We start from the raw sequence: 144,179 nt of genomic DNA on the forward strand, positions 1-144,179 counted from the left end.
TACCCAGCGGTTGCCAGAGTGCATTGATTCTGTTCCAGAGCGCTCTGTAGCCTATTTTCTTCCCTAAGATACGTACAAATACAATGATTGTTTGCTTCATGTTCTGATCAATGATGTCATGAACCCGTTCCGAAAATTTTATTTTTGGAAAAGCACCTGATGTGTCTATGGATACGTCGCCTTCTTGAAGGTTTATGTTTTCTTCACAAGTAGGGACTAGGTGGTTTTTCACCTTGCTTGGAACGCTAGACATAGATGCATATGAAGGTTTAGGGCTCTTGGTAATTACGCTAGAATCAATGGCGGTTATGGCAGGGTCATCATTCTCCTCATTCATGGTGATATCGTCCAATGTTTTTCTATCCATTAGTGTTCCTTCCTCGCGATATTTAAATTTTCTCGTTGCTTTTTGTTCTTCAATATTAGTTGACAAATTCGTATTCTCCAGAGGATTTACACGGGCGGCTAGAAGATTCAGAATCCGGCAGCACCCTAGGGTTTTGTTTCGATAAGTCGCTGGGTAGTTTACCTATCATGTTGATTTTTTGTTATTTCAGTTCAATTCACTAGTTGGTTCCATTAAAAAACTTTTCTTTTCTAAATTGTTTATTGTTTTATTGATTAGTTATTTATTGTTTTAATCTAAATTGTGAATATTAATGATGTGTGCTCTACGTACGACATTCGATCTTTTTCTAAAAATTGCATTACATAAAAATTACTTTCCTCTTTTAAAAATTGAGAAAATGTTACTTTGTTATGTCGACTAAAAGCGGTAGGATCTTATGTGGTTGGATTGCAATCTTTTTAGTTTATGTAATTGAGTGACATCCTCCTCAAAAGATGTGAGCCTCCTTTTTAAATGGGTGCAAATATATATATTGTTGGTTTCAAACGAGATCCATTATATTTCTTTAAAATTTGCATTCATATGTGAGATTAAAATTAGGCTGAATTTGTATTCTCAATTCTTTAAAAATGAACATTGTGTATTTTCAAAATGTACCAATTTTTTGGCGTTGTGAGGGTGCTTTAACCTTCCCCACACGTAATTGACACTCGACCCCTATTTTATCTAGTTTTAAACGTAGACCATTAAGGTATTCGGTCGTACCTAGCCAAAACGACCGATGGCACCTCCCATTTTCAAAATATATATATTGGCTGTGACTATTTTTGAACCACCTAAAAACGGTTTCGACAGCTTAACGACTCCAATGGGGACTTTTTATTGTTTAGAATCAAAGCTATGAATAAAATTACACGATGTTCATTTTCCAAAGATTGAGAATACGATTTAATTTTAATTTTTAATTTCGCATTTTTTAAAAGTGTTTTGCAAAGTTTTTCAAAATGTTTTTTAAAAATAAAATGAGTAGTTTTTGTTTTGACCAATGAATGACTTTTGGAAATAAAAAGTTTTCATGATTTCTATTAAAGTTATTTCTCATGTCAACGTCTTACAGTCTTACCTCAACTAATTTTTGAGGTGTTAGACTAATGAATTACTTTTGGAATAGAAGGTTTTGATGATATAAAAATTATGAAGGTTGTTCTATTGAAATTATTTCTCGTGTCAATGTCTCACCGTGATTGTATTATCATAACATGAGCTTTCTACCCAAGTTTTGTCCATTTTAAGTGGGAGCAAACGCTACGGCTTTGTGAGTTGACCCTTCGTGTAGGCATAATAATTGCTTTCGGGGTACATATGCCATATGTCTTTGTGAGCTGACCCTTCATGTAGGCATAGGAAAATATATCCTCTAGGGTTGAACCTGGTCTATATAGAGCCTGTAATGGGTGAGGATGGGGGCCTTACAGGTCTTAGTAAGCAAAAGTAAGGATAGTTGGGTACCTTTTCAGATCCAAACCTCATGAATAAACCATAAAAACTAACCCAATCAGAGCCATAAACCTTAGGAACTACCGTGATAAATATAAAATTTCATTTGTTTATGCATTCCCAATCGAGGTAAGTTAAATTTTAATGATGTGCGACTAATAAGGTTTATTTGTTTATGCCTTTTGTTTGCAACTTGTTTTTCATTGAATTGACTTATTTCTTGTTTTCTCTTATCATGCATACATACATCATCTACATAATAGAAGTGTTGGTCCAAAATTGATTCTAGAAATAAAAGATTTTCACCACGAAGAAAAAGCATCAAAACAAAGTAGATGAGAATTGTGATATGCGAAATTGGTCTGAGGTGACCCATAAAAAATAAGGGGATAGCATAGTGGTGGGCTATGAGTCAGAACTGAACGAGTACACCTATGTCAATGTTAAGCGGAATGACTTGCAAGAGTTATGAAAAATATGAGACCACTAGAATTTCAAGATGAGACAATTGTTCCATCAAACTTATGGTGATATATCATATTTACTGATGTCATATCAACTACACTCCTCCACTGATGCCACTAGATATAACTCTGTTGAAGAAGGATAGATAGCCTTGTTGTTTGCCCGATCTAGGAGAGACATCAAGTATAGCGCCAAATTTGAAGTATTGATGCAACAAAGTTAAATTAAATAGATTAGGATAGATAATAACAAAATAAGATAGGTAATAAGTAATGGAAATGAAATTATAGTTAATCAAAGTATTGATGCAAAAGATGATGATTGATGGATGTTGGTGAAGATGGATTATGGAGTTGATGAAGATAGTATCTCAAACTCACCAAAGAAGAAACTATGCTATAAGAGCATAACCCCGTTCTCTACAAACTTGCTTGAGGGATGGTAGAAAGGACTTTGACCCACTATCTATAAAGAGATAGGAACCAGAAGTATCAAGGTGAATAGAATGATTTCACAAGTTTGAAAAGTTCACTCAATCAGTATAGTTATCAAAGAACATAAAGAGAGACAAACCCACAAAGGTGTTTGAAAGAAAAGATGATTGATTATAAATAAAGGAAACTAAACTATTTATAGAACTAAATACCTAGGATGAATACAAAGGAATTAAATGAAAGAATTAAATAATAGAAAATAACCTCAGTGACCGAAAATGCCTTATAATATACGATTTTAATCAACTTTTTTTGGATTTGCGAAAATGACCAACAAATTTGCAACGCGAACTCCAATTTCGCAACCCAATTTCCAAATTCGCAACGTGAATCTGTAAATCGCAACGCAAATTTGTAAATCGCAACACAGAAGTCAAATTTGCAACACATAAGTCAAATTCGCAACGCGATAGTCAAATTCGCAATACAAAAGTCAAATTCGCAACGCGATAGTCAAATTCGCAACACTGAATTTCAAATTCGTAACTCGATTTTCAAATTCGCAACACGAATTTAATTTCGCAACAGGTTTTAGTTTCGCAACACAAATGTTTTGGATATATAACTACGCAGCAGCAGCAACTCATAACCTAAATCCCTAAATCGTAACTCATTCCATCTCTATCTATCACTCTCTCCGGCGACATCCGTTCCTATATCCAATGACATCCTTCCCCATCTCTAATTTTTTTTTACATAATTTTATTTTTATATAATTTTTCAATGATTTCTCTCCCAAATTATCAACTATCAACTTAATAAAGGTATGTTTTTCTCTAAGTTAGTGATGATATGTAGTTTATAGCTCATTTGTTTAGTAAAATAATTTACAATTTGTAGAATGAAATCATCTAATGTTGATCATGTTTGGATAGATTTGTGTTTTGGAGGGTCATGGGAGAATGTTCATGGTGTTTTACAATATGTGCCTTTACCCATGAATCTTCAACTAAAACTATCATTAAATAAGTTAACTTATGAAACTCTAATGTTACGTGTTGCAATGAAATTGAATTTAGAGCCTCTAAGTGGATTTAAGTTATCTTATTAGAGAAAAGGTAAAGTTTATTTGTTAACCGACAATGGAGATGTTGAACGATTCATTGCTTACATTAGTGTTTCGCAAGAAGATGATGTTACATTGTATGTTGTTGAACCTAGAAGTAGTGAAGTTCGGTCAGTAGCGGGTAATAATCAACTAAGTTCTTCAACCCCAGTTTATGGTGCTCACAATGTACAATGTTGTTATCAATCTCAAAATTTAATGGTTCCACCACAATTTCATCACCAAATTTTTTTTGTTTCATCACATTTCCAATACCAAACACAATATCAAACACAATCTCAAAACCCACAACCTTTTCCTAATCCAAATCCCAATCAACTTTCATCACCAAATTCCGATTTTTGTATTGACCAGTTAGACGATTATGAGCCAACAGAAAAAATTGTGAGTACCAGTCAGTATTCGAAATTTGATCTTGGTCAATACTCGGATTTTGATGATGTTTCAGAAGAAGAAACAGACCCTGCATGTAATGATTTTGATATTGGTCAATACCCGAATTTTGATGATGAAACAGCAACTGCCGAGGAAGATGTTGTTGATGATAATAAGGAGAAAGTTACGACTGTGAATGAACATGTTGAACATCCATTCTGTAATTCATATAACCCTAAAGAAGAAGAAGAAGAAGAAGAAGGAGAAGAAGTCCTCAAAGAAAATAAAAAGATGATTGTTTTGATACAAATGAAGACTTGAAGATAGCTTTGTATACGAAATGTGTGGAAGATGGCTATCAACTAAAAGTTAACAAATCAAGCAAAGATCATTTCGAAACAAAGTGTATGATTGACAAAAATTGTACGTGGCGTATGATTGCAAAGAGGATAAAAGATTGCGAAATGTTTCAAGTTAGGACTTTTATTGATAAACATACATGTTCAAGAACCCAAGCTTTTCCTCACCATAAACAGGCAAACAAAAAGGTGTTGGGTGGTTTTCTGGCTGAGTTAATGTTTTTGAATGGAAGAGTATATCGGGGACATGAAATTATGACTGACATGAATTCTCGGTTCAAGATTAGTATCTCATATTCTCAAGCTTGGAGAGCCAAATGTTATGCCTTGGAATTGTTGAGGGGGTCGCCAGAAGCATCATTTGCCCAACTACCAGCTTATTGTCACAATTTAAAGCTGAAAAATCCTGGGTCGATAACTCATATCAAAACAGATAGAGATGGATGCTTTGAGTTGCTGTTTATCGCCATTGGTGCTGCGGTTAGTAAAGCAATATAATTTTGTTGACTCATTTTTGTTAGTTACATGCATTTCACATTTAAATGATTATATGTCTTGTGTATATTATTTTGTAGATTCGTTCGTTTATTACTTGCATGCGCCCAGTTAATATAGTTGACGGAGCACATTTGAAAGGTCGATACCTTGGAGTAAACTTATTAGCAATAGCCATGGATGCTAACAATGGGATACTGCAAATAGCTTATGGGGTTGGCAAATCTGAAACCTCTGATTCATGGACATGGTTTATGGGGCATTTTAGGGATTGCATAGGTCCTATTAGCAATCTGACAATCATATCCGATAGGGTAAACTCAATTGACAACGCTGTTAGAAGGTGTTTCCCATATGCTTTTCATGGACTTTGTGGTGTTCATTTGTACAGAAATCTAAAATCAAGGTCTGTTGGTATAAAAAATCACAAATTGACATACTGGAAGGCTGTAAAAGCTTATTGGGAAGTGGATTTTAGTAAGCATATAAATTGTTTAAGACATGTTTTGCCTCAATGTGCTCAAACACTAGAAGATTTCGGGTTTGAAAGATGGTCAAGAGTACATCAACTTGGAGCAAGATATGGTTTCATGACGTCTAATAGTGCAGAATCAATCAACGCTCTAAGTTGTCATTCCCAGAAATTACCCATTACTATGTTAATGGAGTTTTTTCGAGCCTCTATTCAACAGTGGTACTACAAGAAAAGAAACCATGCAGGTATTATTTCTTTAAATTCGTAACTTATCATATTTAATATATTTTACTAAGTATTATTTATTTAAATTTACTGGAACATTGGAACGCCGTGTTACACCATGGACTAAAAAAAAGATAACGAAATGTGTTGTGAAGTCAACGTCATGGAGAGTTGAACCATGTTCAAACACTTTGTTTGAAGTATTGGATAATAACTTAAATGGGCTTGTCAATCTAAATGCAAAGACGTGTAGTTGTAAGAAATGGCAAACATCTGGTTATCCGTGTGGCCATGTTATAAAAATTGCTCTTCATCTAAACCAAGATGATTCAAGCGCATACGCTATGGATTGCTACACTACAGAAGTATATAGACATACTTATGCCGAGATTGTCTACCCTATTCCACATCCTTCTGAGTGGGGCATACCAGATGAATTACAAATAGTTTTACCACCAGTCATGGACAGCAGGCTACCTGGCTGACCAAAAAATCATGATCGTATACCGTCTAAGGGTGAAGAGAAGGGGATATCGACATGTAGTCGGTGCAAGGAAAATGGTCATACAAGGTTGACCTATGGATCACCAGTGTCATCATAATTATCTTTTCCTCTACCAAAATATAGATACTCATCAAAATCCAAAGCTCATATGGTGCCAAGCAAAAGGAAATCAAAATCGCAATCAAAATCAAAATCCCAATCACAACCGGCTTCACCTTTTGGGACTTATTAACTTAGGTGATTTTTAAATGCAAACGTTGTATTATGTGTATTTTATGTGTGAATGCATACATTTTCAGTTAGACATTCATTAGTAACTTGAGTTTGAACATTGCTATGATCTGTTCAGTTGTTATCACTTATCAGATTGTTGTCTGTTATCTTTTTGAAGGTGTTTTCCTTGAATTCGTAATTCGAAATCACAAACCGAAAATTGCAATGCGAATTTGACTTTCGCGTTGCGAATTTGTACCTTCAACAGGTCTTTTTTGCCTTCAACATAATGCAGATTGAATTTAAAACAACAAATCAACTTTTACAAATCAATTAAACAAGCAAAAAAATAATTCTTATTTACACATCAAATTAAACAAATCAACTTTACAAATCAATTAAACATAAAAACATTCTTATTTCCTCATCAATTAAACAAATCAACTTTCAATGTAAAATTCAATTAAACAAGCAAAAAAAGTGTACCCAGACTGTTTTTTATGCACAAATACATCAATTTCACGCATCTCACTTCAGGATTAACCTGCAGAAACCAAACATTTGCTCAAACAACACTTTCTACACATCTAAAACCACCAACAACAAATTACTGAATTCTAGGTACTTAACCAAATATTTTCAAACCAATTAAAGAGTATATATGTTAACAACACTTGCTCAAACTTACCAATTGTTTAAGCACACTTTCAGCACACGGATGCAGGTAGGTAGCGTCTCGCATATATCGATCTAGCCATAAAATGCCGAAACCACAAGCCTACTGCACCTCTATCTCTATCTGTGGGAGGTAGAAACTGTTTACTTCCTGTCGTCAAACGTTCCAAGCACATGCATACGAGAGAACCACAATCCCCTCTGGCTCCCTACGTTTATTGTGGCGCAGTCTCGTCTTTGATCATTGTAACTTTGAACTTCTTTGACTTCTTGTTTCCAGAATTAGTCCAATAATCAATCGCAGCTAAGTATTTAGCCAAATTAGCGCTCCATCCCTTTGTAATAATATCTCTCAAATCAGACAATGGTATGTAATTCAACATGTTGTCATATACCATTTTCTTCAGGGATAGGAGCTGAAGCTCGATGAGAAGCCAATGACGACGTTCCAAAACAGGGATAAACACCTACAATCATAAATAATTGCGCACATCAAATAAAAATTATGAACACCTTTAAAATATTCAAAAAATAAATACTAACCTTATCGACCTTCCACCACGTAGGATAAAGTTTAGCTTTTCCATTACCCAATGTATATGAAGAATCCCTCGGATCCTTCAAGTGAGCTGCGTGAAAAGACGTCGGCATAATAGTCCATCGAGTATTTTTTATTTTATTCAATTTCCTTATTACTAGAAGACGTGACACCCATGCATCAATATGTTGTTTTATAAAAAAATACATATATTAGTGAATTTATTAATAAATTTTAAAAAAATCAAAATACAATATAAGAAGAATATAAGACTTACCCCCCTTCGAAATAGTCATTATCTTCAACCCCTAATAAAATACCCCACCAAGACCGATCAAGAAACAAATGTATAACATTGTTGATTTTGCATATGTCAGAATAACACCCCTGGCTCCGATCATGTAGATAAAAATCAACTGTGGTCTTAGCCCAAAGGGTATTATCCGTAATTGTGTCCGGTAGTGTTTCCCTCTCCTCCTGAGGAATAGTATTTGCCAGTAACTCATACGAAAGCCAACACGCATCCATTATATCAGGCACGGGAGGGGGTTTATCAATATGTCGACAAATGATGTGTTGTGAATCGGGCTCTTGAACGGTGGTAGGGACCCATTGAACGATGACAGGGGCATCTTGAATGGTGGGAGGGGCCTCTTGAACGATGAGAGGAGCCTCATGAACGATAGGAGGCACCTCTTGAACGATGATAGGTGAATCGAGCTTCTTCTTACGGAGTCTTGGCACTAGTGGGGTGAAAGGAGACATAAAGGCACGTGCACGACGTCTGATGCGTGAACCCCGTCGTGCAAGTAAAACCCGACGTAAAGTATCTACCTTATCGAGCCGCTGAAAATAAATTAATACATAAATCAGTAAATAAAAAAATAAATAATGCCAAAAAAATGTTATTTGCATTTTTAGTATAGTATTAAATAAATTTACCTCATTGTGTAGAGTATGAACCTCATTTTACAACTATGAAACAATCTCACATAGAGTAGCTACCTTATCACGTAAAGTAGATACCTCATCACATAGCGCACCATTGTCATCGCGTAAAACATCCACCTTACCACGTAAAGATCGTACCTCATCACGCCATGCACCATTGTCTTCACATAAAGTACTGACCTCATGACGCAAAGCACCGACCTCATCACGTAACTCATCCCGTGGAGGTGGAGAACAAGGAGGTAAATATGACGGCCTCTTTGCTGGTCGCCTATCATGAGGTGATGGTGGAGAAGAGGCTCGATGATGTGATCGAATAGGTGATGGTGGAGGTGGAGAAGAGGCTCGATCAGGTGATGGCTCCGGGTGTCGAGCTGTAGAATCGGCCTGATCAGGTGATGGCTTTCGAAGTGGGGGGTGCTCATCATCCGTCCCATCAAAAAGCCCCTTACTAGCTTGCCACCAATCAGTGGCAAGCACAACCTCTATGGGTGTCAGCCTCTGTAATGGATAGTTGGCCTCCTAACAATATAAAAGCTCAAACAAAGATAAACGTGTACTAGTAATAACTTGTTTAACTATATGGTAGTATTTGTGTGTTAACTTACATCATTCATCGTCGTATATGGTAGTAACTCTTCCCAATCCAACATGCGGATCCTCTTCCAAGTAATAGCCCTAGGAATATCATTTGAATTTTTTATCGCATATGTCTGCATGCTGGGAAAAGCCTCAAATATCCAAATATACAAACAATATAATACACAAACATCAGTAATTGTTAAATAATTAATTATAAATTTGGAAACATTATATAGAAATTCTAACCTAAAAGGCCCAAATAAAGCCTGCCAAAGTGTATTTAGAACCATCGCCCCGCAAACTTTTTCGGTCCTCAAAGGCAGACGATAACTTCTTCCAGGTAGCTTTCCATAGATATGAACCCCATGGAAACAGGTTCCATGCATTTAGGTCCTCTACCAATAATATTAGGTCCTCAGAAATAGGTTGTCTTCCCTCTTTGCCTAAAAAGTTGGCATGCAAAAGTAATAAATGGCATATTCGGATAACATCAAGGTCATCCATCCGAGTAAAATCATCTTTAACAAATAATCTCTTCAAGTCGTCGACGTGTAAACTCAGCTTCGACTTTGCCAGATCAAGAAAAACCCGAGATAACCATGATGGGTGGGAGATATGACTAGTGTATCGGGTTACTTCATCGTGTCCGAAGCGTAGACCATTGATTAAGCAAAACTCCTCACGCCCAAAACAAGTATACGCCTGAGGAAAATGAAAACATATCTCTTCATCACCACGTTGTATCTTCTCGGGTAGATCGTTAGTCATGGTCTGAAGAAACAAATGTTTCAACATAGCATCTCCACTCGAATGTTGTACTTTCAGCCATGGCCCAAAAGCAAGCATCCTCAAACAATCTCAGTGAAATGGCTAATCTATATATATTGAAATTACCAGTAAATTTATCATCAATATAAGAAAAATCTAATAATAATACAAAAATTTCAAAATAAAAATAAGAGATTAAAAAAACTAACCCTCGGTGGTTGATTTTCCATTTCTGACCGTGAATGGTTGTGAGGGTTGCTCTGAGAGATGGAGATAGATGGATTTTGTCAGAGATGGGGACGAATGTGTTGTCGTAGAGAGTGAGAGATGGAGATGGGACTTAGTTGTGATTTAGGGTTTTAGGTTATGATTTGCAATAATACTATTTACATTTGTGTTGCGAAATTAATATTGTGTTTCGAATTCGAAAATAAAATAAAATTTGCGTTACGAAAATAAACGCGCTTTGCGAATTTGACTTTCGTATTGTGAATTTGACTTTTGTGTTGCGAATTTAACTATCATGTTGCGAATTTGACTATCACGTTGCGAATTTGACTTTTATGTTGCGAATTTGACTTCTGTGTTGCGATTTACAGATTCGCGTTGCGATTTACAGATTCGCGTTGCGAATTTGACTATCGTGTTGCGAATTTGACTATCGCGTTGTGAATTTGACTTCTGTGTTGCGAATTTGACTTCTGTGTTACGATTTAAATATTCGCGTTGCGAATTTGGAAAATCGCAACACGAATTTGGAAAATCGCAACACGAATTTGGAAAATCGCAATGCGATTTACATATTCGCGTTGCGAATTTGGAAACTGGGTTGCGAAATTGGAGTTCGCGTTGCGAATTAGTTCGTCATTTTCGCAAATCCAAAAAAAGTTGGTTAAAATCGTATATAATAAGGCATTTTCGGTCACTGAGGTTATTTTCTCATTAAATAATGTTGGTTTCTTTCTTGGTCAAATGCATCCCCTTGGTGGCTTCATGTTTCAAGCAAATACATCCTCCTTGGTGCCTCCAAATACATGCCAATGCATCCCCCTTGGAGAAGGATGGTTTGAATCCCTTGGTAGTTTGATGGTCATGCACAAGTGGATTAAATGAAGAGTCTTAGATGCTTTCCCTTTGTTGTGCATGCATGTCACAAGTTCCTCCCCTTTGAGCAGCAACCATTCGAGTTCCACATGCACTTGGATTTGGCTAATGGACTTACAATCAATGCATCCATCTCCCTTGGTTATGAATGAATCCATTAGCCTCCTTTGATGAATGTTCACGCCATTTATGAAGGGAATAATGCACCTTGGCTCTTCAAATTCTCTAGGAGGAGTATAGGTGTGGTGGCCGAAATGTTATAAAGCCCGTATGAATTTTCCAGCTTTCATTGTCTTTAGTAATGGGCATATCTCGAGCTCCTGATGTTGGATTGAAGCGATTCAAAGTGTGTTGGAAATATAAGAGATAGGGGATTAAAAGTCAAGAGACATCATAGCCAAAAGATCATCGGAATCAACACAAAATTGGCTTGTAATTTGACTGATGTGCACTGTCCCTTGGATTTAATGTGTTCATATTGTTCACCTTGAATGAAACGCATATTTATATAAATCACAAGTTCATGGATATTTGACACTTAATATTATAATTAAAAATATAATGCAACATAGTTTCCATGCCAAATATAATATTGCAAATGATATGATAATAAGTGTAACATAAGATATGTATGAATACTACGTAAAGATGTGACATACATGAATATCATATAGTATGCAAGAATAGGACAATACATGTATATTCAAGCATAGTTTTAAATGTCAAAGCATGCGTATAACACATATAAAGCATAAATGAGTAAATAAACAATGAAATAAGGTAAGACTCCCTTAAAATGAACATTGTAAAATGTCCATGATTTAAGCATGAATTGAAAAAGTTTAGCCCTAGGAAGGATCATATCATTTACTTTATGTTACGGTGGATGTGGGCTTGATATGGGCTCTTATACAGTTCTGGAATCTTTCTTACAATTGTTTTACGTTAAATTGGCAGAAAATGACCCAGACTATCGATGAGTGCATTACTTTACTTTATTTAGAGAAAGTTCAAGTAGGCTCAATCTACAAAAAGTCCAATAGAATCATGTCTCTCAAAGGAACGCACGAAAACTTGACTGGATAAGTGAACAGTGGGCTACAAGTCAAAAGGAAGTGATGTGGTTTCTTGGATGGGTTTACAAAAGTTAATTCACAAGTATCCTGACAAGCAAATCAAAGTGAACATCTTTGCTTTGGGGATCTATGGTTTGATCTTTTTTTCTATATTCTTAGGGTATGTAGATGGTGCAATTATTCATTTGTTAAGTGAGCTTAGTGGAGAACTCAATCATGCACGGACAATATTAGAAGAGACATTCAGATCATTGAGTGCATGTCGTAAGCATGGAGGAGGAGGATTTAAAGAATGTACTCAGCCTCTTATAGTATAGTTCTAAAGTCATTTTTGGAAGGTGGAAAAATATGTCAGAATGGGTATTAACTCAAACCTATTCACCATTAAAGGAATACCTGGACAAAGATTTACCAAAAAAATATCTAAGAAGAGAAATAGATTACAATATTCAAAGACCTAAAGAATGAATAAATAGTTTGGCGGGTCCTTTGGTTATCTCACGTCCATATTCTATACAAGTGTGGAATGTAACAACCCGGAAAATCGAAAAAAAATATATTTATTGGTGTATTTTAGTGAAATTTGGTGACTAAATTAAAAGTTTTGAAAACTTGATGTCCATTTTAGAAGTTGAAGGAAATTCAGGGACCAAGCCTTGAATTCCTCCAAAGAGTGTTGGCAACATTGTTTTAAAAGCGTTTCTGATTTCAAAAATCAGAAACAAGTTTTGCTTATATTTCCTTTCTCACGCACATCAACTTTCAAGCCCGATTTCGACGCCGTCCGACTTTCAATCGTCATATTGAAACCACCATCGTGTTCATCGTCGACCTGTGATCAAAACCTAGTAAACCAATTATAGCGAAACGCTGCCAAACGACGTGAATTTTGAGTGAAAGTCTCGATGTTCTTTTAGCACCACTGCCGGGAAAATCTTAAATTCATCTCCGATCGTTGATCGGCTTTCGACACCTCCCGTACCATCGTGTTCCTGGTGTCGTCCTTGTCTCTGTAGGCGGTGGCGCGTGTGGGAGGTGGAGCGGTCAAAGATTCGGCCGAGCTGAAATCGAGCTCTCCACCGTTCAAAAATTTGAACCGAGGTTGGTAAGTGACTCAAAATCGCTTAAAAGAATTTTTCAAAAAAAATTCATGGATTATTGGAGACCGGACGACGCCTCACGCGCCCCCACGCGCCGCCCCTGCGCGTGGGGGAGCTTCGAACTGGTTGATTTTATGTTGACCGGCTTGACCGGTCCAAACCGGTCCGAACCGGTTTGACCGGTCCGAATCGGGTTGACCCGTTGACCGACCCTACCCGACCCGGTGACATTTTGGGAATTATTGTGAAAAATGTGACATTCTGGGAATTATTTTGAAAAAGGTGATATTTCGGTAATTTTTTGAAAAAATGACATTTCGAGAATTTTTGTGAAGAATGTGACATTCTAGGAATTATTCTAAAAAAGTGACATTTTGGTAAATTTCGAATGTGGATTACTGAACCCCTTTGACCATAACTTTGACCGACTTTAAACGGCCATTAAACGACATTTGATTTTGTTCGAGTATACCTATTCTGACATTTTTCGACGTGCCGAATCCATTTCCTAAGTCCGTTTCAGCAAATTCGAAACCGAAGCCCTCCAAATCATCAGTCAAACCCGTTGAGTTTGATTTTTACCAAGAATTTGAATTTTCGAAAAGTCATATTTTATGTTTTTCAACGTCCTGATTCCAATTCCGTAATCCGTATGGCCAAATTCAGACTCGAAATCCTCCAAATTGATAGTCAAACCTGGAAAATGCTTATATACTTAAGAATTTTAGCTTTGATCAATTAAGTAAGTCTTGGAGTTAATAAATTATTATTGTTTGAAGGTACATGAGACTCTCCGGATCGTTCAACAGCTCAACCCAGCTCTTCTAGATCAGTTAAACCACGTGTGCCAATATTCAGCCGTAAGACCCGTAAATTTTATGATTTCAGAAATTAATTTTGTTACCCATTAGTAATATAGTGTTATTATGGATTAGGTTCGAAAACAGTAGCAGAGCGTGGCGAGACCAGCAATCACTAGATCTACTATTTGAACCTGTTGTCAAGGTGTGTTCCCTGTGTACTACTTGATTGTTTTATATGTTTTGAATTATGGTAAATTGAAAGCTATGGTTTAATGTTTTATTAATCCACCTATTTACTGGTGATGGTTTATGGAATATGACTGATATATGAGTATTGGTTTTCATTGGTATATGATAATATTGAATATGGAATTATGGAAATTATGCTTACTACATAAATAGTATTTTTGAAATACTGATTTTGGGTTGGATTCATTACGGAGGTACAGCTTTGATCAAGCTGGTAAACTTTATGGACCTAATGTGACTCTTGGTAGGCCCACGGGCCTCAAGATGCTTCATTAGGTTGGCTTCCTTTGATGTGTGCTTAGGGTAAGCCCTACAGACTTAAGGATACAGGCCCGAAAGCCTATTCTTAGGTTGGCTACCTTTTTGTTGAGTGCTTAAGGTAAGCCCTATGGACGCAGTTCTGGGGAATTGCGGATGGTGTACAGGAGAAGGGTTTTAAATTACGAGTTTCAAAAGTTAAACTTCATTATGATTTGATGATGAAATTCTGAACTATTACTCATTTACTGTATCTACTATGATTTTATTGTACTATTGGGACACACTGAGCCTAGTTCACTTTTCGAAAATGTTTTCCCCTTTCAGATACTGTTGGTTAGATACACCTGATTGAGCACTTGGAGGATCAATATATCTCTTGAAGTATATCATATTGTAATGTTTTATCTTTTAAGTTGATACTATTTTGGTAACATGGCCCTTATTTTAAAGTATTGGATTTTATGATTTCTCCTTTGCTATTTATATTTGGGTTATTGTAAATTTGGATTTTAAGACATGTTTAAATTAATTTATTTTCTTTATTTATGAGATGTATTTTTATAGTATAAATTATTATAGTTTCATAAACATCATTTATAATGTGATTTTACCATGAATGAATAATGGTTTTAGAACAATATCTTTAAGAATCATGAATGTTATTCACTAGACTTAGTCGAAACGCATAGACAGGGTCTAGGGGGTTACATTTAATTGGTATCAGAGCTTTTGGTTGTTAAACCTCGGACTGTGTATGAGTCCAAATTAAAAATACGGTTTTTGAAATATTTTACAAACATGTTGCTAAGGCTATGTCTCAAAGTTTTTACGATTTTAATAGTGTTTGAGACTCCAAGTGCTTACCTAACCCTAAGTTTTATCTTCTATAGTAAACTAGAGATCTACTAAAATGAGTGCTAGACGTGGACGTCGAACTAGCCGTGGACGAGGTCGAATGGCTAGATTTGCGGACCCAATCGATGAGATCCGAGTAGATCCCCCACCTCCGACAGGTGATCCTACTCCTGCGACCCTGACGAATTTGCCTCATACCGCTGGTATTGGCATGACTACACCAATCATAGGAGCGACTGATATTGAGTCTGATTCTACCAGTGTTGCACCTGATGAGAATTGTGGTGGACAATTTCTACAGTTTATTCAGGGAGCGGTCAGAGCTGCTGGTGTTGGATCAGATGTGCCTATTTCTCAGACTCTGATTGCTAATGGAGTCAGAACTTTTGGAGGACAGATTGGTGGACCTCCTACTGAAGTGGAAGATTGGCTCCAGGATACAGAAAGACGCATGGATCAGTTGGGTTTGGATCCAACTAAGAGATATCTGGGTGCAGTAGCGATGTTAGATGGCAATGCCCACACCTGGTGGGAGTCAGTAGTCAGTAGTATTTCAGCTGATCGTCTGACTTGGGATTTCTTTAAGGAACGCTTTAGGAGCCGTTTTCTGGGAGAGCGTTACTTAGCTCAGAGACGACAGTAGTTCCAGGACCTAGTACAGGGAGACATGACAGTTTCTGAGTATGAGATCGAGTTCTTGAAGATGCTAATGTATGGATTCAGTATAGTACCTACTGAGAGAGATCGATGCCGTAAATTTGCTCTCGGACTAAGATATGAGCTACGTAGGTAGGTTGTTACCCATCAAGATGAGATTTTTGATGTGCTGGTGGGCAGAGCGAAGGATGCTGAGGAGGTAGAGACCTTAGCTCCAGCAAGATATCGTGTTGATCGAGAGCAGCCTGGGAAATTTCCTGGCCCGAACGAGTTCTCTGCACGTCCTAGAAAGAAGACTCGTACTTCAGGTCCTTTGAGAAGCAATACCAGTTCTAGGCCTGCAGTATCTTCACCTTCAGTTGTCAGTCGAGGTGGTTCCTCGTCGTTTTATTATGGCCCCCTATGTGAGTATTGTGGTATTCGACACAGAGGTGATTGTCGTAAGAATATGGGACTTTGTTACCAGTGTGGATCCAGTGGTTATTTCCGAAGGGATTACCCACAGTTAGTTTCATCTGAGAGGTAACTAACCAGACTCATGCGCGTTCCCAGGCATCAGTTCAAACTCCAGCCAGAGGTCGTAGTCAGGGAAGACCTTCCGGATCAGCATCCAGAACAGATAGTAGAGCCCGACCTCAGCAGAATAGAGAGCCAACAGTTTCTGAGGCTAGACAGCCAGCTTTGGTTTACGCCACTAGACGTCGGGATGACAGAGATGAGCCTGAGGTTATTGCAAGTACATTTACTATTTATTCTATTCCATACTTTACATTACTGGACAATGGCTCCACCCACTCCTATGTATCAAGCTTAGTATCTCGAAACCTTTAGATTTCAATCGAGAACACTAATAATATTGTTATGGTTACGAGTCCAGTAGGACAAGCAGTATTAGTGAATAAAGTATTTCGGCGTTGTCCTCTGGAGGTTCAGGGAGAATTTTTTCTCACTGATCTTATAGAGCTTCCTTTAGAGGAGTTCGATCTAATTCTTGGGATGGATTGGTTGAATAAACACAAGGTAAATCTGGATTGCGAATACAAGCGAGCTACTCTAAAGACTTCAGATGGTCGGACTATTGTGTTAATTGGTGAACGACGTGGCTATCTCTCCAATATTGTTTCAGCTATGAAAATTGATCGTATGATCAGGAAGGGGTATGAGACTTTTATTGCATGTATTTTGAACACTAAAGGTTCCTTGTCCACGATCGAGGAAATTCGTACAGTTAGCGAGTTTCCTGATATTTTTCCAGAGGAGCTGCCTGGGTTACCTCCTGATAGAGAGGTAGAGTTCGAGATTGAGACTTATCTAGGATCTTCACCTATTTCTATGCCACCTTATCGCATGGCTCCAAAGGAACTTAAGGAGTTAAAAATCCAATTGCAAGAATTATTCGATCGAGGATTTATTCGGCATAGTACCTCACCCTGGGGAGCTCCAGTTTTGTTTGTGAAAAAGAAGGATGGGTCGCTAAGGCTATGTATTGACTATCGGAAGTTGAACAAGATGACAGTCAAGAATAAGTACTCATTACCCAGGATTGACGTTTTATTTGATCAGATGCGAGGAGCTACTGTATTCTCTAAGATTGATCTTCGTTCGGGGTATTACCAATTGAAAGTTAAGGGGGCCGATGTTGCAAAAACATCCATTCGCACTAGATATAGTCATTATGAATTCTTAGTAATGCCTTTTGGTTTGACGAACGCTCCCGCAGCTTTTATGGATTTGATGAATCGGGTGTTTCGACCATATTTGGATCAATTTGTGGTTGTCTTTATTGATGATATTCTGGTGTATTCTCGAACGGAAGCAGAACATGACGAGCATTTGAAGATCGTTCTGCGAACCTTGAGAGAGCATCGTCTATATGACAAACTAAGCAAGTGTGAGTTTTGGCTTCAAGAATTGTCGTTTTTGGCACATTATTTCTGCACGAGGTATTCAGGTTGATCCAAGCAAGATCGAGGCTATTGTGAATTGGAAACGACCCAAGAACGTCTCTGAGATCCGTAGTTTCTTGGGCTTGGCTGGATATTATCGACGTTTTGTTGAGGGTTTCTTGATCATTGTTGCTCCTTTGACAAAGCTGTTAAGGAATAACGTGTCATTTGATTGGGGAGAGGCATAACATGAGAGCTTTGAGAAATTAAAGGCGATTTTGACTCAAGCACCAGTATTGATTCAACCAAAGTCCGGGAAGGATTTTACAGTGTATAGTGATGCTTCACATTCAGGACTTGGATGTGTTCTAATGCAGGAAGGTAAGGTGGTGGCTTATGCGTCCCGTCAATTGCGACCACATGAGTGTAATTATCCAACTCATGATTTGGAGTTAGCAGCAGTGATTTTTGCCTTGAAAATTTGGAGACCCTATCTCTACGGAGAGAAGTGTTATATTTTCACTGATCATAAGAGCTTAAAGTATCTTCTGACCCAGAAGGAGCTTAATTTGAGACAACGACGCTGGCTAGAGCTTCTAAAGGATTATGATTGCGTGATTGATTATCACCCTGGTAAAGCTAACATTGTGGCGGATGCTCTGAGTCGAAAGACGATAGCGGAGTTGAGGTCTTTAATGGCCAGGATGAATTTATACGACGATGGCACTTTGTTAGCAGAATTACAAATTAAGCCGACTTTGGTTGATGAAATTAAAGTTAAGCAGCCCCTTGATAGCTCCTTGCTATCTATCTTTGAGCAAGTAGAGCAGGGGATAAGCACAGATTACGCCTTTGATCAGGATAAAGTTTTATGATTTAAGGGTCGATATTGTGTGCCTGATGATGTTGAGTTGAGGCATATTATTCTTAATGAGGCTCACAGTAGTCCATATGCTATGCACCCCGGTGGAGATAAGATGTACCAGAATTTGAGGGAGAGGTATCATTGGGTCGGCATGAAGAAGGACATCTCGGATTTTGTGGCAAGGTGTTTGACTTGTCAGCAAGTTAAAGCGGAGCATCAACATCCATCAGGTTTGTTACAACCTATCAAGATTCCTGAATGGAAATGGGAGCGTATTACTATGGATTTTGTTACTGGGTTACCAATGACTCCTTCGAAAAAGGATTCAGTTTGGGTGATTGTTGACAGACTTACAAAGTCAGCTCACTTCATTCCTGTGCGGGTAAATTATACTTTGGACAAGCTGGCGAGATTGTATATTTCAGAGATTGTCAGATTGCATGGTGTTCCATTGTCTATTATTTCTGATCGAGATCCGAGATTTACTTCGAGATTTTGGAAGGCGCTACATACAGCTTTGGGAACAAGATTGGATTATAGTACATCCTTTCACCCATAAACTGATGGTCAATCTGAAAGAGTGATTCAGATTCTGGAGGATATGTTGCGGGGTTGCGTAATTGATTTTCATGGTAGCTGGGAGAACTTTTTGTCGTTAGCTGAATTTGCTTACAATAACAGTTATCATACCAGCATTCGTATGGCACCCTACGAAGCACTCTATGGGCGTAAATGTCGCACTCCGATATTTTGGACTGAGTTGCATGACCGGAAGACTTTGGGACCTGAGTTAATGCGCGAGACAGAAGACACAGTGAGATTGATTCGTGACCGTTTGAAAGAGGCATTTGATAGACAACAGTCTTATGGAGATCAAAGGAGGAAAGATATTCAGTTTGAAGTTGGAGATCAGGTCTTTTTAAAAGTATCACCCTGGAAGAAAGTATTGAGATTCGGGCGTAAGGGTAAATTGAGTCTAAGATTTATTGGACCATTTCTTATTTTGAAGAGGGTATGACATGTTGCATATCAGCTTGAGTTGCCTTCTGAGCTCAGTTGTATTCATGATGTTTTTCATGTATCAATGTTGAGGAGATACCGCCCAGATCCGGGTCACATCATTCAGGTTGAGAATGTAGAGTTGAGACCTGATTTGTCATATGAGGAGGATCCCATTCAGATCTTAGAAAGAGATGAACGAGTTCTTCAGAATAGGCGTATTCCAATGGTCAAAGTTCAATGGAGTAACCGAGGCCCCTCAGAAGCTACTTGGGAGACATTGGAGTCAATGGAGGCTCAATTTCCTCAACTATTCTCATAAGGTAATTTTCGAGGACGAAATTTCTTGTAGAGAGGGAGAATTGTAACAACCCGAAAAATCGAGAAAAAAATATATATTTATTGGTGTATTTTGGTGAAATTTGGTGACTAAATTAAAAGTTTTGAAAACTTGATGTCCAGTTTAGAAGTTGAAGGAAATTTAGGGACCAAGCCTTGAATTCTTCCAAAGAGTGTCGGCAACATTGTTTTAAAAGCGTTTTTGATTTCAAAAATCAGAAACAAGTTTTGCTTATATTTCCTTTCTCCCGCACAACAACTTTCAAGCCCGATTTCGACGCCGTCCGACTTTCAATCCTCAAATTGAAACCACCATCGTGTTCATAGTCGACCCGTGATCAAAACCCAGTAAACCAATTATAGCGAAACGCTGTCAAACGACGTGAATTTCGAGTCAAAGTCTCGATGTTTTTTTAGCACCACCGTCGGGAAAATCTTAAATTCATCTCTGATCGTTGATCGGTTTTCGACACCTCCCACACCATCGTGTTCCTGGTGTCGTCCTTGTCTCCGTAGGCGGCGGCGTGTGTGGGAGGTGGAGCGGTCAAAGATTCGACCGAGCCAAAATCGAGCTATTCACCGTTCAAAAATTTGAACCGAGGTTGGTAAGTGACTCAAAATCGCTTAAAAGAATTTTTAGAAATTTTTTCATGAATTATTGGAGACCGGACGATGCCTCACGCGCCCCACGTGCCGCCCCTGCGCGTGGGGGAGCTTTGAAGTTGTTGATTTCATGTTGACCGGCTTGACCGGTCCAAACCGGTCTGACCCGTTGATCGACCCGACCCGTTGACCCGACCCGACCCGGTGACATTTTGGGAATTATTGTGAAAAAGGTGACATTCTGGGAATTATTTTGAAAAATGTGACATTTCAGGAATTTTTGTGAAAAATGTGACATTCTGGGAATTATTTTGAAAAAAGTGACATTTGGTAAATTTAGAATGTGGACTATTGAACCCCTTTGACTGGCTTTAAACGGCCATTAAACGACCTTTGAGTTTGTTCAAGTATATTTATTCTGACATTTTTTGACGTGCCGAATCCGTTTCCGAAGTCCGTTTCAGCAAATTCGAAACCGAAGGCCTCCAAATCATCAGTCAAACCTGTTGACTTTGATTTTGACCAAGAATTTGAATTTTCAAAATGTCATTTTATGTTTTTCGACGTCCTGATTCCGATTCTGCAATCCGTATGGTCAAATTCAGACTCGAAATCCTCCAAATTGATAGTCAAACCCGGAAAATGCTTATATACTTAAGAATTTTAGCTTTGATCAATTAAGTAAGTCTTGGAGTTAATAAATTATTATTGTTTGAAGGTACAAGAGACTCTCCGGATCGTTCGACAGCTCGACCTAGCTCTTCTAGATCAGTTAAACCACGTGTGCCAATATTCACCCGTAAGACCCGTAAATTTTATGATTTCAGAAATTAATTTTGTTACCCATTAGTAATATAGTGTTATTATGGATTAGGTTCGAAAACAGTACCAGAGCGTGGCAAGACCAGCAATCACTAGATCTACTATTTGAACCTATTGTCGAGGTGTGTTCCCTATGTACTACTTGATTGTTTTATATGTTTTGAATTATGGTAAATTGAAAGCTATGGTTTAATGTTTTATTAATCCACCTATTTACTGGTGATGGTTTATGGAATATGACTGATATATGAGTATTGGTTTTCATTGGTATATGATAATATTTGAAAATGGAATTATGAAAATTATGCTTACTGCATAAATAGTATTTTTGAAATACTGATTTTGGGTTGGATTGCATTACGGAGGTACAGCTTTGATCAAGCTGGTAAACTTTATGGACCTAATGTGACTCTTGGTAGGCCCACGGGCCTCAAGATGCTTCATTAGGTTGGCTTCCTTTGCTGTGTGCTTAGGGTAAGCCCTACGGACTTACGGACTTAAGGATACAGGCCCGAAAGCCTATTCTTAGGTTGGCTACCTTTTTGCAGAGTGCTTAAGGTAAGCCCTATGGACGCAGTTCTGGGGAATTGTGGATGGTGTACAGGAGAAGGGTTTTAAATTACGAGTTTCAAAAGTTAAACTTCATTATGATTTGATGATGAAATTCTGAACTATTACTCATTTACTGTATCTACTATGATTTTTATTGTACTATTGGGACACACTGAGCCTAGCTCACTTTTCGAAAATGTTTTCCCCTTTCAGATACTGTTGGTTAGATACACCTGATTGAGCACTTGGAGGATCAACATATCTCTTGAAGTATATCATATTGGAATGTTTTATCTTTTAAGTTGACACTATTTTGGTAACATGGCCCTTATTTTAAAGTATTGGATTTTATAATGATTTCTCCTTTGCTATTTATATTTGGGTTATCGTAAATTTGGATTTTTAAGACATGTTTAAATTAATTTATTTTTCTTCATTATATTTATGAGATGTATTTTTATAGTATAAATTATTATAGTTTCATAAACATCATTTATAATGTGATTTTACCATGATTGAATAATGGTTTCAGAACAATATCTTTAAGAATCATGAATGTGATTCACTAGACTTAGTCGAAACGCATAGACCGGGTCTAGGGGGTTACATGGAAGTTATGATTGGGTGCCTCTACAGGAATTTGAGGTGGGTTGCATATGCTCCATTGCTTGTGTAACACCCATCTCCCATATACTTGTCGGTACACGAGATACATTCTTGATCACAGTTCCTCATTTGAAAAATCCATTATTTTTTTCTTTTTTTTCAATTTCTAAAAACATAGCATTTTAATATAAAGCAAAACATTGTTTGTAAATTGTTATAAGTTCTACTTAATTAAAGTTAAAAGCATTTTTAATACTGTGATTATATGCCAACTAAGTTTTTCTAAAATAAACTAGATTGTCTTTGTGTCACTGATGAGTCCACCTTAATTGATTATCACCGCTTCTACAAATGCACTCCTTACTCAGTTAATCTCTTTTACCTACGCGTGAGAAACAACACATGTTAAGCATTTACTTAGTGAGATATAATATTGTAAAGAACATTAAGGTATACATAAGTATCTCATGGTTATTTGACTTCAAACTAAGTTGTATCATCCATAGGGATTCGTTAAGTCATTCTTATTTAAAATCAAACTTCTGTCATATTATCCTCATAAACATTTTTGGTATGTCCAACATACTTTTTTTTCATTCATTTTTCTTTAGTCTTTATTCATTAATTTCAGTTATGGTCTCTTTTCATGCATTAATACATCCATTCATGCATTTTAGTTATGGCATCCTTTTTATGCCTTAATGCATCCTTTCATGCATTTTAATTATGGAATCCTTTCATGCCTTAATGCATCCTTTCATGCATTTTAATTATGGCATCCTTTCATGCCTTAATGCATCCTTTCATGCATTTCAGTTATGGCATCCTTTCATGCCTTAATGCATCATTTCATGTATTTTTAATTATTACATCCTTTCATGCCTTAATGCATCATTTCATGCATTTTAGTTATGACATCCTGTTGAATTATGTTTCCATATAACAAATTTAAGGAAAAATGTTTTTGGACTTGAATTGAATTTATTAAAAGTTTTAAAAAAGGTCTCAAAAATAATTCAAAGTACATTAAATCTAAATTGGAGCAAAAATACAAATAGATACCGATACCCCCACAAGGGGTATCCATACCCGGGTGTACCGATACCCCCTACAGGGTATCCATACCCCTATGACTGCCCAAACACCGAATGCAAAAAGGGTACCGATACCCCTATGGGTATCCATACCCGGGTGTACCGATACCCTCTACAGGGGTATCCATACGCCCTGGCTACAACGGCTAGTAACGGCTAATTTAATTTGAATTTAACAAAGGTAATACCGATACCCCCTATTATGGGCAGCCTTGTTTTGTAGAAAAATCATCCCCAAACGGCTCCAAAACATCACAACGACTAGATACAACTTCAAACACATTCCAAGCTATAAATACAAGATGAGGACACTTGAAGAATAAAGAAAAGAAATATCCAAGCAATCAAACACAAGAGAAGAGTTTTACATTCTTATTTCATCTTTCTCTTGTAAATAGTTTTGTTCTTGTGAGCTTAAATCTTGTAAAACACCAACCTTAGAGAGGTTTTCTTGTTTACATTTCCTTTCATTGTAAAGGGGAAAGGTTCTAACTAAGCCCGTGTAAAATCTAGGGAAAGGTTCTAGTTTATCCCGTGAAAAACTAGGGAGTTGTAAAGGTTATCTCTTTGTCCTTGAAAAAGAAAGAAAAAAATAGTGAATTTGTTGGAAAATCCTTGGTGAGGAGCTAAGGTAGTGGATGTAGACTTGATTAAGTCGAACCACTATAAATCACTGTGCAATTTTTTATCTTTCAATCTCCTTACTCCCTAACAAAAAAAAACTGTTTCGACCCCTCTTTGCAAACCGTTTCGGTTGTCTATTCGAGCTTACGCAAATCCCAACAATTAGTATCAGAGCTTAACTCATTATAATGCTTAACATCCTGGAGACGATCATAGAAAACGCTCTACCAATTCCCGACACAACCGAGAAGATGACTTCCACCTCCGGCTCATTCCATATGGAAGACTCCCTACCAATCGACAAGCTTCCATACTTCAATGGCACCAACTACCATCATTGGAAGAAATTAATGAAGATATTCATCCAATCTAATGATCTTGATGCATGAGAGATGATCGAGAATGGCTACTCTTCTCCAAAGAAGGAGGAAAAGAAGTGGAGTGACCAAGAACGGAAGAAAGCTCAACAAAATGCCAAGGTCATGCACATGTTGTTTTGTGCATTTGGTTTAGATATCTTTGAAGGAGTTTATTCTTATTCAAATGCCAAGGAGCTTTGGAATAAGCTCGAGGAAATCCATGGAATCAAGAAAGAAGAACCAACAAAGGTGGTGTCTTTAATGGCTCGTGAAGAGCCCGGGATATCTTCTAACTCAAATGAATTTAATTCATATTCTTTTGATGAGTTACAATATGCTTATAATAAGTTGTATTTGGGATTTGAGACCATGAATTCAAAAAATAAGAAAATGATTTCAAAATATAAACAAGAAAATGATTTTCTTTTGAAAGCAAAAATGAATTTTGAAAATCAAAATGAAATTTTGAAAAAGGATTTAGAGCTTTCAAAAATAAAAATTGAAAGTTTTGAAAATGAAAATTTTGATTTAAAAGTTAAGCTTGAATGCTTAACAAAAGAAAAAGAAATCATTTTAAATAATTCATCTAGTTCCATAATGACAATATGCTCACATTGTCATTATCATGGTCATAAGGAACATACTTGTCCTTTGAAGAAAATAAAATGTTTTAAAATTAGACAAGTATGGGTTCCCAAAGGAACAAGGGGCATAATGTTCAAGGATCCAAAGCAATTTGGATACCAAGGATCCAAAGAAATTTGGATACCAAAATCTACTTAAATGTCCCTTGTAGGTGTGTGGGAGAAATAGTGATGAAAGTGATGATATTCAAGATGCTCTAGCCACAAATGAAAAAAGGAATGGGTAACCTCTAAGCTTAATGTTTTTAATTTTGGTTATTTGGTTACTCATTTGATTTTAATCATGCATGAGTTTTTGTATTTTATTATGAATTATTGATTTAATCTCATGTATGCTAAAAAGGTTTTATGATGAACATTTTAAAATTTTAATGATTTTCATAATTTTTGTTCATCATAATGAAATTTGGTCAAAATTGGTTTTAAATGCAAATGATATCTCTATAACAATTGATGTCAAATTTTTTTTTTTTTTGAAAAATGGGTACTTTGTATTGATTAGGATACAAGGTACACCACCCCATGGACCTCATTAAAAAACCTCCCTAAACCTATTGTAGGAAAAAGAGTGAACCATGAGGTTGAAAGAACAGAAGTCGTAATCGAGCTCCTGAGAAACTGCAGGAGACTACAAAGAAAAGTTTAACATGCTGTCATGAAAACAACTACAAACAGAGGCATAAACCATTTGAGAAGAACACAAAATGAAGAGCTGCAATACAACTAACCACATAACCTCCTGCGAAAAGGCACCAAAGAAGAACTCAACAAATCCACTACCGGTATGAAAACCTTAAGAAACCAACACAAACTCATCAAAAACCTCCAAAAAACTTGGAAAGTAGATTACTAACCAACCAATAAACACCAGCCATTCACCCCTACCACACATAAATTTGAAACCCAAAAACAATTACACCTTAACAGACCAACTCACCAAGGATGAAAACACAAACCACACAAATCAATTGATAGTAACACCAACCCACCCCACGAGCAAAATAGGGCTGCCTGACTCCAAAACATCAAGCACAGAAATCTTCGAGAACAACATCCTAACCTTCTGGATAATAAAACCACCATAACACCTCAGAAACCAAGAATACAACACCAAGGACCATCCAAATAGCACTCCATTCACCCTCGTATAAAACGGACAAGACCCTCGCAACACATCTGACAAAAAACACACTCAGAGTTGTTCTCAAAAAACTAAAAAAATAATCCCCTAAACAACCCCAACAAAACTATAACTAAAAAAATTACTGGTTTCGTAATTTGAGAATTGTTCTCAAACAGTAAAGGAATGAATATATCATTGAGGAACATGTTCCTGATGAATCGGAAGCTGATGCTTCAAAAGATGAAAAAGACAAATTCAAGAAACATATTGATGATATGTTAGATGTTGGATGTCTGATGCTTGCCACCATGACTCCTGAGCTTCAGAAGCAACATGAGGACATGGTTGCATATGAGATGATTCAAAATCTCAAAGAAATATATGAAGGGCAAGCACGTCAAGAGAGATATGAGACCTCTAAAGCTCTATTTCAATGTAAAATGGTAGAGGGAACTCCTGTAGGAGCTCATGTCATCAAGATGATGGGCTACATCCAAACGTTGGAAAAGATGGGATTTCCTCTCAAAGATGAATTGGCTACAGATGTTATCCTGCAATTGTTTCCAGATAGATTTAGCCAATTTGTCCTTAATTTCAACATTAATGAAATTAACAAGACTTTGCCACAGTTACTTGGCATGTTACGAACTGCTGAAAGTAACATGAAAAGGTTGGACCTAAGCCCATTCTGATGGTCCACAAGGACAAAGGAAAGGGAAAGAAAAAGGTAGTGGCAAAGTCTAAGGGAAATGATAAGACCAAACCAAAAGGAAAAAATGCATTGAAACCCAAAAGGGGAGTTAGCAAAGAAGGAAAATGTTTCCATTGCGATAAGACCGGACACTGGAAGAGAAACTGCCTTGTTTACCTTGAAGAGGTCAAGAAGGCAAAAGAAAATGGAACGTTTGTTTCAGGTATTTATGTTATTGATGTTAATTTGTCAACATCTACTTCTTGGGTATTAGATACCGATTGTGGTTCTCATATTTGTACTTCTGTACAAGGACTATAAAAGAGAATGAATATGGCTAAAGGAGAAGTGGACCTAGAAGTGGAAATGTAGCAAGAGTTGTTGCATTATCTATGGGGACATTTGTTTTATCTTTGCCTAGTGCACTTGATTTAAATTTAGAGGATTGTTATTATGCGCCTAGTTTGACTAAGAACATTATTTTTATTTCTTGTTTGGACAAGATTGGTTTTGAGATTATTATTAAGAATAATTGTTGTTCTTTTTATCTCAATAGTGTTTTTATGGTTCAACACAATTGGTTAATGGTCTCTATATTTTGGATCAAGAAAACACCATTTATAACATAAATACTAAGAAATCAAAAACAAATTAATCGAATCAAACTTATCTTTGGCATTGTCATTTAGGCCATATAAGTGAGAAACGCATATCAAAACTCCATAAAGATGGATTCTTAGATTCATTTGTTTTCGAACAATATGATGTATGCGAATCTTGCTTGTTGGGAAAAATGACTAAAGCTCCTTTTAATAGTAAAGGTGAGCGAGCAAGTGATTTATTGGGGTTGATACATAGTGATGTATGTGAACCAATGAATACACAAGCCAGAGGTGGATTCCATTACTTCATTACTTTTACTTATGACTTCAGTCAGTATGTGTATATTTATCTTATGCGCCATAAATATGAAGCCCTTGAAAAGTTTAAGGAATTTAAAAATGAAGTACAAAATCAACTAGGCAAGAGCGTTAAGGCACTTCGATTAGATCGAGGTGGAGAATACTTAAGCATAAAGTTTGATGAACTCCTAAAAGAATGTGGGATTGTCTCACAGCTTACACCACCTGGTACACCACAGTGGAATGGAGTTTTTGAAAGAAGGAATCGAACACTGTTAGACATGGTTCAATCGATGATGAGTCATAGTGATCTTTCGACTTCTTTTTGGGGATATGAACTTGAAATAACCATTTTTACACTAAATCGTGTTCCACCTAAATCGGTTCAAAAGACACCATACGAGATATGGAGTGGGAAACGTCCCAGTATGTCTTTTATGAAGATTTGGATTTATGAAGCTTATGTAAAACATCAGATGTCTACAAAGCTCGAACCTAAATCTCATAAGTGTATATTTGTTGGATAACCTAAAGAAACTAAGGGATATTATTTCTTCAAACCGAACGATAACAAAGTGTTTGTTGCTCGAACATGAGTTTTTCGCGAAAGAGAATTTCTCTCAAAGAAAGGGAAGGGTAGAAATATTGAACATGAAGAAGTTCAAGAGTAACAGATAAATGAACCTGAAGTTGAGCATGTTTCACAAGTTGTTGAGGAGCATTCAACAAATTTAGAAACACAACCACTACGTAGATCCACAAGAGAACATTGTGCACCTGAGAAATTAGAATTTCTCATTACGGCACATGAAGACGTTCTTCTTATGGATCAAGATGAGCCCAAGACTTATCAAGAGGTAGTGTCTAGCCCAGACTCTGAGAAATGGCTTGAAGCCATGAGATATGATATGGATTCCAAGTCAGTAAACCAAGTATGGACTTTGGTTGAACCACCTGAAGGGGTCAAACCTATAGGGTGTAAATGGGTTTTCAAGAAGAAAACCGACATAGATGGTAATGTACAAACTACAAGGGGCGACTAGTCGCTAAAGGTTTTTGACAAAGACTATGACGAAACATTCTCCCCTGTAGCTATGTTTAAGTCCATCCGGATCTTTCTCGCAATAGTTGCATTCCATGATTATGAAATCTGGCAAATGGACGCCAAAACCACATTCCTTAACAGAAAACTTGAAGATGATGTGTATATGACACAACCAGAAGGTTTTGTATTTCCAAGAAATACTTGAAAGGTTTGTAAGCTACAGAGGTCTATTTATTGACTAAAGCAAGCTTCTCAAAGCTAGAATCTTCGTTTCAATGATGCAATCAAAGAGTTTGGTTTTATCATAAATGAAGATGAGCCTTGTGTTTATAAGAAGGCTAGTGGGAGCATTGTTTCTTTCCTAATCTTGTATGTAGAGGACATACTCATCATAGGAAATGATATACCTACTTTACAGTCTGTTAAGACTTGGTTAAGTAGTTGTTTTTCTATGAAAGATTTGGCTGAGACAGCGTATATCTTAGGAGTTAAGATCTATAGAGATAGATCAAGACGACTTCTAGGTCTGAGTCAAAGTACATATATAGACAATGTGCTGAAAAAGTTCAGTATGGAAGAATCCAAGAAAGGATTTTTGCCTATGAGATATGGCATTTCTCTTTCTAAAGAAATGTGTCCTTCAACTCCACTAGAAAGAGAACATATGAATAAGATTCCATATGCTTTGGCTATTGGTTCTATAATGTATGCCATGATATGTACTCGACCAGATGTATCGTATGCTCTAAGCATGACGAGTCGGTATCAAGCAAACCCAGGTGAAAATCACTGGGTTGCGGTTAAAAATATCCTTAAGTACTTAAGAAGAACTCAGGATAAATTTCTTGTCTATGGAGGGGAGAAAGAGCTTAGTATAAAAGGTTATACTGATGCCAGCTTCCAAACTGACAAGGATGACTCACGATCGCAATCAGGTTTTGTGTTTTGTCTTAATAGAGGTGATGTGAGCTGGAAAAGTTTGAAGCAAGACACAGTAGCTGATTCTACCACAGAGGCTGAATACATTGCAGCCAGTGAAGCAGTAAAAGAGGTTGTTTGGATCAAGAAGTTCATATCGGAATTAGGGGTTATTCCCAGCATATCAGATGCTGTAGAACTCCGTTGTGACAATAATAGAGCCATTGCACAAGTAAAGAAACCTATATCTCATCAACGATCCAAACATATTCTTAGGCGCTTTCATCTCATTTGAGAGATCATTGATCGATGAGATGTGGAAATATGTAGAGTACATACGGATGAAAACATTGATGATCCCTTGACGAAGCCTCTTACATAGAAGAGGCATGATCATCACACTAAGTCAATCGGTATTAGATATGTGAGTGATTGGTCTTAGTGCTAGTGGGATATTGTTAGAGTATGCCCAAAGACCAATCATATGATGATTGTTAGAGTATGCCCAAAGACCAATCATATGATGATTGTAATAATACTTTTATTTATCGATTTTATTAAATACAGGCATTGTCGCTATTATTTTCAGTTATATATATGTGTTTAACATAAACTGGAAGATAATAAAGTTCATATAATGACATAATTTTTATTATTAAAATATCCCTAGTCAAGTATTATTATGGGCATGGATAATAATAATACGCTTAAGACTAACATGTTATTGATTGATGACAACGAGTTGTCATTAACATAGAGATGTCAGAATTGATACATGATTATATTGTTAGAGAACAATGTATTGTATTGACCCACCATGAGCATATGTCTTGGATTATTATGTGACAGTCATAACATTGCTCATGGTGATGACTATATGTATGATCCTCAGACTTGAGATCAATACTATCCCAACATATATTGTTGTATGTTTTGATGCAGCTAAACAAGCTCCATAACTAGTTGCTTTATAAAGACTGTTATTGAACATATCTCAATATATGTAGTGGATGTATGATTAAGATAGGATTTGTCCTTCCTACATAATAGGAAATATATCACATGCCACTTGATTGAGTAAGAGTAGAAACGCATGGCCATGCTCGAATAAGTTGATATGAGATATCATAAAATATTCGTTAATTAAAGTCTACTCTAGATATCAAGAAACAATAGATGGGCTATACAAGTGTGACTATTCCAAAACTTGTGCCTATTCTAGATATAAATGACATAAGGATATAATACATAAAAGAGTTCATCACCAAGATGATATGTCAAATCATATTTTCTTGTAACTTAGGTGACAATGATATATTGCTAGATGTCACTCATTGTATGTAATATTAGAATTGTTCTAATAATTACTGTTAACGTTACAAGAACCTACAGGGTCACACCCTAGGATTCAAACAAGCAAAGATGTACAATTTGTTGTACGTTACTAAATATATATCTAGAGTTAATTAAATATATGTTTTTATAATCGCGAATATTTAATTTCAATTAATTAAATATAGATTTGATTAATTTGAAATAATAAAATCCCTAATATGATTAGGGTAACTTGGATATAAAAGGATTATTAAATTCCAATTAATTAAATATATATTTAATTAATTTGAAATAATAAAACCCTAATATGATTAGGGTAACTTGGCTATAAAAGGGTGTGTTAGGCCTAGCAGCCGTTTTTGAATACATACACAAAACCTTCAGTCGTTTTTCTCTCAAAACGGTTATGGGGAAGAAAATTATTGCTCTCAATCAGGTGAACTGAGTAGAGACCGAGACGTGATTTCGTGGAGGCTTACGATTCGAACTGATCTACACCACTAGTATTCACTGTTGTCCTTGCTGTTTTTTAAGGAACCCGCTGTAAGTATTCACATCCCTTCCTCCCGATTTTAGTTTTTTGTACTTGGATCGCTGGTGAGACCGTCGAGTTTTATTTCCGCTACACCGTGGGGTGCGCCGAAGGTCCCAACAGTATCCATACCCGGGTGTACCGATACCCCCTGTCTGCAACGGCTAGTAACGGCTAATTTAATTTGAATTTAACAAATGTAGTATCGATACCCCTTGAAGGAGTATCGATACCCCCTGTTATGGGCAGCCTTGTTTTATAGAAAAATCATCCCAAACGGCTCCAAAACATCCCCAACGGCTTGATACGACTTCAAACACATTTCAAGCTATAAATACAAGTTGAGGACACTTGAAGAATAAAGAGAACAACTATCCAAGCAATCAAACACAAGAGAAGAGTTTTCCATTCTTATTTCATCTTTCTCTTGTAAATATTTCTATTCTTGTGAGCTTAAATCTTGTAAACACCTACCTTAGAGAGGTTTTCTTGTTTACATTTCCTTTCATTGTAAAGGGGAAAGGTTCTAGCTAGGCCCATGTAAAAGCTAGGGAAAGGTTCTAGTTTAAAAACTAGGGAGTTGTAAAGGTTATATCTTTGTCCTTGAAAAAGAAATAGCAAATTAGTGAGTTTGTTGGAAAATCCTTGGTGATGAGCTAAGGTAGTGGACGTAAACTTGGTTGAGAATTCAAACCACTATAAATCACTTTGCAAACCGTTTCGGTTGTTGATTCGAGCTTTCGCAAATCCCAACACATCCTTTCATGCCTTAATGCATCCTTTAATGCATTTTACTTATGGCATTCTTTCATGCATTAATGCATCTTTTCATGCATTTTTAATTATGGCATCCTTAATGCCTTAATGCATCCTTTCATGCATTTTAATTATGGCATCATTTCATGCCTTAATGTATCCTTTTATGCATTTAATTATGAATTCGATTTAGAGCAGTTCATGCTCTAAAACTCATTCATAATATTTTTTTCATACATATATAGATATCATAATCAATATTATAAAACATACATAAATTTAAACATTCTAATTTGAATGTTCTTTATCTCTTATACTTACAATAAGGTACTCACCTGGTAATCCCACTAAGAAGGTGTAGAGATGTCTGACTAATCAACAACTTGATCTTTCCTCTTGCTAGATTCAGGAGCTTGGTTCCGATCTACACAAGTATCCATCAAGTACACATAACATACCAATGTTAGTGTACTCCTTAACATTATACTTTAAGAATATTCAAAATATCATTATTTCAATTTCTATAACAATTTCAACCTATTTTGCCATTCCATACTCAATAGTATCGATACTACTAACCTGGTACCGATACTTCTATAATATGGTACTGATATCCCCTTTCAGTATCGATACAATTTATAGATTCTGTGTTGCCTGGTATCGATACCCTTTCCTTAGTATCGATACCACTATACTATGGTATCAAAACTTCTTTTCAGTATTGATACCATTTTGGCATTCTGGATCCATGGTATAGATAATTCCCTTTGTAAGTATCGATACCCCTTGCATCGGTACAGATATTGTTCTTCCCATTTCTACCTATTTATACCTATAGTATCGGTACTATTCTATCAGTACCGATACCACTGCCCAAAATTACCATTTTGCAGCTCGAATTTCACTTAATTTTCCCCTCTAATCTTATACTTTTACCTCCAACAATTTTATTTAACTCCTCTTTACTTAACACAACTAACTTTACTTCATTTTTTTAAAAATATTTTTAATCACATCTCATGCTTCTAATCTCTTGTTCAATCCTTTGACAAGTCAATTCTACTAATAAACATCAATAAAAACACATATATCAACATGTCATTTAAAAAACCTATTTCTTTAAATCTCTTATAAAACATCCATCAGTTAGTTTTAATCTTCTTTACTCCTTCCTTAAGCATATATATCACTTAATGTTACCAAAGAAACCTATAATTTAAAGGAAACACTAGCTAATGGAAGTTTGCCTTATGCTAGAGAGGAGAGCACACCAATGTGAAGAAGAAGAAGAATTGTAGGAAATGCTTTACTTTCCACTTTCCTATTATTTAAAATCCCTAATATATATATATATATAAATTAATTTTCCCTCTTAAAAGACCACAATGCCCCTTTAACTTCATTGTTCTCATCTTTTACCACTTATTCAAAAAAATCTAAATTCTCAAATCTTTTCGATATAGTCCCTGATCTGATATTTGAGGTATTACAATTCTACCCCTTTAAGAAAATTTGTCCTCGAATTTAAGTAAATACCTGGAGCGAAAATATATGGAAACTGCATTATCATGTCCTCCTCTCTTTCCCAAGTAGCTTCTTCAACCTTATGATTTTGCCAGAGTATTTTAACTAAAGGAATCTTTTCGTTTCGTAATTCCTTTATTTCTCTAGCCAGGATCCGCACTGGTTCTTCTTTATAAGTTAAATCTGTTCGGACCTTTATTTCCTCTGGTTTAATAATGTGAGATGGATCTGATCACTATCTTCAGAGCATCGACACATGGAACCATATCCGGAGGCAAAGCTAAATGATATGCTACTGGTCTGACTCTTTTCAATATTTCATAAGGTCCAATGAATCTCGGACTCAGCTTTCCTTTGCGCCCAAATCTTGAAACTTTCTTCCAAGGTGACACTTTTAAGAATACTTTATTTCCCACTTGAAATTCGATTTCTTTTCTTTTCAAATCAGCATAAGACTTATATCGATCGGAGGCTATCTTGAGATTTCCTTGAATAATATTTACTTTCTCCTCCATTTCTTTAATCAACTACGGCCTAACTAGGTCTCGATCTTTTAATTCAAACCAATTTAATGGTGTACGACACTTTCTCCCATATAAAGCTTCATACAGGACCATCTTAATACTCGACTGGTAACTATTATTATACATAAATTCCGCTAAAGGTAAATACTTTTCCCATGATCCTTTCAACTCAATCACACATGCCCTTAGCATATCCTCAGGTATTTGGATGGCTCGCTCTGACTGCCCATCTGTATGCAGATCAAAAGCAGTGTTGAAGTTCAATCGAGTACTCAATGCCTCATACAACGACTTCCAAAATCTCGAAGTAAACCTTGGGTCTCAATCGGACACTATTGATATAGGCACTCCATGCAGTCTGACTATTTCTTTAATATACAACTCTGCATACTTATCCATCAAGTAATCTAATCGTACTGGAATAAAATGAGCTATCTTAGTCAATCGATCTACAATTACCCATATGGAGTCATTTTTTCCTGGCGATAAAGTTAACCCCAAAACAAAATCCATAGTAACTCGCTCTCACTTCCACTCAGGAATGGATATCGGTTGAAGCAATCTTGAGGGTACTTGATGTTCAGCTTTCACTTCCTGACAAGTCAAACATTTTTCCACAAACTCCGATACAGTTCTTTTCATACCCTTCCCTCAGTATCGATACCACTATACTATGGTATCGATACTCCTTTTTAGTATCGATATCATTTTGACATTCTGGATCCATGGTATTAAAACTTCCCTTTGTTAGTATCGATGCCTTATCAGTATCGATACCTATTGCATCGGTACCGATATTATTCTTCCCATTTCTACCTATTTATACCTACAGTATCGGTATTGTTCTATCAGTACCGATACCACTACCGAGAATTACCATTTTTCAACTCGAATTTCACTTAATTTTCCCCTCTAATCTTATATTTTTACCTCCAGCATGCTATTTAACTCCTCTTTACTTAACCCAACTAACTTTACTTCAATTTGCCATCTTTAACATCTAACATCTTCATAAAACATCTCAACTCAAGAATCATACCATTTTTCTAAACATGTTTTTAATCACATCCCATGTTTCTAATCTCTTGTTCAATCCTTTGGCAAGTCAGTTCTACTAATAAACATAAATAAAAACACATATATCAACATGTCATTTAAAAAAACCCATTTCTTTAAATCTCTTATAAAACATCCATCACTTAGTTTTAATCTTTAAACATATATATCACTTCCAAAGCAACCTATAATTTAAAAGAAACACTAGCTAATGGAAGTTTACCTTATGCTAGAGAGGAGAGCACAACAACGTAAAGAAGAAGAAAAAGAAGAAGAATAGTAGGAAATGCTTTACTTTCCTCTTTCCTACAATTTAAAATCCCTAATATATATTTAAATTCATTTTCCCTTTAAAAGACCACAATGCCCCTTAACTTATCTATTGATACAAATTAATCTAAACACTATTTCACATCATTTTTTAAATTTTTTACCACTTATTCAAAAAGTCTAAATTTTCAAATTTTTTGATATAGTCCCTGATCTAATATTTAGGGTATTACAGATTGTTCTGATGCAGTTTGGAGTTAGAAAATTTGTTTCAGTGAAGTCGAGATTAGTTGACACAAATTTTCCCTACCAAGGGGATAATTATAAGAAGTAGATTCGAAAAATTACATGTGCTTGGAGTCAACCATTTTGTACTAAAGTAGTGACGACTCAGCAAAAGCTCACACTCGACTATGTACTTTGGAGGACTAAAAGGATGAATGATAATATTCCACTAACTAGCCAGGGAGAAACTTTACCGCTAGAGGAAGTCTTAAAGGTCGCACCAACGAAAGCTAAGATAGTTCAACCAGAATGCGAGGTGAAGAAAGCTGAACTTTACATAGTAATCTCTAAGATGCAAGAAAAAAAGTCCAAGTTAGAACACAATCTCATGGTTCAATAAGGCCAATCAAGAAAAAATAAGAAAGAATGTGATGCGCAAGGAAACATTTCAAAGATTTGTAGGCTGCTTACCAGAAGCTTCAACTGAAATTGAGAAATGCGAACTTACACAAATCGCCACAAGAGTGGAAGCGGGAAGTTAGTGAACAAGCAAAGGAAACTGAGCGTTGGCAGGAGAAGTTCAAAGCAAGTAAGGTCTAGGTGGAGAAACTATCTCGGGACTTACAATAAATGCAATGCCGACACAACACTATTGAAAATGAGCTAATATGGAGTCGTGCTGAGAATAAATCACTAAGGAAAAACATGGTGATGATGGAGGAGCTTTTTCAGAATTTTCAAATGCATGACACTATTAACATGTTAGAATCTAGTCAAGAACATAATGGAACACTGAAATAACTAGTTGAGGAACTTGAGAATTCTTTAGCGGAGCATAAAGAAATTGTTGATGAAATTCGTAAAACTTTAAATGTGAGAAATTAATTTTGAGTAGAAACTCACATGATTGGATGTTCAGGTTAGGAATAACCTCATGGAACAAGCCCTTGTACAAATAACTAAAGTAGCATTAGAGGTGGTTGACATGGATATGGAATCAAATTTGCTAAACTGTTAGGTAGATCATGGCAAGCTTTTTAATGATAGGATGACTCAAGTTTTAGATGAAGTGATGAAGTTAGGCGACAGAGCCCGTCATTTTATATAGACCCTTTTTTTGTTTTTTAGCATTTCAGTATTTCAATTTTTTAATAATACTATTTTATTTTAGGGCAAACGTCGTTGTATATAATCAATTTTATTTGGATTAATACCTTTTCTTTTGCATATATATTTACATTTTTGCATATCACTTATCATATTACATTTTCTCGTACAATACATACATTATTGATATTCATTAATAATCAAAACTTAAAGAATAACTTATGAAAGGTTCAATGATAGTTATACTGAAATCTAAATAAGATCAAATTAGTCACCTACACAATACTTGACGCAAAACGAGTCTAATGGAAGATAGAATACAAAAATTGGAAGTATCCCACGAAAGACTCACAAAAGTTCATAATGTACAAAGCGACATCCAGGCCATGAGGAATGACTTCTTGAGCATGAAAGAAAACATACAGAAATCTCAACTTTATTTCCTTGAAAAAAATAATAACTGGATAATCCCAAATGACGATTCAAGTGTCAGGCATTGAAAAAGGCAAAGCACAAGTCAAAATTTGTAATAAGGACTCCATGCAACTTACAGAGTTTACTTCTAGAAACAACATGAACCATACCCCCAAGTCACGATTTCCATCAGTGTCTAACAATCCAATATGTCTCATCCTGTGAATTATCATGGGGCAACTAGCTCTAATCTAGGTGTAAGCCCTATTAAGCATATTATCCCAGATTTAGATAATCTTGCCAAGTTTGAGAGGTGGAAGGTAGAACAACCTAAACAATCTAGTATGGTAGATGAGAAGGTTAAGTCTTTGGAAGAAAGGATAAAATAGATGAAAGGTACTGATGCCTTCAGCGATGTTGATGCAAGATAGCTTAGCCTTGTAATAGATTTGGTGGTTCCACTAAAATTCAAGGTGCTAGATTTTGAGAAATTTGATGGCACGAGTTGTTCAGTGGCTCGCCTTACCATGTTTTGCCAGAAGATGACAGGTTATGTAAGTGATAACAAAATCTTGATCCGCCACTTTCAAGATAGCTTGACCAGATCTGCTACGAGGTGATACAATCAACTTAATAGGGTCCAAGTTAGCACATAGAAAGACTTAGTTAGAGCTTTCAAAGAATAATACAAGCACATCAAAGATATGATCCGATATCGATTCTCACATAATAGTTTGAAGAAGAAACGTAATGAAAGTTTTAGGCAATATGCATAGAGATGGAGAGATAGATCGCACAAGTGCTACCACCCTTGCTCGAGAAGGAAATTACTATCCTTTTTGTTAATTCGTTGAGGGGGCCATATTTTGACAAGCTAGTAGGAAGCGCCACCAAAGAATTTGCAGATTTAGTCCTTTATGGTGAGATAATAGAGGCATATATCAAAGGTGGGAAATTTGAGTATCTTGGAACATCTAAGAAACCAATGCCTTCTAATAAGAAAAGGGACAATGAGGGAAACATGGTTGAAGGACGTGGAAATGTTTATCCCACTTGTCATTCTTCCCCATAAATCATGTATGCTACTGGGTACTCAAAATCTAACACTATGACGTTAGGTGTACAAAATCAGCAAAAGAGTGAATCAAGAACTTTTAGGTCGAACCAAGAGAAATTACAATTCACTCTTATTTTAGTCCCCTATAAGGAGTTGTATGAAAAATTGCTAGAATAAATATTGTTTACCTATGACGTTAGGTGTACAAAATCAGCAAAAGAGTGAATCAAGAACTATTAGGTCGAACCAAGAGAAATTACAATTCACTCTTATTTTAGTCCCCTATAAGGAGTTGTATGAACAATTGCTAGAATAAATATTGGTTTCTCCAATTTTCATCACACCTTTCGAGCTTCCATACTCACAATGGTATGATGCATCAGCTCAATGTGAGTATCATGTGGGAATTTTTAGACATTCTATTGAAAATTGCACTGCATTTAAGAAGACGATCCATAATTTGATTAATAGAAATGCCATCTTCTTTAACTCACTAACAAGGCCTAATGTCACTGATAATCCTATGTCAGCTCATAATGAGCCAATGGTCAATATAGTAAAAGATGATGAGGAGAGAAAAGTTCAGATCAGATGCATGTGTCAGAGTCTTCACTCCATTTGGATGAGTTTGGAAGAAGATGGTTGAGAGACACATGATTATCTCATATTTGAAAATTGAAAATAATAGAATATTGTTCTGTAAATTTTCGTGGAAAGAAAAGACATGAAATTCAAGATTGCAAGGAGTTTAGATATTTGATCCAATAAATGATGAAAACAAAAGAGTTAGAAATTTCAAAGATGGACATGACGAGAATGATGTGTGCGCATCATAAGAGGAATTATCAAAGAGGTATTTTACTAAGTGTCCCTTTGTCATTAATTACTAGATGAAAGAAGAAAAATGTCAAATTTGTACCTAAGCTCATATTAGAGACTCCAACTTCGTTCATATATAAAGATAGCAAGCAATTAATGTGGAAGTATGATGCAACATGATGATTCTTGTAAGTTTATTCGAAGTGGAAGATGTTACTCTCATGGTACTTTCAAACCAATGGAGGTAGAACATACAAGACAAAAAGGGAAAGCGTCTAAGCAAGAGACAACAGAGGAAGAAGATATGTGAGAAATTAATGAGTCTGTAAAATAAGAAGAAGCACAAGAATTCCTAAAATTTCTCAAGCGCAATGAGCACTATATGGTTGAACCATAGTTACATAAATCGCTCAATAGACCACGATCTACGAACTGAACGCTGCGATCCAAAACGCGGTACGAACGCGTTCTAGTCGTTCCAAAATCGCGATTCAGTACGAAAGATTATACGATTCGGTACGAACACGTTCCAAAATCGCCGAAGACGAAAAAAGTTGAAGCTTTCTTCGTAGATCTACCTTGATAGACACATTTTTAGGCGAAATTAACCTTGGATCTGAAACAAGGGTGAGGAAACGCTTCGGGTGACATCTCTCTTTTAATTCTGACGCTGACGTACGGTGGCGGCCATCGATGAAACGACGGAAAACCCACCGGAATCTGGACGCCGGTTGTATCTCCTCTCTCTCTCTCTCTCCCAAAACTAAAAAATGAAACAAAATAAAAATAAGCTCGTTTTGGCTTATGATGATGATCCAACCTTCCCACCCTTGGATCAAAGTAGATCTAATGACTTAAAACACTTTGTGTTTTCTCCTACGGATCAATGACGTGGCGCGACGGGAGCCTTAGGATCAAGCCTTCAACCAAGGGCTCTAAGTGATTTGTGTTTGTTTGACTTGGATGGATGAAGTAGCTAGGAATAAGGGCCCTTCGATCAAAGCTCATCAATGGTCCAAGTTGATTTGTGTTTTCTTCACTTGGTTTGATGAGCTGCCATCCTAGAAAATACCAAAATTATTAATTTCATAAAAGCAAGGGTCCCACCTCATTTACCTGGCAAAACCCGCGGCAGAAATAAGGCAAAGAAGACCAATTTTTTGATTTTTAAAATTCAAGTATATTGGGCTATAAATGGGCTATCTTGAGAAACTCTTGTAATGAACACTTTTTATTGGATTTATCTGGTAAATAGTGATTTTGTAATATGAACAGGTTTGGTCTTGAATAAAATGGACTCTAAAATTTGTTTTCAAAAAAAAATGCAATCATTTTGGCTTTTTCTCATTTTCGTGTTTCTGGTTAAGGGTAAATATTTGTTTAAATCTTTGTTGTTTTATGTGTTATTTCAGTTATTAAGGAAGTTTTAATTTCTTTTATTTTATTCTAACTATTTATAGTTACTTATAAAATTTGATGTAGAAAAATAACAACCTAAGAAATTGGTACATCGTACCGGAGCGATCGGAAATAAGTCTACCCCCCTCGTACCGAATTTTAGGGACCTAACGAATTGCGATCCCATTCCACGTTCCTGTACCAGAGCGTACCGCGATCCATGTGACTATGGGTTGAACAATTATAAAAACAACCTACATGGGTCTTGGTGTTAACCCTCTTATTAATCTTGGAACCACACATAAATGATTTATTGAATGTGTCGAACTAGACTTTCGTCCCAAATAGCTTATCCGCAGATAAATTGGATAGATTGGTGAACAACTTGAATATAGATAATTTTATCTCCTACAATGATGATGAAATCGCTCCGGGTGGTCGAGGATCCCGTACGACGCTTCATATCACCATTCATTGTAAGGAGCATACTTTACCTAGTGTTTTGGTTGATAATGGGTCAACATTGAACATCTTACATGAGACAACCTTGTCTAAACTTCCAATAGACAAGATATTTTTGAAGCCATACCACATTATAGTATGAGCTTATGATGGGACAATGCTTGAAGTTTTAGAAAGATTGACATACCACTTCTGATCGACCCATGTACATTCGAAGTTGAGTTTGTTATCAGACATTGCACCCTCTTACAATTGTTTATTGGGAAGATCATGGATCCACTCTACTGAAGCGGTACCCTCGACACTCCATCAGAAGCTAAAATTTGTGGCATACGGGTGTTTGGTCAGTGTAGAGGCCAAAGAAGATATAATTGAATCCGTGACCACCGATGAACCATATGTAGATGTGGGAGAGAACATAATTGACTGTTCTTTTTGGTCCTTTGAGTTTTGTTGATGCAATATTCATTTATGAAGACTATCGAGAAACACTATAATGTGGCTGAAGCTCATTGTTGGAAAATAGCTAAACCCAGAAGATGTTTGGGAAAGTATCTACAAGGAATGTTAGAGGCCTTCAAACCAGTTGAAAATAGAGATTAGTTTGGTTTGGGGTTTAAGCCTGGTGAAAATGAAAAGATGAATGAGATTTTAAAGATGATGGAACAAAGAAAAACAAAATTGTCTGGGAAGATAGTTCTAGGAAAACCATTGACTTTTCCTCACATTTCTAAAAGTTTCATGTGAAGGTGCACATTTATCATTGTCTGAAGAATAAGAAACTAAAAGACACCATGTTGGTGTCTATTAAAACCTTGCAAATTTTGAAAATTAATGTCGTTGAGGAAGAATATGAAGTAGCTAGAAGTCGGTCTTGATTCGTCTGTGTCCTCTAGGTTGTGTGTTGAATAACTAGACTATTTTGGGCCTCTATATTATTCTTAAATCTTTAATATAGTAATGTTTGAATCTTAACTCTTTGCTTGTGCCTGAAAGCATTAGAGGTTTATTGTTAGGGCCTTCTTTATTGATATTATCAACTAAATAAATCATTTTTCTTTCTTTTCTTTCTTTGAATTCTAAAATATTATTTATTTTTGTTTTTCATTTGTTTTGTCCTTCCATAGATTTCTTTTTTCACTCTTTGCAGGTCTCTGGGTGATCAATTGTGCGAATGACACTATAACAAGTTCAGGAGTTGACTTTGAACATGGTGTACGCTAAGGAGAGCCTAAATTCAAGGAAGAATATAAAGTCTGTGAGTTTTTTTCAGATATACATAGATTAGTGGAACAAGAGAAATTTCAAATCCTTCCTCACCAAGAGTCCATAGAGACAATGAATTTTGGAATTGAAGTAGATGTACGAGAAGTACAAATTGGCACCTTACTCTCCCTACGAGAGTTCAAGGATGTATCCGCATGGACTTATCAAGAAATGCCGAGGTTGAATATATATATTGTAATTTATAAGTTACCATTGAAAGAAGATTGTAAGCCTGTGCATTAGAAGAATAGAAGAATAAGACCCGAGATGCTCTTACAAATAAAAGAAAAAGTGATAAAACAATTTGATACCAAATTTTAACAAGTGGTTAAGTATCTATAATGGGTGGCCAATGATGTTCCTATCCCAAAGAAGACCATAAAAGTACGCATGTTTGTAGATTATCGTGACCTCCATCATGCTAGTCCAAGCGATAACTTCCCGTTGTCGCACATTGATGCATTGGTCGACAACATAATAAAATATTTTTTATTCCCTTTCATGGATGGCCAGTATGGCTACAATCAGATCAAGATGGCTCCTAAAGATATAGAGAAAACTACTTTTTTAGGAAAGGTAATGAGAAAACTACTTTTATAATGGTGTGGGGTACTTTTTGCTATAAAGTGATTCCATTCAAATTGAAGTATGTTGGAGTAACATACCAGAGAGCCATGATGACTTTGTTCTATGATATTATATACAAAGAAATAGAAAACTACATGGATGACATGATCGCAAAATCTCAATCGAAAGAATAACACCTTGTTAACCTCAAAAAACTCTTTAAAAGGTTTAGAAAGTTTCATTTGAGACTTAACCCAGTGAATTGCACATTTGGTGTGGCTTTAGGAAAATTGTTAAGATTTTTTCTCAACGAATGAGGAATTGAGGTAGACCCATATAAGATTAAAGCTATCCAAGAACTCACTTCTCATACGCAGAAGGAGGTCTGAGGCTTTCTAGAAAGATTAAACTACATCGCTCGATTTATTTTACAGTTGACCAATAAGTTTGACCCAATCTTTCGTCTGCTAAAGAAGCACAATCCTGGTGAGTGGGATCCCGAATACCAAGAAGCCTTTGACAAGATCAAGCAATACTTGTCTAATCCACCTGTATTAGTATCATCCACTATCGGAAGACCATTGATCTTATACCTAGCAGTATTTGAGAACTCAAAAGGGTATGTGTTAGGGTAACATGATGAGTTTGGACGTAAAGAGAGAACAATGTATTACCCTAGTAAGAAGTTCAATGAATGCGAGTCACCATATTATCTGGACAAATGACTTGATGGCATATCATACTCTCTCCATATGACATAGAGTATGTGAGTCAAAAGGCTATTAAAAGAAGTACAATCGTATATTTCTTGGAAAATCGAGCCATAGAAGATTATGAGTCATTGAGTTTTAATTTTCTTGATGAAGAATTAATTTCCCTGACAACAAGTGATGATGGATCGTCAATTGTAAACACATTGAAAATGAAGTTTGATGAGGCATCAAATGCTTTTAGACATGGTTTAGGGGTAATCCTTGTATCTCCATAAGGAGATCATTACCTTTTTACTGCTTGACTTCATTTTGAATGTACCAATATTGTAGCCGAGTATGAAGCTTTCATCATGGGACTTCGTACATGATAATCATGTAAAAAGGTTGTATTGTATGCCTTTTTACTTAAGTTATTGTTTGTTTAAAAGACCATGTCATAGCATTTAGAGTATTTAGGTTATGTAGTTGCATTTGGTGATAAAGTCTTTCTGCAACATGTATTTATTCAAAACTGGTGTTGTTGAGTTAAAGGTCTTGCTTTTATGGTGTTTTGAAGGTGATGAAAGCTTAGGAGAAGATGTGGTTGTTGTAGCATTCTGGATATGGAAAACTGAAATACTTGTCGCAATGAAAGATGGACAGCAAAATATGGAGCAAAAAAGACAAAATAGAAATATTTTTCCAAGTTATCTAGTCATACGTGACTCACTACCCCTGCTGCAATTTTTGGGACCACCTTCCACAATAACCGCTCATTCACATTAGGATGATACCACTTGGGGTACAAAGGGAATTTTGGGCTGAAAACCCTAAAAATATTCCCCTTTATAAATACGAAGATACTCTATATTTTAGAGCAATCTTTAAGAGGTGACCTAAAAGAGAAAGATGGCTACACATTCTTCATTTGTTCCTCTTTTCATCCCTTTTTCATGGTGTCCTCCATTGTTAAGCTTCATGGACGTAGCAGCTAGGTCCTCAAGAAAGGCTAGCTAGCTAAGGCGGTGCACGACGGTTAAGCTAAGTGTCTTGGCAGCTACTCATTGGGAGTGTTCTTCTTCTTGTGCTTTTATTTTTCTATCTTTTTTGGGCTTGTATTAAACTTGAATGATCTTGGATGAACTTAGCCACACCATGTACTACCTTATTTGGTGTTGGATTTGTGTTGGATGATTTTATTTTATGTTAATGGATGGTTTGATGTTTTTATGTTTAAATGTTGTTTTACAAATTGTTTTTTATATGCTTTAGCATTGTAAGAGCTTTTGAGAGATTATCGTTTTCTATAGCGTATTATGATTAGTTTTGTAAGAGCTTTCGAGAGATTGTCATTTTCTAAGTATAAATACCTAGTATCGAGAGAGCTAGGTTAGATCAACTTGACCAAAGGAGCTTAGCTACTAACTAAGTTCTAACCCACCTTAGAGATAAGGAGAAGGTTTCATTCGTTTAAAAGGGATGGTACTTACTCGATAGGCTAGTGTTGTAGTTCACGCTGAGAGTTATTTCCGTAGCATTAGTTTTTATCAACCTTACCTTGTTGTTTCCGGAATTGATTTGTAAGACTATAAAGTTTCAACCTTTGTTCAAATCTTGGAGAGAGACGAAGAGATGAAGAAGAATAAAGAATACAAAGAAAGTGGGGTGGGATTTCTTCCTTTCAAAATAAAATTGGTGTATTAGCTCCCATGGTCCCTCAACTTCCAAGCTCAAATCAAGTTCACCCCTTTTTAACTCCATTTGAGGCCAAATCAAGCCCAATCTACACAATCTTAAACTAAGGCTTCCTATAAGCAAATGAGTTCATCTACAACCCTCTCAAGTTAACCCAGAACTCCTAATCCAGTATTTGGGGTATTATAACTCTCCCCTCTTAATAAGAAATTTCATCCTTAAATTTTACATAGATAGAAAAGATGTGGATACTAAAGCTGTATGTCCTCTTCGGTTTCCCAAGTCACTTTTTCAGTACCATGGTTCATACACAGAATCTTCACCAGGGGAATCCACTTGCTCCTTAGCTCTTTCACTTCTTTTTCCAAGATCCCTATTGGCTCCTCTTTATGGTTCATGTTCTAGCTCACTTCGATATGCTCTAAGGGTATAACATGAGAAAGATTGGAACAATACCTCCTAAGCATGGATATGATGAACATGTTATAGATATGCTCTATCTTTATGGGTAAATCCAACCGATAAGTTATAGGTCTAACCCTCTCGGGTACCTCATAAGGCCCAATGAATCAATTGAATTTTCCTTTGTGTCCAAACTGAAGTACCTTCTTCCCCATAGACACCTTGAGAAACACCTTGTCTCCCACATCAAACTCGATATTCTTCTTTTAACCGACCTTGAATCAATCAAACTTTCTCTTCAGCATCTATGATTAAGTCCAAACTCATTACCTTTCCTTTATTGAGCTCTGTCTAACAAAGCTAATTTCTACACTTATGCCATATAAATCCTCATACGGAGCCATTTGTATACTAGACTGATAACTATTGTTATAAGCGAACTCTACCAGTGGAAAATAATCCTTTCAACTACCCTCAAAGTCTGTGACGATGCATCTAAGCATGTCTTTTAGGATTTGAATAACATGCTCGGATTGGCCGCCTTTCCGAGGATGGAAAGTGGTGCTAAAGTGTAATTTGGTGCTAAAGTGTAATTTGGTGCATAGGATTCATGGAGAACTTTCTAAAATTGGGAAGTGAAACGCGGGTCTCTATCAGAAACGATCAAATTTGGAGCCCCATGTAATCTCACTATCTCACAGATGTATAGCTATGCTAACCTCTCTAAGGTGTAATCCATCCGAACTGGGAGAAAATGAGTTGTCTTGGTCAATCAGTCTACTATGACCGACGTTGTATCGTGCCTCTATCTAGTCATCGGTAACCCGATCATGAAGCCATAGTCACTCTATCCCTCCATCCATCCACTTAGGACATTTCCTCTTTTAATCGACATAACAAAGTAACACTGCCTCATTTTTTAAAAGACGAAAACAATTTCCATGCAATGTAATTTTTTTTAAAAAAAGGATCGAATGCTGCACGTAAAGCACGCATCGTTAATATCAAAATCAAGAAATATCAAAAGATTAATTGTGCCAATTAATACCCAATTAAATCAATTACTCTAATTAGAAAAATCAATACCATGAAAAAAAACTTAATCAAAAATGAGAATCATTTATCCTAATTTAGCAATTTAAAGGATCTGTCCGCTCCAAGCCAAAATAAGCATGAAAAATATTACCATGAATTTTAAAGCAAAATTAGATCCGTTAAGAAAATTAACGTTTGATTATACTAATACATACCATAAAAACCAAAGTTAAAGTATGAAATTTAACTATGCAAAGAAAAATTAAGCCACTTTTATTCCAAACCAACAAAATTTGAAAGCATTAAACCATCAACCATGTGTTTTATGGCGAAATTAATTTAATTAAGCCTAAAATGATGGACTTCGTTGAATTCTTTCTAAAGATGGAAGGATCTAGCACATGTTTTACCTAAAAAAACAAAACACGTCGGTCCTAAAGGCTCCTGACGGGTCGGGTAGCATCTGAGGTTTACTATTTTAAGTTGACCTTAAAAAAAGTAGCCACCTCTCTTTCAGAATTATCTTGGATTCCCGACCACAGCAAGCAAACCCCAAGGTCGATCAACGACCACCTCAGAACAGTCGTCGCTGTCATTGACCACCATCGATGGTGACGAGAAATCACAAAATTAACCTTTTTAATCTTCTTTAAGCAGAGAGTACAAATCCAAGGTTAGTTTTTCAAGAAGGTAAGCAGAAATTAATAGATCTAAAGAAGAAAAACACGACGACTAACCTTCTTCAAGTCTGGAAATTTACTGTTGAATACTTGTTCACCCGAGGTTTAAGGGTTCGTCGGTTGTCTTGATACTTTGTTGTCCTCCTTTCACAGATTCAAATAACTCTTATCTTTTTATCGATTTCTCTTCTCAAAGTTTCATGCTTTTTTCTTTTTCCTCTGAATCGTCCCCACTGCATGGTGTAGAGATGGGTTTAAATAGGGTCTTGGATGAAGAATCTGATGGAAATCAAACAACAATTTTTCAGGGATTTGAATGAAGGTTGTAGAGGATCATGGATCGAGTTTCATTTTTAGTCAGATTCGCTTTTAGGATTAAGTTGATTTTTATTTTAAAATTTTATTATTAGGTGTTTAAGAAGTGGTTGTATCCTTATTAGTGAATGATTCTGTTTGTAATTATAGCTACCCTCTTTGTCTAATATTGAACAACTAGAATAGGGCAAAAATCTAAAATAACAAATTTTGTCAGGATGTCTTCAAATATTGAATAATGTGCTTTACGTAAAAAAAACTTTAGAACTCACTCAATTTTAAAAATTTGCTTCACTCTTCTATAATAGAGGATCACTAGAGCTCACTCGATCTTAAAATTTTACCCTACTCCTCTATAACAAAGTAATGCTAGAGCTCACTTGGTCTTAAAAAATTTATTCTACTCTTCCATAATAAAGGAGCACTAGAGCTTACTCGGTCTTAAAAAAAAAATTCTCTACTCCTCCAACAAAGAAACGCTAAAGCTCACTCGATCTTAAAAAATTTACCTACTTTCCATAACAACGAAACGCTAGAGCTCACTCCATCTTACAAAATAGCTCTATTCCTCCATCACAAAGGAACACTAGAACTCACTCTGTCTTAAAAAATTGCTTTACTTCATCACAAAAGAAACACTAGAGCTCACTTTGTCTTAAAAAATTCTCAACTCCATAACAAATGAATGGTAGAGCACACTTTATCATAAAACAATTTTAACGCCCTAAAAGTTCTCAGCTAAGTAAAATTATTTTGAAGACTATTTAAATAATTTATGTGTTGTGGGACTAAATGTGGATTATGGGATGTAGAATTAATTCATAGAATTTATTTTGTGGAGGATTAGTGACTAAATAAAAAGTAACAACAAGAGAAGAGTTGGACTCTTTAATGAGTTAATTATCTCCAAAAGTTATGAGATATTTTTACTTGGGTGAATATGAACCATTAGATTGAATGTGGTTTTCCATACTCAATTTAGACCATTGGATCTAAATAAAATGCATGGTTGTTATTTTATTAGGAAATAGGTTTTTATATGTAAATAAAAGATATGGAGAAGAGCTGAAATGAGTTATCATCTTCTTCTTCTATAAACCCCATCGTGAGATAGAGATAGACCAACAGAAGTCTCCATCTATTCTTCATTTCATCCATTTCATCCATTTCTAATTAGATTTTATGTTAGTTTATGAGAGATAAAAATGTTCATCTCCACATTTCCTTCAAGATGAGAAAAAGAATAAAGATTTGAATGGTTTTGTTCAAACCGTAAGTTTGTCCATGAAATTTTTAGTGAGATATTTTAGGGGTTTGAGAAATTTTGATAGAATGGAGAGCGATGAGTGACTATTTTCCACCTCCAAGATTGTATTCTCTTGAGACAAGTGAAGAAACCAATTTAAAGGAGAAGTAATTCTCAAAGGTTAGAGACCAAGTTGCTCGTGTTCATGGGAAAAAGGTTTGAAGCTCGGATAAAGTCGGTAAGCCGAATTTAGGATATTAAAATAAGTACCCCTAGGACTTCGAAATATTTCATGATTTTCATAATATCGATGCCTTGCTTGTCATGCGTGGACAATCAATTTAACGTTCGAGTAGTAATTCTTAAAAGCCTTATTTTAACGATAAATTAATTAGATAGAATGATTATGAGCATATTTAGTTTACCTTTAAAGTGTAGTTGTATGTTCAGGTGACTCGGTGTCATTTCGACTTAATCCTTATTACCTTATTGTAGGTGAAATCATAAGTTATGTTATGGACTCACATAGAGCAATGAATAGCAAATTATCAAAGTAAATGTGGTAAGCGTATTTGCCTTATGATGTGTTTGGTGATGATATAATAAAGTGTTAAATTTCATTCGTGTAAGTCTGTGATAAGTTCATTGCTGGAATAATGTGTTAAATTTCACTGGTTTAAGTTTGTGATATGTTCATTGCTAGAATAATTTGTTATATTTCACTAATGGAAGTCCACGATTAGTTTATTGTTGGAATAATGTGTTAAATTTCACTGGTTTAAGTTTGTGATAAATTCATTGCTAGAATAATTTGTTAAACTTCACTAGTGTAAGTCTGTGATAAGTTAATTTCTAGAATAATTTGTTAAACTTCACTAGTGTAAGTCTGTGATAAGTTCATTGTTGGAATAATGTGTTAAATTTCACTGGTGTAAGTTTGTGATAAGTTCACTGTTGGAATTATGTGTTAGTTTCACTACTGGAAATGTTTTAGTTTCACGGGTGTAAATACATGTTAGATTTCACTACTGAAATTATGTGTTAAAGTTCAGTGATGGAATCAGGTGTTATTTTCATTGGTGTAAATATGTGTTATGGCATATGCTATGAAAATAACATAAAATATGTTATGAAATGATGAATAGTAAGTTATTTTAGAATGTATATTGCTTTTATGTCTGATGTGGCATCCCTTACTTGCTTATATATTTAGAATAACACAAGTTTAATGTAACATCCTCAATATCGGGTTAGTGACTAAATTGAAATATTTCATAATTTGTTGGTCAAAGTAGATAAATTAAAAGTTTGGGTATGAAAATGTTGTGTAGGATTAAATTATAAAAATGGAAAAATTGAAGGACAAGATGGTCATTTGGTAGGAAAGATAATTTAATTGAAAAAGGATATATATATATATATGGTTCCACGTGTAGAGGGGAAGGAAAAATATATAAAGTCTCCAGAGCTATCTTTCTTCTTCCTTCTTCCTTCTTCCAGCCGTGAGTTCAAGCTAAAGGTGAGATCTCTTGTTAGTTAATTTCTTGGTGAATTTAAGGTTGATTTATGACCATTAGACGATAATTAAGCTTAAGGAAAGCTTAATTTGTTTTAAAACAACAAGATGAGGGGGTATAGGAAGGATTAAAGAAAGGAAGTAGAAAAGTGAAATCTTGATAGGAAAGTATTAAGTAGATTTCAAGCCTAAATTTATCTTGTCATTAGAGGAATTAAAAGATATGAAGTGTTAGAATTGAATTCAGAACCAGTAGAAAATGTGGTATAATTCTTGAATTTCATATGGAGAATGAGAGTTGGAAGTTAAAGAGGTGTTGACTGAGTATAAAGTAGTTTAAGTAGGTGTATGTAAGTTAAGGATATGAAAGGGGATGAAATATGGCACAATTAAGTTAGAATGAAGTAATTTTCTTGATAAATTTGAATTCTGAGCTAGTGTGTATCGGTACACATTAAACATGTACCGATACATCAAGGGTAAATTTCCAGAAATTATTTCGTGTGTATCGATGCACAGGAAGTGTATCGATGCACCCCTTAAAATAAAAACATCGAATGTAATTTGTGTATCGATACATAGTTAGTGCATCGATACACATGTTAAGGAATGTACCGATACACTTAAGAGTGTATCGATGCCTACCTTAAATAAAAGATGAAATCAACCTTTTTTTAGTCTAAGGAGTGAACAATTAGAGTATATCAATTAGAATACTGATATGGATCCATGTATGTTTATGTAGATACTAAACGTAATCCCGTTCCGGAACAATCGAAAAACTAGGAGTGATTCAAAGGAAACAAGGCTAAGGTGAGTGCATACTAGAGATGTAGTTCAAAGGAATTATGACTTGTGATAAGTCTATTCCTATGATTAGTAGCTATAGCGTAGTCATTATGAACATGCATACATGATGGTTACTATAAATATATGCCTAAATCAGATATGTTATATATATATATATATATATATATATATATTATAGTAATTGTTAAATGTTATATTATTCATATGAATAGATGAAAGTACATATGTTATATGATACGAAAGAGATAATTATATGTACATGTGCTCTGTGATAAAAGAAAAGACATATGTGAATACAGGATTAATGATACGAATACGTGAACATATGAATAAAAACAATAATGCCCATGTTATGTGATATGAGAGGTAGGGGTATAGTTAGCATGCTAAGAGTCGAGGGTTTCATAGGTCCTTCGGGACATACACAGAGGTCCTTCGGGACAAATTTCACATGCCCCTAGTGGAACCCCATACGAGCTATGGTGACAGCATAGTGCACAACCTCAATGTACTCACATACCTTAAGTTCTCAAGAATATACATAGGCCTATAAAAGATATCAAAGATATTTACATGAGTATATGTTACTACATTATTATTGTTTATACTATATCATAATTGTGACATGATTAATTTTATTACATGATTATTACATGAGTAATTACTTACATGGTCATATTCATAGGAAATGCATTATTATATTATTCTATGCCTCACTAAGTCTATGACTTACCGTGTAAGTGATTTACACGTAGGTACCGAAAAACAAGAGGATCAAGTGATTTACACGTAGATACCGAAAAACAAGAGGATCAGCCTTAGGATTGGCGGAGCAGCATATCTTCACTCAAGGATCATATCAGAAGTAAATTAATAGTATGTGTTTTGTTGAGTTAAAAGTTTTGGCTTGTACAAAAGGGTAATTTACAAATGCTCTGATCGATTTTGTAATGTGTAGAACTCAGTCATGTAAATATGGTTTTTGTGTTAATAAAGGTTTAAAATTTCGTATACTTTTTATGGATGTACAAGTTTTGAAAAGTAAATGTGGCACCTCGGACTCGTATCCGGGTCGGGTATTGGTTGGGGTGTTACATTTAATGGGTAAAAATATACTCATATAAGAATAAAAGTGATTATATAGCCCTTCTTGTAGAAACACTAAAATACCCTATCGGTAGTAAATATCTTGTGGACCTTATAAATGATTAAAATATATTCTTTAATGCATATATGATTGTCATATTACATTACTTAATGTATGACGCTAAGAAGTCTTAAGGCAATTCGACCCGATCTTTACCACAATGATACATGATGATAGGGAAGCTTAAGGTAAGTTATGGTTTATTATACCGATGTAAATGCATTGCATGCATTCTGATACTGTTATTGCACAAGTAAACTAGTTACACGTCGTTGGTATAATTATATGCATAGGGTCGAGCAACTACGTCTCAGTCCCTCGAGATCGTTCACCTTAACGGAGCAACTATGTGATTATGTTGTCACTTTGGTGCGTGTGGACCTACGGGTTTATAGCACTTTGGTGCATTTGGACCTTCAAGTTCGTCTACCATAGCGGAGCGATTCTGTATCAGTATGGAACTTTGGCTCGCATCACCTCTACAGACCCCTATTAAAGTTTACTTTAGACGTCCATAAGAATACTTCATGATGATATGTAAAAATTGATATTCTCGTGCATGGCATACATGCGCTTGTTACTGATGATTATATGAATGATATACATGCGTTTACTACTGATGTTTATATTCATGATATATGTGTGATTGGTACTGGTGATTATATGTATGGTTTTTTTTACCTAGGTCGATAATAAGATTAAATATGTTATTTTGGATAAGGTAATTATCGGATAAATGAATAATAATAAGACTATTATGATGAGAACCACTTTAATGATTTAGAGGAATACCCTAAATTGGATAATTATCGTGTCCTCTACTTAATGAATTTAGAGTTATTGAGATCATGAATATGATAGAATGTGTAAGGTAATCTGACGAGAAAATAAATGATATCCACTAGACTTTGGGTAAGTATATTGAATTTGATTGATAATGATAAGACTATGAGAATCATTTAATAATGGCCTAAGTTCATGAATGGCTAGAATAAGTTAGGTATTTTCTTACATGGCATATATGTTAACTTGTAAATATTATATGTTAGATATAATTTGTTTGTTGTATATTATATATTATGTATAAAGTTATATATTAAATGTCTAAGTAATTGTTTGTTGCCTTTATATTATATTTATATAATATATATTATTATTATATTTATGTGACGCATACATGCAAAATTTAGGTTTTCATTCAAATTAATATGCCTATCCTCATAAGCATAACTTGACTTGAATCAAAATAACTTGACTAAGGGTAATATACAATCATTTTAAGATTGTTGTGAAGTGGTTGTCTTAACATATAAGAAAGTCACTTTCGACAATTTTAAAATGAAAATGTTTCCCATTCAGTGACACGAATAAGATTGATTACATTTAAAATTTGGGATCGAGAAAAAGATCATGTTTTTTTAATTAAATTCACCGAGAAAAGACTGTTAGATCAAATCTAAGGTCTCGTCTCGATGTATTTAAATAATTGAACATCTTTATTCTTATTAATGGTTGGTAAAATAATTAATTAATAATAGTTGTTTAATACGTATTTAATTTTTATTTTATTTTGTTTGTGTTATAATATGATTTCGAAAATAAGTTATCTAATACCCCAAATATATGGTCGGTGACCATAGTGAAAGTATTTTAAATTTTGGTGGGTTAAAGTGAGTAGATTGAAAAATATAGGGAATGATTTAGGAAATTGTGTTTAAGAATAATTAGTAAAAATGGAAAGACATTATGGTCCTTTAGAGGGAAATGAATTTAATATTCATTATTATTAAGGATATTTAATAAGGGAAATAAGGGGATAAGTCAAAGTGGTTCTCTTTTTCTTCCCCATAGTCCTGTGCCCTCCATAGCCAAAGTAAGGATTCTTCAATGTTGGTTTTTCTTTTCGTTTTTGGGTTGGTTTTGAAACCTTAAGTGATATAGAGGCTTAAAGAAAGTTCAAAGAGGATTAAAACTAAAAGATGAAGGTTTTATTTGAGATTTAAGAAAATGGGTTTTCGATTGATATGATAAAATATGGTTATTTATTTAAGTTTAAAAATATATTTGACTTGCAAAAGAAGTAAATAAGAGATTTGGAGCCTTAGAAGTGATTAAAAACATGTTTGAAAATTTGGTGTGATTCTTATTTTTTAGTGTTCTTTAGAAATTTTAGATGTTATAAGAAGATTTATGGATGTAAGTTAGTTTGATTAAGTAATGATGAGTTTAATGGTATGGTTGGGGATAAAAGTAAGAGATTTAGGCGAAAATATGGTAAAAATCGAAGTGAAATATGTAAAATATGGGTAAAGGTATCAGTACTGGAAGAACAGTACCGATACTATAGGTTTAAATTTGAGGAAAAAGGATAAATACGACGAACAACATCGATACTGATACAAGTAGTATCGATACTGTTGTGGGGGTATCGATACTAAGAGGAAGGTATCGATACTATGGATTCCAGAATGCAAAATTGGTATTGATACTGAAAGGAGTATCGGTACCATAGTAGGAAAGTATTGATACCATAGGAGAGGTACCGATACTACTCAATCAAAAATTTTAAGTTAGGGTGAATTTTAATAGAATTCAAATTTTAATAGTACTTTTGAGTATTAGTACTTTAGATAAATGTTAGTAAGTGTAACCCCCTCAGATCGATGCGGATAACCCGATCTGATCTAGAGTGTCACATTAGGGCTATCGGAGTGACCCATCATAAAAATAGCGGTAAATTTAAAACTTTTCTTAAAACATGTATACTCATAAATCATTTATGAGTGCAAAATAAAAGTTATTAGTATTCAACATAAAAAAAATTTCAGACTCGTATATAAAACAAAATATAATTACATGCCCCCTAATCACATATACCAAACTCTGCAAGCAACGCCGAAAGAACTCCCTTGCTGATGTCGATAGTTGCACTGGTACAATTCTTTTAACCTGCAATGGTGAATAATAGATTGAGCTCGAGAAAGCTCAGTAATACAGAACTACCAGATGCTGCTGCAAGACATGCCGATAAATGTAAAGCCATATAATTTCCTTATTGAATCAGACGTATACAAATTTTTGATATAATCAGGGATTCCACTGGTAGTTCATCGAATAGAAGCCATGAATATCTCAGTTCAAATGAAGTATTCATAGTATCACATTTTTAGGAAATCGACTAGGATGTCTAGTGTGTTCCAACAGTACAATAAAATCATAATAGGTACACTAATCAAATGATAGTTCAGTAAATCTCATAAATCATATTGTAATGGAGCTTTTTAAACTCGTAGTTTAAAACCATTGTATAAAGAGTTTACCTGAGGGAACATCTTAGGGCCTGAGAGCCTACCCAAGAAAGTTTCGAGGCCACGGGGCCTACCTAAGAACACATCTTAAGGCCGCATGGCCTACCCAAGAATAATCTCAGGGCTGCAGAGCCTACCTAAGAGTCACATTAGGTCCATAAAAATTTTCCAGCTTGATCAGAGTTGTACTTTACAAATTTGTATCTCCAAGATACAATTTATATAGATATACAATTCCATAAGCCAACACCATTAAGTCGTTGTATCCATAAAACAGTAACCGTAGATTTCAGTGTACCACATGTTAAAACAATAAAACAATTTACTAATATATAGGGAACACACTAGAGAATCCAAGTATTTTTTAGAGGCATTTTGTAGTTATCAGTATGGACAACAAGAAATTTTTGTAATCTGATTGGATTACATGAAAGAGGTCCTATTGGAGAGAATCAATTACTAACCGATCTAATCAGACATTTAAGGCTGATACTTTAGAATCCCAATATGTTTTTATATGCATCAAGAAAGCGTTCGCGAATGTCTGAAGTGATTTGAGATAATAGAGGATAAATGGTGATTCAAGACATTTACGGTCCATGTTGATTAATCGATTTATCGAACAATTCGAAATGAACAACCCTAAGAACTAATGCATGTCCACCCGTCAATTTACCGCCTTTCCAGAGTATTCACTCTTTTATACTAACAATTCTTGTCCATAAATCATCTTCGTAATCATCGTTGAATAGATCTTTCAATGGTCTTTATTTCATTTCATGTTTCAACGATATCAGGAAATACAGACGTACTTGATTCATGGTTCATGATCCCTAAGGATAATTCATCATGTAAGTTCAACAGTGTTTCCAGACTCATCCAAATCACTTATTTAATCCTTAGCCATTGAGGTAACTTAGTTCATTTAGCAATCAAATCTATCACGATTACTGCAGAGTTTTCCAGAGTAATTCAGACATTTCTGAATTTCAGATACATATTGTATTTACGTTCAATTCAATTTAATCATATAATAAAGTCATTCTGGAATTCTTGGTTGATTTGTCTCACGAATATCCACTTCTTAGTATCAAATGTACTATAGAGTTGAGCTAAGCCAATTACTTCCAGAATTATCATTGATCCAAACTGGCGAAGACGAACACACATTCAAGTGATAGCTATGCCATTTAGGTATTGACATAGCTTTAGGGTTGATCTACTCACTTAAATTATGTTCCATTACTTTTAAGGGTAGTACAACCCTAGGTTTAATTGAATTCCTTAAATACCCCAAGACATTTACTTAGTCTAGGCTATAAGGCATTTTGGTCTTTTTGGTGTTCAATGTTTTTCTATTCATTTCAAAGCTTGAGGATATTCATTCATTCCTGGTGTCAACACACCTTTTCGTCCTACTAGGATTCAAACTCATAAAAATAGGATAGAATTTTGCTAGGATTCAAACTCCTAAAAATATGATAGAGTTCTACTATGATTTAAATTCCTAAAGATAGGATCCACAAGCACTATAAATAGCCATTGTAACTCACCATTGTAACACACAATTTACACACAAAACATAGAGGAAAGCACGGGAAGATACAAAGGCAAAACTATTGTAAAGGATTCGAAAAGGAAATAAAAGGTAGCATTTTCTTTTTTCTTTCTTTTGCATGTGGACGTTATTTTTCTTGAGATTTGGTTTGAATAACCCAAAACGTGGGTTGCGCCGATGACCAAAATGGGTGGGGTTTCAAAGTTTCGAACCTAGATCTAACCCGAGGCTTATTTTTAAAAACCGGTTTGATTTTTCGGTTAAAGGAGGGGAAGAGCTTTTTAAAAATCTATATTAGTCCCTTTATTTATTATATGGATATTTTATTCATTTATTTTTATTATTCATGCTATTATTATTATATGTATATATATATTAAATTATTTTCATTTATTTTTTTACTATATTTTATTATTATATATATATATTTCTTTAATATTTTACTTATAAGTCTAATATTACTATATATATATTGTAATTATCTTTATCTAGTCATATGTATTTTTTATACTTTTAATAGTTTATTTATATACATATTATTAAATATATATATTCTTAATTATTTTTATTTGATTATTTCTTTATTTATGTAATATATCTTATAACTTTATAACTTTATATTATTTTTTATTATTTTCATTTTTTTATTCATTATTATTTTTTAAAAAAAAAAACCTTGTGTCTTTATCATTATTATTATTAAACATTATATTATATACTACTAACCTAGATGGCCCATTTTTTTGTCTTATTTCTTACTAAAGCCCCCCACTTTCGGTGAATTGGGAGGGTAGCTTTTCTATTTTTAAGTATTTGGTGTATATATATAGCTTATTTATTTTATTAATACTTTGATATATATATATATATATATATATATATATTTATATTTTTTTCCTTTTTTCAAATATTACTATATATAATTATTACTTTACTATATTTTTTCTTATCTTACTTATTTATTTTATTTATTTTATTTTTCCCTTGTATCTTATTTGTTTTCTTTACCTTATTTATCTAACACATTTCTCGATTTTTTTAAAGGATATTTTCAAATCAATCAAGGGTAAGTAATTAGGATCGAAACTTTACCTTTTAATTTAACTTGTTATTTTTCTTAATTAAGACAACTGGAAATTACGTAGTACCGAAAGGGCGATTCAAGGGTGCTAATCCTTCCTTGACCGTAACCGACTCCCAAGCCCGACATATTTCTAGTAAGACGCAGATCAAGTAAGAAATAGGGTATCCGATCAACCCATTTATTTTTAAATAAATGATCGGTGGCGACTCCAATCCATATTTTTCTAAGTCGAAGCCCAATTCCGGGGCCCAACCGAAAGACGGTTGCGACAGCTTGGCGACTCCGCTGGGGACGGTAAGTGAGTCAAGCTAAGGTAACTTCCAATTGTCTTTTTAACGAAAAGGGTAAGTTTAAATTTTAAGGTAATATTTCGATCCTTTTTACTTACTTTTGATTATTTTCGAGTAAATAGTTGGACTAATCGTTTTTTCATGATTTCAGCCTTCAAAGTTTTCTTTTTTTTCATCTAAAGGCTCTATACCCGAGCTCCGAACCCATTTTAAGTGGGGGTGAAAGCGACGCCTTCGTGTGAATTTATTCATCGTATGGGCCTAGCAAGTAACCTTCGGGATTCATATACCTTATGCCTTCATGTGAATTTATTCTCCGTATGGGCATAAGGGAATGTGTCCTCTCGAGTTTAACTTAGTCCACACAAGCCTGTGATGGGTTTAGGACTAAGGGTCTGGTAAGCCCTAGGGGGCACCATCAAGGAGAACTCGGGTACCTTTTTTTTAGAATCTAAATCCGGACTACAAGGAGTTAGGGCCCACCCCAAGACCTCATTTCAAACCCTAGGATACCGGAATTATTTCCTGCTTTACTTTCTGTTCAAAGCATGTGAACTAGAAATTTATGCGGTTAGGACTTGTTCAAAACCAACTTACGGGATAGAGATCATGTCCGGGTAGGAATAATAAGCATGAGGGGTAGATATCATGTGGGGTAGGATTTTTCATTTTTATTATTATTTTGATTTACCTCACTAACTCTTTTTGTTTTTGTTCTCTTTTATTTTGTTTTCATCACCTGCATCATTTAAAAGAGGTGTTGATCCACCAAAAATATGTTTGTTAAACATAAATAATCTGAATTAATGGATAAAGGGGTTGTAATACAAGAGATAAAAATGCAAAGGACAGTCTACAAGGCGACTATGTGTCATATTCAATCCTGAAGGCATGGTGCCCACAATTGAGTAATATATCACTTTGCTGCGTTATAAAGGACTCAGAATGAATCGGGTCTGCATCAAGCACAATGAAAGACTATCTTGGAAAAACTGACTGTCAGAGGTTGCAGGGGCAAGATGAAGGTTACTAATCTTAGGAGTCCCTTCAGAGATAACAATTACAAAACGATAGCTGGAATTGGAGATCATTGCTGACGAATTCAAGGAACAAACTAATGACTTTACATATTTCCTATCAATCGAGGGCTCCAATGACTCATTCGTTGGGGACAGCCTCAACAAAAGATAGATGCTAGAGATGCAGTCATTCAAGACTTCTTGGGCCAGTGCAAAAAGTAACTCAACATTGGCACGACCCATCTAGAGAAGCTGGAGTGGTTCGACATGTTATTCAACCAGTAACATACGAATACAGAAGACTAGTCAACATGTCAAAAGCTGTCAGAATATTTTTGTCTCTTAATAGATAAAAAACTTTTGTCCCCAATGAGGATTATTCATAATAACAGGCACATTTTTTGGATCAATGCCTCGGATATTTCATGTATCATGCATTTAGACATATTCTGCATTTCGTTATTTTCTTTGCATTCACATCAACTAACGGAAGAATATCTCAATGAAGGAATAAATACTGGATACACCGCCTCAAGCGTTGGACACACCTCATCCGCATAACACCCGCTTGAAAAAGAAAAAAACAAATGGAGGCCAGAATGGCTCAAATCGAGGAGAACATGGCAAAATTGCAGAAAGAACTTGAAGATAAGATAAACCAGATTAGTATGAGTACTCTGAATACAATCATGAAGAACCAAGAATCTTTGGTTGATCAGATCGTTACCAAGTTAGTTGGCCTACAACAGACCAGTGCGCTTGGGGCAGGTTTACCGGAAGGGGTAACTATACCACTTACCCCACAAGGGGTTGTCTCACCTGAAATCTTACCCGGATTACAAGAGGACTCATATGCTATCAAGGGGAAAGCTATATATGGTGCAAATATACAAGCTTCCGCGACCAACACTCATTCGGAAGACTATCATGTCCCAGATTTTGACGAGGAGGATAAGGAAATGAATATGGAAAAGAAGATCAAGATGTTAGAAGATCAAATGAAGATGGTCCAAGGAGACCATGATTATTATGGAGTGGATGCAATAGAGCTGAGCCTGGTTCCAGATTTGGTGTTTCCACCAAAGTTTAAAGTTCCTGAGTTTGAGAAGTTCGACGAGAACAGCTGCCCTTCAGCCCATATCACTATGTTCTGTCGGAAGATGACAGGATATGTAGGGAATGACCAACTCCTGATCCACTGCTTCCAGGAGAACATGTCCGGTTCAGCTATCCGGTGGTACAACCAGCTCAGCCAAACTCATATCAAGACATGGAAAGACTTAGCCAAGTCTTTCTTGGAACAATACAAGCATATCAACGATATGAGACCAGACCGAGTTATGCTACAAAGCCTAGAGAAAAAGCACAATGAAAGTTTCCGACAATACGCACAGCGTTGGAGGGATTTGTCTGTCCAAGTTCATCCACCCTTGGATGAAAATGAAACTAAAAAGTTGTTTTTACAGACCCTGAAGGCACCTTATTTCGGGCACCTGGTGGCAATTACATCGGGAACTTTCTCAGATCTAGTTATGGCTGGTGAGATGATCGAGCTAGCTATAAAACAAGGAAAAATTGAGGGAGATATCAACAATGTCAGTACCTACAACGCCAATAAAGGTGTTACGGTCTCAAGTCCAAAAACTGTTGCAGTTGTACCGTCTAGTACTTCTAAACAAACTCAGAGAGGACCAAGGAAAGAAAAGGTTTGCATCAGTCCAATCCCAATGACATATGAGGAGTTACTCCCAACGCTAGTTGAGAAAAATCTTATGACTCTAGTTCAATCCAAACCTAGAGAGGCCCCATATCCTGAAGGTCATGATATTAACGCCGTATACATATATCATATTGGGAGCTCAGGGAACACCACTGAGAATTGTGGGGCATTGAAACGTAAGGTCCAAGATCTGATCGATTCAGGGGCATTCACTTTCAATATGTAATGGGGCATTCTGATTGAGAGTCATATGGGGCATCCATTAGAAATTTTGTTGCATTATCAAGTATATCATCTTGTTTGAACTTGTTTTTCTTTCGTACTTCTTATGCGTGAACATTTTTAAGTCACTTGACGTTTAAACATTTTAAATAAAATGCTTCCTTCTTAGGAGATGAGCAAATTTTAATCTTGAATTCCTTGAATATCACCTCAATTAAAAATTGTTTAATAATTGAGGTTGTAAATCTTTGACAAATGACAAGATTGAACCCTGCAAAACAAAGACCCCTTGGTCCTAATTTAAAAGATACATCAGACTACATATTTTTCTCTTACCGAGCTAAGTTTTCTCTTCTCATGAAGAGTCCATCCAAGGTTTGGTATTCAGACACATATTAAGAGAAAACAGAATAGGGCAACTAGAACATGAGATTGCAAAACTAATTGGTTTATACCCTTGTTTATGATGTTCAGGGATGATAATGATCTTCACAGATGGAATAGTCGAGTAAGCAAATCTAGTTTAGGTCAGTTGTTTGGAAATTGAACTCTAAAGATGAGATCCCTTGACTTTCAAAAGCACCTAGACTATAACAGGTTCTTCTTGACAATCTTAAGAAATTAAATCCGTAAAGCTGAGCTATTCCACTAAGGCAATTGGTTATAGAGGAAACTCGAAAGCCCTGGCTTTATGAATAGATTATGTTCAAACTATGACATTGCTCGGACACTTGGCAATTTGGTGTTTGCTCCACTGCTTTTGTCAGGCCAAAGACTTTGTGATGAGATGAACCCTTCAGTGATTTGTCCCTCTAAAGCTGAGCTATTCCACTAAGGCAATTAGTTATAGAGGAAACTCGAAAGCCCTGGCTTTATGAATAGATTATGTTCAAACTATGACACTGCTCGGACACTTGGCAATTCGGTGTTTGCTCCACTTCTTTTGTCAGGCCAAAGACTTTGTGATGAGACGAATCCTTCAGTGATTTGTCCCTCTAAAGCTGAGCTATTCCACTAAGGCAATTGGTTATAGAGGAAACTCGAAAGCCCTGGCTTTATGAATAAATTACATTCAAATCATAACATTGCTCGGACACTTGGCAATTCGGTGTTTGCTCCACTGCTTTTGTCAGGTCAAAGACTTTGTGATGAGATGAACCCTTCAGTTAAACCTGATAAAAGTGATTATAAGCTGTCCCTCTAAAGCAATTGGTTGAATGCCCCGACTTTATGGATTCGGCTAGCCAGACAATGGTAAAATAAATCAAATTCATCTAAAAAGAAATTTTCGGTAATAATAGACTAAGGGAGTTGAGAAACACCTGTTATAGTCAAATTCACACTAGCACTCAAGAATTTCATTTTTTAGACCGATATTTCTGCACTACCTTTGTTAGAAGAGCTTACGAAACTTGAACAAATGGAAGATTTCAGAGAACTGAAACAGAAGTGTTCTGAAAGGTCTAGTCATTGATTATGCTAGTTGTGTCATTTTGTTCGCCTCTGATCAAAATACTAAATCAAGAAAGAGGGGCATTCCATGATCTTCACGATAACCAAATCGATGAAACAAACCCACCTCTAGACCAACTTTTCGATCTTGATATTTGTCAAAGATTAAAAGAGTGTTTGATTCTTTTGATATCTAATGAACTCATGTTTTATGATTTGCTTCAATTGTGAAACCTAGAAAGAGGTAACTTATTCAAAAGTTCTTTTTGATATTTTTCAAAATTTTGAAAATTCGAAAGAAGAAAAGTATTTTCAAACAAGATAAGTTCTCTGGAAGCATATCTTGGAATTCAACAAATATCGCTCCGAAGCTCAAGATCGAAACAGAGGCAAAGGAAACCATCTTTGGGGAAAAATTTGATAAGGGAAGGAAAATTTGTCTTGAGGTCTGCAAGAGTACACCCTGGTGGAAATGAAGACAAATTAAGTCAGAATGAAGACTGCACACGCATCCATTCCCCTCACATCTCAACATATACATCAACACATACATACACGACGCATGAAATTTGCATCTTTGAATTCATCATCATGAGCAATAAAAACCTTGATTTTTCCTCCCTTGAGGGCAAATTCAATAGCAAATAAATTTCATTTGGGCATACATCAAGCATACATCATCAGGATAGTTACATCCATATACATTTTACAGATCTTTCAGGAGAAGATGAGATTAAAAGCCAACTCGACAGATTGAAAGATCGACATTCATCTCCAGATTCAACATTTCCAATATAAACTTTGTCTCACTTAAGACAGTCTCATTTAATGCAGATGATTATCTCACTCAAATTTGTTTTTCTTAAAACATACTTTGTCTCACTTGAGACTGTTTTTCTCGAAAGAAGATTTATTTCACTCAAGATTGTTTTTCTTAAAACAAGATTTGTCTCGCTTGAGACCGTTTTCACTCGAAAGAAGGCATTTCATTTCACTCAAGGTTGTTTTTTTTAAGAAGATTTTATCTTGCTTGAGATAGTTTCCCTCGAAACAGAAAATTTCGTCTCCCTTGAGACAGTTTCTCTTGAAAACATTTCCCTTGAAATTAATTTTTTCTCTCCTGAGATAGTTTCCCTCGAAACAGAAAATTTTGTCTCCCTTGAGATAGTTTCTCTTGAAACATAAACATTGAAAACATTTCCCTTGAAATGAATTTTATCTCACTTGAGATAGTTTCCCTTGAAACGAATTTTGTCTCCCTTGAGACAGTTTCTCTCCAAACATAAACTTTGAAAACAATTTAACGAAATCTTTGAATATGTTTTCCTTCAAACAAATTTTGTCTCCCTTGAGAAAGTTTCTCTTGAAACGACATAATTTGCTCGAGAATAGATTTCAACTTCACAAAGAAGGATGTCTAGCTCGAAGCCAAACATCCGCGATTTCAACTCCACGACGGAGGATATCGTGACACTCGAGACAACACAAGTTCAACTTCACAACGAATGGACGGCTGGTTGTCAACAAACAACTTCTCAATTTTAGAGCCAATTTCAACTTCACAACGAAGGATATTGGACTCCAGACAACGCAAGTTCAACTTCACGACGAAGGGACCGCTGCTTGTCAACAACAACTTCTCAATTTCAGAGCCAATTTCAACTTCACAACAAAGGATATTGGACTTCAGACAACGCAAGTTCAACTTCACGACGAAGGGACTGCTGCTTGTCAACAACAACTTCCCAATCTCAGAGCCAATTTCAACTTCACAACGAAGGATATTGGACTCCAGACAACGCAAGTTCAACTTCACGATGAAGGGACCACTGCTTGTCAACAACAACTTCCCAATCTCAGAGCCAATTTCAACTTCACAACGAAGGATATTGGACTCCAGACAACGCAAGTTCAACTCCACGACGAAGGGACCGTTGCTTGTCAACAAAATTTCATTCAGAGTCAATTTCAACTTCACAGCGAAGGATATTGGACTCGAGACAACACAAGTTCAACTTCACAACGAAGGGACGGCTGGTTGTCAACAAACAATTTCCCGATTCCAGACCCAATTTCAACTTCACGACGGAGGATATTGGACTCGGAACAATGCTACTTACTTGGATTTCAACTTCACGACGAAGGATATCCAACTCAAAGAAGGATTATCTGCCATCAAAATTGTCGAGTTCGACTCCATTCAGCTTGATGACACATCAATCGCACTACTTTCCGGTTGTAGTCGAGGTTTTCAAGTCGAGAAGATGACCTGGGTTAGCCGTGCCTTAGTGACAAGAAACCATTTTCAAACAACATAGCTTAAGTCAAGAAAAAGCTATCTGTCAATGAAGATTTCTGAGTTCGATTCCGATCCAAGGTCTTTAAACCGAGAAGAAGACCGAAGGGTAACGAGAAGCCACGTGCTGATTCAAATTCCGAACTACGGCTTCAATTTCATATCATTTCAATATGAACTCGGCTTCACGACGGAGGAGTCACCCGTAACTCAATTCGACAGGGAGTTATTGAAACATCAGAGTCAATTTTCAACTCCACCAAACGAAAAGTGTGTCTTTTAATCTTTGCCCTATCCCCGTTACATGACTATGGGCAAAGAGGGGCAGCTGTCAACACACCTTTTCGTCCTACTAGGATTCAAACTCATAAAAATAGGATAGAATTTTGCTAGGATTCAAACTCCTAAAAATATGATAGAGTTCTACTATGATTTAAATTCCTAAAGATAGGATCCACAAGCACTATAAATAGCCATTGTAACTCACCATTGTAACACACGATTTACACACAAAACATAGAGGAAAGCACGGGAATATACAAAGGCAAAACTATTGTAAAGGATTCGAAAAGGAAATAAAAGGTAGCATTTTCTTTTTTCTTTCTTTTGCATGTGCACGTTATTTTTCTTGAGATTTAGTTCGAATAACCCAAAACGTGGGTTGCGCCGATGATCAAAATGGGTGGGGTTTCGAAGTTTCGAACCTAGATCTACCCCGAGGCTTATTTTTAAAAACCGGTTTGATTTTCGGTTAAAGGAGGGGAAGAGCTTTTTAAAAATCTATATTAGTCCCTTTATTTATTATATGGATATTTTATTCATTTATTTTTATTATTCATGTTATTATTATTATATGTATATATATATATTAAATTATTTTCATTTATTTTTTTACTATATAGTTATTATTATATATATATATATATATATTTCTTTAATATTTTACTTATAAGTCTAATATTACTATATATATATTGTAATTATCTTTATCTAGTCATATATATTTTTTATACTTTTAATAGTTTATTTATATACCTATTATTAAATATATATATTCTTAATTATTTTTATTTGATTATTTCTTTATTTATGTAATATATCTTATAACTTTATAACTTTATATTATTTTTTATTATTTTCGTTTTTTTATTCATTATTATTATATTATTATTTTTTAAAAAAAAACCTTGTGTCTTTATCATTATTATTATTAAACATTATATTATATACTACTAACCTAGATGGCCCATTTTTTTGTCTTATTTCTTACTAAAGCCCCCCACTTTCGGTGAATTGGGAGGGTAGCTTTTCTATTTTTAAGTATTTGGTGTATATATATAGCTTATTTATTTTATTAATACTTTGATATATATATATATATATATATATATATTTATATTGTTTTCCTTTTTTCAAATATTACTATATATAATTATTACTTTACTATTTTTTTCTTATCTTACTTATTTATTTTATTTTTCCCTTGTATCTTATTTGTTTTCTTTACCTTATTTATCTAACACATTTCTCGATTTTTTTTAAAGGATATTTTCAAATCAATCAAGGGTAAGTAATTAGGATCGAAACTTTACCTTTTAATTTAACTTGTTATTTTTCTTAATTAAGACAACTGGAAATTACGTAGTACCGAAAGGGCGGTTCAAGGGTGCTAATCCTTCCTTGAGCGTAACCGACTCTCGAGCCCGACATATTTCTGGTAAGACGCAGATCAGGTAAGAAATAGGGTATCCGATCAACCCATTTATTTTTAAATAAATGATCGGTGGCAACTCCAATCCATATTTTTCTAAGTCAAAGCCCAATTCCGGGGCCCAACCGAAAGACGGTTGCGACACCTGGGCTTGGTGATATTCTTGAGTCATTTCTATTATAGGGGTATTTTAGTCATTTTGCAGATCTAGTGTATTTCAACCTTTTCCTTCCATCTGATCTTATTATTTAATTCAAACGTATCATCTTTTCCAGTCCCTTCGAACAATTCTGACAAACTAACACATTCAATAATTTATTCTTAACTCGGAAATTTTTAGGTCAATTACCTTCTCGGAAATTACAAACAGGTTATCAGGAATTTTTCTGTACAAAGACATGATCTTAACAATTAAATCCTTAATTTATCACTTAGGTAAATCTCAGGGTATATTCTCATTCAGGGTTAACTCAGACTATTTATACCTCTCAAGGGCATTTTTATAATTTAATAACAAGATAATTCCGATGTTAAACTCTTAACAAGGATAATATAATTTAAAGATCCTAGGGTTAATTGCTCTCTCGGATATTATCTGAACTTGAAATGGTTCCTTATCAAACTTCTAGTATCTTGCATAAACCCTTTTGGGGTTAAAAACCAATTATCCATATTCTCTAAACAAAACTAACATTTCTTATGCACATCTATAGTTTTATCTGATCAATATGTCTTTTCAGAGTTATTAATCAACTCCAGGGACAATTCTTGTCATTTTACAACATAAGGGTATTTTCATAATTTTACCAAACCGAAGTATTCTCATAATTTCTCATCCAAGTACCTTTAACATTTAACCTTTGATGATATAAATTAGAGAAAATCGCCTCAGTGACCAAAAAAAAGTTATAATATACGATTTTAACCAACTTTTTTTGGATTTGCCAAAATGACCAACAAAATCGCAACGCGAAATAAAAATCGCAACGCGATCCCCAGAATCGCAAATCAGTTTCCAGAATCGCAAATCAGTTTCCAAAATCGCAACGCGATTCTTGAAAATCGCGATGCGATAGTACAAATTCGCATTGCGATTTTCCATAATCGCAACGCGAATATGAAAATCGCAACGCGAACACATAAATCGCAACGCGTATCCGTAAATCGCAACGTGTATCCGTAAATCGCAACGCGTATGGGTAAATCGCAATGCGTATCCGTATATCGCAACGCGTATCCGTAAATCGCAACGATAATACATAAAATCGCAACGCGTATCCGTAAATCGCAACGCGATATTTAAAGCGCCATTATAATCGCTACGCGTATTTTATTTTCAAATTACAAAAAGAATATTAAGACAAAATCCCGTAATCGCAACTCATAACCTAAAACCTAAAATCACAACTCAGTCCCATCTCCATCTCTCACTCTCTACGGCGAAGAAATCCGTCCCCATCTCCGAAGATTTCCGTCCCCATCTCCGGCGAAATCCCTCACAACCATTCACGGTCAGAAATCCCTCACAATATTCAGAAATGGAAAATCAACCTCCGAGGGTTAGTTTTTTTAATTATTTTTATTTTGAAATGTTTGCATTATTGTAGGTTTTTCATATTGAAACTGATGATAAGTTTACTGGTCATTTCAATAATAGATTAACCATTTCACTTAGATTTCATTTCGCGTTACGATTCTGTCGTTGCGATTTTCATTTCGCGTTGCTATTCTCTCGTTGCGATTTTCAAGTTAGTATTTGTCTTTGTCTTTGTTCTGTCTTTTGGTTGAAGTAATGCAATCCATTCAAGTTTCAATTTGCAGAAGAGTCGCAACGAGATAAATGAAAATCGCAACGAGAGAATGACTGTCGCAACGAGAGAATCGCAACGCAAAATGAAAATCGCAACGAGAGAATCGCAACGCGAAACCAAAATCGCATTGCGATTTTCATTTCGCGTTGCGATTCTCTCGTTGCGATTTTCATTTCGCGTTGCGATTCTCTCGTTGCGACAGTCATTCTCTCGTTGCGATTTTCATGTTGCGATTTTCATTTCAACCAAAAGACAAAACAGTGTTGCAAATTTTAGTTTCAAGAATAAACTACTACTTTTTATGTTTATTGTTTTTGGTATATCTTCACAGTGTAGTTTTTGGTATATCTAACTTGGTATGTTTATTGTTTTTGTAGAAATTTTTTTCGGCTCAATTGACCTTGAGAAATAAAGTCAGCCTGGCCACTACAATTGCAAAGAAGCTTTCACCTGCTCAAAGACAATTGTTTGAGGAAACCTGCTTCGGGCCATGGCTGAGAGTACAGCATCCGGGTGGAGATGCTAATTTGACCCATTTGTGGCTTCAGACCATGACATCAAATCTACCCGACAGTATACAACGTGGTGAGGAAGAGATATGGTTTCATTTTCCACCAGCGTATACTTGCTTTGGGCGGAAGGAGTTCTGCTTAATCACTGGTCTACGATTCGGACACGATGATGTAGGCCGGTACACTCGTCATATCGCCCGCCCATCATGGTTATCCCGGGTTTTTCCGGATGAGTCAATGGAGAAGCCGAACCTACATGTCGACGACCTGAAGAAATTATTTAATAAGAAAGCTGGTTTCACTCGGATGGAAGACGTCGATGTTGTCCGAGTATGCCTTCTACTACTTGTGTATGCCGGCTTTTTAGGCAGAGAGGCCAGACAACCTATTCATCGGGAGCTAATAATATTGGTAAAGGACCTGAATGCATGGAATCTGTTTCCGTGGGGTTCGTATATATGGAAAGCTACCTGGACTAAGTTGTCGTCTGCCTTTGATGACCGCAAAAGTTTGCGGGGCGATGGGTCCAAATACACTTTGTCAGGCTTTGTTTGGGCCTTTAAGGTAAGAATTTCTATATAATGTTTCTAAAATTATAATTAATTATTTAACAATTACTAATTTTGTTATTATATTGTTTGTAGATTTGGATATTCGAGGCTTTCCCCAGCATGCGTACATATGCAATAAAAACGTCAAATGATATTCCCAGGGCTATTTCCTGGAAGAGGAAAACTCTGTTGGATTGGGAAGACTTAATACCATATGCCACAATAAATAATGTAAGTTAACACACATACTTTCATATATATAAACAAGTTATTAATAGTAGACGTTTAACTTTGTTTGAGTTTTTATATTTTAGGAGGCCAACATTCCATTACAAAGACTGACACCCACGGAGGAAGAGCTTGCCACTGATTGGTGGCAAGCTAGTCAGAATTTTTTTGATGGCACGGATGATGAGCAGCATCCACTTCCTCCAATTCGAGAGCCATCACCTCACCTAGAGCCATCACCCGATCGACCCGACTATACACCTCTAGAACGAGAGCCATCACCTATCCCGTCACATCATCGAGCCTCTTCTCCACCATCACCTCATGATAGGCGACCGGCAAAGATGCCACGACTCCTATCTCCCTGTTCTCCACCTCCACCTCAACGGGATGAGTCAAGGGAGTTACGTGATGAGGTCAATGCCTTGCGTGAGGAGATCGGTACTCTACGCGATAACGATGGTGCATGGCGTGTGGAGGTGTCAACTTTACGTGGTGAGGTTGCCGCTCTACGTGAGATGATAGTATCGTTGCAGAATGAGGTTCATACTCTACGCAACGAGGTAAGTTTAAGATTTTCCATATTTAACTTAATGATAAATTTACTCGTAATTTCACTTAGATTAGCCATTTCACTTAGATTGCTTAGTAAATTTATTCGGTTGCTGCCAATTCTGCTAAACTGTGTATTCTTTAACACTGTGAAATAGTATTTGTCTTTGTTTTGTCTTTTGGTTGAAAGTAAATTTGTTCGGTTGCTGCCAATTCTGCTAAACTGTGTATTCTTTAACACTGTGAAATATATTTGTCTTTGTTTTGTCTTTTGGTTGAAAGTAAATTTGTTCGGTTGCTGCCAATTCTGCTAAACTGTGTATTCTTTAACACTGTGAAATAGTATTTGTCTTTGTTTTGTCTTTTGGTTGAAAGTAAATTTGTTCGGTTGCTGCCAATTCTGCTAAACTGTGTATTCTTTAACACTGTGAAATAGTATTTGTCTTTGTTTTGTCTTTTGGTTGAAAGTAAATTTGTTCGGTTGCTGCCAATTCTGCTAAACTGTGTATTCTTTAACACTGTGAAATAGTATTTGTCTTTGTTTTGTCTTTTGGTTGAAAGTAAATTTATCCATTCAAGTTTCAATTTGCAGAAGAAGAAATAGTTTACTTTCGCAACACGAAACTTAAAATCGCAACGCGAAACCAAAATCGCAACGCGAAATTAAAATCGCAACGACAGAATCGCAACGCGAAACCAAAATCGCAACGACAAGATCGCAACGCGAAACCAAAATCGCATTGCGATTTTCATTTCGCGTTGCGATTCTTTCGTTGCGATTTTCATTTCGCATTGCGATTCTGTCGTTGCGATTTTAATTTCGCGTTGCGATTTTGGTTTCGCGTTGCGATTTTAAGTTTCGTGTTGCGAAAGTAAACTATTTCTTCTTCTGCAAATTGAAACTTGAATGGATTGCATTACTTCAACCAATAGACAAAACAAAGACAAATACTAACTTCAGGGTATTAGTTTGAAACATATTTTTCTTTGTTATCTGATGCATTTTGTGAACTATGATAGAATAATGACTTGGGTGAATACAATGCAAGTTTGAAACATATTTGTCTTTGTTTTCACTGTTTAAATATCATGTCTGTTTATTTACTGATTTTTGTATTTAATTATTTAGCGGCCCGATAGAGTGGATGCTTTACGTCGGGTTATGCTTGCACGACGGAGTTCACGCATCAGACAGCGTGCACGTGCTATTAAGTCTCCGTACACCCCAATAGTGCGAAGACACCGCAAGAAGAAGCCCGACTCGCCTGTCATCCCTCAAGAGTCCACTCCTATCGTTGAAGAGGCCCCCCATATCATTCCTCGAGAGTCCCCTCCCACCGTTCAAGAGGCCACTGTCATCATTGAAGAGGTCCCTCCCACCATTCAAGAGCCCGATTCACATGGCGTCATATGTAGGCTTCTTGAGAAACCCTCTGACGTGCCGGACATGATGGATTCAAGTTGGCTCTCGTATGAGTTACCGGCCAGTACCATACCGGTATCTGAAGAGGAGAGGGAACAACTACCGGACACAATTTTGGATAACACCCTTTGGGCTAAGACCGCAGTTGATTTTTATCTACATGAGCGGAGCAAGGGGTGTTTCACTGACATATGCAAGCTCACCGATGATATCTTTTTGTTGCTTGAACGGCCTTGGTGGGGCGTATTATTAGGGGTCGAAGACAATGGCTATTTCGATGGGGGGGTAAGTCTTATATTTTTCTTATATTTCAATTTGATTAATTTTTTTTTTAAATTTATGTAAGTCACTAATATATGTCTTTTTTTGTAAAACAGCATATCGATGCGTGGGTGACACGTCTTCTAATAATAAGAAAACTTAAGAAAAATAAAAATATACGATATACAATAATGCCGACGTCTTTTCACGCCGTTCACTTGAAGAATGCACGAGATGAATCATTTGATTTGGGCAATGGACAAGCTAAACTTTATCCTGCATGGTGGGAGGTCGATAAGGTTAGTATTTATTTTAGATTGAGTTTAAAGGTTTTATGAAATAAGTGCGCAAATGAATGAATTATTACTTATGATTGCAGGTGTTTATCCCTGTTTTGGAACGTAAACATTGGATTCTCGTCGAGCTTCAGCTCCCATCCCTTAAGACAATAGTGTATGACAGCATGATAAATTACATATCATTGGCTGATTTAAGAGATGTTATTAAGGGATGGAGCTCTCATTTGGCTAAATTCTTGGATGCGATCAATTATTGGACTCGTTCTGGAAACAAGAAGCCAAAGAAGCTCAATATTACAGTTATTAGAGACGAGACCGCGCCACAACAAACGAGCGGAGCCAGAGGAGATTGTGGTCCTCTCGTATGCTTGGCGTTGGAGCGTTTGACGACGGGAAGCATCAAGTATCTACCTCCCACCGATAGAGATAAAGCTGCAGTAGGCTTGTGGTTTCGGCATTATATGGCTAAATCGATATATACGAGACGCTGCCTACCTGCATCCGCGTTATAAAAATGTCCATAAACAATTGGTAAGTTTATATACTTTTGGTTTGAAAATGTTTGGTTAAGTAACTAGAATTCAATAATTTGCTGTTTGTAGGTTTTAGATGTGTAGAAAGTGTTGTTTGAACAAATGTTTGGTTTCTGCAGGTTAATCTCAGAAGTGAACTGCGTGAAAATGATGTCGAGCTGCAAAAGTTGATTCAATAGTTTAATTGATTGTTTTTTGATTGTTTAATTGATTTGTAAAAGTTGATTCAATAGTAGATGATCGGAAATAAGAATTATTGCTTATTTTTTGATTGTTTAATTGATTTGTAAAAGATGATTTGTAAAAGTTGATTTGTGTAATTGATGCGAACATAATTCTTATTTGTGCTTGTTTAATTGATTGAAATGTAATGGTTGATTTTGTTGATTTCAATCTGCATTATGTTGAAGGCAAAAATGACTATCGCAATGCGAAATGAAAATCGCAATGCGGAAATGAAAATCGCAATGCGTTTATAATTTCGCATTGCGATTTTAATTTCGCATTGCGATTCTGTCGTTGCGATTTTCATTTCGCATTGCGATTTTCATTTCGCATTGCGATTCTCTCGTTGCGATTTTCATTTCGCATTGCGATTTTCATTTCGCATTGCGATTCTCTCGTTGCGATTTTCATTTCCGCATTGCGATTTTCATGTTGGGATTTTCATTTCGCGTTGCGATTGTATTTTCCGTGTTGCGATAGTCAAATGCATGCCTAATAGTGATAACAACTGAATAACAAGAGTTGGTTAAGTCAAAATGGTTGGCCTGAGTCATTAATTCAACTGAAAATGTTAAAAGTTCACACATAAAATCCACATAATACAACGTTTGCATTTAAAAATCACCTAAGTTAACAGTCTCAAAAGGTGAAGCCAATCGTGATTGGGATTTTAAAGATGATTGCCTTTTGCTTGACACCATATGAGCTTTGGATTTTGATGAGGATCCATATTTTGGTAGAGGAAAAGATGATTTTGATGGCACTGGTGATCCACATGTCAACCTTGTATGACCACTTTCCTTGCACCGACTACATGTCGATCTCTTCTTCTCTTCACCCTTAGACGGTATACGATCGTGACTTTTTGGTCGGCCAGGTAGCCTTCTGTCCATGGCTGGTGGCAAAACTGTTTGTAAGTCATCTGGTATGTCCCACTCAGAAGGATGTGGAATAGGGTAGACAATCTCGGCATAAGTCTGTCGATAAACTTCTGTAGTGTAGCAATCCATAGCGTATGCGCTTGAATCATCTTGGTTTAAATGAAGAGCAACTTTTATAACATGGCCACACGGATAACCAGATGTTTGCCATTTCATACAACTACACGTCTTTGCATTTAGATCGACTAGCCCATTTAAGTTATTATCCAGTACTTGAAACAAAGTGTTTGAACATGGTTCAACTCTCCATGACGTTGACTTCACAACACGTTTCGTTATCTTTTTTTCAGTCCATGGTGTAACACGATGTTCCAATGTTCCTGTAAATTTAAATAAACAATACTTAGTAAAATATATAAATATGATAAGTTACGAATTCAAAGAAATAATACCTGCATGGTTTCTTTTCTTGTAGTACCACTGTTGAATAGAGGCTCGAAAAAACTCCATTAACATAGTAATGGGTAATTTCCGGGAATGACGACTTAGAGCGTTGATTGATTCTGCACTATTAGACGTCATGAAACCATATCTTGCTCCAAGTTGATGTACTCTTGACCATCTTTCAAACCCGACATCTTCTAGTGTTTGAGCACACTGAGGCAAAACACGTCTTAAACAATTTATATGCTTATTGAAATCCACTTCCCGATAAGCTTTTACAGCCTTCCAGTATGTCCATTTGTGCTTTTTTATACCAGCAGACCTTGATTTTAGATTTCTATACAAATGAACACCACAAAGTCCATGAAAAGCATCTGGGAAACACCTTCTAACAGCGTTGTCAATTGAGTTTGCCCTATCGGATATGATTGTCAGATTGCTAATAGGACCTATGCAATCCCTAAGATGCCCCATAAACCATGTCCATGAATCAGAGGTTTCAGATTTGCCAACCCCGTAAGCTATTGGCAATATCCCATTGTTAGCATCCATGGCTACTGCTAATAAGTTTACTCCAAGGTATCGACCTTTCAAATGTGCTCCGTCAACTATAATAACTGGGCGCATGCAAGTAATAAACGAACGAATCTACAAAATAATATACACAAGAAATATAATCATTTAAATGTGAAATGCATGTAACTAACAAAAATGAGTCAACAAAATTATATTGATTTACTAACCGTAGCACCAATGGCGATAAACAGCAACTCAAAGCGTCCATCTCTATCTGTTTTGATATGAGTTACCGACCCAGGATTTTTCAGCTTTAAATTGTGACAATAAGCCGGCAGTTGGGCAAACGATGCTTCTGGCGACCCCCTCAACAATTCCAAGGCATAACATTTGGCTCTCCAAGCTTGAGAATATGATATACTAATCTTGAACCGAGCATTCATGTCAGTCATAATTTCATGTCCCCGATATACCCTGCCATTCAAAAACATTAACTCAGCCAGAAAACCACCCAACACCTTTTTGTTTGCCTGTCTATGGTGAGGAAAAACTTGGGTTCTTGAACATGTATGTTTATCAATAAAAGTCCTAACTTGAAACATTTTGCAATCTTTTATTCTCTTTGCAATCATACGCCACGTACAGTTTTTGTCAATCATACACCTTGTTTCGAAACGATCTTTGCTTGATTTGTTAACTTTTAGTTGATAGCCATCTTCCACACATTTCGTATATAAAGCTATCTTCAAGTCTTCCTTTGTATCAAAACAATCATCTTTCTTGATACGAATAACTTTTGTGTAACAATCAACTGCTTTCTTTATCAACTCTTCTTCCGGTATCTGAAGTAATTCTGGCATATTCCAGTTATACGCCCGTGGCATTTTCTTTTCTTCGGGGACTTTTTCTTCTTCTTTTTCTTCTTCAGGATTATATGAATTACAGAATGGATGTTCAACATGTTCATTCACAGTCGTAACTTCCTCCTCATTATCATCAACATTACATTCTTCGGCAACGGCTGTTTCATCATCAAAATTCGGGTATTGACCAATATCAATATCATTACACGCATGGTCTGTTTCTTCTTCTGAAACATCATCAAAATCCATGTATTGACCAATATCAAAGTCCGGATATTGACCAAGACCAAATTTCGAATACTGACTAGTACTCACAATTTTTTCTGTTGGCTCATCATCGTCTAACTGGTCAATACGAAAACCGGAATTTGGTGCTGAAAGTTGATTGGGATTTGGATTAGAGAAAGGTTGTGGGTTTTGAGAAAAACTTAGTTGATTACTACCCGCTACTGACCCAACAATACTACTTCTAGGTTCAACAACATACAATGTAACATCATCTTGTGAAACACTAATGTAAGCAATGAATCGTTCAACATCTTCATTGTCGGTTAACAAATAAACTTTACCATTTCTCTGATAAGATAGCCTAAATCCACTTAGGGGCTCTAAATTCAATTTATTTGAAACACGTAGCATTAGAGTTTCATAAGTTAACTTTTGTAAAGACAATTTTAGTTGAAGATTCATGGGTAAAGGCATATATTGTAAAACACCATGAACATTATCCCATGACCCTCCAAAACACAAATCTATCCAAACATGATCAACATTAGATGATTTCATGGTTGTAAATTAATTTACTAAACAGACGAGCTGCGAAACTAAAACCTGTTGCCGGATTGGGAAGGATGTCGTTGGATATAGGAACGGATGTCGCCGGAGAGAGTGATAGATGGAGATGGAATGAGTTGCGATTTAGGGATTTAGTTTATGATTTCAGTGTTATATACCCAAAATTTCAGTGTTGTGATTTACAGATTCTCGTTGCGATTTACGGATTATCGTTGCGATTTACAGATTCTCGTTGCGATTTACGGATTATCGTTGCGATTTACGGATACGCGTTGCGATTTACGGATTATCGTTGCGATTTACGGATACGCATTGCGATTTACGGATACGCATTGCGATTTACGGATACGCGTTGCGATTTACGGATACACGTTGCGGTTTACGGATACGCGTTGCGATTTACGGATACGCGTTGCGATATACGGATACGCATTGCGATTTACCCATACGCGTTGCGATTTACGGATACACGTTGCGATTTACGGATACGCGTTGCGATTTATGTGTTCGCGTTGCGATTTTCATATTCGCGTTGCGATTATGGAAAATCGCAATGCGAATTTGTACTATCGCATCGCGATTTTCAAGAATCGCGTTGCGATTTTGGAAACTGATTTGCGATTCTGGGGATCGCGTTGCGATTTTTATTTCGCGTTGCGAATTTGTTGGTCATTTTGGCAAATCCAAAAAAAGTTGGTTAAAATCGTATATTATAACTTTTTTTTGGTCACTGAGGCGATTTTCTCTATAAATTATAAATTACAAAACCATACTGATTCATTTATCACATAATAACAAAACATAAATTAATTCCAACTATCCTCCAATTTCTTATATTAGTCATTTGAACCATATTTTGTTATCGCATCTTTACCGTATTCAAATTGAGTGTAGAAATTAATTAACTACACAAATGAGACCAAACATTATCTTATTCATGCATTTACCAATATCAACATGTTCCATAAAGCAAAGAGGTACTAAAGTATTACATCGATTTCCGTGCCATACTGATCGACCATATAAATTTCATCCGAATGCCCTCGATCTTTAAATCAACTTCCAATAATTCCTTTGATGCATATCAACTGAAATTTCATTAAAAACGGAGCTTAATTGCGAAAAATGGATTGAATCGGGTGATTAATCAGTTAAAACAGCTTACCGGGTTCGAATTTTACGAAACAGACTTTAGATTCAGATTCAGGACGTCGAAAAACATAAAATATGTCTTCTCAAAAAATTTGACTTTTTTTGTCAAAGTCAAAGTCAACGGGTTTGGCTGATAATTTATACCTCAAGGGCATTTTCGTAATTTCATAACCAGATAATTCTAGTGTTAAACTCTTAACAAGGATAATATAATTTAAAGATCCTAGGGTTAATTGCTCTCCCAGATAATATATGAACTTAAAATGTTTCCTTATCAAACTTCTAGTATCTTGCACAAACCTTCTTGGGGTTAAAATCGGGTTATCCATATTCTCTAAACAAAACTAACATTTCTTATGCACATCTGTAGTTTTATCCGATCAATATGTCTTTTTCAGAGTTATTAATCAACTTCAGGGATAATTCTTATCATTTTACAACATAAGGGTATTTTTGTAATTTTACTAAACCGGAGTATTCTCATAATTTCTCATCCAAGTACCTTTAACATCTAACCTTTGATGATATAAATTATAAATTACAAAACTAGACTGATTCATTTATCACATAATCACAAAACTTAGATTAATTCAAATTGTCCTCCAATTTCATATATTAGTTATCTGAACCATACTTCGTTACCGCGTCTTTGTCGTATTCGAATCGAGTGTAGAAATTAATTAACTACACAGATGAGACCAAATATTATCTTATTCATGCATTTACCGATATCAACATGTTCCATAAAGCATAAAGAGGTACTAAAGTATTATCTCGATTTCCGTGCCATATTGATCGACCATATAAATTCCATTCCCTCGATCTTGAAATCAACTTCCAATAATTCTTTTGATGCATATCAACTGAAATTTCATTAAAAACGGAGCTTAATTGCGAAAAACGGATCGAATCGGGTGATTAGTCAATCAAAAAACAACTTACCGTGTTCGAATTTGACGAAACAGACTTCGGATTTGGATTCAGGACGTTGAAAAACATAAAATATGTATTTTCAAAAAAATTTGACTTTTTGGTCAAAGTCAAAGTCAACGGGTTTGACTGACAATTTTGAGTCTTTCGGGTTTAAATTTTGAAAAACGGACTTCGGAATCGGACTCAGGACATCGAAAAACATATATTATGTCTTTTCAAAAATTTTAACTTTTTGATCAAAGTCAACGGTCAACGGGTCAACGGGTCGGGTCGGGTCAGGTCAAACGGGTCGGGTTAAAATTGGGTTAAACTGTCCCAACAGTTTCCGAAGCTCCCCCACACGCAGGGGCGACGCGTGGGGCGCGTGAATAGTGTTACGGTCTCCAAAAAATTCTTAAAAATTATTTTAAAGCATTTTGAGACACCTACCAAGCTTGGTTCACAATTTTGAACGGTGAAGAGCTCGATTGTGAAACATCGAAAACTTTGACTTTCTCAGCCCTCCACGCGTCGGCGACGACGGAGGTCACCGGTGGACTCGGAACAATGCAAGGAACACGATGGTGTGGGAGGTGTCGAAAACGGGTGGTCGGATCGACGTGAATCGATGATAAACCAACGAAAATTGAGTTAAAATCGACGATACTTTCGATTAAGATTTATGACAAACGATGATGATTCATAACGAAATGTTTGAGGGGTTTTGTTCATTATTCGACAACGAACACGATGGTGGTTTTGGTTCGTCGAACGGTGGCCAAACGGTGCGTAGATCAGAGTTTAAAATCGTTGACCGGTGAGAGGAAAAAAATGAAAACTTTCTGCAGAAACATACGGGGAAAGGGGGTTTATAATTCATCATATAAAAAATGGGTAAACAATGAGTTTAGTCACTGAATTTCCTACATTTCTTAAAATGTTATTCTAAAATTGAAAATTTACAATTTAATTCTCAATTTATTCCAAAATACCATTTAAATTCACCACTTTATAATTTCTAAAATTTTGCCCCTAAATTGGGGTGTTACAGTAAGTATACTAAAATCATATTGTATGTGTGACTATGGATGCTTATGTAGATCGTAATCGAGCTCCCGAGTCAAGCAAACAAAAAGGCAAAGATAAAGTCGCAGAATAGTCAGACTACATCGGTGCATAATAGTGAGGCAAATCATGTGAGTGCAATTATTATGTACATTGAGAGTTATAATTGCATGTTGGTTAATGTATATGTTGCATTTTTTGTATCGGAACTAAGTGTGCAACCCACGAAATTCATAATAAGTTTATGAACAACCGTATCGGCACTAAGTGTGCAACCCACGGAATTCATAATAAGTTTATGAACGACCGTATCGACACTAAGTGTGCAACCCACGGAATTCATAATAAGTTTATGAACGACCGTATCGGCACTAAGTGTGCAACCCACGGAATTCATAATAAGTTTATGAACGATCGTATCGACACTAAGTGTGCAACCCATGGAATTCATAATAAGCTTATGAACAACCGTATCTACAGTAAGTGTGCAACCCATGGAATTCATAATAAGTTTATGAACGACCGTATCGACACTAAGTGTGCAACCCATAGAATTCTTAATGAGCTTATAAATGACCGTATCGGTACTACGTGTACACCCCACGGAATACTTATAATGATTTGAAATAATTAATTTGTGTTTTGATAATTATGATACACTTATGTATTGATTTCACCTCATTAGTGTTTTTGTCTCACTAAGTAAATACTTAACGTGTGTTGATTTCACGCGTAAGTTTTAGCGAGCGGAGTAAAGAGTGCATCTGACATTGCTAATCAAGGGTCGCCTCATCAGTAAATGTACGACAACTATGTCTACTTTTGATGTTGTTTGCTGGCATGTAATAGATTTATTATAATGCTCTGAAAGTATTTTGACTTATGATGATGTAAAAATTTAATATGTCAAATCTTTAAGATCTGTTTACATATTATAAGTTAATGAACGTTTTATATTATTAAATTAAAATATTTTAGGGATGAAAACAAAATTTTTATTGGTTCTTCAAAAGCGAAAAGTTTTAAAAATGATGTGACATCTATGACTCGTGTACGGAAACATATACGGGAATTGGGTGTTACAAGTTGCATTAGAATTATTAATGAACTTTAGGAAGTGAATTATAATATTTATTTATTTCGATTGGAGTAGAGATTGACTTCTTTAAGATATGAGTGGTTGATTCTTCTCGATATGAAATAATTAAATATTATGGTGTTTCGTCCTAAAATTCAAAGAATATTATTTGTATGGGATATTAAATTAAATTAAATTCAAACTCGTAAATTTCATTGAAAAGACAGTTAATTAATCGACTCGGTACCGATTTAGGGTGTTGTGGGATGTTAATTCTTCTCCACGCGTAACTGACTCTCGAACTCAAATTTTTGGTAACGCATACTACAAATTTGTTGTTTTAATTAAAATTAATAATTTTATTAAAATGACAAATATGTTTTTGGTGCCCAATCATACCCTAATCAAAGATTGGGGTGACTCCTCGAATTAGTTTTATGATTAAAAAGGTCACTAAATTATTCAAGACGAGATCTTTTAAAAATCAGATTTAAAAAAATTAAATTTATTTTTTTAGAAGAAAAATTGTTTCGACAAGTTGACTCGTCGGATGTTCAGTTCTCCACCCTTTCTCTTGTTTCCTTATATATATATATATATATATATATATCAAGTTCTTCAAATTCAAATTATATATTATTAGAGATGTCTCCCAATTTAATATTTGAAATGGAAGTAATTACGACTTACGTATTGTACATGACAAATAGATCAATGTTACTCACTAAATTGGTAATTTATGTGTCAATGATTGTTCGAAATGTAGAATCATTGTGAAGATAGCCCATTGGTGAATGATGTGGAAAGGTGGGAAATATGAAGAGTACTAAAAATATGTTGAATATTGATGAGCTCCAATCATGTTTGAAATTTTCGTTATTAAGTCAAAAAGTTGAATGTCTCTATCAAAAGAGACGGTGAAAGATTTCCTTTCACAATAAATTGTTGTTAAATTGTTTCCATGGCAAACTTAAAAATAGGAACTTGAACACTTATATATAAATCTAGGTGAAGATGTGATTTGAGATGTTAAATATCTCTTTCACACAGGTATGACTATATATAGGCATAATTCTAAACTTATAATGATGAAATGATGAGTTACATAAAAAATAATTGCTTATAATCATTTAGATTTTTGAACACTTATATTACATTACATTAGACATTATATTACATTACATATTACAAACATTTAACCCCTACGATTTACAAAATCAATTATAATATTATTTTCATTTTTCCAAAAACAATAAAAATAACCCTTAACATTTTCAATACATGTGCATATTCATCTCTCATCCTTAACGATGGTTGCAACTAAAGGAATATTGGATATCATTGTCATAGTGATTTTTTGACGATGTTCAAGTTGGCTTTGGTTCTTCATATCATGCATTGAAGGAGGATTTTTCAACATTTTATATCCTTTTCAAAATCTCTCCTCTAAATGCAATAATCATATTCTTAATGTATATGTTTCCTCCATTTTACACATTGTAGATGCTTCTTCAAAATCCCACACCTAATATCAACATTTACATAATATTTTGAAAAACACTCTAGTATACCTTCTCTATACAATGCATTGGGATTTTTCAAAAGAAAAACTTTTCGTAAAAACAAGAATTCAAAACGATCCAAAGGTTTAATGGGTACGAATACAAGTTAGACTTTAAAAATACTCAATTGTGTAGTCAAACAAAAATCTCAATGTTTAAGAGAAGATTTAAAAAATACTCAATATTATTCTCGATAGTGCAACATAAAATCTCAGACAATATTTCATTTAGGAGATCAGATAAGCAAATATTATATGACGTATTGATAGTAAGTTTAGAGATGAAGACCACAAACACAATCATATATATATATATACTCTTATAACCTTAAATCTTCTGATTTGAGGTGATATCACTGAAAAGAAAATGATGTGAATAGTTAAGATTCCATGTCATTTGAAAATATTGTTATACCAAATAAGATTTTTCATTCAATTTGAAATATTTAAGGGTCTTATAAATTGACTTATATTCCATGAAAAAAAAATTATACTTTTTACAGCTTCGTTTAATCTATGAAAAAATCTTTCAAACAATGACCAACAAATTCTTCACATTTATCCATTACAATGGTGAAATTCTATAATCTGATGCTGGTGTTGTTTTTAAGTTGCACAAGCATGTAAACATGATGTTCCTTGTAGATGTATCTCATTTCTAAAGGAAGAAAAAATTAAACGAAAACTTGGAGCTTCTATTTCATGTTTGAGTTACCGGCACCTGAACTCATCAAGTTTAATAACATATGGAAGAATCCAACTTGATGATGACAATGATATTGGTGTTATGGCTGGACTGCAACAATAAAAAAATAATAATATGATCGTGATTTATGCTGAAATTACAAATGCATTAGATGTTCTAGCCTCATTAATAATTACACCATAAATAAAAGAACCAGAAACATCTAGACCTCATGGAAGTGGTGCAGATGATAATCTTATTGGGCAATTAAGTGAAAGCCTTTCTGAGTTTAACGAGGATAATGAAACTGTTGTTCCATTGATGAAAGATGATGACACTCCAATAGTTAATGATTTTGATGCTTTTAAGGCTTCTTCTAATGAACAAGGTTTGGATATTAAGCCTAATGTATGAGAAGTAGCTATTTCACAGGGTTATAGATTACAGAATGCTCTAAAAGTTTATGCCAAAATACTAGTATAGCCTCAACCCCAAATAACTTCAAACGATTTGCCTCGGTATCATCATGCAGTTGCAATGCATGATATTAATTATGATACTATGAGGAATCCTGAAATCCATGATATTTCATAGATATGTGTTACCTACTAGGGTTATTCAAACAATGGATCAATAGAGTTAACGATTGGTTCCCAATTTGAAACTAAAAGGGATGTACACCTGTCAATCAAGGAGTATTATATCAAAGCCCATCTCCAATTCTATGTCGTAGAGTCTAATAAAAAAGTATATATTTTAAAAGATGTATACACTATGATGTCGGGTGTAACTGGAGGATACGAGTTTCATACTTACAATGAAATATGTTGTGGGAAGTCACAAGGTTCAATGGCCATCATGCATATACAATGAGGTCGTTGACATAAGACCATAAAAATTTAGATTCACATGTCATATACTCATATGTCAAGCTTTTAGCAAAAAAATTCAATGATACCTATATCAATGTTAGTGGCATCCATCCGTAATACATTTGGTTATATTTCATCTTACTATAAGTCATGGATGGCTAAAACGAAATCAATGAGATTGTTGTATTATGATTGGAATTATTCATATAATGAGCTATCACCTCTGCTGTAATTAATGAAATGATTCATCCCTGGAACCATTGTAAGATCCTATAGTCATCCTACGACCATGCTTCACGGAGAAGTTATCTCTATAAAAAGAGTTTTTGGTGACTTGTTATGGGCTGTCAAGTTATCTATTGAAGGGTTTTAATTTTGTAATCAAATGGTTCAGGTCGATGGGACTTTTTTGTATGGGGTCTACAAACATATCCTAATGATAGTTGTTGCACAAGATGGTGACAAAACATTGTAATACCCCAAATGGTAGGTCAGTGGCTATTTTGAAAGAATTTAAAAATTTGAAGGTTTAATTTAATAAATGTTAAAGTATAAGGAATGGTTTGAGTAGGGTCAATTAGTAAGAAAATGATAATTGAAAGGGTATTTTGGTCTTTTGGAATGAAATAAAATTAAAAATTATTTTTAAAGATTAAAGATTTAAGAAAAAGGGGAAAGTTAAAAATTTTGCTAAGTTACTTATTCCTCTTCTTCTTCCTCCCGTGGGTTGTGCTCTCCTCCATAGAGACAAGGTAAACTTCATTCAGCTAGTTTTTTCTTCCGATTTTGGTTGGCTTTTGTAACCTTAAGTGATAAGTAGGCCTAAGGAAGGGTTAAAGAAGATTAAAACTAAGAGGTGGAAGTTTTACTTGAGATTTAGGAATATGTGTTTTTGAATGATATGTTGATATATTAGTTTTTATTGAGGTTTATTAGTATATTTGACTTGTCAAATGAGTGAATAAGAGATTAGAAGCATTGGATATGATTAAAAACATGTTAGAAAAAGTAGTAAGATTATTGAGTTGATATGTTCTTTGGAAATTTTAGGAGTTATAAGAGATTAAATGAAGGAAAGTTAGTTGGGTTAAGTACAGAAGTGTTTGATAGTATTGTTAGAGGAAAAAGTAAGAGATTTAAAGGGAAAATTAGTAAAAATCGGGCTGAAAAATGGTAAATCTGGTAGGGGTATCGATACTGGAAGAATAATACTAATACTATAGGCTTAAATTGGAAGAAATTAGTTGAATAGTATCGATACTGATGCAATTAGTATCGATACTTAGGTGGGTACAATACCATGAGGAAGGTATCGATACCATTGATTTACAGAATACATAAATGGTATCGATACCATAATAGAGTATCGGTACCATAATACAAAAGTATCGGTACTGAGAGAAAAGTATCGATACCATTAATTTACAGAATGCCGAAATGGTATCGATACTGAAAGGGAGTATCGATACCATAGTATAGAAGTATCGATACCATGGTATGTGTACCGATACTATTGAGCCTAGAATTTAAAGATAGGCTGAAATTTGTTATAGAAAACTAAATAATAGTACTTGTGAGTATTATTAAAGTATAAATATTAGGGAATATACTAACATTTGGTATGGTATGTGCCTTTAATGGATGCTTGTGTAGATCATAACCGAGCTCCTGAATCTAACAAGATCAAGGGCAAAGATAAAGTTGTTGAGTAGCCAGAGCTCATTACATTTTTAGCAAGGATTATTAGGTGAGTACATTTATTGTGTTTATTTGAGAGAAATAAGTTTTGAAATGAGTTCAATTATAAGGTTTCAATTTAATATATGTTAATGGTATTTAATATATTTTTGATGCACCTAAATAAAATACATAATGGTGCATTAAAGGCATTAAAGGATGCCATAAATGAAATGCATAATGGTGCATTAAAGGCATGAAAGGATGCCATAAATAAAATGCATAACGGTACATTAAAGGCATGAAAGGATACCATAAATGAAATGTATAACGGTGCATTAAAGGCATGAAAGGATGCCCTAAATAAAATGCATAATGGTGCATTAAATGCACGAAAGGATGTCATCAATGAAATGCATAACGGTGCATTAAAGGCATAAAAAGATGCCATAAATAAAATGCATAACGGTGCATTAAAGGCATGAAAGGATACTATAAATGAAATGCATAACGGTGCATTAAAGGCATGAAAGGATGCCATAAATGAAATGCATAATGGTGCATTACAGGCATGAAAGGATGCCATAAATGAAAATAATAAATAATTACTAAATAATAATGGGAAAATGTACATAAAGAAAGGTATTCTGAACATACTCAAAATATGAATGATGATAGTATGAAAGAAATATGGTTTAGATAATATGGACTTATCTAATCCTTATGGATGATATGAATTGTTTCGTAGCCAAAGAATCGTGATATACTTATGTTTACATTATTTTTTTTTTACAATATTATGTCTCACTAAGTAAATATTTAACGTGTGTTGATTTCATGCATAGGTGAAAGCAGAGAATAGACGAGTAAGGATTGTTGCAGCAGCTATCATCAATTAAGATTTACTCGTCAGTAACAATAGGACAATCTGGTTTATTTGAAAAAATTAATTGGCATGTAATTAAAGTATGAAAAATGCTCTGAATTGTACTTAATTAGAGCCTTGTAACATATTCTAATTAATGTTTTGTGGTATATAAAACAAATGTTATGTTTTAAGAAATTTGGAAATAAAATTTTACAGGTTTTTAATTGAGGAAATATTTTAAAAGTGATGTGATATCTGTATCTCGTGTACGGAAAGGTATACGGGAGATGGGTGTTATAAACATTTCCCCATTAGCTTCGCCATTGTTAAAAATAAATTGGAGGAATGTTGGAATTATTTTTCTTTCTCATCCATGTTGTCACTCAAGATGAGGTTTGCCTTATATCAGACCGTTCGGTTGGTTTGTTAGCGACAATTCTAGATCGAGAAGTAGATGGTCACAAGTATATGATGAACAAGATCGACATTACGATCATATAACAATCAGCCTTTTCAAACGTATAAACTCAGTGCTGAAAGAGACTCAATATCTTCTTATAACAAATATTGTTAGGGAGACTTACTTCAGGTTGGGTAAAGTTTAGGTAGACAACGTGCACAAATAGATTTGATGATCAATGAAGGGAAAAATTGGGCTCCATATTTAGAGAAGACAACGTAAAAGAATCAAACACATGCAACATCAATGTTTGTTCATAATGTTTCTAGACTTGATTATGATTACGTTATCCAAGCCCTTGTTCAATCACATGAGAATTGCAATTCTACCACATACACTGGTAATTTAAATATAATATGGTGTGATTGCGGTCAATTTCAAGATTTTAGATTCTTATGCGCTAACGATGTCGTTGCATGTCTACACGTTAATATCGATCCGTACTTTTATGTTGATGAGTGTTATAGCCTGTACGCTATGCGTAACATATACAGTTGTGAGTTTAAGCATCTCCCAAACAATGGTTATTGGTCTACATAAGATATTCCTGAAGAATAGTTATCAAATCCTGAATTGCATAGGAAGTTTAAGGGTCAACTGGAATCTAACCGAATTCATACTAATATAGATGATTCTCAAAGATAGCAAGGTCCACCAAAGCTTTGTAGCCACCACAAATGTGAAGGCCACAACATAAAGCATTGTCTGCATCTTCCTAAATATTGATATAGACGATAAAACCTTTATAATTGTGTTTAGTTCATGTTTTTATTTTAACTTTAATTTTAACTGCATTTATGTATTTTTCGGCTTGTACCTTTTATGTGTTTATGTATTTTCAACTTCCACTTTAATTCATAGATGATACAAAGTATTCATAAATAATTGTATTTAATGTAACAATTACTTAATTAGTAAAGACAAAGCATATATTTAAATCATAAAAATCAACATTTTATATTTTTTCAATCATCTCCACAATTTGTTTACTACGACAGATTGTTAAATATTTATATTTGTCTTTCCACTTCTTCTCTACATTATTTTTTTCATATATCTCTAAAAGTAGTTTGCTACTTCAAATTTATATATCTCCACACTTCTTCTGTCTCTTCTCTATTTTCATCTTCTTCTTCAACTCTTCTTCTTCTCGATCATTATCTTTTTCTTCAACTTTCATCCTCTACTTATGTTCCTAAACTATCGACTTTATTGCATGCTTTACTCACTCCTCTTCTAAAGAGAGTTGGAATCCGAATCATCAGAGTCTGAGTTGTACAACCATTAAAGATGGTTCGCAAAATCATACAAAAATTGTTCTCACGCATGCATAATTTGATTCTCAAAATTTTCTCACTTTTCATACATATAAACACCATCAACTCAATTCTATTTATACAAAAAAAATCCAAATTGACCGTTGGAACTCGTCACTCCCACATGACAAGTTCTAATTGAAATTAAAAAAAATTTCCGTTGACCAACGTTCATGTAATGACTAGTTAATTCAAATTAAAAAAATATTATTTTAAATGTAAAAAATTAATATATTTAATAGAATTCATGATGTCAACGTAACGAGTTCCAAGAAAAATAATAAAATAATAAACCCAAAGTGCCCACATACCTTGGTCAATTTAAAAATAATTTCCTGACAAACTCCTCATACCCACATGGAGAGTTTGCTGAACATTGTAGTATTTATCATAGATTATAAAATAAATTTAGAGTTGGACTATTGAGCCAAATAAATAATTCACTTGAATTATTGACCCAATTTTGCCTCGTTCCAAGCTCAGCATGCTACTATTCAGATAGACCCAAAATATGTTACCCAACCCAAAATTTACTCCTTTCATATTGGAAAAGAAAGCCACATAAATTTACTCCTTTCATATTGGAAAAGAAAGCCACATTAGAAAACCCTAACCCTAGCATTTCTTATCTTTCAATCTTGCAAGTCGTCGGCCAATCACTCCTAAGCCTCCGCCGATCCAAGCAATGGGCCGTGTCCGCACGAAGACAGTGAAGAAATCGTCTCGTCAGGTAATCGAGAGGTACTATTCTCGTATGACCCTTGATTTTCATACCAACAAGAAGATCGTCGAAGAGGTGGCTATTATACCATCCAAGAGGCTCCGCAACAAAATCGCCGGTTTCTCCACCCATTTTATGAAACGTATCCAGAAGGGTCCGGTTCGTGGGATTTCTCTTAAGCTTCAAGAGGAAGAGCGCGAGCGTCGCATGGATTTCGTCCCCGATGAATCGGCTATCAAGGTCGACCAAATCGAAGTTGATAAGGAAACCCTTGATATGCTTTCGGTTCTTGTAATGACTGATATTCCTGGGCTTGTTAAGGTTGACCCAGTTTCTGTTCCGGTCCCTCGGGTCGGGTTCGATTGTGGTGGTAGACCGGGGAGAAGGTTTTAAGTAATGGGTATTCGTGGATTTTTTTTGGGGGAGAGGGGTTTGAGCTTTTTCGTTTTTCCTTTTTGGGTAGTTTTTAATTTTATGTGTTTTGCTGGAACAATATTAGTTAGGGTAAAGTATAGTAATGGTCACTGAATATTTCTGAAGTTTGTATTTAGGTCCCCCAACATTTAAAACTTGCAATACAGTCCCCCAACATTTATTCCGTTTGTAATATGGTCCCCCAACTTAAATCACAGTTAGAAAATTAGGATAAATTATATAAACGGTCATTGAACTTTTCAGTCACTTGAATTTAGGTCCCTCAACTTTTAAAACTTGCAAAACATTCATCAATTTCATTCTAAACCCCAATTTCCAAAGTAATTCAATTTTATTCTAAACCCTAAATTCTAAAATACTTCAATTAAATTCTAAAATACTTCAATTTAAGGTAATATAGGCTTGAAGAAAGAGTTCAAGGCACAGACACAACGAATAAAAATATATTTATATAAATGTATATTTATATTTAGATGTATAAATAAAAAATATATTCATATATTAATGTATGAATCATTTATATTTTTTGAATATTTTATTTTTAATAAGAAATTAAAATTATTAATTATATTAGAAATACTCAACTTAAGATTATATATATAATCATGAATTATAAATATGAAAAATATAATTATTAAATTTAGTTTAAAAATATATAAATCTTAAATTTATTCTTTTAAAATATTGTATCAACTAATATTTAAAAAATATATTAAATCTATCAAACAATTTATCAAATATAATATTTTTTTTATTGTAAAAATATAATATTTTCCCATCATTTATTGCTTTCAAATTTTTTGCCGAAGTTCAAATCTCATTATTTCCATTTTACATTATATTCTTTTTTTTTCTGGCATTGATCATACTATTAGTATATGTATTATTGTATATCTCTTAACACAAACGATGGTGTTAGCTTAGTGGCTCCACCCTGTATCTTTCATTTGCGTGACTCAGGTTTGAGTTTGCCCAAGACCCAAATTTTACTTCTTTGTAACTTAATTTTCTTCTAATTAAGAGGTGACATGTGTCACCAATAACACATATCATGATCATGTGTTAACACATGTCAGATCCTGATTAAATGATTAATTTATTAAATTTTATTTAATTTAGGACCAAATTGATAGCATATATAAATAATTAGGTGGTAACATGTGTCACCAATGACACGTGTCATGATCATGTGCTAACACATGTCAGATCCTAATTAAATGATTAATTTATTAAATTTTATTTAATTTAGGACCAAATTGATTATATAAATAATAAAGACTGAATGTATAATAATACCAATTCCTTTTAACTGCCACATCATCATTTTTATCAATTGCTAACGACTAGTGGCTTAGTTGAAACAGTTAAATAATTATGTGGTATGATTGATAAATTTAAAAGATCGATGACAAAAGTAAAAAGGGCTAGATAGTTAAGTTGTCAACCGAGTAGTTTACACTTTTATTTATACGTCAAAATAACATTTTATAAATTTAAAATTCGAATTATTTTCAACCTCTTCTATATCCTAACTACTTTTTTTAATTAAAAAATTTCTTCAACAGATAAGAATTATACTATTATATTTATATAAAAAATACGTATCACATGAAATAAGATGAAATTAAATAATAATAAATTTGACATAATTGAATTTAATTTAAGTATTTTGGAATTTAGGGTTTAGAATAAAATTGAATTACTTGGAAATTGGGGTTTAGAATGAAATTGATGACTGATTTGCAAGTTTTAAAAGTTGGGGGACCTAAATTCAAGTGACTGAAAAGTTCAATGACCATTTATATAATTTATCCTAATTTTCTAACTGTGGTTTAAGTTGGGGGACCATATTGCAAACGGAATAAATGTTGGGGGACTGTATTGTAAGTTTTAAATGTTGGGGGACCTAAATGCAAGCTTCAGAAATGTTCAGTGACCATTACTATACTTTACCCTATTAGTTAATGTTAAGTGGAACTGAAATTTGTCGAAATTTAACGTGTGCTTTCTTTTGAAGAATCTGAAATGTGGTAATATTTTATTTATTTTTTAATTTTTTACATTGGTTTATTCCGTTGATTCTTTTCTTTGAATTTCCTATCAGATTCTGCGCTACTATTTAGCTGTTTGATTGATAATGATTGAAATGGCGAACTTGAATAAGGCCTTCACATGCCACTCCAATGGAATATTAGGCTTAAAACAAAAAAATTTAGGGCCCGCTCTTTAAAGTAATTAATTTTTTATTCTTTCACTTTTTAAAATTTATAATTTAATATATTATTTAGAGTGTAAACTTTAATTTTTATTTTATTTAATCATAATTTCAGTAATTTAAATAATAATGTGTTCACAATGTTATCATGAATTAATTATTTTATCCTATTACTGGAATTTTAAAGTCTTTTATATGGTTAAACTATATTATATATGTCATTTTAGCTTAAAAAACATTCTAAAAATCATTAAAATGACTCCTTATAATTATAGTTATAATTATTATGTTTTATGATAAGTTGTGCGAAATTTAAAATAATTCACGACCGCAGCACCCGTAGTGACCGCGATAGTATCCGTTATGTACGCAACAGTGATAAACGCGACGCGGCCGCGAACGCTATTTAAATCCATGTTCGGAATAATGCCGTGGAAATTTGAGTAATGAATCTCGATTATGGTTATAGATGGTTTGTTTTTAATCATATTTTCTTGTTCTGCAAACTTCAATGGAAATTGTAAGCAAGAAACTAAAAATATCTTTGCTTGATTAGGGTTTAAGCATTGTTTAACTCCATAATCGTATGCTAATTTGGCTCTTTTTCAATGTAAGTTTCAATGGCAAGTGCAAAGAAGGATCTTGAAAGATGAACTTGTTGAGACCTAACTGACAAACAAACAAATCTTTATATATGTGATAATAGCAAAGCTCAGAAAGATTGCAACATTGTAAAATCTAGTTCACAATCATGTAGTTGTTCAAGTACGTTTATACAAAAAATCCAAAAAACAAAAACCGCTGTCTCAATCTGCACATAGACATACCAAGCTCAACAAATCATGAAATATATGACTGGGAAAAAACCCCTTTAAAAACATCTAAAAAAATATGTGATTCTGTACCGACTTAGAATGAGCATCATCTTTTATTTGTCGTTTCCCTTTGGTGATATTGCTTTCGGTTCTTTTGAATGAGAAGATTTACCAGTAATTGCTTTCTTCACCTTGGAAATCGAATTTTTGACTTTGGATCCAACACCTGATAATATGTTTTGAGATTTCTTATGTGGTTTAGTTTCAGCATCTCTCGGTGCCTCGACTATCACCGGGGCATCAGAGCCGGAGTCGTTCTTGTTATGTTGGTCTCCTCCAGGTACTCCATCTACTTTTGGTTCTTCAGCTGGAATGGTTTCTGCAACTACAACATGTGCTTCCTTTCTTACTGTTAGTTCCCTCTCTTCAATCACAGGTTCAGCCCCCTCTATTTTCTCTTCAGCAGATCTTTGGAGTATATCAGACAATGATAAATTTCCCGAATTAGCCGATGCATGTTCCGAGTTTATTTCCGCAACTGAAGTGTCTGTTTTCTCTTCTACATGAGAAATCTCTATAGCTTCTCCAGGTTGCAACTCTCTTGCTTCAGGTTTCTTCATGGCCTCTTCAGGAACCTGTTTGTTAAAATTTACATTAGTATCACATATGTCTAATCTTGACTTTTAATGTGAAAGGGACTACTCGGCATTTTTTATTCGTTTTTGCTGTTACATTTTAGCTTATGATATTTAGACCCCATTACTGGACTTGAAACTAATTTTATATCCTGCAATATTTTGTTTTGGTTATTCATTTTGAAGTTTTTATTGTATTTTTTTATTTACAGTTGTGGCTTCTTTCATGACAACTTGAGCTTGTTCTTGATCCTTCACAGTTTGATCTTCTTTGAGAGTCTCTTTCTCAACATTGTTATTTGCACCATCCTTCAGAGTTTTCACAGTGAGTTGTTTTTAAGATTAAGATTGAATATCATAAGATTGAAGCAATAGAACAACAAGAGGAACAAAGATGAGTGCCTCCATACTGACCTTTTCAATTTCCTTTTTTGGGATTTTCAAGGTTTCATTCGTCTTCTCTGCTGTATGTTCATCTTTTAGCTCCTTAATCTGTCATGTTTGTTTTCCACCATTAATAGTTGTCGAGTTCATAAATACATGATTATAGCAAAATAACAAGAGAAAATGAACAATGCAAGTGAACTATGAACGTTAGTATTAGTGCATGTAAATCAGGTTCGGGTCTGAGTGTAGGATCATCTCCCAAAACCCATGTCCAGATATGCATGAAATACCTTAGTCAAATCCTCATCCGACGTTAACTCATCGGTTATCTTTTTTCCAGAAGAGTCTGTTCGTTTGTCTCCACCATGGCCAATATCTGCTTCTTTTGGATAAACCTCTTTGACATCTTCAACTTCAGCTTTCTGTGAGGATACTGCAACTTTGTCCGGAAAATCTATTGGAGCATGTTCTTTAACAATTGAACTTGGTATCTCTGTGTTTTCAGTGGGTTCTAATTCACTGGAAATCTGATTGTCTGAACCCTTGGCGCCCTCTGGACCTGCCTGTGATAATTCAAAGCTTGATTCCCGATAAAAGATGAAACATATAGCTACTAAGTTTGATTACATATTTCAGTTTAGATTACTCGGAATCAAGTGTGAATGCAAAGGTTTAAATATTTCATTTAATGCAAAAGTTTGGGAGGAGGATTATATGTAATCTAACCTCTTCTGTTGGCATTACTGATGAAGCTGGGCTTGGATTTTCAGTAGTTTTATCTTCACAAACAATCTGCTTTTCAATTATCTCATTTTCACTGATCTTTTGAGCATCCAAAATGTCCTATTACAGATCAAAAGCTTCGGTATAGACTTGTAGAGAATCAAGAAACGATTAAGATGAACAAAATTGAGTTTCTGACCTCTTCTGTTTGAGTCGTTTCCAATGCTTTGTCCTCAATCAGTTTGTCCTGGAGCTCACATACTCCATAGCCATGTTTTGCCGGCTCTTCCAGTTCAGCAATCAAATTAGATGTTTCAGTAACTTCCTTGACCTCCAAGAGCTGCCATTTTTTGAAAACCCGAATCAAAAATGAAAAAGGAAATGCATCAAACCATCAAGGTTTCAAGCTAGTACTGCATTTGATTGCTTACCTCTTCTTTTGAAACTTCATTCACTATGGTTTCATTTGTATTGTCACACTGATTTTCTCCGGCACTTGGTTTAACAAGTTTCTGTTTGATCGATTCATTGTCAAAAGCCTTTTCAACTGTCTCAACTTCAACATTTGTTTGTTCTAGGATCTTTGGTGGACTCTCATCTTTTTGCGGTTCAGTTTCCTTTGTTTCATGTTTCTCAGAAGTCAATGCAGAGGTTTCAGTTTCCCTTGATTCCTTAGCTAATGAAGCTTGAGCAACAGAAGTTTCTTGATCCACAATAGCTTCAGTTAATGCTGAAGCTGAAGATTGATGCTTTGGTTCCTCCACTTCCATAGTTCGAGCAGTATCGGTTTCATCTTTCTTACCATCTTCAACCTCTTCTTTTTCCAAGCATATCACTGCTGCTTGCTTTGCATCAGATAAGTCATCCTTAGAAAGTGATGTCGAACTTGTCTGAATTTGATCATCTGGTTCCTCAATTTGAAGAGCCTCGTCAACAATGGTTTTTCCTACCGATACAGCCTTAGGCTCGCTTTCTCCTTCCTTTTGCAAGCACACTTCTTCTATTGTTCTTTCATGTTTAACTATTTCAGCATCCTTATGTATCTCTTTTCCTATCTTCTCATTCAAGTGTGCAGTTTCTATTTCTTCATCCTTGGAAGGCAATGTTGCAGCAGAAGTTGGAATGCTTTCAGATGGGTATTCAGATGATGTTTCGGGCACAGCTTTGGTTTGTTCAGCTTCATTCACTTTGGGTTCCGATGCTGGTTCTGTTTTCTCCTCTTCTTGTTGTGGATTCTCAACTTGTTTTGTCTCTTGATTAGAATCACTTTCGGTACTTTCTTTGCTTGAATTCACAAGCTCCACATTCATCTCAGTGTTGTCTAAGCTTGTCACAGCTCCAACTTTTGTCACGGTTTCATCACTCTTTTCTTGAACATGCTGCTTTGGTTCATGGACAATGTCCTTAACTTTTTCTTCTGATTCCCCTTCTTGATCCTGTTTCCTTTCTGCTGATTCTACGATGAGTGACGCTTCTTGGTCCTTGGTTGAATATTCTTCAACCTCCAAGTTTTTCGTTTCTACCTGTTCCTTGGACTCTCTTTCCTTCAGACATTCATTTGAGACTGAAGTGTAGTCTTCAACCTATCAATAAAAAGTTAAAAAAGTTTCAAAATTTGAAGATAAATTTAGCAACATATTTGGGGGGAAACCATGTTATTTACCTCTTCAGACAAGATGACAGTCTTGCTCATCTCGTTTGCGTTTTGTTCATCCACCAGTTTGTTTTCCGGTTCCTCATTTATCTTCTGTTCACTTTCTTGGTTTTGAACATCGGGGATGGTTTCATGATCAATTTGGCTCTTGCTCAGTTCAGGGATGGTTTGCTTACTTTTTTCTTCATTTACATTCATGTTTTTCACCTTGGAAATCTGATCAGGAGCTCCTGTTGGCACTTCAGTTTCTTGTTCTGCCAAGTTCGTAGCTAAACCATCTTCTGCTTGGATAACCTTTTCGACATCTTCGCATATACCCGAGGTGTGGTCCGAACCCATGGCTTCATCCAATTGTTTTCCATCTTCGATCTTCTCTTTCACAAATCCTAAATCCGATGATTGTCCACCTTTCGATGTTTCTGCTACAGAGTTGCATTTTCCAGTCTCCTGTTCTGTATGCACGCCTGATTCCTTGAGCAAGTGTTCCGTTCCTGTCTCTTTGGCCTCTATTTTTGGAACATCTAAAGTTGTATTGTCCTCCTTTTCCATTAGTGTATCATATGTTGCTTGTGGGAGAGGAGTTTCGGAATTCTCGTGTACAACTCTATCCTGCATTCCTTCTTCCGTATATATTTCCTTACCCTTCTCGAATGATACAGAGGAATCTGCCGGTTCCACATCAATGCCCACACCATCTACACCGGCCCCTTCATGTCCGGTCGTTGCTAGACTGCTTTCTTCAGTGGGAACAGCATTATCTGTTTCCTGCTTTTTATCTTCTGTTTCTGGTGCAGCCGGTGCGGATTCCAGTTCAGCAGTGTTGGTGCCGGCCCCTTCATGTCCGGTCGTTGCTAGACTGCTTTCTTCAGTGGGAACAGCATTATCCGTTTCCTGCTTTTTATCTTCTGTTTCTGGTGCAACCGGAGTGGATTCCGGTTCAACAGTATCGGTGCTTCTTTCTACTAAGGTTTTTTCTTTGGTATCCCTTGTTGAGTCCTCAAGCTCAGTTGAAGAATTAGCCTGCAAAACATTGAACCTGTAAGGAAACAAGATTGATAAAAAGGAACACATTCTTTTTGGATTGAAATTGGCTTTCTTTTATTAGTCGACCTTTTCTATTGACTTCATTGGGATGCTTTCCCCTTCCTTTATGCTTTCCTTCACGATTTCATCACTAACCGATGAGCTCGGGATGTCAACTTTAGGGTGTTCCTCAATTTCTCTTTCTTTACTCATCTGTATGACAGAACAAATTTTCAACTTGACCCACGGCGACAAAAGTACTATATAAAATATAAACATGAATGAATCACATTAAGCTTTTCTGATTCCGAATTTGCATAATCTTCATAAATGAAACTTTCACTTGATACCATTATAGCCTGGCTTACCTCTTCAGGTTTCTCACGCGCGTCAGCAGCAGATTCATGTATGCAAGCAACCTCCTTGTATGGATTGTCGTTTTGCAGCTCTTTCCCGGAAACTTCACTGATTTCCGAGTTTGTTTCAGTTACCGATTTTGAGGTTAAGGTGTCTCCGGTGCTATCTGAAACGAATTGGTCCTTTTCACTTACCGATGTATCAGCAGGATCAGTTGCCTCAGTGCCTTCTCCCTTTTCCAATACGGCAGGCAGCTTCACTGGCTCGGTGTCTTTCATTTCTTCAATGTTCTTCTCTTCAAGTTCCTCTTGAATATTGTAGGAGGGATCAGCGTTGGTAATCATTTCATTTGCCTCATTCGAGCTGTCCATTATCAGATCCGGATTACCGATCGAAGCTTGTTTCTTGAGCTCCAAGTTAGCCTCTTGTATATTGAACTCGATCTCAGCATTTTGGCTCAGTTCTTCTTCAATATTCCCAGGTTTCTCTTCCAGAGAAGAATCATTGCTCGCAATTACCTCGATCTTCGACATCTTTTCATCCTCCTCCTGTGAAATCTCATGCGATATTGAAAACCTTTCACCCTTGGGTATCTCTGGATTTCCTTGAGAGACAGTATTCAAGGTTTCAACCACATTATTAGCGGCGGCTAACTCAATAGTATCTGATTTATCCAAACTTCCATAGGCTCCCGCAGGCACGGCGAGTCCACCTTCAGATTTCTTCAAATCCAAACTTGGTTTGCTAATCTCCTCTTCTGCTTTCTGCATAGATACTAAAGTTTTTTTTTTCAATTGCATATACAAAATCATAGGAAGATTCTCCATTTTATTAAAATTAAATTTCTTATTGTTTTCCATTTCTACTCATTTTTTTCCTTTCCGGTATGAACAAATCTTTGTTTCTGCAGAGCAGAGCCATAAATCAAGTGCATATGCAGCTCACTGTTTTACATTCCTGTAATAAAATTTACCCAAGAATGACCACTTTAAAGGTAATTCAGCTGTCGGATACTCGTATCAGAATAAGATTCTTAATATCCAAATCTACCATATTCAAGTTTAATAAGCAATCAACTTATCAATGATATAATGCTGATCCAGGTAATCATTAAAGTATTTATCTCAATTTGCTTCTGATTTTGTTTAAGAATCTTAAAGTCATCAGTATCGATGTATGTTTAGTTTCGGAAAGTTAAAAACTAGATCTCGACGCCATTAAAGCGACAGAAATTTCAGTCAAGCCCAATAGTACTAAATTACGATCGCAACGCAGAGTAACGCTCGCATCGTAACATTTTTTAAGGTTACCGTGACGTAATATTGGTGTAACTCGATAAGGGAATTGCATTACGATTGTTGCGGTCAAAAACCGTTAAGCAACACTCCAACACGCTATAAATTGTACCGCAACAAACTTTAAATTATCTAAAATATAAAATTACATAGATGAATTGTTTTAATTTAATTCTTAAAAATGAATTATAAATATATATCATTAATAATATCGTAATAGTTATGGTTAAAATTAGTTACTTAAATTTGAATTAAATTATTTATTAACATTATTTTAAAATTAAATTAATTTAAGTTTAAATTGAATTTTTCTCATATCTAAAATTGACGTGATTAATTTTAAATTAAATTTTTATATTAAAATTAAGTATAATAATTATATGTTTATTTATTTTATATATATTTTGTATAAGAGATGAATTCACTTTATAATACTATAATAGTATATGTATTTTATCTATTTACTATGAAACTATAAAATTTTATCTAATCTATAATATAATAGTATATGTTATTCATTAATATTATAATTGTTATTACCCATTATCTAATATGATAGCACTTCTATAATTTATATTTGTTTTTAATAAATTTTTATCTATGAAATTAAAATTTTATTTTTAAAATATAATATTAAAAGAGTATATTAATATTAATATATTAAAAGATAACTGTAAAATATATAAATATAATATTTTAGACTTATTGTGATTTTTGAGGAAGAGATCATCCCGCGACAGCCGCAACACGTTACGTAACGTCCGCAATCGTGACACCGTAACCGTATCCGCAACATAATCCGCAGCCGCAATTTAATACTATGAGCAAACAGATGGCTCTCATGAATCTGGTTTATCACTTCAGAGAATTATTATTCCTTACGGATCAAAGGGGGAAAAAGTGAGTAAAGACCAGATCACCTTTTGTTTTTTTGCCTTTTATTTCTAGTTAAAATCAAATATCATCATGTTTGAAGTGTTTCAAGGACATCAAAACAGTTACGAAGTGCTAACTGAAGTCACCTGTCTAGTTTTTCTGGTATGAAATTGCAGTATACGTGTAGAAAAACATCATATGATCTTTGCTAACCATGCAGAAACAGAAACACAAAGCAAAACAATATGAAATTAAGGAAAGAACTTTTCACCAGTACAGAAATGGGTTCTGGGATGATTTCTGCTTCAGTTGCCATCTTTTCATGGAGAAAATGGTACTCGAATCTGAACCGAAACCGGAATCGGAAAACTCGAATCTGAGAGTACTAAACTAAACTATGATTCTTTTGGTAACTTTTCACAGCCTTTTGAGGATGTCTATGTTGATCAAAGATGCAAGAGATGTTGAAAGAAGGCAGATAAGCAGATAAATCCCACTTGGTATATGCTAATAATCATGCTGAGTTGGCCATACATGTAATTGGCCCTACTGATTTGTCACTCACATGGCTAATACACACGACTGTAGAAATTTCGTAGAGCATGTCCTTTGGTTAAAGATCATTTGATTTGTCAGACTGGAAAATAAAGAAGACTATGAGATGTTTCTCTGACAAACCTTTTTAACAGTTCCCTTTTTGTCTGAAGGTCGAGTGTTTAGTTGTCTTGTGGGTTCCCATACCTTCCGTAAATTATAACTTTGGGGCTAATTCTAGAGGTCGTAAACGTTCATTCGAATCATGTTTGGGTCGGATTATTTCGGGTCGGTTAATTTCGAGTTTAAATTAAATTTGGTTTAATTTTGTTTGGATCGATTCTGATCTAGTTCGAGTGTACGGTGAATCGAATCGGGTATAGGGTCAGGTGATTATTGGATCGGTTGTTTTCCGGTTCGAATCAATATCAGATCGGTTGATTTTTTGATTAGGTCAATATCGGATAGGGTCAATACCGGATCGGTTGCTTTTGGGTCGGGTTAATTCCGAATCGATTAGATTTTGAGTCAGGTCAATATCGGATCGGTTGATTTTTGATTTAGGTCAACCTTTAGATTATGTCAATTAGGGTTGAATTGGTTATGAGTCTAATCAAAATCAACTATATATAGAATAATTAATATATACTTGTAAAAATATGTCTTCTTATTTGTTAATTTTATCATTTAAGTTTAATTCTAATTCTCAATCGTTCAATATTTTGAATTAAACCATCATTTAAAGATGATAAATTGATAATTTGACACAAATACAATCCTATAATTGTGTTAGAATTTGTTATCAAAATTTTTTATTGATTTCGTATAAAAAATTTATAAATGAGAACTATTTGATAAAAAAATTATTAAATTTTTTATTTCCAATTATGAATTTAATATTTTTATTAAATTTTAAAAAATAATACATAATTTTATTTGTTAAGTTTTAGTCGTAACATAAGTAAACTTTATATTATTTTTATTATAAATCTAATATTATTTCCTTTGTTTTAGTGGTTTTATATTATTTTAATAAAAAGTAGATTAGTAAACTTTATATCATTTTTATTATAAATCTAATATTATTTCCTTTGCTTTAGTGGTTTTATATTATTTTTATTATAAATCTAATATTTTTATAACAAGTAGATAAGTAAACTTTATTTATTATTATTTTTAATTTATAATTAGATTCTTACTTTTATATTCTTCTTAAATTTTCTATTATTTTATTTTAAATATAATATTTTTAATAAATTATCAATTTTATTTAAATTAATTTATTATCGAAAATAACTTTTATCGTTTAATAAATTTTATCAATTTCAATCTGTTCGAGTTGCATTTGGGTAAGGTTATATTCGGTTCGGGTTTTTTTCGGATCGGGTTGCTTTTGGTTCGGGTTAATTTCGGTTTCGGTTCGGGTTAATTTAGGTTCAGGTTGATTTCGATTTCGTTAAATTTTAAATCGGGTATGGTTCAGGTCGGGTATGAGTATCAGATCAAATTTGATTATTATGTTCGGGCTAATATCAGATATTAGATCGAATAAATCAATTCGAATAATCGAGTTCGAGTCAAATTTGTCAGGTCTAACTAATTCTTCACAGCACACTTTAAGTTGTGATCAGTTGGGAAAAAGATTAAGAATTCCATAAAGGTTTTTTTTATTATTGAAAAAAAGGAACGAATTCAAAAAAATCCGGACCGATGGATTTACACTCTCCATTCTAGTGATGATATTCATAATATGAAGCATCAAAATTGATTCATGATGAAATATACCATTTTTCAAGCGTTGAATTAGGGAAGAAATAAGATTTTGGTAATACCAAGACGGTTCAACGTAGTAGTTTTGATGGAGAAATTTTCGAATATTATATTACCTAATGATGACAAGTATAATTATTGCACTTATTAAACCTAAACACTTATCTTAACAAAGCACGGAGAATCTTCTTTTCTTTAAAAAGTTAAATATACTTGTCATAATTAGTTGGTATATCGATAATAAAGTTTTTCTTGTAAATAATAATACATATGATATTCAATAATAAACCACAAATATTTATAAAAAAAATTACCATTAATTTATCAAACAATATATTTTATGAGATCATTACCGTTAGACGGAAAGTAAAACTACAAACATTGAAATTAATTTTTTATAAATTAAAATTTTAGAAATTATGTTTTTTATTAAGCTAAGATGATTACAAAATAGTATTTGTTCTAAATACTCTTAACCATTTTACAATGAACGTTCAATCACCCTACTATAGCTGTTGGTACTCAAATTCATGACCTCTAGAAATAACAATAATTTCTTTAATTACTGAGGTAAGTTAGTTTATGCAAATTTTAGAAATTACGTGAACGGATTAAATTAAATTTGAATTTATGGTTGGCTACTTTGTGAGGTCCCATAATTTGGCATCACATGAATATTTCTCACACTGACTATGAATTTTCAATAACAAAAAATAGAAGGTATTATTTACTTTTAAAATGTATTGGTTGGAAATTTGTAAAAGACGTTCTTTTGAAATTGAAATGTCCATCGGAAAGAACATTATGGTGGTTGATAGGCCATATCCCATGCCATACTCAATTATTAATTATTTTGCTTTTGTAATTTATGTGATGTTTTTATTGGTAGGTGAATCTTTTGCATATGCGTGCATGGTTCTAGCATATTTTTGTTAGAGGTTTTATGAAGCTTAGAGAAATCAAGTCCAACTTACAATTTTAATTATTAAATGATAATTTAAATCATTTTTTAAAATATTTTATTTTTAATTCAATTTAATCCGATAAACCTTTTTAAATCAATTTGATATCTCATTTGAAATGAATACTTTTTCGACGTTTAATTATTAATATCTCAAAAATTGATTCCATTACCAAGAATATAATGATTGTTTTCAGCTCTTAGTTGGCCACGTCAACTTTCCATTAAATTAAAGAGAAACCCAAGGTGGCAAGTGCCCAACCAAGCAAGCCTCTAATTCTAAATTATGAGTGTGCAAATGATTACTATTTATTTATATATAAAGATGGAATATGTTAACACATTATATATTTTTTTACTTCTATATTAATTTAGGGTCATTCAACTAATAGAAATTAATAGTTGAAATCAATGGTTGAAGAATTGAGAGATTTTTACACGTAAAAAAGAAGTAGATTATCCTCCATTTAAAGTTTTAATTTTAGTCATTGCGTTCTATTGATGCAATAATTTTAAACCGGTGTGAAACTATATAGTTTTATACTTTGTAAGTTGGTCTTGAGGTAAAACTCATTGTCCCAAGTTAAACCTTAAAAGTTTTATACGTTTTTTACATCATTAGATGGGTAAAAAAGAATAATTGATATTAATAATAAAAAATATAGATATATTTATAAGGAAAAAATGGATTATACTTAATTTAAAAATTGTAATCTAAAGCACTAAATTTAGTTAATTCAATGACAGCCGATTTGGTTGGTCGTTTAGTCGACCATTTGACCTTTGACCATTTAGTTATGGAAAAGTAGGAGAGGGAGAGAGGAACACAGGTTGGGAAAGGGTTTTTTTTAATAATATTTTTTTAAAACAATAAATTTATAAATGAGATACGTGTTACTTAACGAGATTTTTAGTGGTCGTTACAATCGAGACACTTCATGACAATATTTTTAATATTAAATACTTAAATGATTCAAAAAAAATTTAAACACATATTTAAGAAAACGATGTAATTTAAACATTTATTTTCTAATTAAGCATTATTGCAAAGATGATAAGACAGATTTATCAATGATATAGTGGACCACAAGTTTGATATATGCACATTATTTCGGATTTTCTATAATATATACGCTTTATACTTAAACAGCTCAATATAATAATTATAAATCGATAATATAAACAAGCAATATATAGTCATTAAATTAAATTAAGATTTTCTGTTGTGATGTGTTGAAATTAAAACAAAATTATGTTAGTATTCCTTTTTTCTCTCTTTCAGTTTTATAGATCAATTGTTATGTATTACATTTAACCACTACAGCAAAATTGTTCTACAACGGCGTTTTTAGCAGCGTTTTGAGAGTAAACGCCACTAACTTTAAACATATAGCGGTGTTTTAAATGGAAACGTCGCAAAATGGTAAATTTAGCAGCGTTTTTATATAAACGTCGTAATAGGGTTCATATAAAGTGGTGTTTTTTCAACAAACGCCGCAACATAGTGTACTTTAGTGCGTTTTTGCAAAAATCCCTCAATCATGCAAAGATATGAAGAAAATGATAAAATATTCGGATCTTGGTTATGAGAAAATTCATAGTTTTCCGAATGATTGTATGTTGTATTGGGGTGATTGAAAAAATCAGGAGTCTTGTCATGTTGCGAAAAATCTCGATGGATTACTAAGGACGCAAAAAATGTGAGTGAGGATGAAGTTGAAGCACGATCAAGAAAGATACATGTAAAGATTCTGCAATATTTTCCTTTAATACCTAGGCTTCAAAGACTTTTTATGTCCTCCAAGACTGCTGAGTCTATGAGGTGGCATCATGATGGAAGAACTGATGACGAATTATTACGACATCCTACGAATTGTCTAGTTTGGAAGTCATTTGACAACATGTTTCCAAGTTTTATGAGAGATCCTCGAAATGTCAAGCTCAGTCTTGCAACTGATGGGTTTAATCCTTTCAAAATCATGAGTACTTCGTATAGTAGTTGGCCTGTTATAATTGTTCCATACAATTTGCCTCCATGGATTTGCATGAAACAATCATCTTTTATCTTATCCATGATAATCCCTGGCGAGAAAGGTCCCGAAAATGATATTGATATGTATATGCAGCCGCTTATTGAAGAGTTGAAACAGTTATGGGGAGGGGTCGAAACATATGATGTGTTGAAGAAGAAGAACTTTAATTTACACGCAATTTTATTATGGACAATTAATGATTTTCCTGCGTATGCAAATTTATCTGGTTGGAGTACCAAAGGTCGTTATGCTTGTCCTTGTTGTGTTGCACAAACATGTTCGAATTGGTTATTTAATGAAAATGAGTTCTCTTATATGGGACATTGTTGGTGGTTAGCTGATAATCATAGATTTAGAAGTCAAAAGAATATGTTTGATGATACTGAAGAGTTTCGAAAAGCTCTTGAGCAAACAACTGGGTCTGATATATTATCCATGTTGAAATATATCAAGTTTATTTATGGAAAGATTAATCAACCACCGAATACACGATCAAAGAAAAGGGCAAAGCAGGTGTATGATTGTGATGTTGACCAACAGAGTGATGATGAGTCTGATGAAGAGAATGATCCAAATGAGGTAGATTTATGGAAAAAGATGAGTATTTTCTTCGAGTTGCCTTATTGGAAGGATCACATTTTGAGACATAATTTTGATGTAATGCACATTGAGAAGAATGTTTGTGAGAATATTATCGGGGCCATTCTCAATGACGACAGAAAATCTAAATATAATCTAAAGAGTAGACTTGATTTAGTAGACATCAGAATTCGACATGATCTTCATTTGCAATTATATCCTAATGGAAATATTTCTTGTCGCCTTCTATTTTTGCTCTTTCGAAGAAAGAAAAAGAAGTGGTTTGCAAGGTGTTAAAGGATATAAAGGTCCCAGATGAGTATGCATCAAATATATCTCGATGTGTCAGTGTTAAAGATCGAAGATTTCATTCTTTAAAGTCGCATGATTATCACATATTAATGCAAGATTTACTTCCAGTAGTTGCACGCGGTTGCATGTAGAGTAACGTGATGTCTTGTATTATTGAACTTTCTAATATAATGAAAGTTGTGTGGGGGAAAGTTCTGATGGTTGAAGAACTTGGGAAAGTTCTGATGGTTGAAGAACTTGAGAAACTACAAAATTGAGCCGTCTTGACTTTATGCAACTTAGAGAAGATATTTCCACCTTCATTTTTCATAATTATGGTGCACCTGCTAATTCATCTTCCTCACGAAGAAAATGTTGGTTGACCAGTTTTCTATCGATGGATGTACCCTATAGAGATGTGTTAATTGAATTATATATATTAAATGACTAGTGATTATACATTTTCATCAAACCTATTTACATAGTATTTTATTTTGTGTATAGGTTCTTGTGCAAGTTGAAGTCTTACTGTCGTGATAAACGTTATCCGAAAGGATCAATTGCTTAAGGGTATTTGGCAAAGGAATGTATGACATTTTGCTCTAGATATTTGGAAGATATTGAAACAAGATTGAATAGACCAAATAGAAATGCTGTGTTCAGTACTAATGACTTAGCTCAGACTTATTTGTTTGGAAGTTATGGTGAACCACTCGGCAAAGTTGAAATTGCACACTTAGATGATACGTCTTGGGTACAAGCACACCGATATATTCCTTTCCATCACGATTCAATAGATCCCTTTCACATGTAAGTTTTACAGACTAAATCCTAATGTATTTACTTAATATTTTATATTTATCATTCTTTAACGACATAATATACTTTATAGTGAGTTTAAAGAAGTACTGAGATCTCGTGCATGCTTTCGAGGATTACATCAGCGAGAGATACATAAGTTATTCATAGAAACTTTTCATGAATGGTTAGGGCTGATGGTAAGAAACTAAATCATTGCACATAGTTGTAAATAATATATAAGTCTTGTTTGTTTATATCGACATAAATGCAAATTAATTCACATTTCACGTGTAATAGGTTTGGAGTGAGAGAGAAGTTAGTGAAGATATTAAATGGTTTTCTCAAGGTCCGAATAGAATTGTTAAAAGACATAATGCCTTCCTCATTAATGGGTTCAGGTTCCACACGAAATCTCTTGAAAGATTAAGGAGGATACAAAATTGTGGAGTAATAGTTAATTCTTCAACTACAAGTTATGCTAGTTCCAAGGACAATCATCTTTGAGTTGGATTATTATGGAAAATGAAAGGTTGTACTGTTTCGGTGTGACTGGGTTGATGTAAACGCTACTCGAGGCATAAAAAGAGATAAATTTGGTTTTACAATGGTGAATTTCTCTCCATTAATTCACACTGGTCAATGATTGATGGATGAGCTCTATGTATTTTCTTCTCAAGTGAAACAAGTTTTGTACTGTCATGATCCAATGGATGAGGGTTGGTATGTTGTGTTCCGTAATACCCCCAGAGACTTGATAGACATCTGGGATGGAAATAGAGATGACATTGAAACAATATCAGAATTTTTACCTTTTGTAGCACAAAACTTAGAAGAAACTATCACTAATACTACACAATTTCAATGGGTTCGGGAGGACGAGGATAAAGATATTTATGAGAATTGATATGACAAAAGAATGTAGTAAGATTTTATATCTTAATTTATTAATTTATAATATTATAACTTATAACATGTTGTCCTTCAATATATTAATTAATTAAATTGTTTTCTTACTAAAATTATTATTTATTTATTAAAGATATCGTGCCCATGAGAAAATTAAGTGATTTGCAGATTGTTCGAGCTTCTCAAGAGTATGAAAAAACAAATAATGAGGAATTAAATGATGTTGACTCTTTAGAAGTTCCTATTACTGTTGAAGAAGCTGTAGAAATTGAAGTTGATGTTCGACACTTTCTTTAATTATTGGTTCATTTTGAAAACTTACATTTAATTATTTCTTATATAGTTGAAAATGTTGGAACACACAAGACTAGAGGACGTACAATGTTGAAGGAATTATCCAACTTCCTCCTGGGCATTGTGTGAAAGTTTCAAGAAACGATGTTGGTCAACCTATTGGCCCAGAAGCACGTCTTCTATCCGGATACTTAGGCATGGTTACACGTAATGTTAATCTTTTACCGATCAATTATAAGTCATGGAGTGAAATGCCAAATAGTAACAAAAATCAGGCTTTGGATTTTGTTAAGGTAATAATGTCATTATAATAGATAATCCATAACAATTCAATAGTAATTTATACTTACTTTGAACACTTATGTTATGTTTAGGAGAAATTTTCTTTAGAGGTCTAAGACGATTATTTGAAGCAAACGTTAGGGAAGAGATGGAGAGACCACAAGAGTTCATTAAAAAAGAAATACTTCAAGAATGATCTCAGCCTTGAAGAGAAGCTACAAACTGTCCCACATGGAATGCTCAGGTATCAATGAGAAGATGCAATCAGGTTTTGGAGTTCACAGAAAGGACATGTATGATGTATTTTTCAAAAATAATATTAAGGAACTATAATATTGACTTTATAAGTGGTTGTTTCAAATTGTAGGACCGAGAGCATGTTGGTGTTGCTACCAGACAACAACAAAAGTTTACTCACACAGCTGGATCGAAGAGCTTTGCTTGTATAGCTAATGATGAGGTATTATATATTATTCACATAGTGATTTACAGTTGGTAGCAAGATTTAATTTTTATTCTACATTGCATGAAAATGCATCAGGTTCTAAAGTTGGACGAATCAAACTCTTTGACATGACACATACAAAAAAGGATGGCACTCCTATGACTGCTGAAGCTGCAGAAATTATGGTACATTTATTGGACAGAGGATTTGAATTATGTTATATTTATATATATAGTATGACATTCTTATTTGAAATAATTATTTAATTGATTATTAGGAAGAATTGAGGGATAAAAGGGCGAAGTATGAAGCTACGGCTTTAAGTCATGGTATTGTTAATGCATATGACATCGAAAACCAAGTTATTAATGAAGTTTTGATCCTGAAAGATATGGTCGGGTTCGCTGTCAATGACCATTCTTTACTTCCACCAAATATTTCGGATCTAGTTCATCTCAGTACATGTCATCACAGACTCAGTATTCCCAATTAGAAGTTAGTCGTTTAAAACAATAGTTGCCTAAAATGGATCAAAAATGGCTAACATGAAAGCCGAAAATGAAACGAGGGAAGCAGAGAGAGAAGCATCATATCAGCAAAAATGTCAGGAATTTAAAAATGGACTTGAAGTTATGATGCAGATGATACGAAAAAATCAACCTCAGAGTCCATCATCTTAGGTCTTATTTCAGATATATGCTTTGTTCATTATAGTTAACAATGTTGAACTGCATTATATATTACGTTAATGTAAAGTTTGATTTATTATAATGGATTTAAAGTTGGTTTTTATGGAATTAAAGTTTGTTGTTATAGATGTCATGTTTATTAGATAATGCTACAGGTTGAAAATTTAAATTTGGGTAACAGAAGAGCAGAAAACACCGGTTGCAAAATATGTGTTAATTAGTGGTGTTTGTATAACAAACGCCACTAAATACATAATCAATACCAGCGATTTAGAAAAAAAAACGCCACTAAAGTTTTAGATCATTTGTGGCGTATATACAAAAAAGGCCACTATAGAATAGTCAATAGCGGCGTTTTACTTTACAAACGCCGCTATATGTCATGACCATTGCCGGTGTTTTTGGGAACAAAAGCAACTATATGTCATAACATTTAGGGGTGGTTTTTAACAAACACCACAAAAGGAAAAGATATATAGCAGTGTTTCTTAACAACGCCGCTAAATGTCATAATCTTTAGCGACGTTTATGGAAAAACGCTGCAAAAACTCATAACCTTTAGCGGAGTTTGTAGATGAAAAATGTCGCTACCTTTGCAGCGTTGGTTTCAGCTACGCATTTGGCCGCGTTTTTTCTCGCCGCAAATGTTTTTACCGGCGTTTAAAAACGCCGCTATATGACTAAAAAACGTTGCTAAAAACCTATTTTGTTGTAGTGAACATGATTCTACTATATAAAATATAATATAAAAATAATTAAAATGAAATATATAATAAAATATGAATAAATTCATATGAGAATAATTAAAATAAAATATTCATAACATAATATAATTTACATTGGATCTAGGCAAACATTGGACCTAGATGGGGTGGTTGCCCTTGAAAATTTAAATTATCATATATTTTAATTTTTTCTATTTATTTTCTATTGAAAATATGTTTTTGTCCCTCTAAAATTTTATAAACTCAAATTTGTTTCTTAAAATTTTCTAAGTTTAAATTCGTCTTTTAACATAAAATCTTATGTTTGTATCTATATAAATCTTGTTTAATATGAACGATTAAAAAGGATAAATTTAAAGATGGCTACACAAATCACTGTCTGAATTGAAGAAAAAGTAGGCCAGTATGTCCCATTTTATTTGGTCATAGTCAGTGGGTAAAGAGGAATTAATAATAGATAATTAATGGACGGTTCATAGCCTTGGATCCATTGCTTTGATGTGAACTTACTACTCTTTTTATCGTTAGTTTCCGTATCTCGTTTGCCTAAAATTGTGCTTTGATTCTACGATCATTTCTTATTTGAATCAAATTTAGCTCAAACAAACTCAACCGTTAATATATAAAATGAAAACGAAATAAAGCTTTATATCTTTTTTTTTATTGACTTGAATATTCATGCCTATAAATCATAGGGTAAACTACATAAATAACCACGTTACTAAGGGTCAAGTCGCAAAATAACAACCATTTTCAAATTTGTAACAGTAATATCACTGAATTATTTAAATGGGTTCAAAATAGCCACACGACGTTAATATTTAACAGAGGTGTTTACGTGGCAGTTAAAAAAATTGATACAACTAGGGCAAAGATCCTTGTAAAGTTACGTGTTCACTGAGCTAGCACCCTACTTTATTTCTTCCATGTTAGTCACTACTTGTATATGATTTATTTCTTTGGATTTTCATTAAATTCAATTTGATCCTTATTTTATTTTTAATTTGTCTAATGCCTTAATTTGAGCATTAAATTTAAAATCTTTTATTCTAGTCATGTATTACATTTGTAGATTAAATCTCCTAGATTTTAGAGTTAATCAATTTGATCACCAAAATTAACTTTAATTCTTAATTTTTAATTAGGTCCTAATTTCAATTTAATTTAATAAATTTATTTCTCCAGACAAATTGATGTGATCCAATTCAGCATCATATTTAACCTTGCATCTCCAACCTTTCATAATAATCGAAGGGGGATTTTCTCTAACTTATTATTTCTTTATACAATAGTTGTGATAATAGTTTACATACATTACATTTATAGTCATGATGATAATATTATGTGATGTATGGAAATACTATTATGAACCACATCTTTATTACTTATAATACTTAGCTTATATTATGATTTCTTTTGTAGGTACATAGGCGGCCACATGATGTGAGCTAACTTAAGCTAGCATTGGAGACCAAGAGCTATGGAAACATGACTAGGACAACTCCGGGACAGCTCAAGAACATTTTGGGACAATGTTGTCAGCTACCCTCCGAGCTCATAGCTGACTTGAGCTGAACTTTTGAGCTAGTTAGACATCTCATTTCAGCTGGAGAGTTGCACCATCACCACCACCACACAGAGTACTTCAAATATGGCCTAGGTCAATTTTTGTGGAATCGTACCTTTTCACAAATAGTTGCCATTCCAAGAGATGTCTTTTCAAAAGGAGATGTTCAATGACTCATCTTCATGTAATTCATCTATGGCCATCTCAACTTCAGCTCATACACATGGGAAGTAGCTCAAATGATGAAAGATTACCTTACACATAATGTGTCCTTTCATAACAAGTTGTTGCCCATTGGAAGCCATGTCACATAGGTGCACGCTGGTGAGCTTGTTGTAGCCAAATGGAGCTTAATTTGCTAGGAGACATGAGACATCCCTCACCACCATTCGGCCACACCCTTAGCACATGCCCAAGGCTTGGCGCCAAAGTGAAGAAGAACCTAATCATTCAGCCAAGGGAGATGTATTTTCAACCGAATGGTCATGCTCCTACATGAAGAGTTAGCCAAACCAACACCAAGGCCAAGGGACATCATCATTCATCCCAAACATCATGCACTTTTAATTAAGTTATGTACTTAGCTGAATAGGCATGTAGTTATTCGACCAACCGTTCCAAATCCTATAAATAGGAAGGCTTATTCATTTGTAAACTCAACCCTTTTGATTAATTTAAACTCTTTATGAGATTTTCTCTCTTGCAAATTCTTTAAGAACTTTATCGATTAAGCAAACTTTTCTAAGTTTGTGGCGTAAATCCCTTTCGTAGATACTTTGAGTTCTTAGTTTCTATAACTAGAGGGTTCAAGTCCTATCCTACCATTCCTTACTTAAGTTTATAAAGAACGGGGTTAAACTTTCTATAGTTTTTCTTCCTCTTTAACTTATTTAAGATACTATTTCATCATTTCCATCTTCCATCACCTACACGCCTACACCATCACCATTCCATTACCATTTCATCACCATAGAAACATCTTTCATTCATCATCAAGGCAAATATCCATCATCAACATTGAGGGCCAAATCATTCTCTATTTGAAGGATATTTCTACCTCACTTCCGTAGTATACTTTGATAACATCTCTATCCCTTTAATTCTTCTTCAATTTATTTCTTTCATTCATTTCTTATTACATTTAGTCGTTTCTTTCATTACTTTGTGCAGATTACTTATATATTCAAGTGTGGCATTTGGTGTGTCTCCTAGATCGGGAAACAACAAGGTTGACATCTTCTCCATCATTGAAAAAGCTTGGATAGCCTTACATCAATCAGTATTCAGAGCTTAGTTGGATTGAAAATCAAAGTGCTGCAACAAAAAGAAAAAAGGAAAGAAAAGATATCCTACATCAAATTTGGAGTAAAAAAAGAAAAGAAAAGAAGGAATTCAAAAGCAAAATTCCAACAAAGAAAAAATGAAGAAAAGTTGCAATTACACTCGAAATGAAGCACATTACAATCTGCCCAACATCAAACTTGAAGGAGGTATCCTTGTTGTTTCTTGTGAAAGAAGATAGTAATTGTTATATCTTGTGTTGTAAGTTATCTTCATTACATTTTCTTTTATCATTTCCTATTCATTACCTTATCTTTTCTTACCAATTCAATTTTACCTTTACCATATCCATTTCTATACCATAATCATTTCTTTTAGCCGCCGCACAAACAAAAAGACTTGCTTAATCTTGAGTTAGTTCTCTAAAGGACTCAACAAGAGAGAATTGAGAGGAAAAAGGTAACAGAGAGGGTGAGAATAAAAGGGGATAAAAAAAGCCAAGAATATATCCCTGAGTGTAAACACGAGTGTGAGTGGAGTGAAATCTGAATTTTCTTTGGAGTGACCAAGTGAGGCTTTGTGAGTGTGCTAATAAGGTTTTCAATTTATTTTTATTTCACTAACCATGTCTCAAAGTCCCAGAGAAAATGTAGGACCTCCAAACTTCCAAATACAAGCACTCATTAGCGAAATGATAAGGATGTTTCGTGAAGAGTTCGATGCCCTTCATGAAAAGATAGATCAACATTAGAATCTACGACCAGCCCGGAACAATGGTGTTCCTAGGAGACAACAACAACCACTCCCAGAAGAAGATGTTCAAGATAATATTGATGACGGAGAACAAGCAGCGTTCCAAGGACCCAGGCGTGCTATTATTGATGACAACTTGAGTAATATCAAGATTAAAATTCCTCAATTCCAAGGAAAGACTGATCCTGAAGACTATCTCGAATGGGAAAGCAAGGTGGAACATGTTTTTAGTTGCCACAACTATTCCTAGATAAAGAAAGTGAGATTGGAAGCCATGGAGTTCATAGACTATGTATTAATATGGTGGGATCAACTTACCCTTAGCAGAAAGAGGAATGGAGAAAGACCGATTTCAACTTGGCATGAAATGAAAGGTATAATGCGGAAACGTTTTATTCCTATCCATTATCACTGAGACTTGTTTCAGAAATTACAGAATCTCAAACAAGGCCAAATGAGTGTGGAGGACTACTATAAATAGATGGAAGTGGCAATGATCTGAGTCAATATTGAGGAGGATCGTGAAGCAACTGTGGCTAGATTCCTTGCCAGACTTAATTCAGAAATTGCCAACACCTTGGAGTTGTACCATTACATTGAAATAGATTGGATGGTGCAAATGGAAATCAATATAGAAAAGAAACTGAGGAGGAGGCATACATCCCGCAATGTTACATGCACACCCTCAAAATAGAGTCCAAACAATATAAAGAAGTCTACTCCTTCTCCTGTCAAAGAACAAGCCGAATCTTCAAAGGCTCAACAAGTGAACAAAGATCCTAACCGAGGAAAACAAACAACTAAACGATCAAGAGACATTCGGCGTTTTAAATTTCTTGGGAGAGGTCATGTATCTACACAATGTCCCAACTGGAACACAATGCTTTTACTTGGAAATTGTGATATCGAATCTGAGTTTGAAGAAGAAGAAGAAGCAACAATAGAAGTCAATGAAAAAATGACAATTGTGGATCCCGTTGAAGGAGAAGCTCTGGTGGTAAAAAGAAGTCTAAGTGCACAAGTGACAGAAAACAATGCACAACGAGAAAACATTTTTCATACTCGATGCCATGTGAATGAAAATGTATGTTTTGTTATCATAGATGGTGGGAGTTGTACTAACATGGCCAGTACAATCATGGTGGAAAAACTTGGCTTGAAAACAATGAAGCACCTGAGTCCCTATAAGCTACAATGGCTTAATGAACGAGGGGAACTCAACGTTAACAAACAAGTGATAGTTCCTTTTTCAATTGGCAAATACAAGGACGAGGTTATGTGTGATGTTGTTCCTATGCACGCTAGCCATCCACTTCTTGGAAGACCATGGCAATATGACAAAATGACTATCCATGATTGTTCCACCAATCAATACTCATTCAACCATGGAGAGAAGAAAATTATCCTTACTCCTTTAACGCAGAAACAAGTTCAGAATGATCAAGTCAAAATGAAACAAAGTGTTGAGGCTATGAGGAAAGAAAAAACATCAGCAAGCATGGAGGAAACTGATTTGAAAACAAGTGCTTATTCTTCAAAGTGCTTGATACGAGAATGCCTATTGACAGAACGCAAGGTTGAAGGTGAATATTCTAACTTTGAAAATGCAGAAATTTTCTTTGACTTACAGGATGTACCAAGCGATACCATTCATCAATTTGAAAGATTAGGAGACGTGACTTTTGAAAATCCAAAAGATGTGTTTAATAAGAAGCAAAAGGACGCAATTTTTCATTCAAATGATGTGATCTTAGAAGGACCAATGGACGTGACTCATGAGGATTCAGTGAACATGTAGATTGGAAAGATATGAGACACCACTTTTGGGATATCAAGGAACCTAACCATTCAAAACAAAATAACATGGACATATCTCGAACAAATGCCTATTGAAAAGATCCCCATTGTTGACAAATCAACAATTATTAGATGGAGGGACGTTGGAGAGAACCAGCCTTTCGATTTGATGACAAATTGCTTTAAAGAAGGGGGTTGATGTGGTATAATTCAGCATCATATTTAACCTTACATCTCTAACCTTTCATAATAATCAAAGGGGGATTTTCTCTAACTTATTCTTTCTTTATACAATAGTTGTGATATTAGCTTATATACATTACATTTATAGTTATGATGATAATATTATATGATGTACGAAAATACTATTATGAACCACATCTTTATTACTTATAATACTTAGCTTATATTATGATTTCTTTTATAGGTACATAGGTCACCACATGATGAGAGCTAACTTAAGCTTGCATTGGAGACCAAGAGCTATGGAAACATGACTAGGACAACTCCGAGATAGCTCAAGAACATTTTGGGACAAAGTTGTCAGCTACCCTCTGAGCTCATATCTGACTTGATCTGAACTTTTGAGCTAGCTAGACATCTCATTTCAGTTGGAGAGTTACACCATCATCACCACCACACAGAGTACTTCAAATATGGCCTAGGTCAATTTTTATGGAATCGCATATTTTCGCGAATAGTTGTCATTCCAAGAGGTGACTTTTCACAAGGAGTTGTTCAATGACTCATCTTCATGTAATTCATCTATGGCCAGCTCATCTTCAGGTCATACACATAGGAAGTAGCTCAAATGATGAAAGGTTACCTTACACACAATGTGTCCTTTCATAACAAGTTGTTGCCCATTGGAATCCATGTCACATAGGTGCACGTTGGTGAGCTTGTTGTAGCCAAATGGATCTTAATTTGCTAGGAGACATGAGGCAACCCTCACCACCATTCGACCACACCCTTAGTACACGCCTAGCACATTCCCAAGGCTTGGCGCCAAAGTGAAAAACACCTAATCATTTGGCCAAGGAAGATGTATCTTCAACCGAATGGTCATGCTCCTACATGAAGAGTTAGTCGAACCAACACCAAGGCCAAGGGACATCATGATTCATCCCAAACATCATGCACTTTTAATTAAGTTATGTACTTAGCCGAATAGGCATGTAGATATTTAGCCAACCCTTCCAAATCCTATAAATAGGAAGGCTTATTCATTTGTAAACTCAATCCTTTTGAATAATATAAACTCTTTGTGAGATTTTCTCTCTTGCTAGTTCTTTTAGAACTTTATCGATTAAGCAAACTTTTCTAAGTTTGTGGCGTCAATCCCTTTCCTAGATACTTTGAGTTCCTAGTTTCTATAACTAGAGGGTTCAAGTCCTATCCCACCATCCCTTACTTAAGTTTATAAATAACGAGGTTAAACTTCCTATAGTTTTTCTTCCTCTTTAACTTATTTAAGATATTATTTCATCCTTTTCATCTTCCATCACCTACGCGCCTACACCATCGCCATTCCATTACCATTTCATCACCATAGAAACATCCCCCATTCATCATCAAGGCAAACATCCATCATCAGCATTGAGGGCCGAATCATTCTCCATTTGAAGGATATTTCTACCTCACTTCCACATCATACTTTGATAACATCTCTATCCCTTTAATTCTTCTTCAATTCATTTCTTTCATTCATTTCTTATTACATTTAGTCATTTCTTTCATTACTTTGTGCAAATTACTTATATATTCAAGTGTGGCATTTGGTGCCTCTCATAGATCGGGAAACAACAAGGCTGCCATCTTCTCCATCATTGAAGAAGCTTGGATAGCCTTACATCACAAATTGTGACACATGTAACAATCTTATTATTATATTTTGAATATTAACTATAATATATATATATATATATATATATTATCATTAATTTTAAAATAATATATATATATATATTATAATTTTAATATTAGATTATTTTTAATGATTTCATATAGATATAATCATTAAAGAAAAAAATATGAAAACAATAAATTTAAGTTTAAAAATATTAAAATCTTAAATCAATTATAATTAAACTATTATATTTATTTTAGTGGTTTAAGTCTTGTCATATTCTCAGCTGGTCACCAAGATTTATTTCAATTCTCACTTTTATTTTATTTAAGTGTTGTAACAAAAAAATAACTTACATCTAGACCAATTGAGAATATGACAACACATAAAATAAAATTGATAATTTACATATAGACCAATTGAGAATATGACAAGACTTAAATCACTAAAATAAATCTAATAGTTTATTTATAATTGATTTATGATTTTAATATTTTTAATCTAAATTTATTTTTTTGTATTATTTTTTAATGATTATATATATGAAATCATTAAAAATAATTTACTATTCAAATTATAATATATATATATATATATTGTATTATAATTAATGATAATATATATATATATTATAGTTAATATTCAAATTATAATCATAAGATTGTGACATGTGTCACAATTTGATTAGATAAAAAATTATTAAATTAAATTGAAATTAGGACCTAATTAAAAATTAAGAATTAAAGTTAATATTGGTGATCAAATTGATTAATTCTAAAATCTAGGGGATTTAATCTACAAATTTAATACATGACTAGAATAAAAGATTTTAAAGTTAATGCTAAGATTAAGACATTATTTAATTAAAAACAAAATCAAGATCAAATTGGATAAAATGAAAATCCAAGGAAACAAATCATATACAAGTAGTGATCAAAATGGAAGAAAACAAAGCAAGATGCCAGCGCCGCGAATACGTAACTTTACAAGGACCCTCGCCTTAATTATACCAATTATTTTAACTACCACGTAAACATCTCAGTTAAATGTTAACGACACGTGGCTATTTTGAACCGATTTAAATAGTTCAGTGATAATATTGTCACAAATTTGAAAATGGTGGTCATTTCAAGATAAAGCCTATAGTTACATGGTCATTTATGTAGTTTTCCCTAAATCATATTAGATGTATGATGTAAATAATATTTGTCGAGGCGGTTTTTTTTTTTGAAAGTGTCGATTAAAAATCAAGATTTTTTAAAAAGTTGTTGTCTCGAATAATTTGTGACTTAACAGTAAAATTGATTTGTAAAATCACCACCAATATTTGATTAGGATGTGATTGGACACCTCAAAACAAATTTGTTATTTTAATAAAATATTAAATTTAATTAAAACAATATTTTTAGATCTACTTTTTAAAAAATGAGTTCTAGAGTCGATTACGTGTGAAAAATGATTAGCACCCTGCAATGTCCTAAATCAATACCAAGTTAATTAATCAATTGTTTTTGCAATGAAACTTATGAATTCGAATGGAATTTAATTTAATATCCCCTTTTAAAATATATAAAAATAATTCTCAAATTTAACGATGCACTCAATAATATAATATAAATTAATAAAGTATTATCAATCCTTTAGAAAGAATCAGGATATTCGATTATTTAAAGACATCGAGATCGAACATTTTATACGTTCTAACGGTCCTTTCTTATTGAATTTAAATAAACAAATATTGTATTTTCCTTTCAATCCCAAATTTTAGGTGATATCGTTTTTAAGGCTTCACTTGATAAGATATCTTTTTATTTTAAAATCATCGAAAGTGACCTTATCTCTTTAAGACAATTCACAATAGTTCTAAAATAAAATGATATGAACCTTAGTAAAATTATTTTGATTGAGTCAAAAAATGTTCGTGAAGGTATCATACATATTAATTAAAATTAAACCTTAAATCTAGATGCACAAACAAACATATTTATTCTAAATGATATAAAATAATATATAAATAATGTTAGCTAATAAAGTAAAATAATATATATATATATTATTACACTTAACATATAGCAATTTATTAAAAAGGCTTTTACACACACATGTGTGTGTATGTATATATATATATATATATATATATATATATATATATATATTTAATTTTAACAAAAATATTTACATTAATAAGTAATATATTATAATATACTTAATATGTAAAAGTTAATTAAAATAAATAAATAATAATATAAAATAATTCATAATAAATTAATATATTTAAAAAAATATATCAAATTTTATATAATAATATATCATATAATAATAAAATACAAGCTAAAAATGTAAATTTTATCATATATGTAACTTATATCATTAAAAAGTATATCGCATATAAACATTATTACAAAAAATAATCCAAATCTAAAATATATTAATATATAATAACGTACTGTATATAATATTTATATAAGTTTAAAAAATTATAACAATATAAAATTTAATATAGATATATAAATATATTAACTATCATATTATAAAAATACACATACATTCACATCCACATGGATCAAAATACAAAACAATAAAAAGAGGGACCTAACAGTAAGTATAATAAATATCAGGGACAAGAAGCATAAGTAACACAAAACATGTCTGGAAATGTAAATAACCCAAAAATACTATTTTGTATTGAAATAAAAACATTACAAAATACATATCCAAAATAAGAATAACATAAATTAAAATATAAGGCATTAAGGACTAACAAATAAAGCGCATGAAACAAAAGGGGCTTAATCAGTGAGTTTAACAAATATCGACTGAGGATCAAATCACACTAAACCCTAAATCAAGAGGACCCCTACACAAATAACCCATGCGTAAAAATAGGCGCCCCTAAATCTACCCAAAACGACGGCATTTTGACCTTTTCATTCAATAGGTTAATCTCACCTCTTTCCCTCAGCCGTTATCACCAAAGTCCCCTCTTCCCTCTATTTCTTTTGTTTTGTAACCAAAGGCCTAACTCTCAAAGTGAATCACCATAGCCACCGCCCTTACAACCTCCAATAAGGAACTCAAACGACCCCTAACACTCACATACGTCTAACCTTTCAAGATCGAACTCTAGAACAAACTAAGGCCCTCAATCGAGTATGAAATAACCCATAAAACAAAACCCTCAAGCCCTCTTACACAAACCGGTAAAAAAGGGTTTTTGAATATTACCTTCGATTTGAAAGTTTTGAAGATCCGACGTTGAAATAAAATGGACAAAATTCTTCAAAAGGTGAAGTTTTTGTTTTTGATTTTCTCTTTTGTGGATTTTTCTTTCATTTTGGATGCTCGATGGTTCCTTCAAGTTGCCCCTAGGTTTCTTTCTTCATTGTTTATATCCTTACTTCTAGAAGGAAAATATTCTTTGAGAGCAAAGCCTTAAATACATTTTTCTCCCTGAACTATATATTTTATATCGAGTTGTCTCCTAAAATATTTTTTGAGATATTTTATCCTTTAATTATAAATCGTTATCTCATTTGTCCCCAAACCATTAACACTATTAAAAATAATATTTACGGACTAATCAGAAAGCACAATATTATTTTTTTTAATTTTTATTTTATTTATCTAATAGATAAAAAATAATCAAAAAATAAAATACTTAATATTCTTAAAATACCTTCTTTCCCACGCATCCCCACCGTCAAACCTTTCATTTTCCAATATACCTCATTTTTCTTCTTCCTCTATACTTTATTTGCTAGAAGGATCCCACCTCTAGAAAGTTTTTGAACATTAAATGAGTCTTTTGTACTGCTAAATTAAGATTCAAGAAAATGAATTAGAAATCACACTTCGCTCCTTAAAAGACTCGATTAAATTTAAATTTTGATACCATTAAATGTAACATCTCATACCGTTACGGGTGGCTCGATTCAATCAAGGTGTCACATTAGGGTCATTGGAACGACCCACTCAGAAAATTCGAGTGAAACAAAACTTTAACCAATCAAATTTTGAAAATCGTAAATTAATATATATATATATATATATATATATATATATATATATATATATATACCCACACACATTAAAACAGAATTCAGTAATACACAGTGTAAAAACAAGTTTTAGACTAATATGAAAACAATTATAATCTACATGCACCCTAATCACAAATATCGTAAACCACAAGCAACTCGGAGGAACTCGTCAACTGATGTTCATAAAAGCACATAAATATTTCTTTTAACCTAAAATGGTAAATGATAGAGTGAACTTTGGGAAAGCTTAGTAATGCAGAACTACCAAATGATGCTAAAGGACAAGCAGATATAAGTAATACATGAAAATTATTTAGTGATGTCGATATCTATAGGTTCTAGAGAAGAGTTGAAAATTGATTAATCGATCCTCGGAATAACTCTAGGGAATTATCTAGATTGAAAGATGTTAGACAGAAAAATATCTCAAAGACTGGGTTGAAAAGTTTAGTACGTCTCATCAGTACAAAAAAGTACACATAATTTATTCTAGTAAAACATACTTTTAAAGAGACGGTAAATTTTAATTTAAAAAATATCAACTGACTGCCCTCCATCCGAACGCCAGAATGTGTAGGTTCCCCTGAACCGTACACCCAACTATACTCCCAGAAGAACCTCATATTGAAAGTATAAAGCCTACAGTAGGTCACCCTGTGCACAAAGAAGAGGTGCCTACAGAAGGTCATAATAGTCATAGAGTAAACTATGTCTGAGATACTTCCTCCAATCATAACCCCAATGATAGTGAAAACAATAGTTTTGTTTACAAAAATGATAAATCATGTCAAATTCCAGAATCAGATACAAAAATAATGTAAATAGAGATCATGTCGAAAATACATAAAAACTACATATCAGAAGTTAAAGCATGCAGTAAAGTTGATGTTATGTGATATGAGTATTTAATATTATCATAAATTTTAAAATAGTTCAGACAGATAGTTTAAAACGGTACAATAACACTAATAGGAGCATACTAGAGGGCCCAATTTATTACTCATGGGTACTTTGTTGAACCATCTTTTATAATATTTTGATATAAAAAATTGAGGCAAAATGTTTTGACTTGATTGAATTTGTTCAAAAAGTTTTCAAAAATAATTCAAAGTCCATTAAACTAGAATTTGAGCACAAAACGTTTTTCTGGGTAAGTAGTACGATACTGTTCTTACAGTATCGATACTGCATGAATAATACTGATATTGTTCACATGGTATTGATACCAAATGATACAGTTCAACCTAGTCTCACTTGGATGGATGGTGAAATCAAGTTTTACCTTTGATTTTTTTAATCTAGGAAAATAACAAGGATCATGCACAAACATGAAAACCCAAAATAAAATGGTTAAATGGAAGTAATGAAATGGAAGGATAAATATGACAGCGAAACATATATACAAGTCGGTGATATGTTTAAAGGAAATGATGAAGTATGGTAATGGAAGTAGAATGAATGTGATGGAGATGAAGATGAAAGTTGGTATCTCAAAAAGACTCAAAGAAGAACCAATGTTAAAGAACAAAGAACCAAACTTTATATTATTTCTTTAAGGGGTGGTCAATGGCAACTCGTTGTCATCAATCAATAACAAATTAGTCTTAAGAGTATTATTATTGTCCATTCCCATAGTAAAACTTGATTATAGATCTTTTAATAATAATAATGTTATTATATGGACTTTATTATCTTTCAGTTTATGTTAAACATATACATATAACTGAAAATAATAGTGGTAATGTCTTTATTCAATAAAATCATAAATAAAATGTATTATTACAATCATCATATGATTGGTCATTGGGAATACTCTAACATCTCGGATAATATACCAGCCTATCTAGAACATGATAGCTTCGGGGTAAAAACCATAATTTTTCATGCATCAGAACTTATAGCCCCAGTCTATCTCGGAGTGCCGAGAGGTCGGGAGAGGACATAAATTTTACATGCATTGGAAGCTCACATCCCAAACCTATTCTAGCATAGGGTACGATTTAGAATTTTACATACATCATATGCGTACCTAATTAGATAATATCCAGATATTTCACAAACAGAGGACGATCGTTATAATGCTAGAGTAACTCGGGTATCATAATCGTTTCCTGAACATTATGCACAACCAATCTTATGTCATCCTAACTTGCTTGATTTCTTGGTGTAATTTCAGTTAACTTGATTATTTTCACTTGTATTAAACACTTAAAGCTTAAATGACCTCAAAACACCCAAACCTGAACCCCCAAACAATTTGAACAAAACTACCTAAAATAAGACGACAATATGGATATTGTGCCAACAGTATCAACACTGACCCCTGGATATCGATACTCACCTTTAGTATCGATACCAAAAATATATTTGATGTTTGGAAAATACCTCAGTATCGATACCCCTATTGGGAGTATCGATACTCTACCCCTAATATCGATACCAAAATAGCATTCTGGAACCTATCGCAACTACTTTCTTAGACTTGAAAATAAAGTGGAGCAGACACCCTATTCTCTAGCCTATTAAGAAGAGTCATCCCGTGACTACTTTCATTCACTCATATGCTATAGCTATCATTTATTGAAGGGGTTTCCAAGGAATGCTATAGCAAAGAGGAATGTCCCTCTACAGTTATACGAAAGCATTCATTCACAAGTCAACACATTTAATAAGATTATGGGAGTTTAATTTAAGTCTTTCATGCTAACATTGAGCAGTCACGTTCATTAACATAGATTTATACTAAGGCATTCAAGAGTTCTTGCATAAAAATTTTCTAACATTCCTAAGCATAAAGAGCATACAATCGTGTATCAATTTAAACGCAAATAACCAAGTCCTAGCATAAATTCTATCCATCTCAGTAGTTATGTATATTCAAACAATTATAGCCATAAATACTATCATCATTAGGCGTCATTGTAACACCCCAATCATCGGGTAAGTGACCAAAATGTAAGAACTTTTAAATTCAGTGTTTGAATTAGAATTTATCTGTAAACTCAAGGATTTATAGTGGAATTTGTGTGTAGGGTTTAATGGAAATTTTGGTCTAATGAAGAGGGAAATTTGTCTTTTTTTAGAGGGATTTTATCCTCTTTTTTAATGCAAATGTGTACGTGGGTTTGGGGGAAAGCAAAGCAAATTCTGGAACCATTTCATTCTCTTTTCTTCTTCTATGTATGACCCATTTATAAGGTAAATTTTTCAATTATATTGGTTTCTTTGAATTTTGGTTGGCTAATGGAAGTTTGGATGGTATATAAGCTTAAGGAAAGCTTATATAGCATTAAATCAACAAAACGAGTGTTTTAGAGATAAATTTGTAAAATGGGTTTTTAGATGAAATTTTGTTATAGATGAGTTTTTGAAGTTTGAATGAGATTTTTGACTTGTCAAGGATTAAACTTAAGAGTTAAAAGTGTTAGATATGTTTAAGAACATGGTTGAAAAGTTGGTTTGATTTTGAGATTTAAGTGTTCAAATTGGAATTTAGAGAATTAACAGTGGTAAGTGTATGATAATTGGTGTAGGAGTATAAGGGTGAGTTTTAAAGCTTAAGGTATGTGTTTAGAAGAGTGTTGGGAAGATTTTTATGTGATTTTCGGGTTGAAAATAGCCATTCTACGCTTAGGGTATCGGTACCCTTATGAACAGGTACCGATACCTCATGAGTTGAATATGAGTAATTACATAGGGTTGTATCGATACTTATTGATAGAGGTATCGATACCTGAAGGATGGTATTGATACCCTTAAAAACATCGAATGTAATTTTGATATCGGTACCTTGAGGAGGTATCGATACCCTTGAAACATAGAACATAATTTGGTATCGGTACATGTGAAGGTATCGATACCCTTGAAAGGGGTGGTATCAGTACCCTTATGGTGGTATCAATACCTACAAGCATGAAATGAAATATAGGGTTTCTTGCATCCCAAGTTATTATGATCCGATATAATTGAGTTAAGAATGATATTGATTTTTGATTGTCATGTGTAGTGATCAAACGTAATTGACTTCAAGTCAGCTTGGCATTTTGAGTATCAATTCGAAAATATTTGGATTAGACCTTAGTGAGGCAAATGTGAGTGCAACTTCTCTTTATTGTAATAGAATTGAGGAAGGCTTGCGATAAGCCAACCTTTGTGTTTTTTATCGAAAACTTTATATTTATTTTATGTTTTATTTAATTTTTTTATTCAATTTTTATTTTACAAATTATGTTTTATGACTATATGATATGAAAATATGAACTTTGAACCAGTGAATGTGAATATACTCTATGATAGAGAAGCTATGTGAATAAGAAACACTTTGCATAAAGAGTGAACTTAATTATGTGATTAAAAGCCCAATGTATATATATGAGGATTAGAGGTATAGTTGGCATGCCAAGAATCGAGGGTCTATGTGGCCCTTCAGGATAATTATGTGGTCTTCTGGGACAATTATGTGGCACTTCGGTGCAACCCTATGTGGTCCTTCGGTACAAACTATGTGGTCCTCCGGGATAATTATGTGGCACTTCGGTGCAACTTACGAGTTGTGGTGACAACATTAGTGCACAATCTCATAGTACTAAAATACCTTGGAAATAAAGTATAATTATTCATAAGTATACATTTGATATGGAAATAAAGAAAGTTCTTTGAAAAACATTTTGACTTAAAATCGATAAGATTTCTGTTAATAAGCTAGCATTATTAGTATTGCCTCACTAAGTCATCGACTTAGCGTGTGTTTTCTCACGCGTAGGTTTGAAGAAAGCTGAAGATTGATTTGGGTTGAGGATAGCATACACTTCAGAAGATCAGATCAGAACAAATTAAATGTAGGTTTTTGTTCACTTTGTAAACATTGGCATGTATTATACATTTAATTTGAAATGCTCTGGTCAATTTTGTAAACTTATATATATTTTGTATGTTGTAAACTCTTACTTTTGGTTATCAATGTGAACTATTAAGCTTTTATGTGAAATGATTTTCTATTATAATAGTATTATTTTCTTTATCTTGATTGGAAAAATAAATTTTAAATTTATTCCTATTTGTGAATCTCTTATGTTTTGAAAAGTCAAATGTGACATCTCGGATTCGTGTCGGGGTAGGGTACGAGTCAAGGGTGTTACAATCATCACTTTGGTGGTCGTCATGTATTTGGCACTTTTTCTCGGTGTTTGGGCCTAAATTGCTCTGGCTCTGGTTCAACAATTGATGGCATATCTTCCTAGGGCTCCTGGTATAGCTGCTCTTGTGATGGCTCATTTACCTATTGCATTACAAAGGAAGGGCTGACAGTGTTTGGTTCAGTTAGGGCGGGCATTGTGTAAGTGATGTCCTAAGCTAGATATGATTCATCACTTGGGACTTTTTTGAGGATGTTACAATATCTTTCGATGTTGATGTTAGAGTATGCCCAAAGACCAATCATATGATTATTGTAATGATACATTTTATTTACCGATTTTATTTAATAAAGGCATTGCCACTATTATTTTCAGTTATATATATGTGTTTAACATAAACTAAAATATAATAGAGTCTATATAATAACATTATTATTATTAAAAGATCCCTAGTCAAGTATTATTATGGGCATGGACAATAATAATACGTTAAGACTAACATGTTATTGATTGATGACAATGAGTAGTCATTGACAAAGAGATGTCAGAATTGATACATGATTATATTGTTAGAGAACAATGTATTGGATTAACCCACCATGACCATATGTCAGGGATTATTATGTGACGGTCATAACATTACTCATGGTGATGACTATATGTATGATCCTCATACTTGAGATCAATGTTATCCCAACATATATTGTTGTATGTTTTGATACAATTAAACATGCTCCGTAACTATAAAGATTGTTATTGAATATATCTTGATATATGTAGTGGGGTGTGTATAATTAAGATAGGATTCGTCCTTCCCACATAATAGGAAATATATCACATGCCACTTGATTGAGTGAGACTAGAATTGCATGACCATGCTCGAATAAGTTGATATGAGATATCACAAATTATTCGTTAATCATAGTCTACTCTAGATATCAAGAAATAATAGATGGGCTATACAAGTCTGACTATTCCAAGACTTGTGCTTATTCTAGATATAAAGGACAAAATGATGTAATACATAAAAGAGTTAATCACGAAGATGATATGTTAAATCATAATTTCTTGTAACTTAGGTGACAATGATATATTTCTAGATGTCACTCATTGTATGTAACATTAGAATTGTTCTAATAATTACTACTAACGTTACAAGAACCTACAGGGTCACACCCTAGGATTAAAATGAACAAAGATGTACAATTTGTTGTACGTTACTAAAATATATCTAGAGTTAATATATGTATATTTGATATACATATGATATTAAATTATCCTGAATATAGTAAATAAACATTGAAATAATGTAATTCTGATTACAACTCTTTTAATGGATATTTAATTCAGAATAATTAAATAAGAATTTAAATAAACGTTAAAGAGTGTAATTTGAATTATAAGTCTTTAATGAATATTTATTTGAATTAATTAAATAAGAATTTAATTAATTCGAAATAACCAAAAATCCCTAATATGTTAGGTTAACTCGGATATTTAATGTTGTGTAAGGTCTGGCATCCTTTTTTCTTCAGCTGTTTTATCAAAAATGTTTTTTGGGAAAAATAAATTTTTTCTCTCAATCGAGTGAATTGAGTAGAGGTTGAGATTTATTTTCATGGAGGTTTACGATTCGAACCGTTCTTAATCACCATTAGTCACAGTTGTCTTTGTTGTTTATCAAGGAACCCACTGTAAGTATTCACATCATTTCCTCCCAATTTTAATTTTTCGTACTTGGATCCCTGATGAAACCGTCGAGTTTTGTTTTCGCTGTGCCATGGGGCGCGTCGGCGGTCTCAACAGTTGACAGTATAGAATCAGAGAAGGTAGGGAAATCATCGGATGTTAAGGGGAGCATCTCCTTGAAGTAGGAAGATAGGACCTCATCTTTTTTCTTCACATAAGTGAAGAAAGTCTTCAAATAACTCATCAAGTTACCTACATGTTCCTTAGTTTCGTTTGGACGACTCAACCACTACAACTAACCTTACTTCAGTAATGGTTTTTGTACTAGTCTCTAGTGTTTTCTTTGGTTTATCTTCATCAAATCCCAATAACTCAGAGATCTTCTCCATTATAAGGCCATACTTTCCGGGGAAAACTTCATCAAAGGTATCCGCGTACATCCCCTTCTTGTAACAGAGGGCAATTATTAAGTTTGGAAAGATTAAGGGGCTTGACTTCCTCTTGAGGCATGCACATACCTCATCGATAATGATATTTCCAATATCGATTGGGCGTCCCACAATAATAGAATGAAACAACATCATCTACTACAAGAAAACGATTGTATGATGTGATGTGGGCATCAACCTTATCTTGTAACAGAGGGCAATTATTAAGTTTGGAAAGATTAAGAGGCTTGACTTCCTCTTGAGGCATGCACATACCTCATCGATAATGATATTTCCAATGTCGATTGGGCGTCCCACAATAATAGAATGAAACAACATCACCTACTACAAGAAAACGATTGTATGATGTGATGTGGGCATCAACCTTGTCTTAAGGAAGTGATTCCATAGCTTTGATTTAGGCTTGAGGAATCTTCTCTTTATGGTGAACCTGCTGGTTTGGGAACATTTCCATTATGTCCCTTGGAAGCACAAGTCTTTAAGGATCCCTTGGTAGGTTTTGTTGTTAGCGTCTTTAACAAATGAAGAGTGTTTATCAACCACGTTCTTTTTTATGGAAAAACCTATTAATGGTTGATGAGGTGAATCGAATTGTTTCCCCTCGCACAAAGACCGAATGTTGAGAGGGGTCAATAAGGTTGGCATAGAATTCTTTCGCCAATGATACATTCACATCACCGAGATGTTGCACGAATTGCTTCCACTTGTGATCATTCACCACTTCCATCACCTTCAGTCCAAAGCCGCCCTCTTCATTGGAAATAATGATGAGCCCTTGACCGAGGTAAACCCGACAGCCCTTGATATTTTGAAACCTCTCTTTTGTCGCATTATCTTTGAACTTGTTAATATGGATTTGCTACGGTGGTTGTGTTGATGAAGTGGTACCAATCACTTGCTTGCAACGAGCCATGTTGAAGGTAAGGTGAAAAGAAATAAAGCTTTTGAAGGTTTGGCTAGGGTTGTTCATAGACGGTTAACTGTACCGTTTAACCTAAATGGTCGGTTAATCGTTATAACGGTTATGAGATTTTTCTAACCATAACCTAACCAATAAGAAGCGATTAACTGCTAACAATTAACCTTTATTAACGATTCGGTTATAGGTTAACCTACGGTTAACCTATTACAATTATTTGTCATTTTTTTCATAATTCATACTACAAAAAAATTAGCACTTAACACATACTTACATCAGTGTAAGTAAATAAAATAAACAAATATAGCACTTAATACATACTTACACCAGTGTAAGTGAATAAAACAAAAAAGTGTAGCACTTAACACATACTACACCGATGTAAGTGAATAAAATAAAAAAGTGTAACACTTAACACATACTTACAACGGTGTAAATAAATAAATAAAAAAGTGTAGCACATAATACATACTTACACCGATGTAAGTATGTACATCTCCTCATATCTTAGTATCTAACAATAAACATGTAATTATATTGGTGTAAGTGTGTTTCTATATTTTTAAAGAAATAAAAATTAAAAATAATAAAAAATAAAAAATATATATTAATTTATTTGTATACAAATTTTATTAAAATATGTATAAATTATAAATAATAAAAACTTATATTAAGTTATTTATGTAAAAATATAATAAATTATAAATATTAATTATAAATTTAATTTAATAACGGTTAACCGTTTATCAAAATTCATATCCGTAACCTTAACCGTTAACCATCATTTTTAACGGTTCAATTAACCGAAACCATTTAATATTAACGATTAAATTAATTAACCTGTTAAATATAACGATTATATCGATTAAAAGTTACGGTTAACAGTTTCGAGTTGTTTTTACTATGGTTTTGGAACGGCTGCAAGGAAGAAGAAAGAGAAAATAAACAAAGTAAAGAAGAAAGAGATGGAGAAAAATCGAAAAAGGGGAGTGAGGATTTTAATGGGGTGACATGATATGACAGTTTTGGGAAAAAGGAAAAAGTCGAGGAGAGTTAATGAGGGAGGAAAAAGGTGAAAATAATAATAATAAAAATAATAGAATAGGTGGAGTTTGAAAATTGAAACTTAAGAGATTCTTTTTTTTTTCGCCAAAAACTTTAAGAAAAAAATTAGGGTTGACTCCAACTTTTCTTGTCCTTTTATCCTAACCCGCCACCTATTCAAAATTCACTTCAAAAAAATTGAAAAGAAAAACACGAGAAATAAAGAGTTAGAAGACAAAGGATGGTACGAATAAAATTAAACAAACGATTTATTTATAAACACAACATAGAAGAAAAATGTCAACTTAAAATTAAAATTAAACAAACAACGCAAAAGTTCTATACTTGTACATCGGTCTACTGTTGTTCTGAGGAATGAAAACCCTAACGACTCTGCAATGGTGACTGAACAACTCCCATAAAACCCCTGTGGATACTCGTCTGCTTAGGTTATTGACAAAGGTCGACCATTCGCCTCCAGTAGAAGGTTGCAAGCTGGCTTCGATAGAATGTTGCACGTTGACTCTAGAAGAAGGTTGAACGTTAGCACCTGAATCGTCTCCCATAATCGTCTTTGAATGGGAGGAAAATTGTGTCGTCTCAAATCACGTAATCTCATGCCCCAAATAATGACATCCAATCAATTGTGCATATATAGTTTTACTTTTTCAACATGACCATCAATTTAGCATTGTCATATCATTTCTTTTTCTCATACATATCTTGCGCAGCATATTTGTACTCTATATTCACTGAGTCATTTACACCATTCAATCTTAATCGTTTCAATAAAGACTCATCATACAACATTTACATTCTTACAAGACAGTCAATAACCACTATTCATTGTTTTAATTCAAATGCTCATATTATTATTTTGCTTTTCAAAGCAACATGATCACATAACACTATATTATATTATATCGTTGAACATTGTTGTACTTCCACCACAGTTCTTCCGCAGATTCCCAACTATATATTGTCAAATTCTAGGGTCCCAAACCCCAACTTCTCTTTTCCATTGTCGTACTGTATAACGTGATATGTACATGTACTAAAGGGGATAATTGCTGAAATTGTGAGTTCAACTCTAAACAATACTGAATTACTAATTCAAATTCACTACAACTTCCATGCAATCCTAGAAAACAAATAACTTGTTAACTCTCATCTCCATTTTTGGCATGAATGTTTCTGCACTTGAAACTGTACTTTTTTGTTCAAGTATAGAAATCAAGAATTTTCATATTAATCCGGAGGGGATTTAGTTTAGTTAGTTTACTTGTAATGTATAATGTTGTCAATGATGCCCAAGTAACATTACATATGTTGATAGGGTCAAAGTCACCTTCTGCATATACAAGTGACTTGTTGTACAACTCTAATGCTAGTGTGAAATACTTACTATCTTCTAATTAGCCGTTTCATTGTATGCATTTTTCCCAGTGCTCCATAATATGCTTTCTCCGCATTTGTCAGCCGATCCTGGAACCCATTCTTTCCTACACCTTTCCCTCACCTGCCACACCAAAATTTCCAACTTTTACCACAACTCTCCTCCAACACATGCATACATACATATATATACGTGTTTAAATACCAAATGGGTGTATTTATATATTTGTTCATACCCCTTCCCATGGGGCCCTTCCACCCTCTGTTTTCCGTTGTGAGAAAAGAAGAAAAACGAAGTGAATTATATACGGTGCATGATGAACACAGTAATGACAACAATTAATGGGTTAATGTTTACCTGGTTTCCGAGCGAAGGAACACTTTTATGTACAATCCACTGAGCATCCACAATCCCGATTTTCTCATGAGGAGGCTGCTCACGGGGGAAGTTGCAAAATCAGTGTTAGGTTGTCTGTATATGGGAGAAAGCTAACTAATGTAGGGGGAATAAGTCGTCAACGACCTCAACACATTTCCGAAGAGAGAAATCAAGGCCCCATCCGTGAACCAAGTCGTTCTGCGCTTTAAAGGAGAAATTTTATCATGAACTGGGAATAGTTGAGGATTGACAACATTCAAAAGAATCAGCTTGCTGCTTACCTGAATCATATGCCAAACACATTGCCATGCATCACGAGAGAACACTGTAGCCATGATCTCGACAAACCTAAGCATCAAATATGCAAGAACATTTGGATAAGATTCAAGGATTAGAAATATGATTAAAGATTTTAACAAATGGGATTAATTATGTTTCATACGCTGCACACGGGGGCAGATGCGGATCAGTACACCAGCCAGGTCTCTCCTCGGTATTCCTATAGGAGAGAAAATAAGTACCAAAAATCAAACTACCTTTCTACCAAAGAAACATTCCAACCTATGCAGAATTACTGATTAGGTATACAGAAACCACAATCAAGCTGTTGGGCTAAAATGCTCTTACTTGTGAACTTCTCCGTCATCTCTCTTTCTTGTCATTGCCCATGTCAATCCTGCACTACTTGCATCTAAGCCAGGCTGGGAAATTTCTAAACCATGTTTTCGGACAAGTTTTATTTATCTGATAAAAAAAGGAGTTTAATTTTAGCTTAACCGAACATATTTTCACTTGAAGCAAGAAAGAGAACATATGGACTTACTCTTCCGCATCGAAGTTCTCCACCCCAAGATCCTCATCCCACATGAAAATGTGCTCATAGGGTGCAACAATATCGGGGTGCAGAAAGCGCTTTGCATACCACCTATATAAAATATTAAGGAGTTCGAGTACAAACACAACTGGAGCTTAGCAAAATCTCATACAACCTACAAGAGTCACGTAAGAGAAAAGGAACCGGTTGCTAACCATTTAGCCTGCTTTGGAACACTCACGTGAATAGCTCGCTTTGACCATTCAAACTCATCCCATTCAGTGGTAAGACCATCGTAATGAAACAATATAATCGTGAAATTCTCCGAAAACTGTAAAACAGAAGTTTTAGATAAGAGAGTCAGACATGCCAGGGAATGTATATATTGCGTGTGTACAGGCGCAGGGGGAGAAGTCTGACCTTTTTCACAGATGCATCAATATTGTCTTTCTGATTGTAACCAACGGTAAAAGTTACAAGATACTTTGGTATGATGGTTAAGTCCTGCAAATGCGATCCATCAACCCGGATTATATCCAAGAAAAATGATCATTACCCTATTAAACTTCATCAGAATACATGAGTAAAAAATAACACAAATTCAACTTTTTAAAATTCCTCCTTACGTTTAGATGGCAACCAGTTCACAATCTGACATGTATCAAACTAGGATAATGAAACATAAAAATGAGTCGATATGAAGTGTTGAAGATGAATACCTCACTTGGCTGGCCCCATAATCGACGAAGGTAGAGATCGGACTCAGATGTAACTATACTAGGTGGAAGTCTTTCGGCACCCCGTGGATTTGAAGGAATCCAGATCTGCCATAATTAAGGATTAACAGTTAGTGCTCACACTAAAACAGGCAAGTGTTGATGCTAATTGATTTTCCTTGAAAATCGTTACATAACCATAGAAGACCATCACATATTAGCCCGAAAAGGAAAGTCTAATGAAGCAGATTGACTCCTATCACCAATCACATAACGTATAAAGAACAGTGCAACACCATCAGAGGTTGTTGCATATACAAAGTAATATATAAGGCAATGACTAAAGGAGGTTCATAAAGTTTCTCCAGCCTATATTAACAAGATTAAAAAGAATTTGCATCCATCTACGGGTAAAATCTTTAATTTTTGTTTCTTTACTTCATAAAACGGTTGTAACCAACATTAAAAATTTCATTGATAAGACAAAACCATCAATTGAGAACCAAGAAGTTGTACATGTAATTGATTGCATTGAAAAGTTATAGTCAAAACTCTTGCGATGATATTAACAACGCCATAACAAATAAGTTCGTAAGATACCCGTTGCTGGAGAAGCCCCATCCTAAAGAAAAGATAGCTTCATCAATTGATAGAACTGACGTCCGGAAGTTGATTTCCCCATTACAAAAAATGCAAAAATTAATTCGTTATATGCTGATAAAACTAATCCTAAATTCGTGTAACTTCGAACTTAATTCAATGCAAATATCGCTTTGATAGCTTATGAAGTGAACTCTGTCTCCAAAAATCTTCAACTACTTCAGTAGAAATCATGGTTAAAATTTTCATAATTTCAAGGCAAGGGACAGCCTACAATCTAATTTCTGAATTGTAATGCGACATATAAAATCGAAATAAATGGGATTTACCTTTTTCTCGGTGTAGTTGTAAGATACATTGATGCAACCTTATTAGCCTTGAGAGTGTTCAAAGAATTAAACAGTGTTTGCGTTGAAAGGCCGGAATATTTGTCCTCAATATATGTAAGATCGATGGAAGGGAATAAGGTTGATGGAAGATTCATCTACCAAAATTCAATCATATCGAAATCAACTCGTTATTCAACGTTAAATAACACAGGAAAGGAGAGAAGGAAACAAAATAAAACCAAACATTTAACAGCTGGACGTATGGGAAGGTGCGAGTGCCATTGTACCTTTGTCAATGAAACTGTTGGAAAGGATACAGCTAAGAAAATGCCGAAAATAACTCCAGCAAAAGCCATAATAATAAGCCTCATAGTCTCATTTGGTATCCTTAACACTGCAGCCCAATAGAGGTGAATGTAACTCATATTAATTCCACTTTTGGTGTTACTTAAACCTTGTAAACTAGTAAAAATGCCAAAGATATAACTGCACCAGATGCAGTCATCAAGTTTGAAGTTCAAATTATAACCTGCAGAGCATGATATAACAATGCTGAAAAAAGGTTTACTAAAAATTAGTATTAATTATATAGCACAAAAACAGACCAGTAGTTCCAATGGTTCTCAAGTCAGTAATAGATTAATCTCAGCTAATCACATTTTACATATAGAAATTGGTTATTCTTGAAGCACTAACTCAACCTGTTACTTGAATTTAGTAGTAGACTGCAAAATCCTAAGCTCTATATTATATTATTGGAAATGAAGATCAATAAAAAATAACTTATTTTTCTAAAACGTACATATGTATAGTTAACATGTCATAGGAAAATGATTTCACGTTTAGATTTCCTTTAAAGGAAAGGTGTTCTTACCAATTAAGTTATGCTTCAGCTACAACATACAAACAGGAGATCCGAGATTCAGCTTATTAAGTTGAAAAGGAACAACCTTTTTAATGAACCAGAGCTAATGGATAAAGCACAAATTTGGATAAAGCAAAAATTTTCGAGATTGATCTTCCAGCATACGAATTCAGCTAAACAAGCTTGAAAATTTCCCTTTTAACCACACCCACAAACTAAAACTGCAGAAAAGAGGAAGCTGCAGCTGAAAATAAATGAAACAAGCAAAATCGTATTGTTCTTAAGAACGCAAATTCTTCTGAAAAAGTATCAAGTTTTTTGTCGACGAAGCTCAGAATAACGTCACCTTTTAACAGAAAATGACGAGTTTGGAACATAATAAATAGTCGGGTGACCATTTTGTAACTTTTGATAGTCGAGGGGCTCGACAAAGCAATACTCTTTAGTCGGAGGACCACTTTGTAACTTTTAAAAGTAAATGGAATTAAAAAAAACAATTGCCTATAGTCGAGGGACCATTTGTGTACTTTATCAGAAAATAAGTTGGTTAACAATGTGAGACTTCAAGTGTTAAATTGTGACGGAACAAATTATTGTGTCAAGTGAGACAAATATAGTTCCGAGGTTAAACTATCCAGTAAGCCTTAAATAAAAAAGAAATGCAAGTGTTAAAAACTGTAGTTGCAAAGATTATTTTGTTCCATAAGAATTTTTATCCACTCCGGGTAGAAAAGATATATACACAATTGGGATGATTTGAGCAAAACTAGCTAGAGAGAGTCAATATCTTAAAAGTACGTTTTAATGGTTTGACCAAAATCATAATTAATCAGTGCCAAAATAGCGATCCCCGAACTCCCTCATACCTGGAATCACTCTGTAATTCTTGTCTAGTGATGAATCAATCTCCAATGTCACAATTTTTAGCTTCGGGAATTTCCTGCACACGGCGAGGATGCCTTCGGGTGCCTTCACTTAACCAAATTTCATATTTTCATACAATTCCGGACAAACGATACAAAAAGACCATATTTAAACATGAAAATATCTCAACTTACTGATATAAGATTAAGATGATGCTGGTTTCCGGGACGCCTTTACTAAGAAGAAGATATACAGCCTTGATTGCCAAATTTCGTAAGTGTCCACAGAATTGGAGGGGGGGAGGGGAGTAGTAGAATCGGAAGAAAAATGACAAGTTTATGCTGTCAAACCTGGAGCCAGAACAGGGTCTAGTAACAAGACATGACGGCTTGAGATGTCTGCCGGTAGCTTCTCATAAATTAACTATACCAAATGTTGATGGTTAAATGAGAAATTGTTTGCCTGTATAGGAGGAATACTCTTTGAACACAGATTTTTTTTTTCCAACCTACCTGCCTCCCATTATTTCCATCTCCATGGATGAGTATTTTACCAATTTTTATTCCCTTGCAGCATGCTCTTAGTGCATTCTCCATGCTTTCTCCGCTGGTACCAGGTAACTCTTTAGTTATTATCGTTTATGACTTATAAGCAACTTCTTTTTTTCTGATACAAAGAGGTCACACAGTCTAGGTATAAAAGAAAGAAAAAATTGGGATTCGAATTCTAGACCTTCTTATAACCGAGACTCCACATAACCTTTTACAGAACACAACACCAGAATACACAGAACCTGCATGCATGAAATCAGGGAGAAATGAAGCCACCAAAAATGTGTTTAAATTGCTGTACATGATACTAGCAGTTACCTGTAGGAGTGATGATCTGTTTCTTAGTGAAGGGAAGGTACCCCAGGCCATGCTCCACAACCTGAAATATGCATTTTGAGACCCTTCTGTATCCTGCTGATTTGTGATTTGATATGATCTCAATTATGAATTTCGAGTCATATATATGATTGTCCGATCGTAATTCTAGGAAGAGATTGAATTGCTTGTTTTGAACCTGAAAATCATGACTTGTAATATGTTATTGAATGATAGAGATGTAATGGAAATGAAGGATTGATATGGAAATGATTTTTAGGATTTGGTTAGGTACGGAAGATGATAGAAGTTGTAGTATGGGTGGAATGGAAGTATGGCGAAGGTATGGGTTGGTAATGGCGTGGAATGTGTAAGATAGATTGAAAAGAAAACAGATTGTGACTCTCTAACTATATAGAGTTAGGAACCAACAATATAAAAAGATGGAATCGAAGTCGAAGTAGATGGAACGTGACCCACTAACTATAGATGAGCTACGAACCAACGCTATAACAAAAGGCAATGGATGAAGACTACAAGACTATCTTGAAGCCGATAAAGTTCTACAAGAGAACAAGAATGAAAGCAACCTCTCAAAGATGTTTTATCTATTCAAACGTGTCTATATAAATGATCCCAAAGGTGCCTATTTATATTATTTCTAAGCAGCATATGAAAAGATTCAATAGATGAAAACATTCTCAACAATTTAGCAATAAAATCCACTTGAATGCTTCGTCTTCTTATCTTCAAGGTTGATTAAATATTCTAGATCATTTTGGGGAAGAATCTAGACAATTTGAACTTAATTTCGTCCAAGGGATCGAAGACTCTTGCTATTCCATGCTGAAAATTGTCTTAATAAGTGATTTAAATCAGCCTTCATTGCATGCTCCCTTGAAGAATATGAACAGCCCTTGAATTTAAATGATAACAATCTGCTTTGAATGCCTTGAATGGGTGAATTAAGAGTCCTTCAATGGCTTGTCACTTGGATGAAGTTGAAAAGACTCTCCCTTGGCTCAAACTCATCCAAATCATCCATGCATAAAATTCCCGTAACAAAATTCCAGCATACACTCTCTTCAATAAATCGATCATATCTCAAGCTCCCGATATCATATTGAGATGATTCAAAAGGCGTTGGAAAGCTAATAGATAGATGAATAATTCCCAATTGATTTTTGGAACCAAACACGTCTGAGTTGCATCCAGAATTGGAAGACATTCTAACTGACATTCTGACTGATATTCTGATTGACATTCTGGCATCTGATGAAACCTTTCAACTTCTCTCATGCACCTTGACACTAAGGTGAACTTTATTCAATCTTTAATTAAAAACATGAATGAAATAATTAAGAGTTAGTTTAAGAAATGAACTAGTTTGATGAATGAACTAGTTTAATTAATGAACTAACTTTATTAAATAAACTAGATGCATAAATGAAGTAGCTTACTAAATGATCTAAATATATAAATAAACTATTTCCCTAAATAAACTAGATGTTTTAAATACAATGCATGCTTAAATGAACAACACACTTATTAAATGCAATGAATGTTATGCAAACTTTTAAATTCTCATGCAAATTCATGCAAGTAAAAGATAAAATCCTCCCTTAAACTTGGTTGTTCCTTCTTCACGTCTCAGCTTTGAGTATGATGGTGGAGGTTCTTCTTTTGGATTGAAAAAGGCTTTCAAAAATCTAAACTTGGCTTGAAATTTCCAGATTAAGCTCAAATAATCTTCTTGATGCTTCTCAAATGTAAACAACTTGCCTCGATCAAACGGTCTAAGGGAGATTGCAGAAAATGATGTAAGACACATAGGTGGGATCACATCATGATTACTTTTGACTTATAATTTGCAATTCATTTAGACCTCATTACCAAGCGAATCAATCGATCTGAATAGAAGACAAAATCATGCTTTGTTGTTTTGACATCACGGACAAGGGTGTGCATTCCCCGAATCTGTACACAGTGCCAAAATATCATTGAAGCCACCTGTGACTTTACACATAATATAGAATTCTACCTGAAATGTTGAAAATATAACATTAATATTTGGGTATATTTTGCACAGATCATGCTGGCCAAGCTTGGCAAGAATATGCTGTACTATCAAATCAACGGCGACATCATTATCTCCTCCTCTAGGGATGATTATATCTGCAAACTTCTTCAATGGTAGTATGAATTCTTCGAAACTAGGCTTTAAAAATCTCGAGTACTGCAAAACCGATACAAGGATTGATAAGAAATACCTAACCACTGATTGCATGCCAAGCTAGATTCTGCACTACTGAAACCTGTAAACATGTATATTACCAGGTTTGCATGCCATTGTAGAAATTAATTAATGAGACAAACAATCTAGAATCAGTACTAACTTGATCAAGCACATTTGAAATGTTCCTTCCTCTTTCCACTATGTCCCTCTGAATTCTTCTTGCAAGCCGCACATCAGAATCTGTTAGCCATGTTGATAAATGAATTGTATAGCATGTTTGATTTTAATGACATTCAAAAACCTACCTTTCCATTCTAATTCTAATATACTAAAATTTATCAAAATTGATTGTGATATAGCATTCATTACATCATAATACGGGCAAAACTGCATGCAGCAATGCATGTTAAAACCCTGTAGATCAGTGCTAACATAACTTGCAAATCAAGTAAGCAAAACCAGTAGGAAATACGTTTAAACCTATATCAACAAAAAAAAAAAGTATGGAAGAATTGAAAAGACATGGAACCGATGATGAATGGTTGCTTGTTGTATTCTTTTGGATGATCAAATCCGTTAGATTCGACCGGAATATGATCATTGAATCCACATCTTAGTGAAGCAATCTTTTCAGAATCCATTTATCAAACGGAAGACGATGAAAGTTCGATATCAAATTATCTGATAACTTTAAACAAAACGAAAGGAAGCTCTTTTTTAAGCTTTAATTTATCAATTCCTTTTTATGTTGTTGCTGTGAAGGAAGCGAGCGAATTACGCGGGAACTAGCTTACGTGGCATTTCTGTTTTAGCTTCATTTCCGCTTCCTAATCCTACCAAACCTTTCCACTTTCAGAGTAACATAAAAATTGTGCCCAAAATAGGGAAAAAAAGATATACCCCATTTATAATTATTTTATGAATAAATAAATATTTTATATTATGCATTTTATCACACCATATTGCTCTGAAAAAGTTATATCTTTAAATTATTAATGAAGTCAAATAATGAATAATTTATATGATCTAACAGTTTCACTTATCCGATCATGAAATAAATATATTAGGTTAATAATGAGACATTAATTTAAACAAATTATTTATTATTGCATTTTTGGCTTCATTTAAAACTTTTAACCACAGTATGGTTGAGAACATGCATTGTCCAAGTACTAGAGAGTTTGTTAGAACGTAATTATGAATATGTTTTTGATGAATTTCACATGTGCTTTAATGGTTTAATATACTTACGTGTTTATCTTTTGATTGAATTTTGTATTTCGCATGATAAAAAGAGTTGGAAACATTTAGAAGCTAAAAAAAGAGATTTTTATGGATAAAAAAAAAATTGAAAACAGCTTGAAGATCGAGGACAAAATGGTGGGAAAAGAGTTAGAGAAGCTAAAAAATATGCACACATTTTCCACTTGCACTAAATCTTTGTCTCTTTATAATAGGATTAGATAATCAAAGATGAAACATCAGTCAAAATAGTTTTATCGTAGTTAAACGGTGTCAGGTCAACAGTTAATCCATCAGATCGTAATTAAATGGTGTTAGGTTAACAGTTAACCCGTCACATTGTAGTTAAATGGTATCAAGTCAACAGTTAATCTGCCATATCAACTTTCTGCCACTTACAGTAACGGTTGTTAATGTTAAGTGTCTGATTTGTTATAAATCAATAACGTTAGTGATTAATTTTTTATTTTTGAAACGAAGGAAAGCAAAAATTTAGTCAACCATAAGAGGCCATTTGTGTAGTTCACCTTGTATTTAAACCATTGAGATAGTCCAAAGGATCTTACAAATTATGAGAAAGACATTGCCAAGTTCGGGTTCCAATCTCTCGTTTCGAAAAATTTGGGATTCCTTTTTTAAAATAAAATGTACAGTTCGAAGAGTCGCCACCAAACTTTGATTAGGGTGTGATTGGGCAACCAAAATTAAATTTGCCATTTTAATAAAATATTAATTTTAATTAAAAAAAACTTGGGGTCAGCATTACCAAAATTTGAGTTCGAGAGTCGGTTACGTGTGGAGAATGATTAACACCCCCACAACGCCCTAAATCAGTACCTAATTGATTAATTAATTGTCTTTGCAATAAAATGTACAAGTTTGAGTCTAATTTAATTTAAGATCCCCTAAAATAATGTTTTTAGAAATTTTGGATGAAAGATAATAATATTTAATTATTTCTTATCGAGAAGAACTGATCTATCATACCATAAAGCCATCGATTCTCACTCTAATCGAAATAAAGAAATATTAAAATTTCATTCTAAATTTCAAAATAATACCCAAAATAATTTTAAGAGTGGAAACAATAATATTTAATTGTTTATGATCAAATATTATTATTTTGAAAAACCCTTTAAAACACATGCAAGAGTAAAAAAAAAACTATCAAACAATGGATTAATTATTTATTTTTAACAATGTTTAACGAGAATAAGTGTATTCAATTAATTAAATATCTCGAGACGAGACCATATATTCAATCTAACTGTATTTTCTCGATGAATTTAATTAAAAGAATACGATCTTTTCCTCAATCCCAAAATTTTAAAAATGGATTCGCTTTAATTGGTGTCATTCAGCGGGATAGACTTTCATTTTAAAATTATCGAAAGTAACTTTTTTATACGTTAAGACAGTCACTTTACGACAATATTAAAATGCTTGAAAATTACCCTTAATCAATTTATTTCGACTAGAGTCAAGTGATGCTTATGAGGATATCATGCAAAATTAATTAAGATATCATGCAAAGTATATGTACATATAAATGCATTTAAACAAAAATAAAAATTCATCAAAATATTTAATTAAAAAAATTAAATAAGACACATGCACCAAAACATACTTAATTAATTAAATCCAATTGGTAAAAAAAAAGAACCAAACGTAATAAAAAATTCTATACTTTTCGACACAATACACATATACATAATAATGAACCATAATGTGAACATAAAAAAAAAAATAGTATAATTATTCCACATGTAGTATACTCAAAAAAAACTAAGCAATATACGTAGCTTTAATTAGGGAAATAAGTCGAATGATTCCATGAATATTATAATCAATAAAACCTAAACCACTATAGCTTAAATTAAGGAAACAAGTGGAGAAATAAATATTATAATAATCTATACATATATTATAAATATAAAATAAATCCAAATATTATACATGACAAAAATGGTGGTATTTAATAAACATGGACAAAAGTTAGTGGAATATATTTTATTTTTTATTAATACTTTTAATAATGGTAACACTTTATTATTATTTTAATTATTCAATATTTTATTTTACTTAAAACACTAATATATATTATTAGGATACATATGTGACTAAAATAAAAAGTAATAAATAAGTACTAGATTTTAAATATTTAAACATAAAAGGTAAAAATAAAATAAAGTTGTAATTAAATAATAACCAAAATAATAATATAAGATTAAATTAAAAAATATAAATTATTGGTCAATATTCGAAATACCACAAAAACATAGGTATTGGTAGTCTAATTTATCTTTAATTATTAATCAGTTATTAATATATAAAATATTATAATTAAAAGGACTAAATACATTATTTACCATAAAATATATAAACATGAGAAAATGACTAAATTATAAATAAAATAAATTTCGAAAACAAAATAAAATAAACTTAAATTGATATTAGTGACTAAAATAGAACGTTTATAAAGTATAGGTATTGAAGACATGATTTTTTTCAAGTAGGAAATTACAGAGACAACCCTCACCAAAACGACATAGTTTTGGTGAGCGTGTAAATACCCTTAAAACCAAACCTAAAGACCAATCTTCCTCATTTTTTCCTTTTTTGTTCTCCCTCTAAAGAGAGAATTC

General features: G+C 34.1%; 2 protein-coding genes, 2 long non-coding RNA genes and 2 pseudogenes across 4 annotated transcripts; 2 read left to right on the top strand and 4 right to left on the bottom strand.

The window, feature by feature from the left end:
* Positions 1 to 15,580: 15,580 nt before the first annotated feature.
* Positions 15,581 to 84,480, top strand: LOC120207272 (annotated as a pseudogene).
* Positions 84,481 to 89,850: 5,370 nt separating this feature from the next.
* LOC120207255 (40S ribosomal protein S17-4-like) lies at positions 89,851 to 90,388 on the top strand. The gene has a single exon (XM_039206769.1). It carries the CDS (start codon positions 89,945 to 89,947, stop codon positions 90,371 to 90,373), a length of 429 nt encoding a protein of 142 aa, XP_039062700.1. The 5' UTR covers positions 89,851 to 89,944; the 3' UTR covers positions 90,374 to 90,388.
* A 2,912-nt stretch (positions 90,389 to 93,300) lies between these two features.
* Positions 93,301 to 100,743, bottom strand: LOC120207303 (microtubule-associated protein futsch-like). The gene is made up of 11 exons (XM_039206793.1): positions 100,667 to 100,743; positions 98,236 to 98,988; positions 97,955 to 98,080; positions 96,854 to 97,864; positions 95,622 to 96,773; positions 95,390 to 95,530; positions 95,194 to 95,310; positions 94,758 to 95,054; positions 94,495 to 94,572; positions 94,291 to 94,389; positions 93,301 to 94,080 (listed from the first exon to the last, which is right to left on the bottom strand). Exons 1-11 carry the CDS (start codon positions 100,709 to 100,711, stop codon positions 93,559 to 93,561), a joined length of 4,341 nt encoding a protein of 1,446 aa, XP_039062724.1. The 5' UTR covers positions 100,712 to 100,743; the 3' UTR covers positions 93,301 to 93,558.
* Positions 100,744 to 132,918: 32,175 nt separating this feature from the next.
* On the bottom strand, positions 132,919 to 133,640 carry LOC120207257. The gene is made up of 4 exons (XR_005524177.1): positions 133,630 to 133,640; positions 133,284 to 133,501; positions 133,147 to 133,200; positions 132,919 to 133,056 (listed from the first exon to the last, which is right to left on the bottom strand). It is a non-coding gene; the product is annotated as an uncharacterized LOC120207257 (long non-coding RNA).
* LOC120207256 lies at positions 133,630 to 134,604 on the bottom strand. Its single transcript, XR_005524176.1, has 4 exons — positions 134,536 to 134,604; positions 134,032 to 134,320; positions 133,826 to 133,927; positions 133,630 to 133,746 (listed from the first exon to the last, which is right to left on the bottom strand). It is a non-coding gene; the product is annotated as an uncharacterized LOC120207256 (long non-coding RNA).
* A 2,547-nt stretch (positions 134,605 to 137,151) lies between these two features.
* Positions 137,152 to 144,179, bottom strand: part of LOC120207273 — a 13,746-nt pseudogene continuing 6,718 nt past the window's right edge.

Source organism: Hibiscus syriacus, unplaced genomic scaffold, assembly GCF_006381635.1.
Source record: "Hibiscus syriacus cultivar Baekdansim isolate YM2019G1 unplaced genomic scaffold, ASM638163v2 tig00014444_pilon, whole genome shotgun sequence".
NCBI classification, from domain to species: domain Eukaryota; kingdom Viridiplantae; phylum Streptophyta; class Magnoliopsida; order Malvales; family Malvaceae; genus Hibiscus; species Hibiscus syriacus.

Bases quoted from the DNA above. Each gene is read 5' to 3' on its own strand.
- LOC120207255 (XM_039206769.1), top strand. From the start codon at position 89,945: ATGGGCCGTGTCCGCACGAAGACAGTGAAGAAATCGTCTCGTCAGGTA.
- LOC120207303 (XM_039206793.1), bottom strand. From the start codon at position 100,711: ATGGCAACTGAAGCAGAAATCATCCCAGAACCCATTTCTGTACTG. The intron at 97,865-97,954 runs GTCGACTAATAA...AATGTTTTGCAG, and splicing joins CAATGAAGTCAATAGAAAAG to GCTAATTCTTCAACTGAGCT. The intron at 94,081-94,290 runs GTAAATAAAAAA...TTTAACAAACAG, and splicing joins TCATGAAAGAAGCCACAACT to GTTCCTGAAGAGGCCATGAA.